Here is a 130,455-nt window from a genome sequence, read left to right as displayed (position 1 = left end):
TAAGTCACACAACTACAATGAATTAAATGGTAGCTTTTTGGGTTAGCAGGATTGACTGTGTGGGAACAAAACCCTACAAGTCAAACGTGATTCTGAACACTTCCAGTCTCTCATTTTGTTTAATTTCATTGCCCTGTATTCACACTTGGGACTCGGGAGTGAGGACTTTGGACTTGTAAATCGAAAGAATTTATCCTCAGTGGGATGAACAGTGTCCTGATGCAAACCGGATGAGGGGATGTTGTCAATAAAAATGTACGGCAGTAGGCACTTTAGACACGTTTTCATGACAGGAAAATAGTTTTCATGTGCAGTTAGAATAATTAACATCTTATCTCCACACACACACACACGCACACACACACACACACACACACACACACACACACACACACGTTGGCAGTATACCAGAGGATTTCACAGTGTGCCATGTATCTGCGTCACCGTGGTGGAAGAGAGTGGATGTATGAAGAAAGACAGACACTAAATGTTTGGTTCTGCTCAGTATCTTCACATCTCGTCTTTAGACAGTCATGCTCTAAAGCGCTGAAACTCCAAGACGATGTGACGAAGTAATCTCTAAAACTCATAAAATAGCGAGGCATCATAGATTCTGGCTGACCCCTCAGTTGTGGCTTTAATAGTCCATTATTTGCAAATGGGCCTCATGACATCATGTGTTGGCAGTGGTGGAAAGTAACATAGTAAGAACATTTAGTCAAGTACTGTAGTAAGTACAGTTTTAAGGTAGTTGTACTTTAAACGAGTATTTTAATTTTCTGCTACTTTATACTTATTTCTTTCTTTATATGTGCATATAAAACAAAATAAAAAAGAAATATACAATAACCTAATAAATTGCACAGGTGGGATAAAAAAACAACAACCCAGAGGGCTTGTAAAAGCAACCCACCAAACATTGAAATTAAAGACAGCTGTACATGCTTGCCACAAAATTTGCAAATGAACATAAATATCTTTTTAAAACTTTCTACTTCTACTCCACTACATCTTATCGGGAAATACATTACTTTATTTACTAGTAACCTGACAGATTCAGATGAACTATATGAAATATAATAAATTAGGATCTATTATTATAGGTTAAGATAAGATGAGACTTTATTGATCCCTGAGGAAAAAAATCACAAGTTACTCAATAGTGTAATTAAACTAGTCCCCCCCTCCATCAGCTTCAACATTAAAGTGAAGAACACACTAACGTATAATACTTCATAATCCTACAATATAATATATATTATTCTGAAATGGGCCATTCTGCATGAGTACTTTTACTTTTGTTACGTAAGTATATTTTGATGCTATTACTTTTGTACTTTTACTTAAGTAACATTTTGAATGCATGACATTTACATGTAACTGAGTATTTATACACTTTAGTATTGCTACTTTAACTTATAATATAATAAGTTAAAATAATATCTGAGTACTTCTTCCTCCACTGTGTTTTGGCTACATGGAGGCATGGTGAGCATTCCTGGGTAAGGAGCGCTGTGTGTCAGAGTCAGTGTCAACTCTGCTCATTAATTAATGAACACTGAATATTCACCAGACCTGTCTGCCTTTGTAATTTAAAGGATGTCAGTCACTTTGTGTTGCTTCTTTGTCTAACAATCACGTAGGTCAACAATGTGATAATGATGCAATATTCATGTTCCGTCCATATTCTCTCATAATTTTGTGTGAATAATTGTTTTTTTTATTAAGCCAAGTGTGGAAATTTAGTGTTCTTGTCAAGTTGAAAGGAAAATCTTGCACAAAGGTAAACTTTAACTAAAGTTGGGTTGTGATTTGGCCACATACTCAATGAAAAACATAAAAAGATTTACAATGAGGTTGAATTATTAACAAAGACAGCTAATTACACAATACCATTTTTCAAGAAATATGTCAGTTGTAACATTAAAGTACATTTTTTATCTGCTTATTTAAATATTTGTCTAACACCATAAACATTGGAATACAAAAACACTTTTTTTTTTTTAATTTACACAACAGTATGACATACAGTATATATTCTATATCTGCTTTCTCTAACCATTTATCAAAGCTGTATCATGCTACACTGGCGGCCAGACTTACTAATCCTATCTCAAATCCCCATCAGGGACACAAACGTTTACATCGCCTCAAGTTTTCAATTTAGTGTATTTACTACCAGTAATGATAAGAGTACAGTAGAAAGTGTTCTCTGCTACTGGCTTTGAAATATTAAAGAAACCAATAACAACACATTATTTTCGAAATACAATTAGGGAACGATTTAGGAAGGCTATATGAGAAGTAATAACAGTTAAATAAGCTGCCATGCTAACAAGAGTGTTGCAAATTTTACGCCAGCTTCTTCCAGACCTTATGTGATAGAAATGCTCTAAGAGATATATTGCATTACGCCAGTAAAAAAAGGTTTGTGTGGCCCCACAATAAGTATGAACAAATATGATTTGACTTGTTAGTGTCTGAAAAAGCGTTGCAAAGCCTGAATAAATCAACCTTGGAAAAAAGATATTCAAAATGTTACGTTTGCTGCATCATTACATCATATTGAAGTATTCTAAATGTATTGTGCAGTTGCACACACACATTTTTTTCCTGAATTGAGCATGTTTGCTCTCTTTGGAAACTCTGGGATCCCCACTGGAATCTAAAATAACTTTGTGTGTGTTTGGACCAGCTTGGCAACTCGGTGAGTTTGTAGAGGCACCCATGTTGGGTGCCGTAGAGATCAAGAGGTTAAAAAAGCAGCTGCAGAAGAATAGGGTACATAAACACACACACACACACACACACACACACACACACACACACACACACACACACACACACACACACACACACAGGCAGTGTTCACATAAGCAGGGCTGCCATTTTCCACTGGTAGTTTTCAACATCTGTAACATAATCTCCAGGAAGAACCATTCTCAAAAATGACTGCTTCCTCTAAAAACAAATTAAAAAAACGGACTCCTCTCTCACGTAAACAGCAACTTTTTGAATGTAGCATACAGGGTTGCAGATTGTTAGATATCTTCAAAAGCACCCAAACAGCGCTGCAGCTGTTGTAGTTATTTCAAATGAAAAGTGATTACCATAGGGCAGGAGAAAATCAAACACACTAAAACACATTTCTTTGTGGTACAAATGTCATCTAAAATACTGCGTACATAACAAAGCAGCAGCACCAGGTGTCAGCATGTGGCTGCTGCTGCTAGCGGCCTATATTTAACTGAGTCTCTGTGATGTCAATTGCGTGTCACAGCCTGTACTGTAGTAAAGGCTATAGTGTGTCGCCTCATGATTCATTAGGCTGCCATCTGTTAGCAATAGTTTGGGGCTCTCTGATTTTGGGGATTTGGGTGGATGACAGACTTGCACGCACACATGCAACCACACACACACACACACACACACACACACACACACACACACACGCGCACACACGCACACACGCACACACGCACACACACAGCCGAAAAAGGCCAGGACATAAGCACATGGGGATTCACTAATGCATGCATGTTCAGGGACATGGACACACACATGGACACACACTCAGAGGCACACATTAAATGCACATTCAGATGCTCTCAGGTCTGTGCGCACACCCAGATGGCAGGTGGCCACTCCTTCTGCAGGGAAGTCTTTCTAGGGAAAAACAAGGGCCGTGAAATGCAGCAGCCACGTCACCATTTCATCTCTGAAAAAAAATGCCACCTAGTTTATACATGCTTACCCAGTGTGTATGCTACGGTGAATATATGTGAATGTTTTTTTTTTTTTTGGTTGTTATTTTAATTGGTACTGTGTATGCAATAGTAGGAGTAAGTAAGACTAGTTACACATGCAGTAAATCAGTGTCTGGTAGATCTAAAAAAAAAAAAGAAAATAAAAATTCTCCATTTTGACATCATGTGATAGTGAATATCTGATTGTTGAGTTTGCCAGGGGCCAAAAGGCATTTAATGTATGGGAGAGGACAACATCAGGTTTCAAAATACATTTATAAAGTACCAAACTGGAAGTTAATTCTGCAAGACTATTAAAATGTACTTAAAAATCCAATTTAAAATGTTTCATACTTAATGGAGGTGAGCACAGTATTTATCGGTCACACTAAATATTAATACTAATTTAAAGGGATTATTCTACTCTTCATAAAATCAATGTGCTACATCTGTAATTAGGAATAATTTGTATGTGTAGTTTGGTTGTACTGGTATTTCCTCTGCACTACATTTCTGATAGACTGTACATCTCTTCTGCTGTATACTGTCGACTCATGTGGCCGATGTACAAACTACACAGGTTAAATGTTACGAACCGGTAAAGCAGCTGGCTCCCAAGTCTCGTCAATTTTATTTATGTAGCCCAGAATCACAGATTTGTCTAAGAGGGCTTTACAGTATCCTCAACATATGACACTCTCTATCCTCAAAGCTGCAATTTGGGTTAGAAAAAACAGGGATGAACCTCAGGAAGAGTAGAATGAATGGATCAGCAATAGAAGTCATATTCACAGAGTACACAGAAGTAGCAGTAGTAGAATTATAATAAGGTGAAAAAGAATGAGAATGTTTAGCGAATTAAGTACAAAAATACAATATCAAATAAATATAAAGTGTAAAGAATTGAAGAGTTTTAGAGTGTAAAAGTGTCAATCTGAAGCTACTGTACCTTTAAAAGAAAAAAGGCAAATAACTGTTATAGTAATTTGGCCACATACAGTACATCAATACCAATGTACAATTTGATTAAATTCAAACACATCCTTAACTCTGCAACAGCACCATGAAAGTTGAACTCTTCCCAGACTTTTTCCAGTATCCTAAAAATACAATCATAATCTATGGAAGCACCACGTTGTTTTTATTCCCATGTCAAACAACTGCTTGGTCTGCAGGAGGTTGTGGCTCTCAAACAGTCTCTGATCATAACTTAGTGTGTTTCCCCCTCTAGTGGTTACAATCAACACTCATCCTGATCCTGCTGTAATTACAAAGCTAACAGCCAGCACCAACGTCTGAAACAAGTGACAGGATTTCTTTCTCTGACATGCATTTATTCACCAATAAAAAAGTGAAACAAAGCAAAAAAATGTTTAAGGTCTAATAGAAATGTTACTGTGTCTGATCAGACTGAGCATTGTTAACCAAATTATTTGCTATATAATTTAATGTCTGAGTTTCACCTCTAATTCTTCTGAGACTAATGACTAGGGCTGGGTACCGAATGCGATACTTTTTAGGCACCGACCAAATTGCCTCCTTAGTAGTGAGTATCGACAAATGCCTCATCATTCAATACCAAATTTCAATACCTAAGGAGTAAATGTCATCAGCGTCAGTGAGCCAATAAGCATGCAGCATGCTTTTATAAGAACTAATAATACTATGTAATAATATTGTTTTTCTTTTTTTTTTTTATTTGCATGTCTTGTCTGTTTTGTCCTTTTGTGAAGGACTTGAAATATGAGGAATGAGATTTATCAATGTAATTCTTAATGTTTTTGCAAAATAAAAAATATCTAATAATACTTGTGATTGGCTGTTTAGAGTTACACGTCATAAAGACATGCAGGAAAAACTCTACGTTATACCCAGCAATACTAATGACTGAAGTAGCTGCACATCGGATCTGTTCGGGACATAGCACTGTTGAGGAAAAAACAAAAAAATGTGCTTTGGAGGTATTAATCTTTTTACTCTTTCTTGGATAAAGGAAAAATGCCCGTGTCCTCTCACAGAAATACAGTAGAGTAACTAGTTTTGAATTTCAGCAGTGGTCGTGTTGTACCCGGCTGCTGCTGCTGCTGTTGTTGCTGCCAGCCTCAGGAATCGATGAGGCTCTGGAGGCGATTGGGGAAATCAGTCATGCTGAAAATATGGAGTACAGCAGTGACGCACACAGCAGCCAGCTTGCCACAGCCACACAGGCTCTATTGACTAATCTGGGTGTGTGTTTGAGGAGGGGGGCTGGCAGCTATATTGGGACCTCTGACATTGACACTGTTGCCCTTTGGTTGAATGGCCTCAGTTGACACTTTTTTTTCCTCGTTATTCTTTCAGTCACAATCACTTTCTGCCCCTCAGAAAAACCTTTTTGTTTTCTTTTCACCCTGTTACCCCCACCCCCCCCTCCCCCTTCCTGTCATTATCTCGGCGCTTGGAGCGGTACTATCTCTACCCACGTCCTCTCTATCACTTCTTCACCGCCCTCTCGTCTGTGCCTTTACCCTCTTTGTCTAAATTATCTCTTTTCCCCACTTGGTCGGCCGTTGCGTCTGTCTCTTTTGCTCTCATAAAATCGCACCTCCTCAAACTGTAACGAGCTGAATGGATGCAGCACCAACTATCTTCTCATGATACTGACTAAGAGCCTGTGTCATTTAAATGAACCACACTGGCAGAGAAGCCATAAAAAGCATTGTTGAGAAGGTTACTAGGAGTGTGGGAGTGTAGTGTAGTGTAGTGTAGTGTGTGTGTGTGTGTGTGTGTGTGTGGTCAGAGGATGAATAGTGCCCTGGTACTGTTAGTACAAGTGAGGATAAGAGCTGCCTCTATTGTGATGGACACATCTGGATTACAAGAGACTGCTTTGTCTCAGTTGCACAATGGCAAAGAAGATGATTTATTTACAAAACAATTACTACCTTAACTAATCTAAGTACTAAGTAAGTACTGCTGTAACACACACACACACACACACACACACACACACACACACACACATCAATGGTATCTTCTCCATCACCATACCATAAATATACAGTATAATTGTCTTTACTGGTGCTCAAAATGAAAAGCAACTTTTGAACTTTGCTCTGATGTGAAGCTCCCAGCAGTGACTCCACTTCAGTATTAATATATTTTAGTATATTTTTAGCCAGGAAACTTGATGTACAAATCAGGTAAAGAGAATAGAGGCTTGTTCTGTTCCCTTCTGCACTTCTGTATCCCTGGCTGCGGTCGAAAATCTCCTGCTTTGATCTCCTCATATGATCCAATCAGGCTCACGGCTGGAGGAGTTCAGATGACACTTGTGAAGCACATGCTTCATGCCTAGAGTTCAGAAAAGTACCACACGTTGCGCACAAAAAAAAGAGCTTATTTTTAAGATGCATCTCTGATTGTGAGGCGCCTTTCACAATGCATATGGAGTGATGTTGACCTCCAGATCCCTATGTGTGTCTGTATATGCTGTGTGTGTATTCTTGTATTTTTTATGTATTAAGTCTCTGTTTTTGGTCTCTTTAAACTTACATAACAACCTGCAGGTCCTCCTCATGATAGCTGTACTACACTTTATGTTTTGGGCCTGGTGATAACACAGTTGTATCAAGTTACAACAACAATTAAGCCAATCAGTCTCATCAGTGTGTAGACAAGAGACCATGATGTGAGTTCATTTGAATTTTTTTTTACCCCTCTCTGTTTTGTTTCCTAGAGGACGAGATAGAAAAAAGAGATGAAATCTGCTCCATCTGCTGCTGTCATGGACAATGAGCCAATATTTCTTCAGTCCTGTTATGAAATGCAAAAGTCCTGGACCACATGACAGTCATACAGTGCCTTGGCTTGGCTCTGGTCCATGGACCCCAAGGAGGGCCATCAGTGGACAGAGCCATCGATCCACCATGCCACCCTGAGGCCAGCACTGCCAACCACAGCAAGCAGCACACCAACAGCAACACCCACCCACATCGGGTCATTTTGCAGTTTTTTGCCGTTAAACGGGGTTAAAGTTAAACAGGACACTGGTGCAGACTCACCATCATAAGTATTTGTTATCACTAAAGCAAACCAAAGCACTGCCTTAATCTGTCAGAGAGTTGCCGAGGGATTCAATCCCATGTCGAAATGTTTTCCATCTTAAATAGCTTTCTTAAATCTTATGCAATCTAAATGGTACACTCAGACTGGGGCCTGAAACATCACAAGTACACAACACCAACACAATGGAATACTACTGTTAACACGGCAACAGAGCGGCAGTGTCAAACAATTCTCTCATCAGCTGATTATATTTCACGTACTATCACAGTGTTTCCTTTAGGATTCTTTTTAGCAGTGGGGGCAGGTCTGTCCGAACAACAACATTGGGCCCAATAACCTCTGAATAGTTCTACTTGTTGTTAAATTGCAATGTGAGTGGCAGCCAACATGCATTATGCATTATGCATTATGTCGGCAGGATCATTTAAAAGGCAACCGCGACTAAATGTTTTGTACAGCCCTATTTCTGATACCGTGGTGGCAGAAACTTTGCCATGGTGGGCCGCCACTACAAAATCAACATAGAGGAAACACTGCTATCAAAGGCAATAACATGTACTTAATAACATTTACTAAAAACAGCTTCCCATACCTCCTGAATATCTGCAAACACATATATTATGTTGCTATCGCCGCACGTCAGCGACTGTCATCACAATCACAAAGCTCTCAACACACAACCGTATACATACCCAATGCACGAGTGCCTGCGGGTGGAGAAGTTGCCGTGCATCTTCCTTGAAAAGCGGGAGTCTTTGTTCATCATTTTATTGGCGGTTCGAAAAGAGTTAGGACGGGTTCAGAGGGGCATTAAAATAGCAGCTTTGGGAGACGAGGGATAAACAAAGTGAACTTCTGTGGCTCGACCAAAACCCCCATGCTGTCATGAATCGGAAAGGAGAGCTGTTCACATTCCTTTATGTTGTCTGTGGCCACAAGTTATAGGTGTCCCTCTGACAGGGTAGTGCAAGAAGAACAGGTCCAAGAATGACAAATGTAAAACAACACCAATATGCAAATCACAAGAGCCTCATCAGCTGCACCTGGTGCAAGCTAAAACGAAAGGAAGACAGGGCTGCTGAGTATTCTCTGTATTTATAAGATAAAGGTTATTAGCTAGAAGCTATTTCCAGCTCAGTGCAGCATCAACGGATCAAAGTGCATCAAACTGGAAATTCAATTTGCGGTTCAGCTTTTGGTCCCGGTGTTAAGAATATGTCCATGTGTTTTAGTGGAAAAGGAAGATTCAATAAGGTTCAGCTCAGCGTGTGTGTGTGTGTGTGTGTGTGTGTGTGTGTGTGTGTTGTGTGTGTGTGTGTGTGTGTGTGTGTGTGTGTGTGTGTGTGTGTGTGTGTGTGTGTGTGTGTGCGCGTGTGTGTGAAGAGCCTAAAAAGGCAACGAGTCTTGACTGTTAGAGACCAGTTAGCCGATCATCTCACAGACAGTGAAAATATGGGGCTGAATCAAATTTAGGTGCAAATGAGTGTGGTATCAGCTGTCAGTGCTCATCTGGGACAACTTCCTTATTCGTTCTCCTTTCAGTCCACCACAGACTTGCCAAGACAAACGCTTCTCTCGTGTGTTTTTTTCTCTCTCCACGTACTCCTAAATGGGAAACAGAAAGCTTGAGTTCTTCCAAATGAGCAGGCAAAGAAAATTCCTCAATGGCCCCAAGTTATTTTTCTGTCTTTAAAAATCAGGTCCAACAAACTTGAGACAAAGATGTCCATCTGAACATTGGGTTGCCGCTGTGATGCTGCACCACCAAACAGACTGAGCAGAGTTATTCTTAGTGGGGGGAAAAAAAAAAAGTGAGCTGGAAAGAGTGTTATAATCCCATCAGATGCTCTCTGGAGTGGGCCGTCCCATGTAGTCCCTGTCAGTGGGCTATAACTGACTTCTGCTATCTCTTCTCTTCTCTCTTGAGAGTGGTGGGACCAAATTCGGGCTTAAAACAACAAACAATAACAACTCTATCTCCCCTGAGAGAGAGAGAGAGTGAGAGAGAGAGAGAGGGATATGGTGGAGGGAGAGAGAAGGGGTGGGGTGCTGGGCGGTTGAGAGAGGGAGAGAGAGAGAGAGAGAGAGAGAGCGAGAGAGAGAGAGAGAGAGAGAGAGAGAGAGAGAGAGAGAGAGAGAGAGAGAAAGAGAAAGAGAGAGAAAGGCAGAGTGAGAGCAAATTACAAGAAGAGAAAGTACAGAGAAAGTGGACAAGTTTGAACAGCACTGGGGTTAGAGTGGGATGAGTAGAGGTGAGGTGAAAGCGGAAAAGAAGAAAAGAACGAAAGAAGAAAAAGTGCTACATTAGAGTCTTACAAGTACAAGTTTTTTTCTATGAGAGTGTGTACAGTTTTCGTGTCACCAGCCTGCCTCCATGCCAGCAGTAACAATAGTTCACCGGTCAATCAATACTTCAATATTGTGTGTGTAATTCAATTTTCCTTTTTAATATTGACTTCTCCTCTCATGCCATGATATAATCCATCTGATTCGCACAATATCCTTTTTTTACTGTTAAACAAAGATTTGGTGTCGTCAAATTGGTGACTGTGAAAATACTAAAGAGAACAAATGATTAGAATGGAAGGGCATTTTTCATAAAGAGAGGGAGGAAGCAGACAGGAAGTGTCCATTACAACACATCTGAGGTTTATTACTGTCCATGACAGTCCGGCCATTAGGGAGGTCAAAGAGTACAGATGACTCCGGCCCAAGACCCAGTCTCGCTGTTTCCCTTAATGCCCGGCTGTCTGAACGGCCCGCGGCTCGCGTGAAAATAGACCTGGCGCATATCTTTAGCGGAGCGGAGAGCCGCTTCATGCTTCTGGGACGCGGCGCGCAACAGCATTATCGCACTGAATTAAATGCCTGCGATTGCTTGTGGGGGTTGCGACGCAACCACAACGCAGCGCAGACGCGCCCGGTGGAAAATAGGGGTAAGGTTGACCCTTAAATCGGATCAAGTACAACAATTTACTTACTGACTTCTGTATCTCACCGACAATGCAAGTTAAATGTGTTTACATGATAAATAAATGTATTGTTATCATTAAAACACATTTCAACTTGTCATCTGATACAATACTGACAATAACAGCGGGGGTCAGATGTGCTGCCAATGTAAAGATGTAAAGTGAACTGCAGCCTGACCAGCTAAGCCAAAGTGCCTCACCACAAATCAAGGGCTCAGAAAAGAAAAGCCCAGGTACAGAGAGAACAAGAAAATGAATGAAGAGTAAATGTATTTGTTCACTTGTGATTTGATCTGCCTTGCAGTCATTTCTTCAATCATTGTTTGATTTTACTTTTCTCAAATTATTCATTGTTTTGTTTTAAGGTAAATGAAGGAATATAACTGCCACAGTCATTTCGATTCTCGGACCTCTGCTATTTAATCTTTACATCTTTACATTATATCAAGTGATTGTGTCGGTGCCATTGCACTTTCCCCCTAAAGTCGCTACTGTGTAGCTTCACGCTGGCGCTGTTGGCCTTTTCCTATTAGTGTTTTTAATTCATGCGGACTTTGTGAATAAACTCAGTTTATATTTTGTAACTGGCCTCTCATCCTGGTTTGTTCTGGACACGTACCTGTTTACCTCACTACACCTGTGTAATCTGTAAATCACTTTGGGTATGAATTGTGCTATATAAACAAATTTGCCTTGCCTTATGTGACTTTTTGACTTTTCTGACTTGACCTTTTGTGCTTTCTAATCATATTGAGTATACAGAGCATGTCCTAGATGAGTCGATAACACTGGGTTTGGAAATGGTTGTTAGAGACTCCATCTCTGTCACTACGAGGCTAATGGCCAGGAGCTTATTTGAAATTGCCCGAGTTGGTGGGTTAGAGCGGAGGGTGGGTGGTGATAAGGGGCTTAATTTAGAAAATATTGTCCCCCTGTCCATAATTTCTGGCCTGGTCCATGATAACCATCAAGTTAAAGTGCCTATTCTGAAGCTGGGCCTCAAAGTGATCAGTGCATAGGTACTTGAAAGTATACTGCATATATCTATATTATTCTTACCACTATTATAATGTCACTGCTACTACATTGCACATATCTGTACATGTATATATATATATATATATATATATATATATATATACACACATGTTTGATAAATAGCGGTGTCTTGTAATGCCTTGCGGGATGGGCCAAATGTTTGGCATGATACAGATTAATGTACTACTGAAAAATACACACATTAATGTAACTGATGTTCTTGAAAAAACTTATTTGCAAATTTCATTTTGCTACTGTGCAGAGTTAGCCCATTGTCTCTATGATTCACATCAGCCAGCATCATGTTGAAAAAAGAGGCTACTAACAATAACTACAATAACTAACAATAACAATAACTGCTATTCAAACAATACTTTTTTTACACCAGGATCTTTTTAAACCTCCTAAATGTACGATCCCTACCCAGTCACACACCAGCCAAAGGATAATATCTCTTTCCTCTACTATGACACATCCCCCCTGATGCTCCATGCCTTCATTTCACAACATAGCAGCCTCTAGTGGGAAAGAACAGGAAATGCAATGTTAACTTTCATCCAGAGAATGTGTCCTGAACATAACCCGTTTTTTTGTTCTACTACTAGAACTGTAAAATGTTACCTGAGTGAGAGAGGGAGTGCTGATCTGAGGTTATTTCTTCAGGCTCATTTTGACATTTTTTTTTTTTTTAAATAATCCCAAACTACTATAAAATGAATACATTTAAATTTAAAGGTCCAATATGTAATATATTTACTGTAATAAATCCAAAAATGACCCCAATGCGTGTTCAGATATTACGGTCAATGCTAAGTTGAAAGACTATCTTTTCTGACAACAATGCTAATGCCAGTATTTTCTCCTTTTGAAATTTCCGTTCAGTGACCGTGACCGTGTTTTGGCTTGTGTGTTGTTATCAACTGCCCATTTTGACAGCCAGGCCGGGTTGCCAGATATACCTGTAAAAAAAACGTAAACCCAGCGCGCTACAGCTCTAACGTTAGTACAGCCATGAAGGCAGCAAACAAACGAACAGGATCAACGGAGATAGATTCTACCTGACCTCAAAAAAAACGGCATGTTTCTAACAGTTGCGTGCCCAGAGACGTTACAAACACTGGACATGTGGACGTCCAGATGGCTCAGTTGGTAGAGCGGGCGCCCATATTTAGAGGTTTACTCCTCGACGCAGCGGGCCCGGGTTCGACTCCGAGCTGCGGCCCTTTGCTGCATGTCATTCCCCCCTCTCTCTCCCCTTTCATTTCTTCAGCTGTCCTGTCAAAATAAAGGCCTAAAACACCACATGATTTTTTTATTAGTATTATCTAAACAAGGACTAAAAATATCAATGGTTGCAAAAAGTATTCCACGGTCCTTTTCTCACATGCAAATTATTTTAGATTATATCACACAAATCCATGTTTTTTTCTACTTTCTTTCTATTGTTTTACTATTGTGTCGTCATATACAGTATGGTGATATGTGTTGCAGTTTAGTTGCTAATGTTACCTCTGCTGTATCCACCTTAGAAAACAATACTCCTAATCAACTACAGATGTCCATCAAATAAAGTGATGATTATTGTGTTTAAGTTCTTCTTTTCTTTTAGAACATTTTCTAAATTTATCAATGAAAGACATAATGAAACAAAACTGTCCGTCACCCCAGAACTGGCTTGGCAACGTTTCTTTTGCAAAAAAAATACATTTGACGTGGTGTCTCTAGAGTGGAAAAAGAGGCTTAATCAGCTGAGACAGTAAGTGAAAATAACTTTGCGAGTATGTTCTATATTTGGGCTGCCTGTGACATTTATTTTCCACTGGACCCCCAGTTTGTTTAATTCCTCCTCCTTGCCAGCCATCCTGCAGTAACTCATGTCCATCCATTTACTTCAGCTCAGACATTATGGGACACTGCACATACCCTGCAGAGGGACACTTCCAGTGGCCTGACCTCGGGGGCTGTACAACATAAAAGCTCTGACATGTTGAATATCTGCAGGCCTCTGACTTTCCAGATTGATCCTTAAAATCCACTTGACTTGCCCTCTAATATTTAGATAATATTTAGATTTTCAACAGACACACCGAAATTAATGAAACCGTTTTCGAGAGTTACAGTAAACTTTGGAAAAGAAATGTGTCTCAAATCTCCTATTAGGAGACCATTAAACGCCAGTGGGGGAAATTACACTCCAGACTACATGTTCATGAAAGTGAATGGACTGAGCTCTCTAGTAGGCTTCTTTAGGAACGTTTAATATGCTTTTCTTGCCAATAGAAATAAGACAGGGTTTTACAGCACCGGCTAGAGTTTCTTCCATGCTTTTAATTGCATTTCACTGAGGTGGATGTAATCTAACATTACTGCAACAAGTTGAAGACAGCCCAGCCTATGTATATGCTGAGGAGCAAGCATTTACAAAGACATAGGAGGCATGTGCGAAAAAAAAAAAAAAATGGTTTGACAGTTCATTCCAATTTTCCACAACAGGCTCTTATTGTGAAGAAACCTACACACAAACGAGGAAATACACTGTCCCCTTGAAGCAAAAAAAGAACAAATATCTGCATGCTTGCATATCCATCCTCACATATGTGTAAGGCCCTGTTTATTCTTCCTCTCTAAGGTCAAGTATGGTTTAACTGATCGTACAACTCTTGCCTTGACATCGTTAGCCAAGTAAATGTTTAATTTGCATTGGAATCATGGGTCAGGTCTGATGCAATAACGGCTCATAAAACTAAAGCCATCCACAGGCACCAGAGCAGAGGTGGCCGACGGCAGGGCAGCTGTAAACGCTCTATACAAACAAGAGCTATGGCCGCTGTAACGGATTTTAAAGGTATCAAAGGAAATGAATACTAAATGGAACATGTTTTAGCTAAGCAGGAAATATCCTGTTACAAGCTGTAGGTGTGCTCCATTAAAAAAAAAAGCTTGCTTGACAGAGAAGTGGAACAACAAACGGCTGACCCAGTGACAGCAGGGATGTGGTTGAGCTGTGTGTTTACTGAGATGATGCCGCTCAGTAGGAAAACAAAAGCTCTGGAAAAACACATCCACCTGTAGGAAATGAAGCAACTAAAACCGAGCTTTTTGAACTCCAACTCTTACTATTGACCTTTGCTGTTCACCAAAATCCACTGGGAGTTTCTTGTGACTCAAATGTGTTTTGCAGCCATAAACAAACCAAGCATACAGAGCATTAAGGAAGCAAAAATCAGGCAAAGTATCAAGAGCGACCATGCTGCATCTGCTGTGTAATATTCTCAGTAAATATCAGCCGGTCTATTTATAGAGGATGGAACCGCACCTTTACAGTCCTCACATTATGAGAACTTAATTTTGCAGAATTTCCCTGCAACAACAGTTGATTTTGTTTCGGGTAGAGGACAGGGTGTTCAACTGAAACGCAGAAGTACATGAGCATCTCGTGGTCAGGATCAATTTCATAGCCTACGCTTAAGGGCAACCGTTTTTTTTTAGGTGTAAAAGGCTAAGGCTAACAACAATAAGCCAAAAAATCACAGAACATTACATTCATTTAACTGACGCTTTTATCCAAAGCGACTTACAATTAGTGCATTCAACCATGAAGATACCACCCAAAAATAGCAAGAATCATACAAATACATGAAATTAATTAAATAAGCAAAACTGCTTCCGGTTCTACATTTTACAAAATACAGCAACATCTGCAGCTGAGTAGAGTAACCCTCCGCCATGTGACAAGACCCACTACTACTACTACTACACACATTGACTGAAACATTAAACAGCAATTAGGCTCTAGGTAAAGAACAAAAAGAGAAACTATTGTACATTTTTAAATATTGGCTTCAGTGCTTATAAAACCTCAGGTCACAGTGCAAGACTGTCAACGTGATTGCACATTGGGTTATGAATTTAAGTAAGTATTTCTGCTGTGGTTTTGCGGCTCACGAAGCGCTGTCACCTTTGCCATCTTGGCCTCAGAGTTAAGGACTCTACCTGGGCGTGTGGGCCAGAGTGAAGCGGCGCCTCTGGAGGTTGATGCTGCGGTTCATCAGCAGCCTCCGGAACAGCAGCGGGGAGTTTCGAGGGGACCCACGTGGAGAATCTTTGGGTGAGATCTTCGGGGATCCTCCCGGGGAGCCCGCTTTAGATCGAGACATGAGCTGAATGATGGGCAGCCGGGTCACCCTTTGGCCCTGTTGCCTCTCCTCAACTTCAGCCTGCTCCTCCTCGGAGCTCTCAGAGCACAGCTCACTCATGGTGAACAGAGGATGCTCAGTGGTCAGGTAGTTAGGGTAGTTGGTCCCTTTGCTCGTTAGCTCACTTTGGTCCAAGGAACAATCTCTGATCTCCTTTTCTCGGGTTCCTCAAATAAACTTTACAGGGCTTTCCCATGACATGTCAGTTTCTGTAGCTGTCTCTCTTGCCTTTCCAAGTCCAGGAACTGTTAGTGCCTCTGGTCCAATCCTGGCTTCCTCATTTTTGAACTAAACCTGGGCCCTCTCATTATTACTCTGAAACTCTCTTGTTAAAACACTCAAGTACACTTCTTTCGAAATCCAAAAAGAGCACCAAAAAGCCAACACTACGACCTCTCTACCAGACCTTTTTTTTATCTTTATTTGAAACCTATCAGTCTCTTTCTTGTCTCTTCCTAGGAACCACGTTGACTGCCGTGCGGGCAAGAAAGTCAAACATTAGTGTTGATGTACTCTCCCTGCCTCTCTCCCCCAGGCTTTGTTTACATTAGCGCTAGGCCTTCCCTCTCTCCAACTAAATATGGACGTCTGATTTACAGGGAGGAGAAGCATGACAGATCACCTCCATCTGCTTCTCTCGCCCTCGTTCCAACTCTCTGCCTCCCCCCCTTCCCTCACTCCTAATCTTACGGAGCATATTGTTCATCAACTTTCAAACTGTGCTCCATAATTACTTCCTCCAGTGTATAAACATTAAGCCGTCGCCTGGCTTGGCCTCGCAGCTTGCTTTTCTTATGCTCACTCCAGTTGACTTTGCACACTCAGGCTTTTCCCTCTGGTCCCCGAGGTGCTGTTTGTTATGAAGTTGCCTATTTCCTCAGAGACAGCCTTTTTGCCTTTCACATGCTCCGAGCGCACCAGGAAGAGTCACATGAAGGGCCTCTGACTATAAAAAGCAGAGGTAGATAAAAGCTATAGAGAGCATGGGTGCTGTCACGATGGCGCTCTCTATCTGTGACCAGAGGCCACATCATCCTCCTCACCCCCACCCAATCTCTTTGTTTATCGCCGGAGAGTGAGGAAAGGACCTCCTGTGATTCAGGACTCACAGCTAAACACCGGTGCTGTCTAGAATAACTGAAATAACCTAGGGAGCTGGAACATCTGACACAGGCGCTGAACCTATGACCAACAGATGGTAGGGAGCAGGGAAGAAAGATTTTTGTGGATATACACTCAGAGTTACTGTACTCTATGTATTCTGGAGCAACAGTACTGTACTTACTGTACCAAATGTAGCACTGCAGATGCATTTCCGGTCAAATGCATGTCAAGTTTTTTATATGAGCCGTCATCACCAAAGCATGTCTCAAAGGACTATACTGTACAAAGGATGAGTGTATAACACCGGATGTGACTTCTGCTCTGTCCTTCCCAGTAGATAACTTCCATTTCACTTTGCAGACACCACTTTCAACACTTCAGCATCACCAACACATCTATTATGGATGATATTTTTCTCTGGAGTGCCATTAACGGGCAGTGAGCTACAGTACAGCTTGCTCTGAGAGTGCCCACTGAGATTTTGCCTTTAGATCTATGAATTAAACAAATAATGTGCTTTAAGGCAGAACTGAATTGACGTGTCAGTGAAGCAAAAGGTATGAAAACCTCTTTTATAGCTGCACTCTATACTCTAGACTCTCATATCTTTGTATTAACAATAGGTCAAATGATGATGTGTAATGTGAAAAGGGGCGTAGTGATGAACCCACAGAGATTTATCACCAAACACCCTCAGCATGACAGAGCGTATAAGGGCCTTTCAGCTCTTTATTTGGATTTTATGGCCTGCAACTTTAATGTTTTGATTTAGTCTCAGTTCTCTCATCAACCCCCTTTTCAGGCACCTATTTTTAGCAAAAAAGCTCTGACAAATCGACTGTACACTCCCTGCTCAGCAAAAAAACAGCAGACAGGCAAAGTTAGCAACTTGCCGGTGAACATGGTGAAGCGTTTAGCTGCTAAAGAGCCTGATGTTTTTCTCAGGAGTTAGTGGAGACCAAATCAGAGGTACAAGTAGAGTGAATATTGCACTTAACATTAGTCGCATTAACAAAAATTACTCAGAATTAACGCTAACGTTTCTCCATGTCTGCTCAATGTGTAAATAAGCAACTGTTCTTTGTTCTGCTGCATCCAAGTGGCCAAAAACAATCTGTTAATACTGCTTTAATCTTCTCTTCTTTGCTAATATCTTTAATTAGCAGAAGATTGACATGTCCATTTGTCATCAGTTATATGTCATATCAATTTGAATCCTTTTTTTTTGGACATATTTGAATCACTGCAACATATCCTGTAGTATGGATGGCGCAGTTAAACGTGTGCCAGGCCCAGTGGGCATTGTTGAACACTTTAATATTGCTTTGTTCTAAAGCCTAGGCAGTAAAGATGCTCTCTTCCCCAAGTTCAGCACATCTGAGGATAATCCTGGGCCCGAACCAATACTCCTGGCCCTGAAGCGCACCATCCTACCAGTCATGCGGCCGACAATTCCCAGTTTGATTTAGGGAGGCCAGAACAGAGTGTTTATTCCTCCCACAGGTCCTGGAGCGGCGCTGATCAAGTTCATCAAGAGGTAGTTCTGGTGGATCGGCAATGTGAGGCAACATGTATGTTACAACACGTTCCTCGTTGCACCAAACAAGTCATTGAGACAGCATCTCTTGTTTTGAAAGTGTAAAAGTGTCAGCTAGAAGAATGTAACGCAATGTAATCCTGAAAGACTTCCCCATCCAATGAGCCACTGTGGAAGCAACTGCGTGATCAGGGTTTCTGCAGGTTTCACCAAGTCAAATTTAAGACTTTTAAGACCTTTTTAAGACCATTATGAATGATATTTAAGACCTTTATCACAACATCAACTGAGCCCTAAGTTCAGTTTTTTTTTCAAGCCAAGTATCACTCAACTTGCACTTCCCCATAGCTGAAGAACAGAATCGGTTTTATGTCTGTTGTACAATCCGAAAGAGACTCGCACCAATAACACGAAAGCTGATTGGCTGCAATATAAGTTGCATGTTGGTCTCATGTGTCGTAAGACAACGAAATTATATTTGGACTAGGGGAAGAAAGAACTCCAACACCACGGAATAAAAAAATGAGCATTAGAGGTAGCGTTGCATGGATGTAGGAAAATAAATACCTGTTTAAAATTATTTAAGACCTAGAACACAATACTTCAGCGAATTTAAGACTTTTTAAGGCCTAAAAGTTTGATTTTGAAATTTTAGACTTTTTAAGACTTTTTAAGACCCCGCGGAAACCCTGGTGATAAAGTCTACCTTTCTATGCACTTTATTACCAAGCTCTAATAGTTTTATTGTCAACCTAGAGCTTAAGCTTTCCAAAGAGGCACATTTCATGGCTCTGTTAAAACTCATATTGAAGGTGCCCTGCTACACAAAACCGTTTTTACTTGCACTTTTTGAAATATGATAGGTCCATATGTGTTTGTGTTATGTCGTGAATGTGAAAATGAACTGCTACCTCCTCTGTCAGTTCTAGCCACTGAAAAGAAATAAGCGGAAAAATCAGGCCAATTACTAGAGATGAGTCGATACCGATACCAGTATCGGTATAGTCTCCGATACTGCCTAAAACGCTGGTATCGGCATCGGGAAGTACTGGAGTTAATGTACCGATCCAATACCACTTAATAAAGCCCTAAAGAAAATCTACGTTAAAGTAGTTCATTTATGTTCTTTTTCCGTTATAACTGACTGTCAAACTGGAGAATAAAAGAAAGTTCTGAGGCATTCATTGTTTGTGTTTGTTCATGTTTCACAAAGAGTTTAACCTGAGCCAGGCCGACAACAAAGATAGAAATCATATCACATCCATACAGGGATAGTAGTATACAGTTGTTAAAACATAATAAAATATATGACACACTGGTATCGGATCGGTACTCGGTATCGGCCGATACGCAAGTTCAGGTATCAGAATCGGTATCGGGAAGCAAAAAATGGTATCGGGCCATCTCTACCAATTACAAAAGCTGGTCAGTCTGACATCATGTTACCTGAGCTCATTGCTATTCATGAGCTCGTCCAGTTGCGCTGGGTAAAGGATGCTGATAGCCAGGCTCTCATTGGCTAACTGTTAGCCAATCAGAGTCAAGCAGCTTAGCTTGTGTGGCAGGGCACCTTTAAGACTCCCATCAGACCACCACCACAGCCCTTCATGGTATACATCCCAATTCGGGAAACCTTGTTCATCTTCTGATTTTGGGAAGCATTCTGCTCCCTCTAGGATCCATCTCCAGAGTTTCTCTGGAAAGGGTTATCCACAATCAAACAGCCAGACAGGGAAAACAAACCAGGACTTGAAGACAACATCATGCTAACTCACTACCTCCAACCCATGGAGGTGTGGGCAGAGTATACTCACAACACTTGTCTTCTACTAACTGATGTCATACTTTCAGGCGGTGTTCAAGCCACTGCTAATATTGACTCTGATGGATAAATAATGATATCAAATTAGTGACGTGATAATAAACTAATCCCGTTCGATTTTGATTAGATTTTCCTACTCCCAGCTCATTGTCATTTTAAAACAGCCCGCAGCTTTAAAATGCTGCTCCATAAACAATTTCTCTGGCGCCATGTCAAAATTGCACTACCAACTTGTAAACAGGCGAGCACATGGCCCTCTTCACAGAGAAGGAACACAGTGAAAGGAGTCATGTCTATTGCTTTATACCTCCTGATTTATAAACACTAATGGAATGAATATAGCCTGATCACCTCAATATATCAACCTATTTTCCAGAGCCTCATCTGTAGAGTTTTGACAATTGCACATTAAATGTGATGAATCTGCATGCCAGTGTGTTTGCCTTGACACGCTGGCAAATGATGTCAAGTTACAGACAGTTTCTACGTACGTGCTGTACAGAATGTTCAGAAACTTAGTTTACTGCGCCTAAGTTAAAGAGTCCATCCATCCATCCATTACCTGTAACCGCATATCTTTTACAGGGGGGGGGGGGGGGGACAGTGCTAACCACCGCCCCACCGTGCCTCCCCTAAATAAAAGAGCATGAAGGCAAAATCATAGTTTCGAGTTTCGAATTTCGAAATGATAATTTCGAAATATAAATACAGGTGCAATGTCTATATTTCTACTGTATCTGGGGCTATCATCTGACTCAAATATTTCAGTTTTGCAGTGCAACACTGGCAATAAACAGCATGTTCATCTATTTAAATGAAATGGTATTTCAGAATTTTCAAAAGAATTTCACTTCAGAAAATATGTTTGTATACAGTATGCATGTGTTGCTTCCAACGTTCAAACTAATTAATATCAATAATTTTTTTTTTTGTCACGTGAAACGTGTACGAACAGAGTACAAGTTTAGTGAAATGTTATCCCGTCAGCTCCTTCCACTTTTGCATGATTCATGATAAGCAGAACACAGACAAAGAGATTTTATATATATATATATATATATATATATATATATATATATATATATATATATATATATATATATATATATATATATATATATATATATATATATATCACTATGATGAAGGTTTGTTAGCTATAAAAGAAAAAACATCAATGATACAACCGTGTCTTTGTCCAAAGTAAAGCCTAACCCTGATCACCTCTGTTATGCAACTACCTACGTAAGCAAACTCTGAAATGCATTCCTTCGACATGTGAAAAAAAGAGAATAAAGGGGCCGCACACACGCAGTATGTACATACATACAGTGTAGATGGGCAAACATGCTACAAATGTATTTGCAGCTTGAATGTTTTTGGGGAAACAATCACAAGAGCCTTGTTTGTCTGATCTTTTATAGTGATAATTATTTAGCAGTGTGATAGAGGGGAGAGCAACGCCTTAAGCAGGACACTTTGTTGGATCATATGCTCAAGAAGCAAATCCACGTTTTCTACCTAAATTGAGCAAAAAATATCATCAAGCTCTGCTGAATACTCCAACACTTTACAGGAAACGGAGTTGGAAGTTATCCTAAATACAGGACGACAACATGCTGGATTCAGAGGCGCTGTTTTTTTTATTAACCACGTATCGGTTTAATCATTAATCTAGAACATGTGCCCAACTGTTTGGAAACTCACTCCTCTTAACAGAGCTCACAATCACTTAAGCTAAAAACAAACACTTTTTCCTTAGGAAATGTGGGGGCTTGCTGAAAGGAATTGGAGGTTGAAAGTTTGAAATAAAAGAAAAAAGAAATAAAAATGGATCATCATCAAGGTTTGTATACCAACACATATCTTAAAAGTGGGAACAGATCCTCGGTAGGGTAAATGATATAGATTACTCCAAAGTTTTGGTGAGAATGATGAAGTTTGTCAGTGCAGAAACAACAACACATAGAACCATTGACTCACAGGGCTTTAGAGATACAGCTGGTCAGAGTCCCCAGGCTCCTGGAGGGCCTGATGCTGTGAGCCGAGGGGCCGGACCGGGGGTCATCGTGCGTGGAGGGTCTGCAGGAGAGCCTGGGCAGCTGCAGGGTGCCTGAAAAGAGCCTCTTCACAGCACATCTGACATCGGGTTCCTGGACAAGTGATGGACAGGAGGCCTGCTCTGAGGACTCCCACTGTCTCTGGGAGGCAGAAGAAAGGACAGGATGCTGTCAGTTTGGCTACATTATTAGATCAGATGCTTCTAATTGTCAAACTAGATGTTATCAACTGTGATGGCATAAAAATATGTGAAATGTAGATGCTCCATAGACAGTAAATTACATGCAGGCAGTGGTGGAGGAAGTACTGAATCTCAGTACTTAAGTAAAAGTACAAATAACCAGAGACATATTTACTTTAGTAAAAGTAGAAGTACAACGATGACAACCCTACTTAAGTAAAAAGTACCTGATTTTAAATGTACTTTAAGTATTAAAAGTAAAAGTACTTGCAAAACGACTTATTCTCTTAATGTCTATATTCTAATAATTAAAAAAAACAAAACAGTATGGGCTGTGGCATTTTAATTAAGTTAGTTTTAGGTTAATGTAATTGTGCTTACCATCTGTGGCCCAGTTTACATTCTGACTTACAATTCTGGTTATCTATCAGGGTGATCTGCATGAAGCTCGACTTTGCATTATTTCCCACGGGACAGTGAATGCTGCACACCTTTATTATTATTACATTATTTATGTAAAAGGTCAAACATATGCACTATTGATTGTACTTAAGTAAAGTACAGATACGTGAAAAATGTACTTAAGTACAGTAACGAAGTATTTGTACTTTGTTACATTCCACCACTGCATGCAGGCCACTTCTTTCATAGAAAAGTTGGGTGAGCAAAGTTTGGCTAAATCCCAGGACCAGAAATCCCAGAGTTGAGTTTCCTCCATCCTACTTTCTCTTCATCTGCTTTGTATTGGCCTTATCACATGTCAGCACAATGTATTTTTCATTGATATGTGAATGACACACAGATACCCCTCAGTTACTCCAATGGTGTTAATGAAATGAATTGCTGATGTAATGATGAGGGGATGTAAGCTCATTCAGACATTTCTTAGTTACTTAAGCTGCTTCTTCACTAAACAAAATTGCAGGAAAAGCAAAAGAAAGCTACTAGTATGTGTTTGTCTTGGCAGCGCAGCACTTTCATGTCATCAGGGGTGTCGGTCTGGGGGAAAAAAGGTGACTGAGTACCCAGAACCCCAAAAAGATGCTAGAATGAATAGTTGTGCATGCGGGGAGGGGCCCATAGAAAATGCCTTTCTACAGAGCCCAGAATTTTGTGCTACACCCCTGTATACAATAATATTCAGAAATCAGTAAATTAGAAAAGGTAAAGCTTGGCCTTTGCTGAACTTCTCGAAGAGACGGTATGAAAAACAAAATCATCCACTGAGATCTAAAGGTAAGTTGCGGACAGGGCTGTTTTTGTGCTGTTGCTGGAAATATGACGAGCCACGTAAAAGCTCACTCGGGCATTATTTTTGGAAGGTTTATCTGATTTCAGGTCCTGAGACCCACACACTATCACCTTGGACACAATAAAAGGTTCTCACAGTGAGATAGTGTTTGGGATTCAGCTCTCAGGGCATCTCTCTTTCAGCGTCAGTGTTGAGGGAGAACAGATAGGAGCGCGTGTCTCCTGCTGCATCCCGAGACCTTATCTCTCCATCTGCTTAGGAATTACATCTTTCCATATACAATTGTAAGCACTCTCTGGTTTTATTGTTGACCATTTCTGACCAAGTTGACCAAGATACAGAGCACAGAGTTAATTTGACTTCCTGATTTTTCTTCTTAGTGACAAAAATACTAGTAAATGATGTATGTAAATTCAAAATGCCCTTTGAATGGGCTCCCAAACCTCATTTGTTTAATCTAATAAACGTAAATTATTGATATTAACCTGAATTTTAAATTAGACGGGGCTTATTTTAACATACTAAGCTCTGTTAATCTTCTCCACAAATGTGCAGCACTGGTAAAACACAGAAAAATACATGAGCGTTATGACATAATCCAAATGAACAACAGATCATTCACACAAGTAACCTGCCATCTTGCTTTTGGTATTATAGCTAATGTGAACATGTAGCAATGTAACAGTTTTTTTTTTTGTTAGAATTCTGAAAAGACGTCAGAAAAACATAATATATATGAGTCCTAGGAGACAGACAGAATCAACTATTCAAATTTAGCCATATTTTTCTTTTCTGTATTTCTTAAAGGTTCATTAATTACCCTTACCTCGTTGAAGTAGAAACTTTTGGATGAGTTATTTCTCCTCATACTTTCAGCTACTGCATCATGGGAACAAGACAACCGGGAAGGAAATACCAAAGAGGAGGATACAGATACCACATTTAAGATCAGATATGAAGTAGTTTGTGGCACCAATACTTCCTTATGCTGTCACTCAGTGAAGAACAACTGTTTCCACGCCCCTTCATCAACACTCAGCTGTCATTAGTTCAGTGATAAACTTTCTTAGCACACTTTGGAGTTTGCTTTAACCTTCTACTGTGGCCTTCTTAGACTGTAACCTCATTACACCCAGAAGCAACAAATACTTTAGAAAATGGGGAGAATTAGCTTGTCGAAGCAGGAAAAATAAATGATATGGAGCCGGGGGATGTCAGCTGGTTGTGAGATTGAGGTGGTGGAGAAGCCTGCATGACAGGCCATTATTCATGTGTGTCTATCTGACTGTAGAATCAGTGGACGTTGTGCCTCCAGACCTTCTGGTTAGGCAAGTCTCTGGCTTTGATCAAGCTGCTGCGTCATGTACATTTTATTTTTTTAACAACATAAACACAACTTTGGAAGGATTTACTATTTCTAACTGCATTTGAGTCCATGTTTCTCCTCAGGAGAGTTGTGAACTTTAATGACCCTGCCCCCTTCTGCTGCACACCCACATGAACGCAGGCTTAAAAACCAAATACAGAACATAAAAGTCAGATGTGACTCATAAAACTACTCATTTGTTTTTAGCGCCTTTAGTTAGGATTTCTGGTATGCTTAAAATATTGACATGTACTTTGTATAGAACATATTATTTTGTATACTTTGCATCTGTAGTTTTTAAATAACATGTTATTGAACATTAAATCAACCGTGTAAAACTACTCTAGGCTCAGAGTTAAGGAATCCGCAGAATAAACAAACATTTTAAGACAGCAGTATGACATGATTAATGTTTCTGTCTTTCATTACCTCTGGTAACTGAGGACGTTCCCCTGGTGGAACCATAAAGTTTGACTTGACTGAAGATTACGAGATATGGCGCCATCTAAAGCAGTGTTTCTCAAATGGGGGTACGTGTCCCCCTAGGGGTACTTTGGAGGACTGCAGGGGGTACGTGACATTTTTTGCTAAATGTTTTTCAGTTACAAGGCTGTAGTTATTTTACTTTTTTCTTCAAGTTTGTTGCGTTTTTTCAGTTTTTGTCACTTTTTTCGAAGTTTGTCGCTTATTTGAATTGTTTGTCACTTTTGTTGCCCTAGTGTTTCCTTCCTTCTTTCTACTGTGGTTTTTTTTTCTTCGAAGTTTTTGTTACTATTTTCGACCTATGCTTGCCTTACTTCCTTCTTTCTACCGTCTTTTTCCAAGTTTTTTTCACCTTTTTTCATCAGCATTTAAATGTTTTCCAGGTACAAGGCTGTTGTTTAGTAAATCTATCGCTGACATCGCTGTATTCTTCCTCTTTATATAGACTTTTTTTTTTTTCTACCAAAAATGATTCACGCTGGTTAGGGGGTACATGGCTTAAAAAAACTGTTCAAACGGGGTACATTATTGAAAAAAGCTTTAGAACCACTGATCTAAAAGGACAGACTTTTGCAAAGGCCACTGCACATTCCAGAACGCTATTATTGAGACAAAATGCTACAAAAAGCATTTATGGTTTCAGTAGATAACATTTCAATGATGACACATTTCTTTTTTTAGAAGGTAAATTGTATTTATAATCTGTGAATTAAAAAGTAAGATGATTTTTTTTTCCCTTTATAGAAACAGATAGTAACATCACAGATTAAAAAAAATATTGCATGACATTTCTCAGTGTTCCTTATTTAGTGGCCACATCTGGAACAAAGCAAGCATGTGCAGTGCTTCTCCTTCACTCATTGTGGCAGTAGCTTCTGTAGTGTCTCTGGCCGCCTCCGCAGGCCGCAGGCTTGGTGCCCTAAAAACAAATGTAGAGTTTGTTAAAAGGGTCAATGGTCAAGTCTAAGCAAACAACAAAATTATGAACGGTTTGTTCTTTTATAACACAGTAAAATTGCCTTAAAATGGAGAATTGCATAACACGGAGTTAATGAAATGGCTCGGATATCATTGACATTAACTGTACCTTGTACATGCTGCAGACCAGAGTGAATAGAGAATTCATGGCCTTGTTCTGCAGGTCTTCTGTGTGCACCTGCAAATGAAATACAAGTGCGTATCCCAAAGGCTAAAGAAACAAGTAGCATTTAGGCAAAGGATGCAGGTACACAGTTGACTTTTCCCACAGCAGATTGACACGTGTGGACAAAAATGACAGATAATCACATCAAAATAGGGTAGTCTTTGAAATAACCAAGCTATCTGTCACCTTACTTATACAGAGCCAAAGTGTTTTGTAGCAGATACAGACTTGATATTTTATCAGATTTTTCTGGATGGTGATGTAAAGGTCAAAAATATCTTTGGCCACTTATTATCAGGGGCACCCCTTGGTGCCAAGACTGCTGCTTGTGACTGTCCCACAGTCCGACGTCATCAACACCTTCATACAGGCTTGTAAGAAAATGTAGTAATATTCTCATGAATACCAGAGCTATACTGTACTATATTGTTCATGTTTACACAGGGTTACTGCACATACAGGGATACAAACTCAACTATTCAGTTTTTACGTGGGACACTATTGATAGACATTTATGTTGAAGCATTATTTGACAAGTTAAAAAAAAAATAAAGCTCCAGTTCCCCTCAGGAGGCTTGGTAGAGAGGCAGTAGCATCTGCTGCGCTGTGCTTTGGAGTTACTTTAAATGTAGCTTCCCACCTATCAGTCACAGCTCTCTTTCACTTACAGATTGACGCTTTGGGGCAGATCAAGTGTCAAAATAATCACAAACATATCATCACTGTAAATGTAGCATCACTTGTTTGAAAAGTGAGCATCAATGGCAGCGGCAGAATGGGGACATTGCAGTGAGAGTGGCTTTAAAGTAAGTCAGGACGGAAATGGAAGTTTCATTCCAAGTCAGGAATGATGTGTTCTGTTCAGCTCTGAAGCTTTCTAGTTTCCAGCGGTCTCCTAGTTTTTTTTTTTTTTTTTTTTCCTACAGGCCATAGGTTTCCCTGCCAAATGCACTGGAGGCTTACCCCATTAATGGTCACCCAGGGCACATATTGGTGGGGAGGATTCAGGGCTTTGGTCTTCAAGGCATTCTGATGCATCAGCTGGTTTCCCACATCCCCTTTCACACACTTCATGACGCTGTCCCAGCTCAAGTCAGGGCTGTAGAGGTTCACGCACTGCAAACACCAATGGAGGGAAATAAACACTGAAATAATAAATAATATGTTGGGGAAGTGGCAGTGACCGAAAAGACAGTGCAGATTATTGTGAGAGACAAACAGACACCAGCCAAATGACTGGACAAACCGGACACACACACACACACACACACACACACACACACACACACACACACACTTACACTCTCGCCTGCTTTGATGACATCAGCGGAGGATTCCATACAGTAGATGATCAGGTAAGCATCATCTGTCATGTTCATTATACAAGTCTGAGAAGAGATAGATAGATAAGATTTTATTCGATTAAAATTTGTTTTGAGATTACACGATTCTGAATTGTAGTTACAGGATTATTCAGCGGTTTTCTTTACCTCAATCATGTTGCCCAGACATTCCAGTTCTCCATGCTGGCACTCGTAAATGTACTTCTCTCCGTCAGGTTTCTCCTGGGGTGGGATAAACGCAACAGGTTTATAACTAAACATCATTTTTAATGTTACATTATTATCACTTTCTCTCCAGTAAAGTTCAAGGGAAATCCACTTCAGGATAATCATGTTTGTTCGATGATTCTGTGACATTTGTTTTTACTTATTTTGTCTTGTATCATCTATCCTCCTCCTGCCTTTTTTTTTTTTTTTTTTTTTTTAAAGTAAATAAAAAAAATCATTACTTATCTTTTCAGGACAATGCCATCATCCACTCCATAATATATAGAGAAACTACAATCTCAGTGTATTAAGTTGCATTGTTCACCGCTTACCTGTGCATTGCCGTAGGGCACCAGAGTTACAGACATGATATCGTTCAGCAAGACCCAGGTGGGTAAGAGCATCTGAGTGAGAAAACCTCTGCAGCCGGGACACAGACTCTCATAGTAAAGCCCCACCTCCACTTGATCTGCTGTCTGATGGGACCTGGTGAAGTTGGACTCAAGGCACTGCTTCAAAACCTGCACAAGGGGGCACAAGTGAGGAGGTTTACTTTTGTGTGACCACTCTACAGTACATCTCTCTCTCTCTGTGTGTGTGTGTGTGTGTGTGTGTGTGTGTGTGTGTGTGTGTGTGTGTGTGTGTGTGTGTGTGTGTGTGTGTGTGTGTGTAGGGTCAGGCCATTTTCCATTTGGAGGAAATATTACGAGAGGTAATAGTTTTTTTTATATTTTCTGAAATTCAGTTGAAAGTTTGGTGGCATTTCCCTTCTATATCAGTTTAAATTACTGTCACCAAAAAAAAAAAAAAAAACAGAGACAGAGGTTGTTTATTACCTTCAATGAAAACATATACTTATCCTGTTACTTTTCACTGTATCGGATGTATTTACTCTTATGTCCTTGTTGTGGTTTCCCCCCTATGGTTTGGCAACACAGATGTATTGATTTCGTTATGCCAATAAAGCAAATTGATATTGGAAAAATTGAAAGAGAGAGAAAGAGAAACTATTGTGTGAAGGGGGGAACTTTTTTTTAAAGTTTTTACTTCCTCCTTCACCTGATGAAGGTGTAACACCGAAACGTTGTATTTTTCTAAATAAATTATTTCTTGTGTAATGGTCAGTGTGTGGGACTTTCTCTAAGCTTTTGATCTGCTACTTTTGATCATATCCTACGCACCTGCCCGACAAAAGAGGTATGCAAAAAAGCTTTCCTACGTTGCACTTCCTCCTTCCTTAAATTGTTCTATAGCCTACTAACGTTACCCACTTTCCCCCCACTGAGTATACGACCTATAGCGCAAAATACAATACCATTTGGGTAACGTTATCTGTTCCACGGATGTATTATATTGTTCCCTGTAAAACTTAGAGCGACAGTAAAAAAACAACGACCAGGGTTCGTACACGTTTTCCAAGGTCAAATTCAAGCACATTTCAAGCACTTTCAAGGTCCATTTTAAAGCATTTTCCAGCACCTTATACCACGTGAATTACATACCAATACATTGTCAAAATTATTATTTAGTGTTTTTATCACATTAAAAGAGATAATGCTATAAACAGCCCAAATTGTGTTTCGTAATAGCAGAAGGATCAAATATTTAAGCAAAACACAAGTTTTATTTTTTTAAATGTATCACTGTCTAAGTAGACTTTGCTTGCTATCTAACCTGCCTGAGTCAATGTAAAAACTGAGCACTGAGTGGGAGGATTTGAGCCAAATGACATGCAGCTGGGTCATTCTGTGTCAAATCAGACAAAATCCAGGAAAACAGTTGCTGCACCCTCAAAGTTGATGCTACCCTTAATGTCAGTCTTTTCACACTTTTTTTCCAAATCTAGGGCATGCCATACAAACTTGTAATGGTTCAGTCATATTGACATGTTTGTCTTCCACCCTACAAAGTTTGGGCTGCCTATGAATAATACTTTTCATTATATTAATGTCCAAATATTGCTTCCCAGATAATGTGATTTTCAGGCTGTAAAACTGAAGTAGTTTCAAGGGCTGAAAATATGAAGACATAGGATTTGAACAGAAATATTTTACAGGCCTTGGTTTTGGGACACATTCTAGATATAGACATGGTTTGAACAAAATTTTAGACAGTGCAACAACAACAACCTGTAATTCCATTTTAACCCAGAAGACTGACCAGAAGTGCACAGGCACCTGCCTGATAAATAGCCTATAATATGTAATTGAAAAAAAAAATTCATTTCATTGCCAATACCTATACATTTATCTACTGGAATAGAGCAGTGTAAATATTGCATAAGGCCATCCTTAATCTTTCAGTAGGCTACTTGTATAACACTCCATCTGACACAATTTCTGTTCAGCAATCAACGATTGTTGTTATGCACCGGGCTAACGTTTGCAGGTTTTAATTTGCGGGTAGTTAACGTTACAGTTACTGTGATGTAACTTTGGCTATGTTCACTGCATATTCCACAAATGAACGTGCCATAACGGACATGCAATACTAATGTAAGGTATTTTATTGTGTAACCTCTCAGTTGAGGCTTAAGAGGAAGTTACAGTAAACAGAGCTTTTATTGTGACGGGAAAAACAGAAGTGGTTAAAGTGTTGTATTTTCTGACGTTTGACTGTGTCGGGGTTGAATTAAGTGAGACGTGTGGGACCGTCTTGGTTCCAGCATTGGAAGCCTGTGTCTTTATTTTACAGCCAAACCTGAGACTAGACAGTATTAGAAACCCTCGGTTACACTAACATTACATTATCACACCAAGTACTCTCGGTCTCTTAGCCTGCGAATTCCTAGCTAGCAGTTACTAGCGTAAACAAATAGGCACTAACGTATACAGTAGGCTACTTCAGTTGGCTAACTTGAAAAGTCTATGTCTTACCCTTCATGTGACTCGAGAGCGCAGACTCGCCCATAGTGAAAAGCTGCATGTCTTTTTTGTAGACTTTACAAGAGGCAACTCGTGAGGTTTGTACCCATTTAATCCATAATTTGTATTTTTCATCTTCCAGCCAATGTTCATTGAAACGTCAACCTGCCAGCAATATTATAAATCCCACTATGGCCACGCCAAGACCCGCCCTACGAAACCGCTCGATTGGTTGGGGTTAGGCGTTTTACCTCGAGTGGTTAAGGTTAGGATAGCCGATTGGTCAGGGGATGGGACCTGAACAGGGGGCGGAGTCACATATGGAAACAGACTGGCAGATCGCAGTCACACATGCATAAGCGAGCAGGTTTCATTTTAAGCTCTCCAACATTTTATTTCTCCATTTAATAAACAAACTATTCAGTCAGATAGGTATTTGTCGTGAAAGAAATACAGTTACAATTTCAAGCATTTTATCCAAAAATGTAAGCACTTTTCAAACCTTGAAAACACAACATCAAAATTCAAGCATTTTCAAGGATTTCAAGCACCCGTACGAACCCTGAACGACTTATGAGTGACGAAGACGAAGAATGGAATGCTAACGTTAGTAACAAATCGAAATGTCGTTCCAACGTTAGTAACGTAACATTATTGCTGTGTCTGGACACTTCGAAGTGCTATTTTGTACCGTGACTACTTACAACAGGCTCAAGGAGAAACTATGGTCAAAACAAAAGGGCCATTTGTGTTGTGAAGTTTGTAGTTTCACCACCAGTAAAAGTGAGCTAAGCTAGCTAGCTAGCTAATTGGTTACATAGCAGCGTCTAGCTCTATAGTTAATAACGTTATTGTTACTGAAACTGTAGCTAGTTTTCTAGCACAGTAATTTATAAAGGTGGACGACACCGGAACTATATCTGGTGTGCCATGTGATGTCAACAAACGCCAGCCATTCAAAAAGATAATTTACGTGGTCAAAAAATAAGATAATAAGATATACGCCCTCCTAATACATAATTAATCTTACCCCACACTGGACAGCGGAGTCCAGAGATGAGCACCACTTTGATGGAGGATGGGAACATGAAGAGGAGAGCGCGCAACCGCCGAACTGAACATTTAACCAAACAGTTAAAACCAGCAGCAGCAGATGAGCCTTCATCTTCAGTTGCAGCACAGAGCTTTAGTTTGACACTATAAAACAATGTTGGTAATGCAACACAACAATGACCTACAAACGGCACCGTGCAACTTTAAATACGGCACCTACGGCTTCCTCGTGAAGGCTTCCTATTTACTGATTGGCTGATCAAGACAGCGTCACTTGTAACTAGAAGAGAGCCCTGCTGAGAGAGCGAGAGAGTCCACGCTGCAGCTGGTTTGGGGAAGCATTGATTCCACAGAAATTAGTCAAAATGTCATGAGATTTGTGTGGGCATAAGTTGCAGCACAGGTTTTCACATCCTGTTATTTCATGCCCTTTCAGAAGGAAATAATGTGATATAAAAACAATCAAAAAAACATTGTTTCACACAGTGGTTTACGTACTTGTACCACACTGTAGTAATCTACAGGTACAGTAAATGCAGGCTACTTAGTTGCATTCCAACACTGGTTTCACAAATCTTGGAACAGACTGGAAACTTCATTTCACAACAGGCATTGATTTTACACTATACTGTGTCCTCCAAGTTGCATTAAGATACTTAAATTACTCCTACATACACTGGATTAAGTGTATTGAGCCAACAGAGAGGAAGTAAATGTAGGCTACTTAGTTGCATTTCAACACTGGTTTTACACATCTTGGAACAGACTAGAAACTGGGTAAAAACTTTAAGCATTTTATCACAAAAGCTTTAAAAACCTAATTTCACAACATGCATTGATATTACACTACTGTGTCATCCGAGTTGCATTAGGGTACTTCAATTACTCCCAGATACACTGGATTAAGTGTATTCTGCCAACAGAGAGGAAGTTCAATTGAGTACACCTAAACCACAACTGTCATGTTCCGTATATAACAAAAAAAAGTTCCTGTATAGCAACTGTTCTTGCACAGATAAAGGAGAAGGAGGAAATTGAAAATATTTTTTTGGAGGAGTGACAGTCCTGTGATCAGTTCACCAACTTTGTTGTTTTATGGGATAGTATTATTGGCATGACTTGTACACATCATCCGGCTAATTACAAAGCAATGGCATGTCTCAGCTGAGTTCCTTAGTCCACAGGTCTTGCTCAAGAAGGGTCATGAGAAACACACACTGCAGCAAAAATATTATGAACCCTTGAACATTATGAAAGGTTTTACCTGGTGACTCTCACATGATCTCTCCCTGCTCTCCTCTAAAACCAGGAAAAAGAGACAAGAAAAGCAGGCAGGGCACGACACAACTGCATGACTCACTCTGCTTCCTGTCTGCTTCGCTTCTCTGTTTTAGCTCAGATTTTGGATAAACTAAACCAGTACAGTAATTCATCTGTGCTTCTTATATACATGTTTGCCTTTGCCATATTTACCTACAGTGTGCGGATATTTGTGTTATACTGTATGAGAAACACACACACACACACACACACACACACACACACACACACACACACACACACACACAGAGTTTTCTCTCTTCCCTCTTGTGGTATCTAGGCATTCAGATAGTTTTGGTCTTCATTGCCCAGGTTTTCATTGAATACCCCTATAAGGTTTGTGCCTCCAATGTAATATCATGAAAGAGAATGCATATTATCATTTGTTTTTTTATTATTAAAATTTTTATTGAATTCTTAATAGCAGAGTATATAAGTACAGGGTTGGTCATACATTTCAGAATCTTGGCATAAGCATATGACATGTCACAGAGGAAAAATAAAGTAAATATAAGGGGGAAATCCAGTCTACAGGAGAACGAAGACGCTATGCTATATTTGGTCTCTGCTTTCTTAGGTTGAGTTTTCATTAGTCCTTGTGTAGGTCCAAAAAAGATCCCAAGAGGTCGTCCCATCCTCCTTGTTAGCCGACAGTTTGTGAAGCATAGATTCATAAGATGCTGTCTCCACCATTGCATTAGTCCAGTCTATCAGATTAGGAGATACAGTAGTTTTCCAGTGTCTTAAAATAACTCTAGAAGCTGTGACCAAGCTCACCATAATGACAGAGAAAGTTATTTTGGATATATTCGGTATTTGTGATCTGTCCCCTAGAAAACATACAGCAGGAGGGGAATCACTGTACCTGACCAGTTACTCAGGAAGTCCACAACTTTGACCCAAAATTGACTCACTAATGCACATTCCCATACACAGTGAAGAAAAGTTCCTACCTCTGTTTTACACTTCCAACACATTATCATTCATCAATTTCATTCTATGTAATCTCACAGGGGTATGATAATATCTATGCATGATCTTATATTGTGTGAACTTCCCTCTTGCTTCCCTTACATCAGGGGTCACCAACCTTTCTAAAACTGAGAGCTACTTCATGGGTACTGAGTCATACGAAGGGCTACCAGTTTGATACACTCTTCAGAAATAGCTAATTTGCTCAGTTTGCCTTTAGTTATATATGATTATTAATGATTAATGATAGTCATCTATGTGAAGACACTGATCCCGTTAATGATTTCTCACAATAATTATCAACAATGACTTAACAAGGTGGGAAACATAACATCAATATTCAATTTTCATTTTTAGAACAGGCCTGAGGGCTACTCATGTGGTCCTTGGGGGCTACCTGGTGCCCGCGGGCACCGTGTTGGTGACCCCTGCCTTACATACTTTCCACAGTCTGCTAGTACCCCCAACCATTTATCCTGTGTAAAGCTTATTCTCAGGTCTCTCTGCCATAACAATTTCACATTAGAGGACTGACCACTTACTGAATAATTTGTTAGCCTATAAAATTGTGAGGCCGCGCAACGTTCCTGTGGCGCATTCAGATATTCCAAAATATAACTTTCTGAACCATTACCAATTCGGGATTTTACACAGTCCCTCATTTGCAAGTATTTCCAAAAATGTTGTTTGCCTTCAAGTTTAAATTGACGCGAGAATTCCTCATAAGACATGAATTGTCTGTATCATGATTGGCAGCATCATTACTAAATAGTTAAATTGAGGAGCTACTATTATTTTAATGATATTGACTTTTCCCCACAGAGTAAGTTTTAGCTTTTGCCACTTCTCCAAATTTGTTTTAATTTTTTGCAACACCGGGTTAAAGTTTAACGAGGGCATCTCTCCTAGGTCTTGACTGAGTTTAATTCCAAGATACTTCATGCCTTGAGGTACCCACTTAAATTGAAGTTTTTCCACCATGTAATGGTGGCATGTGGAAGTCATAGGCATAGCCTCGGATTTATTCCAATTAATTATATAACCTGACAGTTTAGAGTAGGACTGAAGAGTATCCATCAAATGTGGCAAAGATGCCTCAGGGTCTGTCACTACGGCTAAAATATCGTCAGCATATAGCAACAATTTATGCTCCTGTCCCCCACCCTCTACTCCCTTAATTCTCCCATTATTCCTGATACTAACAGCCAGTGTTTCTAGACAAATTATAAACAATAGAGGGCTCAAAGAGCAGCCTTGACAAGTGCCTCTAGACAGGCTGAAAAAAGGTGATATAACCCCATTGGTAATTACTGCTGCTTTTGGTTCTTTATACAATGTCTTTACCCATTGAGAGAAATACGGACCGAACCCAAAATGTGACAAAGCGGAAAAGAGAAAACTCCATTCCACCTCATCAAAGGCCTTTTCAGCATCTAGGGAGATGGCAGCTATAGGCACATTTTTGGACTGGGCAAGCCACAGTAGATGTATTAATTTCCTCATGTTGTCTGATGAGGATCTGTTCTTCATGAAGCCTGCTTGGTTAGGATGTATAATATTAGGTAAAACTTGTTGAAGTCGTAGAGCCAGCACTTTTGTCAGTATTTTAAAGTCCAGATTAAGCAGGCTAATAGGTCTGAAATTAGATGGGTCTGTTATGTCTCTGTCTTTCTTTGGAATCAGAGATATTAAAGCTTTGTTAAATGTTGGCGGCATATGGCCTTTTTCAAATGCCTCCTGATACACCTTCACTAAGACTGGGGCAAGAATGTCTATGTATTCTTTATAATATTCCACAGGAAATCCATCATAACCTGGTGATTTCCCATTGTTCATTAATGATACAGCTTTCCTTATTTCTGCTACAGTTATAGGCAACTCTAACATCCTTGTGTGCTCAGAGTTAAGCTTAGGCATATTAATGTTAGAGAAGAATGAATTTATTTGGTTGTCATCGCAAGACACCGATGATGTATATAGTTTCTTGTAATATTGTTGAAATGTCTCATTTATATCTTTTGTTGAGGTTACTAATTTATCTCCCTGTTTGATGGCTGAAATTATATTTGAGGAGTCTTTTTCTTTCACTTGTCTAGCTAATATTTTCCCAGTTTTTTCCCCACCTTCATAAAAATGTTTTTAATCTGTATAAGGAGTATTCTACTTTTTTGTTAAAGATTTCATGTAGCTGAAACTTAAGCTTACAGAGTTCCCGATATTGTGGTTCTGAAAAGTGTTCCGCTAAATCATTTTCCTTTAATTTAATTTCACCTTCTAATTCCTTGATTCTGTTAAGGGTCTCTTTTTTCTTTTGAGCCGAATGGGCTATTCATTTCCCTCTTACATATGCTTTAGAGGCCTCCCAAACTGTTGCAATTTCCTTAGTGCTGCCAATGTTTAATTCAAAAAAAGATTTCAAATCCTCCCCCAACAATGTCCTAAAGCCTTTGTCCTGTAATAATGATGTATTCATTCTCCATCTAGTCCTCTTACCCATATCCAAGTCTGTGTTTATACATAATTCCACCGCTGCATGATCTGTGATAGCAATAGTTCTTATACTGCAACTAACTACACTGTTTACTAAAGGGCTTGCAATCAAGAAAAAGTCAATTCTGGAGTATGACTTATGACAATGGGAAAAAAATGTGTACTCTCTCTCCCTAGGGTTAGTAAGCCTCCAGACATCCACAAGCGCCATGTCATCTTTTAACATATGAATTGCTTCCCTATCTTTAGTCATCAGTGGACATTTAAACTGACTTTTGTCTAAGATAGGGTCCATCACTTGGTTAAAGTCTCCTGCCAGTATTATTTGCCCATCCATTTCCCCTAGAACCCTATTCACTTCATGAAAGAAGTGTGGGTCTCCCTTATTAGGTGCGTAAATATTACATAATATCACCTGCCCACCCTCTATTAGCGCCTGCACACATATCATTCTTCCCTCTGTATCTTTAACCAACACAAAATGTATTCTCTTGTTAACCAAAATCATAACCCCGTTTCGTGAACTTGAGAGTGAGCTGTGAAAAACATGCCTCACCCAGCCTGTTTTGAATTTAGCCGCATCACCCTCACTAAGGTGAGTTTCCTGTATGAAAACTATATCTTCCTTATTAGTTTTTAAATATGACAACACCTTGCGTCTTTTGACTGGATTTCCACTTCCATTATTCCATGACACGTACTTAATACATTTCTTAATCATCTTTGTATAGCTCCATAACCACTTCTACTTCACTGTTCCTGTTTGTGCTTGTTCTTCACCTGTATGCCTATGCCTTCTGTATTATCGTTCTTTAAAACCCTGTACTCTGACAAAATATGAACACTAACATTTAACCTGGAAAAAGAACGTACAGAAAGAAAAACAAAGAAAACAACAACCAAAAACAAAAACTTAAATTCAAGCCAGAAAAAGTCTGGCAGTCCTGTAGCTGACATATGCAGCTTTAAAATGAAATTTTATCTGGTCCGTGGGTTACTGCTCCTCCCGCCTGTAATCCTCTGTCTGTGGCAGCTTTACTAGACGGATCTCTCCCCCCCCGACGTCTGTCTTCACAACATGTATGTGGCTTGTCATTGATAAATTTATCCGCCTCCGTTGCCGTAGTGAAACTCATATTCTTCCCCCGCCACTTGAACCTCAGTGTGGCCGGGAAGGCCAGCGTGTACCTCACCTCCCTCTCCTGCAGTTTGCGCTTCACCAAGGTAAAAATGTTCCTCTTCTCCGCCAACTCTTTTGTCACATCGGGGAATACAGATAGTCGGCAACCTTCCCATACGAAGCCCCGATTTTCTTTAGCTGCCATTATCACTTTGTCCCTCGCTGACTGTCTCAGGAACCGTATCAGCACCGGTCGTGGAGGCCGCTCCGGGTCCGGCATCGGTGCGAGCAACCGGTGTGCTCTCTCAATCTCAAACTCGGCATCAGCCCGGAGCCCCAGCCCCTCCGTCAAAATTTTCTGAACACAGCCCAACAATGTCCCATTAGTCCCAAAAGTCTCTTTCAGGCCTATGAGCCTCACGTTGTTCCTTTTGCTGTGGTTTTCCAGAGCTTGAATGCGGTCCCACATTGCATCCATTTGCTTATTTCTCGTCTCCATCGGTGTGTAGCTGCTCAGAGGTCTCCTCTAGGCGCTCAATGCGCGTTTCTACATCCGCCAGACTCTCTTGCATAGCAGTCACTGTCGTTTTCAACTCCGTTGTCGTCTCTTTAATAGTTGAGACATCTGTAGCGACGCTCTGTAGTGTGTTGCTCATTTTAGTAATTTCTGTAAACAGACAGTCGAGACTGGGAGGTGGGTCACCTGTTGGGTTTCTTCTTCATGTGGAGGGCTTTTTCGAGTAGCCATGCGGCCTGTGCCTTTGAAATATTTCGACCCATTTCGCTTAATTTCGGTTATTTCGATTTTCCAAAATAGCGCCAGCTGCTTTCTCTTCGCAACGTGGGTAGTATTTTAATATAACTTGAGCCTATACTTTGGTATTATCCTAAATTTACCCGTCGGAGAGCGGAGGATCCCTAATCAGCCGCCATCTTGTTCGCCGTACCCACGTGACTCCCGCATATTATCATTTCTGATTCTCATGGCATTAAGGATTATATTTAAAAAAAAAAAAAAAAAATTCAACAATATCTTTCTGGTTAAAGGTCCAATGTGTGGCAATTTCTCCCATCTAGCGTTGAGATCATATATCGCAATCAACTCTTTCGCACCACGCAGTTCAAAGTACGTATTACAGCTACGGTGGCCTTCACGCTTCAAAAAGCCGGTCTCTTGCTCTTTTCAATATCCTTTTTCTTTTTCTGGCCGAAGAAAAAGACTCCTGTTCCTGAAATTTGGATTTTGAATACGTGTGGTCTAGAGCTTAGATCGGCCCAAAAAATCAAGCCCGAACCTACCCGAGCCCGAGCACGTTGTGTCCGAGCCCGGCCGAAACATTATATATATATAATATACGTGGGCCGTTATAACTGACGTTCTCAACTACAATTCAGAGTTGTTTGAACTGCAGAAATCTGTTTAGAATAATACAACAAGGACTAAGCATGTAAACTGCTGTTTGTTTAGAATGGAACTGATCGCAAGTGGATCCGAGTGAAGAAACGTAAAAAAAAAAAAGAAACAATGATGAACAACATATTGTTGTCACTGCCCACGACTTGTTTAAACTGCTTCCATACCTCCGACTTTCCTCCACACTTGCTCAAAGTTAATTCTCCTGTTTTTCTTTTTTTCTTTACATCTTCAAGCTCCCGGTGTGATGCGTGCGAGAGGAGGAGACTCCGCGCATGACACGTGCTGCATTTTGTAACTGCAGCCTAACTTTTATACACATTTGTTACTTTTATATAGCCTATATATATATATATATTTATAATATTTCTGATTATGGCATAGCTATCTCCCAGAAAAAAAAAATTGCTTGATCAAGGTCCGGCCCAGGCGCGGTCCGGCCCGGGCCCGGCCCGCCCGAGGATGTGGCGGAAAATAACGGCCCGAGCCCGACCCGAGGTCCGGTCGGGCTCGGGTCGGGCTCGGGCTTGGGCCAAGAATCTAAACTCTAGTGTGGTCCTCCATGTTTCCTTCTTCAAACTTCCCGGGGCCGGGAAGTGACGATACCCATTAGCAGCACCTGTGAGTTTATCATGTGACAGGGAAAACCCGAAAGGCAGAGCATGTGTCGGTACCATAGACTGTATATATTAATGGACAGAGCATGAGTGACGTCACCCATTGGTTTGTGGAGATCAGTTATCCGTCGTCGAGTTTGCGTTTATGGGCGCAGCCATCCTGGTTGCGGATGTGACGTTTTTAGACGAGAGGGCGGAGTGAGGGAGGAGCCATAGACTATTGGGCGGTGTCTGACTGTTTTTTTTTTTTGGAGTTGGCAACGCTGCTTACACTCTACGTTACCTTACACACGTTCACTGGCAATCTGGATGCAACTGCTGCTGAAAGCTAGCATACATAATTCGAGGTAAGATATAGCTTCGCTAGGTTTTAAATATATCTTTGTCCAATAGTTATATTACATATAAGATGAGTCACATTGTAAAGTAAATGTATCTGAAGTTACCATGTAAATTGTCTGTAACGTTAGCTAGCCACTGGTAAAACATGCTAACGTTAATTTTCTGCAAATCGAAGTTTACGTTGCCCTAATTTAAACGTAGTGTCAGCGAAATGCAAAACAGGGATTGTTAATGCTTATCATTATCTAACACTAAGTATTAGCAGATGTATAACCAAGTTTCTTAGAACGTTTGGTTAACTGTAATAACCATAATGCACTGATAATGTCTTGCTACTGTTTGCTCCATCAGTCTATGGTTGGCGCATTTAGCCTTTACATGCTTTTAAGAGCTAACGTTAGCAGAAATAAGCTCATTTAACTAAATTAAAGTTACACTAAAGAACAATAGACTGTTGTTGATTCATCTGTATTCTCCCCCGATAATTAATGAAGTACAGTTACATGCTAGTGTGCATATATATTTAACTATGAGGGGCTCAAATGGAAATTGATGACTCTTTCTTTCAGAAATAGGAGTGTGGAGAGACACGATGGCATGTACACCCACCTAATGCCTCAGAAGTAAGTCCATCTTCTCTGGCATCACCCAGAGATGCAGGTGGAGGGCTGTTAACAATCCGGGGAAGATCGACAAGGCTCGCAAGGTTTTTTTTTTCCACTGTGCATTACAGACAACCAACAGACTGTCACACTATGCTCACTTTAATTGTAAAGGCAGCTTTTATTTCTTTACCCAGGCATTTGGACTTGACTGAACAGAGTGCTGCACAAGTGTTTTAAGCTTTATATGTTAAGCTATATTTTTATATTGTGGTTTGTAATGTCAACCATTTCTACTGTAATTAACAATGTGACACTAGTGATTCAACTACCCTTTTTTTCATATGCAGACATGTCTTACCTTGATCCACAGCAGTGTTTTATGTGTGGAATGTACACCGGATTGTAAAAGGTGAACTACATTATTTAATTCATCAATTTAACCCCTAACCCTAACATAATCTTAAAAATATTGCCAGTGTTATTTGTGGTTTATGTAGTTTTTGAAGTTAATGCCCATTTCAATGTGAAATAAAGGTCTTTCTAAAGCTACATTTGTTTTTCTGAAGCAACTATAGGAACATACACAATATTGTAGTCATACAAGAAGACATCGGTAATTTGATAAAATTTGTAATTGATTAAAAGTCTATTTTGGCTTTAATCAACAAAAATATGATTTCTGAAATGTTACCATACTTGAATGTTGACAAAGAAGGATCAGGGAAATGTAGTTTGTGTTTTTCTTGTGTGTCTTTATGTACTTGTCAATTTTAATCACCATGAAAACACTTCACCAAAATCCTTTTAGATTAATTTATAGACATATTTATTTTGACATACATAGTCAAGTGTTTAGTAGGTAATTGAAAATGCACTAGGTGCTGTTTAATCTGTGTAAGGTTATTGCAAATTCATTATAACAAAAGTATTATCACAAATTGTTGGTTGATTGTGGTAGATGAGAGGCAGCTGGAACCCAGACTCCCACACTCTGGACTCCAGTCCTGCAATACGAGACAGACAGAGAGAGGGAGGGAGGAGAGACAGACAGACAGAGAGAGGGAGGGAGGAGAGACAGAGAAGCTACCTAGGAGCAGCAGGCCTAACAGTAACACAAGAGGACACATCTATTACAGGACTCACATTTTGAACCTCTAAATACCAATGACTGCTAAAATGCTAAAAGTTGGTCTGTCCTTTCAGCAGAAGAAGCTGAACCGAAAATGATTTTCTGGCATCGTTATAATCAGAACACATTTGAGAACTTTGGATGTGGTCAATGCAATCTGTTTTCCACAACAAGATGAATGGCACCAAATACGCTGCTCTATACACCAGGTCTTCTCTCTGGCTCTGGTCATTCAGTTTTCAGTGTGGACACCTTTGTAAAAGACAAACATGTAGTTAAGGCATGGTAGATCACAATGAATTATATTAATATATGAGCTTGTACATGAAGGCATGCTTCAGTTGAGGACATGCAGTATTAAGTAAACATACTCCTACATGTCAAATTTATCTTTGACAATGTGTATTGTACGCAACACTTTTTTAGTGATATGTACATTTTAGTAAACAGAATTTGTAAATATAGATTGTAACATGTATGTGACTCATCTTAAAACAGACTATGTGCTGACAGAAGGTCTTCAAATAGATTAGCAGACACAACTACAGTAAGTGGAAGAAAGACCTCAGTGTAACAGCATCAACAACAGTGGTTAGTAACTCCTGCAACAGCATGCTTGTTAGGTACATTAACAGTCTGAAATAATGTATTTAGAATTTTGAGAAAAGAATATTGAACCTGGTGCTTTATACATTTGGCTGCAGAACTGAAGATTTTTGAAGATAGAACACTTATGTAACTTTACAATAATATATATATTTTTTCATGTGCGACATTTTATTGCAAAAACGGATATTCTGGCCTACTGCCCCGTCCGTCGACGCGCTCCAGCGCGGCTTTGTCCGAGGTGAGGGTGACGGTGATGCTGTGTGGGTGTCTGTGCCTGTCCTTCGGGCGCCTCCGGGTAACGTTGCCCAACTCTCGGGCGGGGTACATATATTTCCGTATATTCAAGTAAAAGCATCTCCGCTTGTCCCGTGCGAATGCCCCACACAAAACTCAGATGTGAGGGGGTACTTTATAAATCACACGCGGTCCCAAAATGATTCTAATCCCGTGCGAATAGGGTTTATATGAATTTGCACTATAACGTTAGCTATATCAGGCTTTGACTTTAAGCTAACATTACCATTATATGCGCATCGATTAGCAATAACATCACATATGGTTAAAAACAGATTACCGGCGAGACCGTTGTGCATACCTACTGTATACGACTGTAACGTTAAATATATTAATTTTAATCCGTTTATACGGTCTGGTCTGCATAACGTTATTAGTTAGCCCGCTAGCTTGGTTAGCAAGGTGCAATCTAGCTAGCTAACTGATATTCATTGGGATGCTAACGTTGGCTAACGAAAAACGGTATTAAAACAAAATGTAACGTTACTTACCGGAAAAACTGAACTGCCAACTCCTTTGAGTGTCTTGTCGTACAACCGAACGTTGAACAAGACATTATTAGGCGACCAACTGTCACAGTCACGAAGACGAAAGCTGGTCAACCCCCAAAGTGAAGTTTACGTGCCATGGATAAGCTTTGCTAAACCTCTGTCATGATTGACAGGCCGCGAACTGTCAATCACATCATAGCCACGCCCTAAAACATCCCCGCTTTATCGCCGATTTTAAAATCAACAAGACCATAATTCAAAAAATGAACATCATTCTGTGTTGCAGAAGACTTAAAACTAGCGATTGAGAATATAAACTCTTAATTGAAATGTTTACTGAGGTAATAAATCAAGTGAGAAGTGGGTCATTTCGCCATAGACTTCTATAGAAACGGACCTCCTTTTTGCAACCGCACGTTTCGCCCCCTGTTGGAATTCAGATAGAATGCAGGTTTAAGGCACTTCCGCATTTGCCGCATTTTGCTGAACCGGATGCGCTGTCCACTAATATATACAGTCTATGGTCGGTACACGATCCGTTCTGCACATGCGCAAGATAATACTGTTTTACCGAGGATACTGTCGGTACACGATCCGTTCTGCCTGCACGATCCGTTCTGCACATGCGCAAGATAATACTGTTTTACGTATCCATACGACCTGCACGATCTGTTCCACGCTAGCCTATGGCTAGCCTCCACCGGGAAGCTAACGTTAGTTTAGCTAACAGCTAATTCGGCTAACCGCTAGCTGACAGCTAGATTCAGTCTAAAATAACGTTAACTCAAACGTAATGGGAAAAGCAGGCTACAGCTAAATTAAGACTTCACAGTAATAACAATAAAGACAAGTATTGAGTGATTGTATTTTAAATGAGCACAAGTAAAGTAGAACTGACGTAACAGCTGTTATATATGTCAACGTTTATTTTCAAGTTTTATTTTGAGGGTCTTTTAAAGTTATTACATGCTGTCTCAGCTAGCAGTTAGCCGAATTAGCTGTTAGCTAAACTAACGTTAGCTTGGCTGTCGACCGGAAGCGTGGAACAGATCGTGCAGTGTCGTAAATCCTCGTACAACCGCGCATGCGCGAACATTTTGCGCATGTGCAGAACGGATCGTGTACCGACAGATACGACCTGCACGATCTGTTCCACGCTAGCCTATGGCTAGCCTCCACCGGGAAGCTAACGTTAGTTTAGCTAACAGCTAATTCGGCTAACCGCTAGCTGACAGCTAGATTCAGTCTAAAATAATGTTAACTCAAACGTAATGGGAAAAGCAGGCTACAGCTAAATTAAGACTTCACAGTAATAACAATAAAGACAAGTATTGAGTGATTGTATTTTAAATGAGCACAAGTAAAGTAGAACTGACGTAACAGCTGTTATATATGTTAGGTGTTTGTTATATATGTCAACGTTTATTTTCAAGTTTTATTTTGAGGGTCTTTTAAAGTTATTACATGCTGTCTCAGCTAGCAGTTAGCCGAATTAGCTGTTAGCTAAACTAACGTTAGATTGCCTGTGTAGGCTAACGGCAGACCGCTACAATCAGCTAGCGGTTAGCCGAATGAGCCGTTAGCTAAACTAACGTTAGCTTGCCTGTGGAGGCTAACGGCAGACCGCTACAATCAGCTAGCGGTTAGCCGAATTAGCTGTTAGCTAAACTAACGTTAGCTTGGCTGTCGACCGGAAGCGTGGAACAGATCGTGCAGTGTCGTAAATCCTCGTACAACCGCGCATGCGCGAACATTTTGCGCATGTGCAGAACGGATCGTGCAGGCAGAACGGATCGTGTACCGACAGCATGTATGTCCTGCATGTCCCTTACCGGCTAACGTATTTCAAGATGGCGCATGAATATGGAGCGTCTACCCCATTGACATATGGGTGATTCTCCAACTAGGAGCACTTTTGGCACTGTGAGCTTATGGAAAATTCACTCTCTTAAAACACACTTAAAACAATCTTCCTAGCTTCATTCATTTGTCTTCTAACACAATATGACAGTGGGCAATTTTAGAATTCCATGGAATATTATTATTTTTAACAGTTTTCTGAAGAGCGCTTTCAAAGATGTCATTTCCACCACTTTTTAATTTATGTATTTTATTACAATATAATATTGTAAAACTGATTATATAAGATTATGTATCAGTCAACATCATCAGTGGCTACCTAATCATGTAACAAAATAAATCTTAATACTTCATGAACTTAATACATTTTTATTTAAAGTTGCTAAATGCCATGAGTTGCCACGAGTTGGGATTGTTGCCTACAGCATTTCATTTTTGCTCAGGTCTATGTTTATTTTTAAGTCACTCACACGCATATTGTAAGTAATGAACTATCAATACTTGATTTAAAATGCATTTAGATCCACATCATTGGTTATTCTTATTTTTTTTCTTAAAAACTGTGTAGTGGTGGAAAGTGGTGGAAATGACGGTTTATGGTGGAAAGATTGTTTCTGTTCATTTTTACTTAAATTGCCAGTCCAAAATATTTTAAAACCATGTATTTTATTATTTAACATATATGAGTTGAACAATATACCCAGTTTAAAGATAATGTTGTTTTTAGTTTTAAAAATAATGATTACAAATTATATGAACCTCAAAACATTTATTTAATTCAAAAAAGCTGTAAACTGTGTGTGTGTGTGTGTGTGTGTGTGTGTGTGAGAGAGTGTGTGAGTGTGAGAGAGATAGAGAGACTGAATGTAGTGTCATAGTGTCTTTGTACATGAAACATCAAAATGCATGGAATGCCCCAGCTTATCAATCATGTTGTGTGCATTAGACATTAAAATGCTACCATCATAAACTGTTAAAAACACAAGTGTAACATCATAACCATAATCACATAGGCTACTTTAAAACAGGCTAGACATAACTAGCGTGTTACATAAACAGCAACAGTAAAAAACAGTTATAAAATATTATGTTCATCAACTTTAACCACAATAACCTTGTGGGAGTGTGGGCCGCTCTTTAGCAAAAATCCAAAACAGATAACCATATCATATACAACCTGTATATGGAATGTTTGAGTTAATGTGTGTCAAATGGACTCAACTCATTGCAATTTTCTAACCTATCAAATGACTGGAGCATTTACTTATCAACTATCTGGCAAATTTCCTGCCAGGCAGTAGCATTGATTTGAACATGGCGTTTAGTAACTGGCGTAGGCTCAGGGATGAGACCACAAACGTTGTCTGGTTCGTACCAGATTACGTCATCACGCATCGGCCAGAAAAACCGATTACTGCCTATTAGAAAAGCTTTGATCTATCTCTCCTCACTTTCTTCCTACCCCTGGATGTAGATCTTTCCACTATGGGGGGAGTGTCTGGGGGGGTGTTTGGTGGCGTAGTGGCCAACACAGCGTTTGCAGTGGCTATACATTGTCGCCGGTTTCGCTGATTGATCTTCCACTGTTTTCTTTTTCTTTCCTTCTCCTTACTGGAGGCCTCTAAGATTGATTTAACTATTCCTCTTTCTTTTTTCTTGCGATATCTTTCTCTGTCCTTTTCTAGTTTCTCTTGATATTTAACAGGATCGGCTTTTATTCTGTCCCTGTATTCTTGTGACTTCTTGGCCATCGACTTCGGCATCTTAAATATAAATATAGATAAATAAAAATAAATATAGAGTGTACTGGAATGGTGATATATAAAGTTCTCAGTCCAAAAGCACAAATATGTCAGAAGAACATGCAAATAGCGCACAAAAATGGCATATATATCATGTCCAAAGCTACGCCTGTAATTTCTCAGAGGTGGAAATGACATTTTAGCAGTTTTTCTGCAATATTAGCACACCCTCATGTCAGGCTTAGCTAGTTTTGGACTTAGCATGTTGTTTACTCGTAATAAACATAAATACATTATTTTCATATTTGTTGTACATAATTCAACCGAACTACAGCCAAGGTGGAAATGACGCTGAATAAAAATACTCTGTATAAAAGCTTGAGTTACCTTGATTTATTTTCTTGTGCTGAAGAGCACATGTGCCTGAAGTTTCATCTTCAACTAACACTTTTTTTCACAATTATTTCCATGGTTACCAAGTAAATAAAATATTTAAGGTGGATCTATTAAGGTGGATTTTGTTGAGGGAGGTGGAAATGACGGAAAACCTGGGGACAGACTTATTTTATTCCAAAAATAGTTTAAAATTGTGATATGCATATGGAATTTCGATGGTATGATATTATTTTATTTGTCCTTAAGACAAACATGTTAAAAAATATTTTTAAATTGATCCTTTAATATAATTTTTTAACATTCAAAGCGGGCCAGTCTGGGTTGGGGACAAGCATAAAACTGAAAAATCTGCTAATAAACAGCCTTGCAAAAGCATTTTTAAAAGAAAACAGGGGCAATATTTGGTGGTAATTAGGATGTTGGAGCATGAACTTCATAATGACAATGTATTGTGCATTTGTTTGTTTATTTATTTACAAAAAAAAGGCCAAGGACACAAAAGTGCCTGTAGTTGGAGAATCACCCATATATATAATGGACCAACCCAACAGATCCCGTTGCTCTGGACGGAGACCAGTGAAGGATATTAGAAGCACTTTTCCGGTGATGTCTGAGCGTTACTGCGCAGCCTCCAACTGAGAGAGACGACGTAGATGTGACGTGAGCAACCTGTCTGAAAGTTGTAAGTCTTCTAGCTGTGCCAAGAGAAATCTCAATCAACGCGAGGTACAAGGTAATGGAGTCTTTTATACATTGTCGTGTTTCTTTAGAAATAAACAATGGACAAATAGAGTCTTTAAACTCTATTTGGCTTGGTAGCATCAAAATGGCACCATAGGAGCTACGCGGTCCGAGGTTAAGCTTACTCCTTTGGTCTACCCCAGTTCATGCGAATGCAAATGTAAAATTTCAAGCCAATAGGAATACTTGGAATTGATGGTGGTGGTAAATATTCATGAAAAAGGACAAGTTTGTGAACGGGCAACACAGATTTTGATAATGAACAACTAAACACGCTACACACTGGACCTTTAAAGACCTCAGTATCAACAGTGTTCATTAGAGTTGCTTTCTAGGGAAGAAGTTCCTATGAAAGTGTTCAGTTCAAATTGAGAAAGTGATTTTTCTTAAAGATGTTGTGTGAAGGTTTCTTGTAGTGTTTCTCACCACAATGCATTGTGTGTATCCTTGAAGCCTGGCAAACGTTTTGAATGCAGTCCATTCCTCATAAAACGTTTGCAAGATCACTTTTAAAAATGTCAAATCCTGCAAGTTTTTTTTATTTTTTATTTTTATCTGTGTTGACTTGCTGTCTTCTTCACTGCCTTTGTAGGTGCATTGCTGTTTGGCCATTTTTGTTAGCAGAGCGTGCACACGTCATTGTGTGGGTGCATAATACAAACAAAATGGAGACCCACTTCCAAAAACATTGCTCCATAGCACTACAAGTGGTCAAACACTCCACATGGTGCCTTTAATTTGGGCGAACCAAACCAAACTGAACAAATAGTCTGGCATTTTGAGAACGGCACTATAAATGACAAGTGCTACAAATGAGCGATGTCATCATGTTTAAGTCCAGCAAAGTCTGCCAGAGTATAGCTAGGACGTGAATATATGAGTACAGTATGTGGAAGTGTAATAAGTTGAGGATTGGCTCATCTTTATGAAGCAAAGAACAAAAAGAACACAAAATTCTGACAGCAGCGAAGGTCATTTTATATATATTTTATTGTCTTTTAAAATCATTGCATCAGCCTAAAGAAAGAACCGTACAGATGAAAGAGTACCTGTCTGAGGACAAACACAACTCTGAAGCAAGCTGTACACGAGAGAGAAAGAAAGAAATGTCGCATCTGAATTAAGACAGACCAACAGAGGGAGGATAACACAATAGAAGAGAAGAATAACCATTTCGTGCATAGGGGTTGGGCACACGTCAACCAATAGGTCTCTACTGGCTGAAACAACAGTGCTCCCTCTGAGTTCAATTGCACTTTGGTGTAGAGTAGCTTTATCTGACTGCCCCGTTCATTTCCATTCACTGTTTTTGAAAGAAAGAATAGACCACATCATTGATAACTATGCATTAAGAACCGTGTATCTGCTGCTTCTGAGGCAGTGACACATTAGGCAACTTGTCGGGCAACATGGTAAAGCAAAGCAGACAAGACGTTGCCTTGTTATGAGTGTAAAAAATGTGGATATGTATGTTTGAAATTGTTGCTGCTCTGTAATGTTGCCCAGGCCATTGCTTGTTCAGAGTTGGGTCTTGAATATGAACTACTGTACACCAGAGAAAAGCACTAACATTCACATCAGAATAATCCAACAATTGGCACGCTTTCAGGTCCAACTGAAAGCAGACTGAGCAGTGATGGTGTGAGAAGATTGAATACAGGCAGAAAAAGGGGAAATGAAAGTGCAGTTGTTAACGTCATTTGATATGGAAATCACACAAGCTGAGACTATAGTGGGTACATTTTGGTCTTAGAAATTAGTTAACCATTTTCATTTGAGTATCATTTGTTTTGTAGTGCAAAAATCAAGAATATGACAGCTCTTGATAGTAATTCCTGAATTTCCAAACTCTGTTTATGTACTAAAACTGTACTCAAGCAAGTTCACCAAGTGGCGTGTTTTTACTGCTATTCACAACATGTGGGTATCGCCCCATATCAATTCTTTTAACTGAGTCCTTACCAGAGAAACAGCCGGCAGAGTCGTGCTGAAATCTACCGTCCTGTACATATTCTAAACAGCAAAAAATGCAACAGCGTCTCAAGTTAGGATTCAGTCCTGCATATACAAGGCTCAGTGTAAGGTGAAGTAGTCAGCAGGTAAAGAATGACAAAGACTGATGAATAACTATGTATTATGAAAACATGAATCTTGTCGAGTTATTATTTTGAAGTTGAGGGAGCACTGTTCTCATAAGTCAGAAAAAAAAAAAAGAAAAAAAAAAGAGTAACGAACCGAAACAACAAAAAACAGTCATAAAATGTTCAAGTTTAAAACGACAGAGGAAATAAAAGAAATATAAATCAATCTATCACAGCCACTTTGAGGGACAGACAGATTGATTCTCAAACGCATATTTACTATTTGGTTAATTACATATTGTAAACATTTGTATTTTCTTTTTTTTCTTTTTTCTGTATGGAGGAAAACAAAATTCAAGCTAGCTTATTTTTTCTTTATAGGCTCTGTAAGGTTATCATTAACAGATATGAACAAACCAAAAATAAAATAAACAAAAAAAAAAACAAAAAAAACAACAACACTTGGACAGACAAATCTATCAGCTTTTTTAAAAAGCCAAATAAAAAAAAATATATACTCAGGCACCATAAAAGAACACTTTCCATGTACAAAGATCTGCGTAAAGGAGTGATCTCGAACTGTTCAATCATGTACCAGGTTAAGGGAGCACGCTGACTTATTGAGACTTCAGCTTATTCTCCGTATCCCCCAGAGTTAGATAAGTCCATACATACCCTTCTCATCGTGCGTGTTGTAATTCTGTCTGACGCACCCACTAACCGTATACATACTGGGAACTATATTCTCAGAAAGGCGAAGCACTGCTACTCTCTGCTCCTCATCACAATAGCAGAAGTAGCAGTGCTTTTACTATAAATATAGTTCCCAGTATGTATACGGTTAGAAGATGGCCTTGTCTCATGTGACCTTGTTATTTGGGGTGGCGATGGCGCAGTGGATATGACACATGCCTTTGGTGTGGGAGACCTGGGTTCGATTCCCACTGCAATACATCAACCAATGTGTTCCTGAGCAAGACACTTAATCCCTAGTTGCTCCAGAGGCGTGCAACCTCTGACATATATAGCAATTGTAAGTCGCTTTGGATAAAAGCGTCAGCTAAATGACATGTAATGTAATTTGTACATGCTGTGACTATACAAATCACAACATGTAAATAGGAAAATGTTGGCATTATTTTGTCACTTATTGGGAGCAGTAGGCTAGTTGGAGCCGGTTACCTCCAGGATCTGTGCTAAGCTAGGCTAACGGTGGGTGCCTCTGACAGAGTTACAACACGCACGGAAATGAGAAGGGTATGTATGGACTTATCTAACTCTGGGGGATACGGTGAATGAGCTAAAGTCCCAATAAGTGGGCGTGTTCCTTTAACAGGTTTGACTTTTACCTTCAGCGACCACAGAGATCTACCAAAGGACGATACAGTGGTAAAGATGGTTCACTCTGTTACAGCATCAGGGTCCAATCTGTGGTGGATCTCTGTGGCTGCATCCTACTGTAAGTTTTGTGGTGGAACTTTAACACTCTGTCTACTCACAAAAAAACAGAATCTTCCAAATGACAAAAACTCGCGTTCAAGAAAACAAAAATCCTCTCTAATATTTAATCAAATGCAAAGCAGCCAAGACTGCGTTTAACATATAGACTCAGCTCTGTACATATTAACACATGTACATGAGCTCGCTTCTTCCTCTGAACGCACCTGATAATCATGCTTAATAGATTACATGTATGTCGTTAAACTGTAAAGTTGGTTGCTGATCAGGATGAAGCTCACTGCAGCTGATAGTAAAAATGCTTGCGTTTTAATAACTGCTCAATACGAAGCACCCGCAGAAGTCTAAAGATCACGGTCACATCAAAGCCTCTTTCTGATTTGTTTTCAAGCACAATCCAAATCAGAATGACATCATTCAAAAATATAGATATCTAAAGTATATATATATTTCAAAATATTTATTCTCTAGTATGTCTCTCATTCTTCAAACCATAATAGACACCAAATATATGTGTTTCTTTGTAGTCAGTGAAAGATGTGCTTTGTGTGTGAGGCCATTTTAATTAGTATCATTTACAGTGTACCAAAGCCGCTGAAAAAATATTGAATTCCTTGAATGATAATTTGTCATATAGAAAAATGTTTTTCAAGAAGCTCCGACACAAATGCATATCTACTAGATGAGCAGGATGAAAGCTTTGCATTTCAGAGCAACTTCTACCAAAAGTGGGATAAAAGTCTCAACTCGAAGTCAATGCGCAATAAAGTCTTCATCTTCTGCCCGTTTCAATGCCCGACCAGGTTTCATTGCCACTAAAGTTGCATTGCTTCTAACTGTTGAACAGCTGTGCTTAACATGACATATATGGCAGATCAATGTGTTTCCCTGCACTGCAAAAATGTTCATCCTAACAAGTGATGCAGGAAGCTATTCAGCTCTACATTTCTATTTTTCCTTTAAGCAACTCAAATACATTGATCAAATCGCTTACATGGAAGAAGAACCAGCTGGTTCATGAACTTCTTTGAAACAAGCCCGCCTGTTTGTGGGATAAACTGCAACCCATTAGCATGGTTTTCCCAGACATGTTTGTAAATGGTTGGTTTACCAAAGTTTTGACTTGATGTACACCTACCTAGCAGTATCTAGCCATGCATTTAGGTTCACTTTCAATAAAATAATCAACAGAAATATGTCTTCCCAGAAACAATGTTTTGGTTACTCTGGATAATCCAAAGACTTCACTGTGAACAGTTTTCTTAGGGACTATTTCTTCAGTAGAAAGTAGTTCCAAGGAAAATTAAAAAGATGGACATCTCAAAAGCTGCATGTTTAGATATCACTAGTAGTTAAGTGTGGGATTTGGGTGAACTGACCCTTTAGGAAAACCAATGTTATTGGTCTTGTTAAGTTGGACAATTTTCCTGTGTGGACACTAATTGCATAATGAGCCAGCAGCTCTCCTTAAAGTTGATTTGAAAAGTATTACAGTTTATACAGTCCATATAGTAAAACTAGCTCTATAATGAAAACATTGCAATCAGCCAAAAAGCATCAGAATTACTGTACATGACAGCTGTTGAGCGCCAAAATACCAAAAGCATATACTGTACACTGTATATCATAAAGAAAACTGTCAATCACTCCTGATATACTGTATGGAAAGCCCTAAAACTATCAACTAAAAACACTATTGACAACTGAGCTTCACCACTGTCTGTGAGTTTATGGTTGTTGGGCGTTGACACACGAGTGTGTGGAACAGAAAAAAAAAAAAGTGCAGTCACAAAAGTGTTGGTCCAACAAACTGGATAATGGATGTGTCAGCAGTGGTGGATGACTCAACCAGATTGCCTGTTCGCAAAGGAACTGACTCGTAATATAAAACACTGAGAAATGCTGCATGCATTAACTTGAGAGCTTATCAAATGAGCTTCAAACAACTGGGCTGGGCCACGGATGTGTACGGTTCACATTTCTATCTTATCTGAGATTTCTCAAAAATATACCAGACAAATAAAAAAAAAATAAAAACACACCAAAGAAATCTAGCTTTGGTGCACAGTGAGAGAGAGCACCAAGCTACTGTACAGCCCCCACCATAGACATAAGGAATATACAACAACTATAGATGTAACAACAAAAGAGGCACAACTAAAATCTAGAATGTGCTCAGATTTGCTCAAGCTGACTGACACACACACACACACACACACACACACACACACACACACACACACACACACACACACACACACACACTTGCCAGATACCATTTAGTCTTTGATAAATGGCAAATGTGTGAACCACGGGGCACAGCAAATGGTGGTGGTGGCGGCACCATCTTGCGATGCTCCAATGACAACGAGGAGAATACGAGCTCATCACAATGACTAAAGGCACTTCTAATCTTTCTCGCTCACATGTGTTTAGCCCTCTAATCAGAAGCACCGCCGTTTCCCATTGATTCATCCTGACTGAAATCAAAATGATGTCTTGATTCAAACTTTTCAGGCCGAGTTAGGTTAATCATTTGAAAATGCGACTGGTCTGTTTGGAAAAATGTCGCTACCTGAAAATTGTGAATCAACATTTCAAAAACAGAAATGGTACTATGCGGAAAAAGCATTGTGTTTGTCGGAAGCTTAGGTCTTCGGATGAAACATACATAATTGACTTTCATGACCAGAAGAGTAGGTGAATATCTCACTTCAATTTATATCCCTCTCCAACAAAAATTAAAACAAATCCAAAATGCCAAATGTGCAACCTTTAAAAACAGTGCATTTTTTTTAATTCTAAAACTTTTTGTTGCCAACAACGTGTGACTCTTCTATGCCTTTCTACAAAAATATTTTTTTTTCTCTATTTGGCAATCTGAGTCTACTATATGTTAGAAATTTTAGAGATTTTTTATATTCATTCATTCTCTCAAGAAATCAACTATGTAAATCAAATTTAAAAGCGGCATCACGTGACACCTTTCATTTTTATCGACCACACAACCATTACTGAATAACCCTGCCTCTACACAAACAGACTGTGCTTTGAAGGTGACATAGAACAACGATGGTACAATCTTTACCTCAAGCCAAATGGACATGAGGGAAATGGGAGAAAGTCACTGCCACAGCACAGAACAGAGGGAGGGGACTGACCTCAGAACACTGTCTGTAAATCTAAAAACTTATTATCCACATATGTTGTGCATAGTACTACCACACATCATACTGTATTCGCAGTACAAAAAGTACAATTATCAACCACTGGTGCCAAGTGAAACAAGAAAAACAACAATCCAAATGAAGGACTCCATGCATACTGCACTAGATAATCTCTCAGACCACAGAGCCCATGCTAAATGGCAAACGGCCTGGTTCTTTTTTTTTTTTCCTCTTTCTTGCTACATGAAAAGACATCCTTCATTTGGCTCACATTAGCTGGGTACTGTGCTTCCTTAAACAGAATCTAAGAGCATAGCAAATATTCTGAAAACATAAAGAAACACAGTGATGAAACTGTGTAGTCACATACACTGACTGCATGTGTCTGAAATATACTGTACATGAGTTATATTACTGCTTTCTTTTTTTTGTACATCAAATGTTCTACAGCTCTGAGTCAAGCTTGGGATGAAATGAATAGTTGAAAGCGTTGAAGCGTGAAAGGGGGAAGGAAGTACCGCAAGTAAATCTGCATTAAAAAAAAAAACAATAAACATCTGCAAAGACATTGTACCGCTAAAACAGTCTAATCTAACTAGAGACAAGGCAAATACAGTACCGAAGTTACAATAATCACATAGATTGATGCTCTGCAAGTGTCCTTAGCATAGAGAAACAAGACACATAAGAGGAGCACTAACAGTTATGCCCTAAGTCAATGGCTACAGATGCTACAGTATCAAATAGGATGAAAAAAAGAAGGAAGAAGTTTGAAACTAAGAGACGTTTGATGCTGGAGTCTTTCCACAATTTCCATTTAGAAGGAAACCTGAATCATGTGGAACTGCATTTATCAATGTACCTCTCCATCTAGTGTATTGTGATTAAAATTATATATTCACAATACACCAAATATGTACCATGCATTTTTTATCCTGCAGTACAGTATTTACTCTATGTTGTACCTCGTCAATTCAAAAGGAGGCCCACTGAGAGAGAGAGAGAGCAACAAGCCAAAGCAGTTGGAAATAAAGATCATTTCATAAAAAATATACCTATATGTGTGTATGTTTTTTTAAAGCTTTGTCTATGTCGACAGCCATTCATTCTCTCCTTCCTTCTTTCAACCTCGATGTGCCCCCCCTCTAGTGACACAGGCTTGTGGTCATTCAAAGCTATTACTATGGCACTTAAGCAAGCTTTAAATTTAATCAATCTTTTCAAAACCCATAAAAACCTCAACCCCAGCAATTTCTTTCCCTCCCACGCCCCTCTCGGCTTCAGTGACTACACCCTGTGGTCCACGGTTTTTCAGCCGCCTTTAGGTGTGAAGCGAGCAGCCTGGTTCAGCCAAGCCAGTCCTTTCAGTGGATGACAGCTCAGGCTTTTGTCTACAGAGGGATTGCAGGCAGTCTGGGGATAACAGATCGGGCCTTTGTCTATGGACAGTTATCACGTTTTCAGGCAAAAAACAAAAGTGCCTCCTGTAAATCTTCCCATCATCCCTCCATCTGGTTTCTTTCCTCTTCTCCACGATCTTCAAAACCACATTTTGTTTGCTTTATTTTCTTGTGAATTTCTCACAGTTTTTTTCTCCATAACTGACACTGTACAGTCAGGGCTGGCTAATGCATCACTCTCCTCAAGTTAAAACTCACTGCGTTAGCCAGGCTAACTGTACAGTGCTTCAATAACGGTAGTTGTGTGTTTACTTTGAAGCCATGCTGGAAGCAAGGAGTGCTCTTTTCTGGACTGGGGTTGGTGCAGGAAATTAGCACCAAAATGTATGAATTTCAAATCATGGCTGTTGAGTCTATTTCTCTTTGCCACTCAAACAAGAACAAGCATTGTTCAAAGGATTGTTTTTTTTTCAATGCATATGAGTAAAAATTCAGTTTCGCCACCCTGGTTGGCGTGTACACTGATGGTGGATAATTCATCTGGGGTGCTGGTTTTGGTTCTGAGAACGGGCCAGGACTGGGTAGGCCAGATTTACATTTAGCTGGTCATTGTGTTGGACCAAGGAGACGTTTTTGTAGTGGAGCACCAGGTCTTTGAGGGACGAGTACAGATTGTAGGGCTCAGCGAATCCATAACCTGTGGCCGTCTTGTAGATGACGCAGTGCTTGGTGTCCCCCTCCACACTGGAAAGAAAGACAGAGATCATTGTTACACAGTTGCTCCACATTGGCTTAGGTAAAATGTTGTCAATTTATACATTACTTTTTCATAGCAGGCGTTTTGGCTTTTCTTGGAGGAAATTTGATAACATTAAAAATGAATGCATTCCATTCAGCTGATCTAGTTCCAGGGTCCTAGTATTGTGCATGCTTGCTCACAGGCCTGGCTTACTGGGACACTTGATGGAGCCCTCGATGCAATTTGGCTTTGCCTGCTATGCCGAGTCAAAATGTCTGCCGTGAAAAAGGTCTATTAATAATTGTAACTGCGTGGGAATTAATGTGAGAACTTGCAATCACGTCACCACTCGTTTAATGCAATGTGTCTTGAAGCTCCTACTTTTAATTTCCCATTTTGACTTTTCTGCTCGCTTGCAAACCCACTCTCAAACGTTGAGGTGTTAGTGCCTCAGGGTGGTGAGAAACTATGCAGTGGACCTATCATAGCTAGAAGATTACAGTGACAATGAATATTATAGTGTCTGGATTAGGGCTGTGAATCAATCAAAATATTTACAGTAATTATGATTAATCACATTTAAACTTAAAAGGTGTATTTGTCAAGTATTTAATACTCTTCATGCAAATGTGTGTATAGTTATTATTGGAAACCAATTAACAAGACAAAACAATTACCGGGAAAATCTATTGAAATCCGACATATTTAAAACTCTCCAGTCATAATGTATAGGGGCTTCATGATCAATTATAACAGAACCTGCATTAATGCGTCAAAAAAATTTGTGGCGTGTAACAAATTTGGGTTAAGGTGGACAGCCCGAGTTTGGATTGTTAGGACATATCATGCTATTAAACTAACAATTTCTACATTTGGTCAGTTATTTAAGTGGATAAATAAATAAATTATCATACTAAAACATAAAAAATAATAACAAAACGTACACTACAGAACAGGCGTAGGAGCCCTTCTGTGATTGGCTCTCACGGATGAGGAAGGTCCCGTCACATTTGCCTCTCAGCATTTCCTCAGCCTGGGTGCGTTTGATGTCACCCACATACCAGGTACACTCGTCATGGTGGGGTGAACCCTCATCCTCCTCCAGTGAGTAGGAACTGGAGAAAGAAATAAAGCAGCAGATACTCAATCACAGGTCATATAACGACTAAAACATTGAGCTCCAGCCACTCCCTAAATTACAGGTGGAGATACTGCAGCACCCAGTCATCACAGCACAAGTTGCTGAGCTGTTACTTCATCTCAAAGACTTACTCATCAGCATCATTCTTTATGCCCAACCATTCATTAATCTTCTTCTGCCTTGTCCCCTTCTGTGTCAGCCATCTGCAAAGCCAGAACACCACAGATTTGATGCTGACAGTTTACCAATCATTCGCAAGATATGAAGTTAATAGGTGAGTATTTAAATTTGTATGTGAATGTGTTTGGGTGCGTGAATGCCTATATTTGCAACATTGTTTTGTACTTCCGACACAAAGTAAATCTTTAATTCATTCTTACATTAGGTACTGGTCTCTGATTTTGCGGAGCTGCATGAGATCTGGCTTGAGGCTGTTCATCTTCTTGTCGATCTCTCTGTTATCAGAGACCTGCTGTCTCAGGTCCGTCTCTAACTTACGCTTGCTGTCGTGGATCTCCTTCACACGAGACTTCAAACGCTCCGAGTTGCTCTGGATCCTGATTTGAGAGATTGGCTATGAAGGTGTGCAAATGCTAAATAAAGAATTGTGACAAAATCCTATTCCAAATTAGCACATTGGTTCAACTTTATGGTTTAGTAAAACAAGTTGTATTCATCCGTTGCATTGCACCCGGATTATCAAGAATCGGCATGCACATTAAGATGAATTTACTTTTGAATCTCTTTTTCGTTGCCCTCGCGTTGGAATCGCTCCAAAGACTCCCTGCTGTAGCGCTCCTGAGTCTCACACTGCTCCTCGAAGATCTTGATGGTCTCATTGAAGGCCTCAATGGCTGTGCGTTTCATCTGCAGCTCCTGTTTGAAATAGTAACAGAGAAACAGACTGTGACTTTCCATTTTATGATTTATTGTGTTAGTCATTTATTCCTTCGCTGCTGCTATCACACATATCTGGTCTTCTAACTGCTTATGTTAAAACTCAGGTTGAGACACTCTACTGTTACTAGTGTAATATAAAAGGTAACACAGAGGCGGGTGAATGCATGCTGAATCAGTGACTTCTTTGAGGTCACTTCTTAAAACACATTTTAATAGACTTGCTTTTATGTGATGCTGTCTTTTTATACTTTTTATCCTTTTGCCTTTTTTCTGTTCATCGCCACTTACTGACTCTCTTCCTATAACTTGCTATTTCCACTTATCTTCTATCACTAAAACTCTTTATTTTTCTCCTTCCTGTCCTTTAAAGCTGCCCAATCTTTTGTTGCATGTGTAGTTATGTGTATTGATGTGCTGTGTATATTTATATTTATATTTATTTTGTTTATGCTTTTGTTTCTTCTGTTAAAGCACTTTGTAAGCTGTTGTTTTTAAAGGTTCTATACAAATAAAGTTATTATTATTATTATTATAATATTATTAGTATGCTGTCTTACTCTAATAAGATAAGTTTCTTACACATTGCATATATACCCAGCACTTATCTATATCTTTGTTAGTTCTACTGGAGTTCTGCACACATTCATAATGTAATCTAATCTTTTTACCTAATGGGTTTTGAATATATCCTCATAAAAAACTGTTGCATTGTTATGTAACTCAAATTAACTATATTCTCATTTACATTTTAATTTTCTATTATGGCTATAACCAGATTTCTAAAGTAGAATAACTATTGTTTTGTTGTCTGGATATACTGTATCGGTTATCAAGACATAAATGATGTAAATGATGTAAGTAATGATTATATTTTGTGCAGTATATGAAAAATACAAACAGGAGACAAAGTATGATTTATCATACTGTTGTGTGTATGTGTGTGTGTGCGTGTGTGTGTGTGTGTGTGTGTGTGTGTGTGTTTGTTGAACTCATACCTGTGAGGTGCGTGTGTATTCCTCGTACAGAGAGTCGTACTCGCGGCTCTTCTCCTGGTACTGCTCGTGATAGACCTTCAGCTGCTCTCCCACCTCCTCTATACTGTTCTCCTTCACTAACTGAGCCGTGCAAAATGCAGATGAGAGAAACATCAGCGCTTTGATCATCGAAACAATGAAACACAATTCAATTGTTATTCATAAAAAAAATGAGATCAAGGATTTTTAAATCAAAAGAAGGCTTGCAGAGGGATTTTGCTTGTAGTTGAATTTGTTGATACAAAGTCACCAACCTGTTGGTATTTAGAGACAGGGTACAGAAGCCTGGTGTCCAGTTTGGCGTTGTATTGGGCCAGGGACTCATGGCGGTAGTGATTGATGAGCTCCACTACAGACAGGAAGGTAAGAGGCTCAGAGAAGCCATACCTCCCGTCTCGGTGGTAAACCTTTATAAGCTTGTTGTTCCCCCCTTTCCTGCAGGGGGAGACAAGAGCCAAATGAGAAAAAAAGAAAATAACAGGACATATGGCTGCACATGTTGATTGAATATTAACTTTCAGCAAAAGTCTATTTTTTCTTATTGAATGCCACATTTTTTTTTATTTCTATAGTAATTATTCAATTGCGGTTCTAACTGGTGTGGGGGACAGTAGTGTTTCTGTACCTGAGGGTGAGAGTGTACTCGCCCTCCAGTTTACTAGAGGCATCTCGGACCAGGAAGGTGCCATCTGGAGTGTCTCGCAGCTTCTCATTCACCTCCTCTCTGCAAATACCATGACATGCAGTACATAATTCAAGAACACTAACCCTGATCAGCTGCACCCTAACAGCTAAATAATAACATAATTTCCACGATCATAAATAGGTCAAATGAGGAACATCGATTTCTGGAAGCTGTTTTGTGTATATTCAAACAAAGTATTACCGCTGATCAAAATCAGTAAGAGTAATCTATTTTGGTAATTTACCTGGAGATTTCTCCCCAGTACCACTCAGCATCATTCAGCAGGCTGCTTGTGTCTGTCATGGCTGATGGTGCCATTTTCGACTTGACTGGCTTTGCTGGAAGAACTGGAAACAGACACACACATAGACACACAAATATCAACATGAAAAGCATGTTATACTAATGGCATGGATCCCAACAGTCACTTAACACATCTGCTAAAAATGTACCTACACGTATCAAGTTGTCTGTAAGAAACTTTTTAAAAATACGACAGAAATATCTTATATTGTATTAAAGCTAATATAATCATCATTTTACTGCACATAAATAAACATTTCTTTATGCTGAATTATAACGTAAATTATATACGTAGCCTTACTAAAGAATAACATACCTGGAGGAGTGAGGTCCTGCTCTGTAGTTCTCTCTATCAGCAGCCTCTCCACCACAAGGGCAGGGAACTCCTCATCCACTGACAACCTGAAAATCAATCAATCGATCAAAAGCAAGTTTAAAAATACATAGCTGAGACTCCCAATCTGACAAATTTGATCAATTCAGACTCTGGATTTGCATATGAAGTTTAGTAGCATAATGTTTCACAGAACTGACAAATCCAAGTTTCTTTCTCAACTGTACAGGGTTTTTTTCTCTGTACAGTAGAAGATAGCAATCAACCAAAACTAACCAAGGGGTGGAGGGGCCTGTCCGTATCAACAGTGGTCCAAAGATCTTTCCCAATGTGTGTGTGTCCAGGCCATGACTGGCCTGCGCCTGGGTGACTTTGGCCAGGTGTGTGAGGAGGTACTGCAGGGTGAGACGGTGATGGAGAGGGACGGAGGTGGAGTTCTCCAGGACCAGGCTTACCTCTCTGTCATGGCTTCCAGCAGCTGCACCATCTGGAAAAAGTATTCAAATAACTATGAAGATGATCTAGACATAAAACTATTGTCACAATTCTATCAGGTTTTATCACATATGGAGAATCTCAGGAGAGTCAAGATATTTAACAAAGAATATGCTGCTAGATTAGGTTTTCGTACATACTGTTTAGCTTGCATTTGAGACATCCCGACTCCCACTTTTATCTCCATCAAGTCTTAGGTCTAGTATATTTCTGAAATTAAATCAGAGTCCCTTGTGCAGAGGAGAATCAGCTGAAGAATTGCTAGCATGCCTCAGTGAGCTCATCCTCTACCGATGTTTGGCTCTATTCTATCAACGCTGACATGCAACTGACCTCGATCAGCTGCATATAAGGCTCAGTTTGGGTCTTGTGCAATTCTTTTACTTAAATTACAGTTAGGGAAGCAATGAATGGTGCCTTTCTAACGACACAAGCACATAGCTCATTTTTTGGGCTCATGCTATTCTATTACACCGCACAAAATCTCATTTTTGTCTACCATACATAAAATCTGAATCTTAATAAATCATTTTTCTACTAATGAGTCCAAAAAATATTTTCTTAAAACAAGCAAAAAAAATACCAAGAGCATGAGATTATTTCGCCTGTTTCAAGTACAGGTCGACTTCTAGAATTAAGTGTTATTTTCACAATACTAGATCTAAAGCAGTCAAAAACCAATAAAGATGTAAGACAATATAACTTTAGTTGATCTTTTCAAGAATATACTGGTGGCTTTGCATGTTTAAGCCCAATAACTGCAAATTGCTTAGCATTACCGTAGACTATTTTCCAGAGCATACCATGGGTTTTTAGATTGATAAATGCATATTTTCCAGGCGCCACTGGTTTCAGTTCATGGTAGAAATGTATGAACATCAACTTGCAGTCGGTTTGAGTTTTTTGCAAAAGCAAAAGTAATGTTATGGTCATATGGTAATGTAGTTAGGAGTCTTAAAAGCAGTTCCTCACTGGTGTGTGTGATTTTCCAACAATACAGATTATCAGTTCAATACTTTATGGCAGCTGACTATTTTCAGAACAGCTCCATCTCTTAACTGCAATACCGTGCGACAATAATGTAACTTTGACAATTAATTATTCAACAAACAAAAAAAACAAAGAAAGAGAAGGAAGAAGAACGAAACGGCAAAATGTTCCCTCTGATGAACTGCCTATTTATATCAAGCAATTTTAAGGTAAGCTGAACCAGCATGAACTGCAATCCCCCTGGAAAGTAGCAACAGTTCATGTAAAAAAATAACGGTGTGCTTTGGAAAAGCACACGGCAGTAATGTACAGAGTCTGTGATTTGTATCAGCTAAAACCTCAGCTAATGTCCCATTAACAAACCCTTACCATACAGAGATACATAGAAGATGACACCCTTTCCTAATTAGAAAGATGGGTGTTTAGGCAATAAAAATGTCAACTTAAAGCATTTCCTCATGAGATGAGACCCACCTGCTGACTGCTGTAGGACCTGCTGCTGCAGTGTGAGAGCAGTTTGAAGGTGAGCGTAGATACAGGCAGGGATGACGGGGGACGGGAGGTCTCTCAGGTAGTTCAGGACACACTCCGACAGGTACCCCACATCTTTCTGACACATCTCACTCTCTGGAGCCCAAAGAAATACAAAGCTATTTAGCTTCTTTTTTTACACACTTTCACTTTCACACACATTTTCACAGTTGAATCATCGCAGTGACGGGAAAATGTGGTTATGAAACAGTTATCTTAAATAGAATTGCTTGGTTTCTCCCAATAATTCATAATAAAAAGCCTATTTTCGAATAGATTCGCTAAATATTTTTTTTGAATTTATGAACACTTCTCTGTTTAAATCAGCAGGGGGAGGCACACAGAAACAGCTGTTTGTGGCTTGCAGCTTTCTCTCTCTCTCTCGCTCGCTCTCAGTCACAAATGAGAATATATATCAATGAGCAAAAAAATGAGTCGACTATAGGCAAGGCTTGACCAATCAGATTTGACTATGTAAATTCTTAGCCAGGAACACCTCTACACCAAACTCAATCAACCAGAAAGAAACCTGAATCTGAACGCTCCATTCTGTTGTGGGTTGTATTCTCCCCCAATTTATATGAGGCAGGTGAGATGTACTGTACATGGCCAACAGTAGATGGCCACTTTCACTGATTTAAAATATGTTTAGTAACCTTATGACACACGAAGAGCATTGCTGAAAAACAGTGTGCATGCTTAGAAAACATTCCGTATTAGTATGTAATGTGTATATATATATATATATATATATATATATATATATATATAAATAATATATAATACTGGTTTTTAAAGATGATAGTGAAATTAATATTTGACAGTTTAAACAATACAATAACAAATAGTAATTTAAAAAGTAATAAGTGCACATTTCTGACTCAGACTTACTCACCAGAGCTCAGGCTGTACACTGGGCTGTCTGAACCTGAGGAAACAGTTGGCCTGTACAATATCTTGCAGTCCAAACCTGAGAAAGACAAAAAAAAAAAACAGTTGAATACATTTTCGCACAACTGAGCTAACAAAAAATGTAGTCAAGTACATAAAACAGAACCCAGTTAAGTGGTGCAAAGTAGAAAAGAGAAGGGGAATTAAAGGTAGCAATAGTACTTAATAGTACAATTATCCATAAAATGAAATGCACATGCGAGCCGAGCCCTCACTGCAGCCAGAAGCTCACTCTAATGTAGGGGATGACTCTACGGCTGCCTGACTTGGACTTTATAATCTACTGCGATGTAAAAGACATGGAAGCCAATGGTATGAGACACTCAATACAGACATTGTATTACCGGCTGGACAATGTCATTTTATAAGCAACAAGTTGTACGTGACAAAGCACATGGACAGATATTTGTTTTGGAAATACTCCGCACAAACTTTCAGCTGTGTGTTGTTTTCATTCCAGTCTCACATCCAACAACAGAGAGAAGGTGATCAATCAGTTGGGGGAGAGTTGGTCCTTGAAATGCTTTTGCACAAGCAATATTTACAAGAACAGAGTCAATGCATGTTTGTTCTTTTCTAGGTGTGTGTGTGTGTGTGTGTGTGTGTGTGTGTGTGTGTGTGTGTGTGTGTGTGTGTGAGACAGACTAAAAAAGGAATGACAGAAAAAAGACTCAAAACTGTGAATGGAGTCCCACTGAGCGCTATTTGTTAATACCATAGTGTGAATCAAACCCACTGCGCAGGACTCTCAGTGAGGCCAATGAGAACTGTTCTGACTTAAACCACATTCGCAACTTTAGTGTAGGAAATCTATATCAAGTCACTGACCAACTGAGGGTTACTGTGAGTGCGCGTGAATGTGTGTGCACTTCTACCTATCTGTGTGACTGCCTGACTGGATCCACATGTATATGTCTACACTTGTGCAAAGGCTGGCATGAGAGCAAGAGGCAGATGGCGGGAGGGAGACAGTTGAACGGAGACGAAAAGACGGAGAGGCGAGACAGACGAAAATGTTGGCCGATTGACATGGATATACCTCTCTTCTCTATGGCTTGGATCAGGCTGGCAAGGGCTGGAGGAGCAGTCTCTGGCGGTGTGAACTGCTCGCTCAGGTCCGGCACAGAAACAGCTGAAACAACAACACAAATCACTGTTACACTTCTGGCACAAAGCCTCTGAAAGACCATGGGGGTGCTGCAGCCCGGACAAGGGCACAGTTAACTAGGAGCAGTTGGATACAGAGCTTGTATAATGTTGTGAGCATATATAAAATCTGTGAGAAACACAATAAAATATGATGAGGTGGATTTTAGTATCCATTTCGCATGAAGCACACCTGTTTTGCAAAAAAGCACAGCAGCAGTTAGTCCTCTGAATTGCATTTGTTCAGAAAGTATTAAAAAAAAAAAAGAACCTAAAACACAGAGAACACTTGAAGCTTGTGATGCATCTTACTGTGGTAGTTTGTAGTCTGGTAGTCTAGCTGATGCGATATATGATAAGAAAACCAGAACAATTTAGTAAACGTACAAAAGAATGAAAAGAGGCTTTATTCAGAGGAGCGTAAATAAAAAAGTCCAAAAAAAAGAGAGAAAAAACAGACTGCTGATGGCGAGCAAAAACTTTATCTACTTTACAACTCCCCATAGACCAAATCAAACATCTTTTCACTCCGAGAGAAAGAGAAAAGGAGAAAGCAAGAGGGAAAAAAGAGAGATCCCATTTCCCTCCCTCCCCTCCCTCTCCTTTTTTCCCTTTTCTTCTCTCCCCTCTCGCTTTCTCTCCTCCCCTCCGCTCCGTCCTGCTCGGTGTTTCGCCTTAGCTCTTTGCGTGAGTGGAGCACAATAAAGGATTTAATCAAAACTCCTGAACAAGCAAAAGCCCTGTGGCAGTGTGCCAGGCCCGACCCGGCCTGGCCCGGACAGGCAGGCAGTGCCTCCTATTCGGCCCCAAAGCAGGGCTGTGAGCTGGGGGATGAGGGGAGGAGGTATGGGTGAGGAGTGGGGGTAACGCTGGGAGCAGGGAGGGCCTGGCCTGGCCGGGGCTTGGCAGTAGACTCCTGTTCCTGGCACGGCTCGGCTAAACCACTGCTGATTATTAATTTGGGGAGTTCAGACAAGAAACACAGCGTCAGCACATTCCGTTCCCCTCTCTCTCTCTCTCTCTCTCTCTCTCTGGTTCTTGTTCTCAGTTTCTCTGGATGTCTCGCTCCCTTTCTCTCCCTCTCTCTGTCCTTTGCTCTCTTGCATTCTTACTCTCGCTGGACATTCTCTCTTGCTCCTTCTCTTTTTTACTCCCATTTGGTCTCTTTTACCTAAGTTTTAATTCGATCTCTCTTTTTCTTTTTTTCCTTTTTGTTTCTCTGTGTCTCTCTCTCTCCTGTCTCCATGCCTTCTGGTTAAACATGGAAACTTTGCCTGGCAGTGTCTCCAGCTCTCTAGCGAGCACACAGACAGTTCTCGGCCTCTTCTTTATCCCTGTTGGCCATTTTGGCTGGTTGTGCCCTTCCCCCCTCTTCTCTCATCACAGAGTGTCCCTCTTCGTGTGCAGTACAATTTTTTTTACATACATGTTAGAAAAAAAATTACAAACCCAAACTAAACATCAAATAACGTCCTGTCATTGCCTTCCAAAACAACTCATATGAACAATTTCTGATCTGGCTCCCCTATTGACAAGGCAACATAGTGTAGTGTATTACAAAACCCCTTTATGACTGTTACAAAAACAGATTTGTAGGTATAAAAACGACTTAGGGACAGACTGTGCTCCTGGTTAAAACAAAGTAACGATGAAAACGGGATGTACACAGCAGTTTTTTTCCCCCTTTTCAGTCTCCTCCCTGACATGGTTTTCAGACCAAAAACAGCATGGAGTTAAAACAACGCAAGTGAGCGTGTTTGTGGGGGCATATGAAGATGAAATACAATCCAGTAAGTCCAGTAAGAGTAAGGGATCCATGAGTTTAAAGGCTTTTCAGACACCACGGTAATGAAAAACGATTTGTATTACAATATGATCATGGTAACAATAATTTCATCTTCCATCTAATATATATATATATATATATATATATATATATATATATATAATATGGATATATAATATATATTATATATATCCATACCTATAGTAACCCATTCACGTTACAGAGTAATCTGCCACAGATGTGAGCTTGCACGTTATTGATTGGTGCGTTGACGTATGATATTGCAAAAGTTGAAAAGGTTAGCACGGTTCAACTTTTTTGCCAGGCAACCCTGTATATTTTCCGCTGTAGCCCTACGTGTCTGCAACCCCGTCTTGCCAACACAGATGTCTCATTGAAATTAATGAGGTGGCTGTGTTTTTTTACGCAGTGCTAATGTAAGTCTGAACGCAGCCTAAGAGGTTTTGCGGCTCTATAACAATGTCACGCAACCTCTGCCTTCGCTCCTGACAGACAAGACTCAGAATTTACACTGCCACTAGAAGTCTCCGTCAGGTAAACATTAGTAATGGATAATGTAGAGGGAGCCGGGGGCGGTGGGCAAATAATGTAATCAGTGTATGCCCAAACACCATGTAACACCAGTAACACCGACTACCGTAGCAAGCATACTTTGGACCAATTAATTCTTCATATTGCTTAATTCCATTCCTTCATTTAATTAAAACCTTATTGTCAGAATAATTGAACACTGTCTAAATAAGACTGGATTGTCATAATTACAGATGCAGCAAAATGCAATTGCTATTGCTTTATGAATTATTCAGTACAAGAGAGCAAAAGCCAATCTTCATGGAGCTCTTATGCACTTGGGTTTAGGCAGGATGCAAGCAATAAAAAGGTGGAAATCAAATAAAACCGGGAATTAAGTACAAATATAGGCTATAAAACCGCAAAATGAATGCTGTCCAACAGTTTGGTAGGGGAGTAGGAAGAAAACATTGATTGCCACATTTTCCCCAAGAGGAAGGAACTTTCTCACTTCTACATGCAAACAAATATAAACACTTTATTTCACTGTATATTTCTCTTGACTTGAACAAAATGTAACTTTCTTTTGTGCAAAGAAGTGGGGTTTTTTTTCTTGCCAAAAACAGCTGAAGCCCTGCAGTCTTCTCAGGGTTTTGGAAAGGTATAGAAAAGGAGTGAAAGGCAGAGAGAGAGAGAGAGAGAGAGAGAGAGAGAGAGAGAGAGAGAGAGAGAGAGAGAGAGAGAGAGAGAGAGAGAGAGACAGTAACAGCAACTTGTTAGTCAATTAGAACCACTTCCTTGGCAGACTGCACACACTGGGAGACAGGCTTATGACTTGACATGCCCTGAGACATAGCCAATGGGAGAAACAGATAAGAAAGAGGGAGAGAGAGGGAGAGATATAGAGAAAAAAGCATGACAGAGTGTGGTTTGGCACTCTTGCACTTAAACAAGTAAGCCTCGGTGCATTTAACGGCGTATAAGTCTAGTTTATGTATGCATTCATTGTAAGAGATTCCTACAGGCTAGATCTCATGACTGTGTTTGCAGGTTTTCTTCAAATATGCTTTGATAAAGACAAACAAAAACATTCAACAACATCTGTGTTGACGAAAAAAAACCATCGACACATGAAGCTGGAACCGCGATGGTCGGATGAATGTTGCAGATCTTGTCTTTGTGTTTTTGCGCCGAGTCGCTCGCTCAACCCAAGGCTAGCGGCAGACAGGCAAAAGTAGACTGGATGAAGCAACGCTGTGTGAAGTAAAATATTTGCTCTGTATCTTCTGCATCAGTATGCTTATGCAATACGTAGCTGGCTCTGCTGCATTCTCCCTCTCAGAGGTCTGTCAGAAACTGGAGCTTCTCCAAATGCAGAGATAAAGTACAAATTCATTCACAGGATTTCACTGCTCAAATTAAACCTGGAATTTCCGCACTTTAAGTCCAACACTCCCAACACTTTGGATTTGTGCTGATTTTTGTGTGAATGTCTTTTTGAATTGTATTGAAATTGGAGTATGCAGTTCAACTACCACTACAACAAAATATTATTTGTTATTAGGGGTGAGAATCTTAAGGCACCTCATGATCCAATTTGAATCCCAGGGCTAAAATGATTATAACGATTATAAAATGATTATCGATGCATTTTGATGCATCAAAATGTTGTTTTTTCTCTCACTCTATCACTACTTGCTACTTGTAAAACATAGCATATTTGTAATAATCTATAATTAAAATAAACATGAATTTATTTTCACTATCTTTATTAATACGATAGTAGTAGAAACTTGCTTCTAGAAGAAACAAGAAAAGAAACAGTAGGTTGAATTGAGAAAAGAAAGAAATGGTCAGATTGTATCCATCTGTGGTTGCTAGCGCCCAGCCATCCTCACCAAAACTCAAGAGGTAGCCTAGCTTAGAACGTAAACACGACGCCCATTCAATTTATTCAGCCCAGTGTCGTTCCTTACGGCGTTGGCATTCGGCCCGTTTTTTTTTGGTTTGTTTTTTAACTGTTACAGGAGATCATAAAGTCAAGAATTGGGTTTTAAATTTCTGATTATTAGATTCTCTGCATCGAGACATAACCTTTTTAAGTAAGAATGGCAATATATCTAAGAATAACATTTTCCCCACCCCTATTTGTTATGTGGTTAGATTTCACTCTTTTTTATTTGACATAACACTTTCTCTTTCACATTTTAGGCAATTGATGATAAAAACAAAATCAAGCCCGGAGAGCCACAGCTACAAGTTACCGCCGAAAAATGTATTAGATTTTTTTACTGTGCCATAACCAAAGTGATCATGATAAAGGGTAGTTAAAAAAAAAATGAATAAAATGTGAATGTTAGGGTATGTAAAATAATAAGATGAGTTTTTTTTACATTCCCAGAGAACCAAATTCACAGGTTTTGTGGTAGGCATGGTTAAGAAGTGCAGTCGGCTTGATAAATCCATTTACGTTTTATCCTGCATTAAGATCAAGATTGTCAAACTAAGCAAAGGTGAATGAGTAAACTTTGATGCCCAACAACTAATTTAGACTGCAGATTTTTTTCCTTCTATTCCAGCGTAATTGAATACCCCAAAGAGGGCTAACACTCTTGGTTTCTATAAGCTGTAGAAACACAAGCTCTACATGTTCAGTGTACCCAAATCACTGGATGCTGGATCCTTATCAAACACCTGTTGGGTATTAAAGACTAACTTAAATATGTCAATTTCCACTAACACTTTTTTTCTACTTTTTATTTGCATTATTTCATCAGATGTAACTAACTTCCAAAGGGTTTACCATCCTCCAAATGCACTAATTTAAGGCTACATTTAAAGTAAACACCTTCATCAAAAAAACACGTCAGTTACTCAAAGCATGTGTTTCTTACGTACAGTGGTGACAACGCCAGTTGGTGTCTGGCTCATGGATGGTGTGTAGCAGTGTGTATGTTGCTGGTCAGGTTTCACTGCTACATGTCCTCACTGCATCCCAACTATGTAGACGGGCAATACGTTATGACCATCCATTCCTCTGTCACAACATGCTTCAAAGTTACGACTGAGCCCTTGCAACCATGTAAGACATGGGTGATCTCTACACTAATGCTGGATCTGGTTTACAGGCACTACTGAGAAACAATATTAATGCAGAGATTTGCTATAACACTTGTTGTAGTAGACTGATTGAGGCTTATTATGAATTCCAACACTGTTCTTGCCAAGACACGCCCTGCGTAGCATTCAAGCACTAGGATTGGCCAGGCGTCCATGCTCGCGCATTCAGGTCCTATTTTCTTACCAATGGGGCTATCCTGAGCAGACATTTGATCAATGAAGTTTGTGTCGCTATTCCAGCTATTTCAACTGTCCAGCAGAATCCAGTGTGCAAATCTGTTAGTGTTGGCATTGTGTCCTCTTCCATCTATATACATTGAATGCGGTAGTTCTGTAGTAAAAGTGTTTCTTAAGCAGGGCTGTCTACTACTAGGCTACATGTCTTTCCATGTACCTGAATATTGCTGTGTTAATGTTAGATATGAGGCTAACAAATTGTGTTGCATTTGTTGCTTCTGACTGTATAAACAGGCGAATTGTCATCTGTAACTGCATGACGATAAAGCATTGTGTCCAACTGGATTCAGTGTTCAATGACTCTCTGCAGTCTAAAAGTAATGGGGCCAGTGGCGTCAAACAAAGTGTTTGTCAGATTGTTGAACACAGTCTGAAAACCCCAACCCACGCCTTTCCAATGTCGGCGTTAGGGCAGCTGTGCCAAACAATTTTTGTAACTTTACAAAATTGTCAATCTAACATTCATACCCACTTCACGCAGCAATTGGCCAGCTGTGCAGATGTGATAAAGTAGGCAGGATTTGAAGCTCTTTTTTCATTCTTCACACAACTTCTTCAGTCCCTTTTCATATGAGCAAACAAGTGCAACACCAATAATGCCGTTGAGGAGATACAGTAAGTGTGTGCGACCATGCTTTTGTAGTCTAATTTTGTTTATAGTCTATCTCGCATCATCATTATTGTCATGAAAGAATACCCATAGTCAAGTCTGAATGCTTTCATGGAATCATTCTGTAGAAACAAATGGGAATCATGATTTTATTTCACTCCTGCCTACATTAAGCAGCTGCACAAAATGTACTTTACTCTGTTTAGTAAGACAACTTCACGCCTAAATGAGTTCCCATTTATGCATTCATTCATGCTCTGGCACTAAAGAAATGCTCCAGAAAATGAAATTTTCTATAGCTTTGCAAAGTGTGACATGCTAAATTTACTAAACTCCAACAAAATAATACAACAGTCAGAGGAGAAATACAGCCGATTCCTATATTTGCAGTTGGATAGGGTGGCCTTTGCTTACACTGCAGCCCTCGTCTCCCTCCCTTTCCAGCCTCTCCATATCTTTACCATTCACTTCTTCTACTGCCTCAGCCTCTCCACCACCCCCCTCCATGGGTTCTTTGAAAGTGTTTTCCTGGTAAGGCGCAGCGAGCGGAGAGTGAGTTGAGGCCTCTCCTTTCTGAGAACCGGCCCCGCTAACATGGTTTATAGCTGCCCAGAGACAGTATCAGACATGTATGTGAATCAGGGAGGGAGACTGCAAAAAGGAGGGAGGACGAGAGAGAAGGGGGAGAGAGGAAGGGAGTGAGAGAGGGAGCACGAAGGGAGGAGTTTGCAAAAATGCCAAGCAGCTAGCAGGCAGTTAAAGTGAGGCCAGGGAGAGGAGAGAAAAGGAGGGAACAAGAAAAAAAAAAAAACTCTCTGGGTTTGTTGAATTATTTCTGCTGCAAGTTGAGAAACGTTTTGCCTCCATTCCTGGGGAACGAAACAGATTTTTACTTACATTTTGTCTCAAAAAGTGTACTTTCATCTATCACTCCAAGTTGTACTGACGCCATATGTGCACCACAAGGCTAGATAAGTGTTTGTTTAACAGCCAAAATCCATTCTAACAAACTATTTTTCAATTTAGTAACAATACTGTTAATACTCTATTTAAAGCATGACCTGTTTCATGGCTGAAACAACACTAAAAGAAAATAAACAGCTTTAATACAGGGTGATGTGGATTACATTTTTTTATGCACATAGAAATTAAACACGATATGTCCCATAGATCTCAAGAGCTTGCACTCGACAAAGCACTTCTTTGGGTCTCCAAAAATACACCCGGAGAATGTAAAGTCAATCGGATGAACAGTTCTCGAAAACATCAAAGGACAAACATACATAGATACATACAAACATAGATACATACAAACATACATACATACATACATACATACATACAGAAAGACAGACAGACAGACACTCCTTCCATTTTAGTTAGATACAAACTCTACACAAAACACTTGTGTGTAGGTGAGTGCTGCATTAGTAGAACAGAGTCCATTATACTGCAGTCCATCTTGGACAAATATTCACACTAATATGATTTAATTGGCCAACCCAGTATCTTCTTACTATGTCATTTTAGAAAGAAGAAAAGCTGAGCCATTTGCATCTTTTGGCCAACAAGACATCCGCACTTTGCGTTTTGCTGAAAAGCATTGCAACATTTACATGCACTAGAGTAGACGGGTTGTTGTCGACATTCTGCAGTAACCTGATTTCTAAAATGGAAATGAGAAACCTGGTTTCCTTTATCTGTGTGAGGGGATTAAGAAAATAAACAGTTAACAGATACATTTCTGCTAAAAAAAACTTAATCTTTTGGCACTCTGCACACTTAACTGGGTTTTAAATGAGAGTTTTACATGCATGCATTTGCATGACAAAGACTTTAGACTGACACAGTATTGCTGTAGCAGCAGTGTGGGGTGAAGAAAGTTATTATCTAGCTATATCTAGCTGTATACAAATTAAATCCAAATGTCCCACTAAAACTCACACTGGCCTGACAGAACCTCCTGTAATTGTTCAAAAATGATAAAAAATGCTTTCACAGTAGAAACAAACTGGACCACGGTTCAATTTGAAACCAAAACTACTTTATGTCATCGGACCAAGGTTCGGCTGTTTGGTCCGGACTGTGGTCCGCAGGAGGTTTCACACGTGTAATTTTGGTTCGGATCAAAATTAAAAGTCCGAAAGTTCGGACCAAACAAGGTAGGTGTGAGAGGGCCTTTAGGCCTAAATAAAAAAGTCTGAATAAGAGACTAATAATAAGAGAACAATAACATTACTGAATATGAGTAATTTTGCACACACAATAACAGTTAGAAGAGTCCGCTTATCTCTGCTGTATCTTCCATTTGATACTGGGGGGCTAAAATGTCCAAATCTTTATTAGTATTTTTTAGCAACACAATTGAGATCTATAATGTTCTATTTTTCTTCTGGAGATGCTCTGTCTTGGATGGACATAGAGTCCGGTTCTTTTAAGGTACCATTGCATTTGTACCTGTATTCAGCCAAGCTAAAGTACTTAAGAACACATACTGCTCATCCTATAGTTCTTAATATGGTTAATGTATGATATGAGGTAAAATGATATATGAACATATTGGAGACTCTGTCACAATTCAGCCCAGTGTGAGGCAATGTTTCATTACATCAGGCTAGCTGGATGCAGGATTCCAGATATGGGTAAAGAAAGGAATAAGTCAGTAACTGACCTCTTTAAAGAAGGGAGTCTAATGACCTTTGAAGAAATCTCTAAGTTAAGTCCAAGTATCTCCAAGTGATGAACTTTATTTCTCCTATGCAAAACCAATCAGTCGGGACTCATCCTTAAAAGAATCTGCATCTGGCTCTAAAGAAACATCGATAGTTAGACTTGAGACATGGAGGGCAGATTTAAAAGAGGACATTTCATGAAATGATGGAAGAAAAAAAACAGCAAACTCTAATTTGAAACTACTCCAATATAATTGGCTGATGCAGACATACACAACTCCTGTTACATACAACAGTAATATACCTGACCTTTGTTTTAAATGCAATGAGGCTAAAGGAACATTTAGCCTCAGAGTGGCATGGCAAACAAGAATCTCAAGTTTCGTGTTGATAGCATTTACCATGGCCGAGATATGCAAAAGTTTGTGTTTGGTCGCTAGCTACAAAAATGTGTTTGTTCCTTATTTGCGCTTTTTTTAACTGAGCACAATTCTTTCGATAAGTTTTTGTCACGGACAAAACCCTAGGAGGTAGGTTTTGCACATTTCATGATTGTGCGAAAAAGACTCTTCGCGGAAATGGCCGTGGCATATGTAGGGTGATTCAGGTTAATTCAAGGAACGCGTGGATGTAAGGTTTTCAAATGTGCGATGTGTAATGTGGGAGTTATAGGTCTATTCTTGATTATAGCACCACCTAGTGGTCCACATGTGTAATTGTTGGTATGTGAGGTCTATGATGCATTGTAGATCTACCCTGATGAATCCAAACGTGGTTCCAATAGACCACGCCCACTTTGAAGAATCAGTACACCATTGTAGGCGTGGTTTCAGGAGTGGCCCTAGATGGTACCCGCCAAATTTTGTAAAAATCTGATGAGGTGTTCGTGAGAAAAAAACTTTTCGTATTTGTGGCGCCCCCTAGAGAACAATCTTCGCCAAATTTGTTGGCGAGCCTCAGAGGGTCATGCCAAAGAAAAATCTAAAGACCAATCCTGAAAATGGCACAGCCCCACCATGCACGGTTTAGGCGGTTTACAAATGGAAAATAATATTAAATGCGATTACAACAGGGTTCCCAGCACCCCTGGTACTGGGATCTGCGTACTCTTGCATACGCGTGATCCCAGCCCCCTTGGGCTCGGACCCCTAATTAATGCTAAATTGCTTGTAGTCAAGTTTCCTCGAAAATTCAGCTACATGTTAAAGGATGGAGGTTGGGATTAAACCTGTACCTCGGTCAACCTCCCTGATCACCAGGCGCTGGCTCTGGCCCTCGATACCAAATGTTAGAATCCCTGCGAATATTAAATGGGCCACACTAACAATAGCTCTATTCACACAACGTCCAGGGCCTCGGTTCTTTCAGGGGAATGAAGATGATATTTGTAAAATTTGGCTTGACCATTTCTAATCTACAATGCACTTTTGGTGCTAAGCCAAGGTGCCCTTCCTTCAGCCACTACCCTGCCACCCACCCCCCTCTCAGGCTTTCATTTGGCCCTGTCTCTCCATATCACAGACACAAACGCCTGCTGCCCAACTGGTTAGTTTCACGGTCTATCAAACCACATGGATACTGTTGTCCTCCTCACCTGCCTCTACTGGAGAAAGTTAAGGCCTGTGCTAATACATCCCCTTCAATTTCAGTTTTTATTATATTATTATATGATCTCTCATATGATAAGTAAACCTGAGACATTTGTGCTGCAGCTATGATAAGGATGATATTGAAAAAAATTATATATCACTGTCGATATTGCGGCGATATTGTAGGGTTGACTATTGGTGCTTTCACAAAATATTAATAATTTTGATAATTAATCACCAATAAAGTGGATACAATGACTAAGTGGGTAAAGGCAAATAATAAAACAGCTAGTAAGTCTGGTAAGTTCAGAAAATTACATGCAGCCTTTAAAACCAAGAAAAGACAACACTTATGTCGTATCTGGATATTACAATATCCAACATTTAAGACGATATCTAGCCTCATATATCGATATATTGCCCAGCCCTAGCTATGTTATTCCCTGTTTTGAAGGACTTTTCAGAAAAGAAAAAAAAAAAAAAAACAGAATAGAAAGCTGAATTCAAAATAATGAATTTGAATGAGGCTCAGTGTACTGTGTTGTACAAGATGAATAACCGTTTAGCTCAACCAGAGGTAATTCAGAGTTCACAGCCTACGTGCTCAGAGTGGTACTTGGCCCATCTGTCATTAAAAAAACACCAGGGAATTACAGAGAATATAGTTTGACAGTGGAGGAATGTGTTATTGCATATGAAGAATGATATAAAAAACTTGTATTAATCTTTTGGCCCTTTGCACCTTTTCCTCTGGCATGCCATACAAGGAAGCAATAAATTAACCAGCTGAAGCCAAAAGCAAGGGAGTGCTAATGAGGAGAAAATTATGGAAATCTTGTGTGGAAGAATTTTGGTAACAAATCAAAGTTTTATTTGAAGTTAAGCTTGCTAAGGTCAACCACTCCAAGCCAAGTTTATGTTTAAGTTGGACGCTGTCACAGCTGAAAGCAGGCGCTTACCATTATGAATAAATATGACGTGCCTTTTTCCCCAAACTCACAGGAGTAAAGTGAGGTGTGAAAGAACAGAGCAGCTATCTCTGAGTAAAACATGTGATTGCATTCCCTGAAATGTTTAATAACTCTCAATTTGCATAAAATATAAAACACACCTATTAAAACATTTCTTTTTCAAAATGTCAGTAAATAAGTTTAACATGCGAGTGCCAACAAATGCACTCAAATATCTAATATCTGCAACTTGGCCATTGCACAGTTGACAACAGTACTTGCAACCCCTCCTGCCTGTGAATCTTTTACCCATAGTTGAGTAGAGGGTCAATAACAAGTCACAGCAAAGGACAGTCAAGCATTTTTGTGAAGATGCCAGATGCAGTTTGGATGCCAAAGACACAATGTTAATGTTGAATGTAAAGGGGGCCACACAGACGGACAGAATCAATGCCAGACCTGTACAGGAGAGTCCAGTAAGTAGATGGATTAGCCCTTTATTATACAGCAGAGAGTTTGGTTAGCTGTGCTTCCAAAGAGGTAAGGCTTATGACGTGTTTTAAGTAAAGATTAAAGGGTCAGCTCGAGGTCACTGCCAAATGTGAGAGCCCTATCAAAACTCCCAGGGTGGTTGACCAGCTACACACCAACTGCACCAACCAACAGCAAATAGCTGTTTTTAAACCTGTGTTGATGGTCTGGTCCTGTATTCAAAAAAAAAAAAAACTGTAATTGTTTTGATTTAAAAATAAAACTTGACGTAAAAAAAAAAAGAAAAATCACACCTCCCAAGAATAAAGACAGATCCAGAAATATTCATAAAAGCACAACACCTGGTATAAATTAGCTTTCTGCACACCAGGGGCTTACTAACAAAATAAAACTGAACATGTTGGAATAATATATTATGTACCAATTTTCAATTATAATTTTGAAAAGGGCAGAATTTGTTATAAAGAAAAATAAACACCTGCATACAGAAAAAAGGTTTCTTTGAAAAACTCACAATAAGTGCCAGCTTTATAATTTAGATACACCACACTGTAATAACAAAAAGGCTCTGTTGTTAATTTACATACTGAGAAATCAACTAACTTTTTGTCCTGGTCTCTCAGACAAATAGAACTCCAACTTTATGTATGATACTGCAACACTATATTTTAAGGTCACCTTCAATTTTAAAATGATATCGCTCTACGAGCGCATCATCATCCTCTACAATGTATTACATAAACGGCAGTTACCGTGCAGCTACGCTGCTGAGAAAAACCATGTGACAGAGCATCATATATACAAGAAGGTTCTTACCTTGAGACGACTCGGGTCTTGGAGCAGCAGGGAGGGGTCGCTGGGACCTGGGTTGACTCGATGAGAGCGCCATCTTCACGGGGCCCAGATACTCGACAAACGTCCCTGGGAAGTCGCCTCTCTGTTTGGTGCGCTCGTTGTACCCAAGGAGCCAGCCCAGGCGCTCAGGCTGCTCCACGCAGCCCTCCTGGTAGTTCTCCATGGACAGCAGAGAGGCCTTGCTGACTGTCAGAAGGTCCCCAGGCTGCAGATCCAGGTCCTCTTCCTGGTCCTTGGTAAATGCGTAGAGCGCTAGGTATTGAAAACCTTCCATCGCCATTTTGTTAGGGAGGCAAAAATCAAAATGGCCACTGAATAGAGGATTAGATGGTGCAGCCCGAGTCCCACTGCAACAACAGAGGTTCGCCTATACAGAAATCCTCCTCAGAAACCAAAAAGGCTGTTGAGTCACTAAACTCTGGTGTTGGTGTTGGTGTTGGTGTTGGTGCTGGTACGGTGGCTTAGGGGGTCGGGGGGATGAGGGGAGGAGGGGGAGTCACCCAAAGCTTAGAAGCATTTTCAAAAGTCGATAAGGTAGTGTTCTGCTGCTGCTATGTCTGCAGAGGCAGCGGTTTCAGACCTGACCGGTGTTGGTGAACTGGTGCACTTTCCTCAGCTTGATACCCCGGTTGAGCCAGATGATGGAGCAGAGGGAGAGCGTTGGCAACATGCTCTTTCAAGCAGCGAAAACCTGCTGGCTGTGGCTATTGGAGCAGCCTGGTAAAAGATTTTGCCAGTCGACAGCCCTGCGTCGTTGACTCGCCACGGTCAAATCAAGTTGTCTGATTGGAGGAAGAGTGGGAAGGTCTTTAATCCTCTTCGGTTCTCTTAGGCTACCACATGTTCTGGACAAGGATTATGACCGACCTGCAGGACACGAAACACCCAACAAAAAAAAAAAAAAAATGAAGAAAAGGAAAAACTATAACAAAAACCAAAAACTACAATCATGAAAAATACAAATGAATTTCCAATACATCGTCGTTTGTATTCGATAAATACCATAAGTGAAGCAGCACATATCTATGTGAAACAAAGCTTAAAGCGGTGCAAGAAAATGGCGAACTGCGGCAGCTCCATGCACTTGTGCATTCTTCAGTTAGGACAGAGAGATCGGATGATGCTGCTGCGTCATGACCAACAGCAGACTGGGTCTCTGGACAGCCTCCGTTCCCTCCAATCTACATTCACACATTTACAGCCTGGACTGATGCATCACAGTTTCCACAGGAACAAGAAGTTTCACTGTGAAATACACGTCCCTCCAACTTACACAACAACATGTACGATTAGCGCTAAAGAAATTCATGCAAAATGACGAAGAAAATGTTTTCGCAATACGAGCATGCAAAGAAAACTAACCTGCATCACGGTGATAAGGCAAACCAGAATTTTCTGAAACATGCAGACCCCTTTGCAACAGTTCCCTCTCCGTAGGAGAGAAAAAAGGCAGCTCTGTGTTACCTCAGAAATATTTCCGGCTTCATTCTGTCAAAATAGCTAAATCATACTTTGCCAAGTCTATTTAAGATGAGAATACCGAAATGCACAGTCAAAGCCTGGCACAATATCAGAAAATACCACTTAAAAGCAAATGTTTTCAAGCATAATATCACACTACTTTTAGCCAATTGTATCATAGTGTCTATATACAGCAAAAAGGTCATTCATGGACCCATAACACATATTCTTTGATAAAGATGATTGCAAGTGCAAGTAAAAGTGCGCAATTATCACCGTATAACTAACAGCAACATAACACTTTTAAAAGGCTGGGTTTTATCATTATAAAAAGGTTCTAGTAAACCAAATTAATCACATCTATCAGACACACAATTAGAAAAATCCTAATTTAGGGGCCTAGATTATTATATCCAGAGCAAAATATGGAAAAAATAATGTATCCTTTTTGGCCATTTAAAGATTTGAGCGGGGCAACAAAATAAAAATGCTAAAAAGTTAAAATTCAAAATGGCAACTATACTGAGAGCTGAGACAGGGAGCGAGGAAGAGAGAGAGATTAGGGTTTCCAGATTAAGTACATCTGTGGACCAACCAATGGTCTGTTAATTCTCTAGACGGGATGAAGGGATGTCAGTGAGGAGACGGAGCAGGTAGAGAGGGATGGTGAAAGAGACAGGAAGGTGGATGGAGGTTCTGGTCTTGTATGGCAGGAATAAGAAAGTACTTGGGGCAATTTCCCGAAACATCCAAATCCAAATAATCATAGGCCTGGTTCGCGAGGCCCGATGTTGTGCAATCATTTCATTAACATTCCTAAATGGACAATGTTTTGACTGATGCATTGCAGACGCCTAAATAAAATTAGGTGAGAACATAAAACAAAAAATCCACCTAAACCTCCGGTTTGCATCTTTGTAAGCTAAAGTGCATGCTTCCGAACCTTAAGTCTAGATTTTCCTCTCTCCCCACGACATTTTGAAAGCGAATGCACTGTACGTTCACTGCAGACCATCGTGAGTAACAATATCGTCTTTTTGATAAAAGGTTTAAGAGTTATCGTGACAACAGGATGCAGCAGAGTGCAACACTCACCCCACTTTTGGTTCAGAGAGAAGCAGGACAGGCTCAGCGAGACTCTCGGTCCAACATCCTTCGAGCCGAGAAGCAAGAGGTGCCAGGCTAGACACGTGGCACTGGCATACCCAACCACAGCCCGCAATCCTCACACCACCATAACCCCCCCCCCCAACCCTAAACCCACCCTCCCTCCTCTCTCCACCTGCTCTCCAATCCCCCCCCCCCCCAAACACACACAGAGTCCTGCCTCCAACTGGCAACCCCCCCCCCCCGGCCCCCCCATCCTCAGCCAGCGAAAAAGTCCAGTCGTTTTTCCAGTTGCCATGTTTGATTTGTTTGCAGTCAGAGCGCTGCTGCACAAAAGAGGCAAAAACAAGATGAAGACGAAGTAAAAGAAAAAGCAGTGTGCAGGGAACGCTCTTATTCAGAAATCCTTTTTTATTATTTAGTTCCAGAGCAGAAAAAGTCGTACGAGGTGAGAGAAGTGTCATCGCTGTTACAGTCCTGGTCTGATACTGTTGAAGGAGCTCACAGTTCAGGGCAGCAGCAGCAGCTGGCAAGCTCAGCGTCACTGGATCCATCCTTTTTTAAGACTTTTTATTCAGTCAGAGCAGAGAGAGCGACAGAAAGCAGTGGAAAAAACTGAGTGAGACTGAGAGAAGGAGCACTTCGCTATCAGCGAGTCCAAACGGCTGAGGGAGACCACAGGAAAATAATTAATGAATAGGCAGCAAGTAACTCACTGTTGCTAGAGAGAGGGAAAGCTAATCCTGCACTCTGATTGGCTGCAGCTCTGGCCATGTGCTCCCCAGTCACTAGAGAAGCCGGGCAAATCAAGGAAATGTTCTAATATTAGAAAATGTATCTAGGCAGTGATCAAACATCTGACCCAAACAACCCTACCTTTTCCCACACACTTGACTTTTTTCATCTTTGCAACCGTCACGACTGCTTATCTGTGATGAAATGATGCTTTAAATCAAATGCAACTGACACAGGAGGATAATGATGAAAACATAACATGGAAAAACTGAAGGCTGTGTGTGATTGGAGAGAATTGAATGAGTCATGTTGAAGTCGTGCAATGAGATGAAAGGTGATGATGTTTGTTTTGCTGAATGATAAACGTGATGACTATATGCACGAAAAGAAAGAAAAATACATTCTGGCCTTTATAAAAGACAAGCACTGTGAGAAACTATGACAACATTCACTAATATATATATATATATATATATATATATATATATATATATATATATATATATATTTCCACAGTCAGAGTAAGTCATTCTTTTGATTTCATATTTGTTATTTCTTTTACAGACATTTTGTGTAACTGTGGGAGAAAGCGAGTCCTAGATTGAACTCAAAATGGCATCTAGATGTTCCTCTGCTGTCTGCAGACATCAAAGGACTCTTGATGCGTTTAGTCAGCCAGTGGAGCTCTGACCTGTTCATTATACACCAGTATGCATAATGTAAAATGGCAAATAGGCTATTCAGAGCATCACTAACACAGTCAAGTCACACAGGAGCTGTTGACATAGCTTGAAGACCAACAGACCATCTTTGCTTATGTGTTTAATCAATTGTTGGTTTTATTTTGGTTACACTACACTTGCTTTGTTTGTAATAGATATTGATTTGAACTAAAATATTATTTTACTGTTGGTCTTTTAATATTAACATGAAAACTACTAGGTATTTAGTGATTCATTTATACATACAATAACCTGCACTAAGAATTGAAAAAATGAGTCGATAAACGGATTTTTTGATTGGTAAGAAAAAAGAAAAAGAATAATCAATTATTGATGAATTGTTTAATTAGATTTTCCGAGCAAAAATGTCAAACATTGATGGGTCCGGCTTTTCTCTGTTTTATAATAAATAATATTTGGGTTTTGGACTGTTGGTCAGACAGAACAAAACATAAATTAGACATCTGTCTCTATTTTCCAACGTTGTATATGCTTAGTCTGGATCAATGGAAGTACATATTCAGGATAAATCGCGCTGAAACTGGCAAGTTTTGAAGAAAATTTGTATCTTGCAACAAGGCAGTCCTGCATGCTTCTTGATTGATGGTGGAATGATTGTAAAGATTTACTAAGAATATGTTTACAGCATTTTCTCTCTAACTGGGACGTTTTGGGATCGGTTGGTGGGATTGCTGTGGACAAAATACACTCAGTGATACACTGGTGAGAGCAAACTAGGTTTAACCATGTATCCAGCTAATTTAAATAGCTCACGTTACTGTATGGTGTGACCAGTTAACTTCATTTAATACTGTATGAGGCATTTTCTTTAGCAGGGTGCAAATGTTCCACCAAAACAAGTTCCCTCCCGAGACTATTTTGCAGATTCACCGTCGCTGCGTCCGGAGCTCCGGAGTGCCGCCCAAGAAGATTGTGATTGGTTTAAAGAAATGGAAACAACCCAGGCCGTTTTTTCCTCCTATCCCAGAATGTATGTGTGGTGTAGCCAGACCTTACTCCACAGTAGGGCTGGATGATTAATCAAAAAATAATCATAACCGAAATTCAGAGCCTATAACCGACGTCATTTTACAAAGTCGGTTCTTTCGGTCTTTTAATCCTATTAATATTTCCGCGGCCGCCCACTGTGTGTTAATGTACTTTCCCCTTAAAACATATTACGGCCGCCGCGTGTGTAGTCACGTGACTCCGCCCCGTCTAGTCTGTGACCATAGGTGCTTTCCGATCGGATAGTACTTGTACTTTTTAGAGGAAAAGTACACTTCTAAGCAGTTCTAAGAACTACTCTCCCCCAAAATCTTTTTTTCCACATTCCCACTGGCCAAGTGGCCATAGGGACTGGTAGGAGGGGTAAGGGAGTGACGCAAGCACGGCAACGGTCTTTATAGCATCGTCACTAGACCTTAGCGTCACATACAACAACAACAAATGATGCTAATACTTGTGCACTTTTCCTATATTAAATGCACGTCCATTCTCGTAGTAATTCACGTAATGTTTTGCTCAACACAGACGGGGCTTTATTATACTCGGAACAGACCCCGTCTCCGCCTGCAGCGCTGTGGACGTGTGTGTGTGTGTGTGTGTGTGTGTGTGTGTGTGTGTGTGTGTACTTTTTTATAAGACGTTTTTATTTCATTGTAAAATCTACTGTTGTAGATTTCAGTTCAGTTGTTTGAAATATTTAACGATTAATCATGACAGTAACTGGTAAGTAAATTAACTTTGAAAGTAAAAGTTTGTTGCAGCCCTACACACACACACACGTATATATATATATATATATATATATATATAAATAATGTATACTATACTACATGTTAGAAGTGAGAGATATTGATAAAATCTTTTGACACATTGTATGTGATGTTATGAGATATTGATCATGTTATTGTACATTAATTAACTCAGTTATCTGTAATGGATGAATTATATACACTGTTTCTTACCTCAAGCTTTGTGTCATTTCTGTACCGACTTGCCGTATATAGGCTACCGATAACTATATATCCGAAACAAGCTTATATTAGCCGATATATTGGCCTGGACAACTTATCGGTCTAACTCTATATATTAAATATGAAATTAGCTAAATAAAAACACTGCTCAATATATGTAGGCCTATGTAATTCATTTCTCCTGTCAATCTATCACCCAGCTATCAGCTACCACTGCAGATGAACAAGTTTCTCTGAAAACCTGAGGGTGTTGTACATCTTCTTTTCACTTTTCACCCTACCGCATCAATCATTATCATCATTTGGGACTTTTTTTTGAGTTACAGGTTAGGTGAATCCATCATTTTGACTATTTCTTTGAAAGTTTAAAAGGGAAACAAATGCCTTTGCAATTCCAGTCCAAATGTCAGCAGCAGTTCACCCCACGGTTGGGATTATTTTTCAAAAAGAGCTCATGGGTTATTGAGTTTAAGAATAGCTTGTACATTTTTTTTTTTATAAAAAAAAAGGATGAAAGTGATTGCTGTATGCCTCAGGGACACAGTTTATGTATTTCATGCATCAAGAAAAGAAATAATGCCGTTTTCTGCTGTCCTTAAGTGACTTTCACCAAGGCAACTACATGCATTGTATAAAACATATACGTGGACAACCAGTTATTGCTTTAAAGTGTATGTATGCATAGGCCCTGCTGGCGAGGAGCTGACTAAAGAGCCACCACGCATGCAGCCTGGCCTCGGGCCATCTGTCCACATGGAACTGAAAAATCTACTGCGCCACAGGCAGCGAGGACAGGCCAACAACACAGGAGCTTGTGAGGACTACTTTCGCAGCATAAAATGGGGGCTTAGGCATTTTATGATTTAAGTTATGTTCACCTGAATTCTATCTGTCCTTAACAACGCTGAAAAGCTCCCTTCGCTAAGTAGAAACATCTGCTACAAAGATTATGTAGCACTGAAACGGCACTGTTCTGAAAAGTCAACTATACCACGAGGCTATACAGTTAAAGAGGACTCACTGTATTTATCAGAAGATGTAAGATGCAGGCAATTCAGCGCCTCAGCTAATTTCAAAATGCTACCCTAAGTCCATGCAACCACAGTTATATTTTAACATTTTGACTGCAACAAAGATATCAAATCTGATAAACCTGCAAAATCGGCACCAGTTGAAAATACCACAACAAACTTTTTGCTGTGTAGTTAGCGTGTAATTGGTTAATATGCCTCATACTTTACACATAAACCTGCATTTCAACCAATCTGTTACTACTGTGAAACACAGAGAGATTAATAAAGAACAGCTTTTACTTGGTTGGTGATGAAGTAATTCAAATTAAGTGGCACCTACATCAAATTAATGTAACTTGCCAATTGATGCATTCCTCTGGCTTCCAGTCTACCACTTGACACTCTGATACAATAAAAATGTTTTATGATGGAAATATTATTCCTGGATCATGGGCGAAGGCAGAGGGGGGAAAAAAAGTCAATAAGTCAGTGACATGTTCCCAACTCCTGTCAGCACTTCACAGCAATTGGTCACATCCAAGTGGAGGTTTCCAAAAAGTGTATTACAAGTGAATAACTACATTTGTACCCAGGAGCCCAAATAGGCTCATTTATCTCCCGGAAAAAGTTAAGGAAATCATACTTTTGTTATTTATCAGATGTTTGGTTTTTCTTGGATACAAATCCCAGCTGAGCATCTGCAGCATTTCTAGTAGAGCCACATCTAAACTGTCCTTAAAGTTGTATTCTGCTGCTATTTCCATCAAAAAACAGTTATACTGGGTCCCCCCAGCTGAAGGACATATAACAAAAATAACCACAGCTGTACTGCGTCTGGTGGAACTTTTTATTCAGCCTCTCTGAGAAGTGACACTTGGCATTTTGGGAAAGCTCCACTGCTTTTGGAAGTAGTTTTAACATAAGCCCTGGCTGCAAGTCATTCTGAGCATTTTAAGACATTTAGAAGAAGAATGAAGGCTTCCCCACAAGTCATGCTTCACATTGATAAAGCAGTATAATGGAGGATTGACATTTGGTTGCATTATGCTGGATTCAGTAATTACGGGAGAGAAAGATGGGGTCTCCAACACAGTTGAGTGGCTTGTCTTATTATGCAAGTGGCACAATTTACATTAACTCCTTGATGCATGCTAAATCCCCAAACCAGGGATGTAACACACACACACATCATGGCAGGCCTTCAGCTGTGTTGGGCCTCCATACTGCACGGCCTTTTATAGTCTGCAGTCAATGTAGTGTAAAGGCATTATAGTGTCACGTATAGGCTACTACCAATGTTATACACACAGTACACACTGTAATTTTGGCTTATATGTTGTGTTTAAGACAGTAGCCTAAAATTTTTTTCAATTTTAGCAACCTCCAAACCTAAAAAAATACAATTGAATTTTAGCATTTAGCTAAGAAAAAAAAAACATCAACTCAGAACTCGGGGGTTTAAATTGTGCATAAATGGACAACTTTAAGAGATACTAGCCGGTTTAAAAGTCCTCTTTCCTTATTCTCAGGACATATTAAGAATGAACGACAAACATAAAAACAACAAAATAATTCAACTGTAAAGCAACTTCGGAAAATAAATGTTAATGTTTCAGTAACTTCACAGGCTCAGCGTTCGAAACACGTCAACTGTCGACAAGCGCGAGCACCGAGCAACATGCTGCACGAGTAAATGTTAACGTTCACGTTACACTTTAGCTCAACTTGTACGTTACGGCGCAAACAAATAAAAATAAACACGGAACAAATCTTGAGTTGAAACTTTTAAACTAGGGCACAAGTCAACAGCATGAAGCTGCGTGCGCAAAGCACACTTGCAGCGCTTCCACCATTTTCCAGCACAGTGGCTGTACTGGAAATGTGCAATAACTTGGAAAAACTCACCCGCGGATATTTCTCGACTCTTCACTTTTGGCTGCTGCGCTTTAAACACTTCAAAGTAGCAGACAAGAGTCCGTGTGGTGTCTTCTCTGCGGACGATAGCTTCTTGGTGTGCAATACATTTCTAGCAAACCTTCTGTTCACTTATGGCTTCGCCTTCTTTCTTTCTTTCTCTCGCTCTTTCTTTCTTTTCCCGTTCATGACTCCCTGCTCCCCTACACAGCCATTTTCCAGCTCAGCACGGCGCAGGGAAGGGGAGTGCGTGGGAACTAATATAAAGAGCGCGGAAAGCGACGAACTCGAGCGGAAAAGTCCGAACGATTAGTGAGGGGTCACCAAATAGCCTCGGCCCATAATGGAAATTTGAACCTGACAATCTTACACTGCAAGGCTGCTTTTTCCCCCAACCGACCGTATCCTTTAAGACCTCTTTTATTGCAAAGAATCCTGTTCATATAAAACAGACTACATGCTAAATCCGTGTCTGATCCCATGTTGAGTTACATTAGGAACATGTTCTTATGTTCAGTTCCAGTCCCTTTTTACCATTAATATCTTACCTTTCTCTAAGCTTAAATATTATTTCAGCTCATCTACTTCTTCATACATTTCTAACACTGCGATTTAATATTGGAAAACAGTAAAAGGGACAACTGAAAATGACAAAACTTGGATATTATGTGTGTATTTTAGTCAGTGAGTCAAACATTTATCATACCTAGTAATCGTTATTGTATTATTTATATGTGTTCAGTGTATAGAGTGCCATACTTGCATCAACTGTTGTATGAGGGACAAATGACAAATACAAACGCGTTGTTGTCCTGGACTTTGTAGTCCCTTTGCAATGCATTTATTTCAAGCACTGTTAAGACAATAAAAAAAAAAACGTTACACCAGTCTGCATCAGATACCCACATAGGTAGGAATTTTACAAAGGCCAGTTTGTCATTTGGGGACAAAGGGGTCAAATGGAGAGCAACAACATTAAACACACAAACGCATTAAAAGTGTTGGAATTATGGAGGATGACAGTTGAGCACCCATGTGAAAACATGAAGCTTATCACACACACACTGGCAAAAAGAGAGATGAGAAGAGTCGCTTCATTTCGATATGTGATGCCGAACCGCTGGTACTGACTGCTGCTGAGATCACAAGTATAACATGATGATACAACTTTTTTTTTTATGATACTATGGTTGGGGGTACAAAATGAAAAAAAATCTATGCCTAAGAACATACCAAGATGTATATTGCATCAGAAATACAGCGATAAATCCTACACAGACACACAGTTTTCCCCAAAGTACAACAAACAAACTTCTAGTTTCCTTTATGAACCCTGGCTATCTAGAACCACAGTTCAAGGCTTAGTATGTGCTAAACATCCATTATAAATTCCCACATTAACCCTCCTGTTGTCCTCGGGTCAAATTTGACCCATTTACTTATATTTTATTATATTTTATAGCATTTGAAAAAAAAAAAATTGATAGAAGGTTGGGAAAAAAAGTGACAAAAATGCTTCAAAAACGTGGGAAGAAAACAAGAAAAACTTTTTTAAAAAATCAACAGAGACATCAGAAAAAGTGACAAACTTGGAAAAAAGGGACAAAAATTTAAAATAGAGTTGGGGAAAAAAATTAAGAAAAAGCTTCAAAAACTTGAAAAAAAAAAAAAAAAAACGTAAAAAAATAAATAAAAAATAAAACTAAAATCGACAAAGACATCGGAAAAAGTGACAAAAAAAACTTGGGGGAAAAAAAAAACCCTTCAAAACGTCAAAAAAGACGGCCAAAAAATATTGAAAACATTTTTTGACCCAGAATGACAAAAAGCTGCGTGGTCGACGGGAAGACAACATGAGGGTTAACAGTTCCCTCAACTCTGCAAAATATAAATGTGTGCCTTTATAAAACTTAACACTGGGCAAAAGCTTCTTCTGTGTAACAAAATAATCTGAAATAAGACCGGGAGAATTTTTTGGTTACTGATCCAAACAGTTCCTGACCAAAAACAATACTGAGAACAAAAATACAAAATAAAGAATACAAGCAGTAGCTGAAATCCAAATTTCATGTGTTCACATCTCAACAAAAATTGAATTTTAAAGCTCAAATCAGTGAATTAGCATCATATTTAAAAAACCAAGGCTTGTTGGATAAGATTAATAACTTCCAAGAGCTAAAAAAAAAAAAAAAAAAAAAAAAAAAAGGTTAAATTGTGGGAATACAATATTGGGTTGTGAAGCATGCACAATCCTTTGAGGCTGATCGCAACATGAGATTAAGACCCTGCCACATATAAGTGACGTTATAGAATGTATCCGAGTCCATCTACCCTTACAAGGTCACTTCAAAAACACCATCAACAGCTGTTATAAGGTCCACCATTGTTTATACAATATACATCAACAGCGTAGGTTATTATTACTGCAACAAGACTTGTTTCCATATCAAAATATACAAAAGGATATCACCTTTACTCATTTCTTCATCTACTCAGGGCCTCTGGTTGAAATCATTCTTTTTTTTTTTTTTCCCTCCATAATAATTTAACAAAAATCATCAAGTCCACACACATATTTGCACTAAAATGTAAACATTCATTCATAACACACTTCTTTTTTTCTTTTTTTTTTTTTAAAACCAGTTTTGGAAATCATCTTTGAAATATAAATTTGCTCGAACTGTTATACGGCTACTACACATTGTGCAAACATTTCAGCTAGACTAGGTTTGTAAGGAGCTGGACGGAGGCTTGATTCAAAAGGTATTAGAGGACAGAGACAACAGCCTGGGTTCCCAAGGTAGTCACAAAGCTTTATCCACACACCAGTATGTTGATAGGTTATGATTTAAAACGCTGCTAGAGGAGTGACACACTTTTTCACAGGACAGACAGAAAGTGGAAGTAGAGCACATGCATGCATGACACTTCTTATGTACAACTACAGTACCTCTTTTTAAATGGTTCCTATGGTTAAACCATGCTTTGGCACCGCACCTAGGCTTCCGACTATTGAGATGTTGATATTTCTGTCATTTCAAAATGTTTATACAAGGCCTGTGTTCGGGATCGATGAGTCCAAATGGTCGCCACAACAATCCGTATGATAGAGAGGCAGCGCAGAATATCTTCTGAAATTCTATTATACGTTAAATGTCGCAGGACAAACACTGCAATTTTGTTTCAAAGACCCAATCTGAACATGAAATAACACCCAGTTCTTCAGGCATTGAGGTAAAAAAAAAAAATAATAAAAAAAAGATATATGGTACAATATCGACTGATGTTGTCAGCTGGTCTTTTTCTGCACCTGCTGTAAAACCACAATGCGTGGCTTGTCTTTTGTGCAATTCCTGAACTAAGAACAGCTGAAGCATCCGAGGCATTTTCAGCAACCAAAAAAAAGAAAAAAAACAAAACAAGATGAGCATAAAAAAAGTCATAAATAAGTTTCTTCATTTAAAACAAAAAGATATTTACAAAATACATCAGTTGCAGGTGCCACAGTGATTTGAGAACCGAGAGAGAAAACAAGCAACTAGGAAGTAAACATAGTTTGGACAGTCATTATTCTGTTAACAGTGTTGCAGGATGCATATTTATTACTGAGAAACATCAATGTTAATTTGTTCTTCAGTCTTTCAAGCGGTTCCCTGTGATGATTTGGGAACTTGGTCACAGTTTTCTGGACGCACATGCGAGGCCTTCAAATGTAGGTACAGTAGCAGGTCAAAGACTTCACTTTTCTCTTGTCTCTTTATTGACCCGTTATCCCTGGCAAAGTGACAGAACTAAAACCTCTCTTTGTCTTTTGACTTGGCTTTCTGCGGTGTCGTTGTACCCTGCGATCCTCTTCCTTCCGGCTTCACGGCGGATTCCGACTGGGCCGAGTTGATCCAGGATGCCTTGAATGCCTTGGGCTGCGTGACGGGAAGCGCCGGGCTCGGCGTCGCCTCTCGCTCCTCCAAATCGTCGAAACTCACTTCCTGCACGGCCTCCTGTTTCTTGAAGGAGTCCCTCCGGTCCGACAGCGCCAGCTTCCTCATCACCACCACCTCACTGGAGTGGTGGTGGTTGCCGCCGCGGTGTTGCGGCGAGGCAGTGGAGCGGTAGTGCTCGCTGCCTCCGCTGGCTGCGTCCTGGTGGCCTCTCTGCCCTCCTATGTACAGACCCTGACGGCCGTGCTCACCCACGCAGACGAACCCGGTCGTGGTGTCCCCCTCCAAGTCCTCCAGCCCCTCCCCTTCTGACAGAGGAACCTCCATGGTGTGACGGCGGGTGCTGTAGGCCTTCCTGTCTCCATGGTAGCCCCCCGTCATCTTGTCTCCTGTCAGCTTCTCTGCCGATTGGACCCTCTTGAGGAGCGGGGAGCGTGGCGGTTCTGCGCTGCGGGGACGCACGGAATGGCGGGTGATAGTGGGTGGGGACAATGTCTTGCCGTGGAAACCCTGTAGGGACTTGGGGTGACAGGGGAGGCAGGATGGAGAGCACTGGGGAGAGAGGGGCTGAGGAGGTGGGATGCAGGCCAGCGGCGAAGGAGGAATACTGCTGGTGGACTTGCAGCGGCCAGCTTTGGTGTAGCGGCCCAGGACATGTAGGGAACTGGGACGGGCCTGTGGTACAGGCGAGTTAGGGGAGCTGGAGCAAGGAGAAGAACTTGAATCTGGCAGAAAGAGAAAGCAATGAAACTTAGCATTAGATATTTTTCAAAAGACATAACATAGAAAACACAAGACAGAAAGAGATTAACAGCTCCCTTTTGGGGATGCAATTGATGCCCTGGCATCCTCACTCACCTCCGGAGTGATCAGGAGCAGGAGAGCGACAAGGCGTAGACGGCCCCGGAGAGAGACTCTGCGTGGGGGAGCCGGAGAGGCTGTCGCTAGATGACTGGTGGAAACCTGAAGAGAAGCTACGACTGCTCTGCATGGGCGGAGGAGGTGTGTGCTTAGACAGCTTCTTCAGGATGCTACGACGTCGGCTGCGCAAGAGAGAGGTGTCAGGTAAATGTTCCGTCTTTAATATTCTTCTTTGCATGCTTACTTGAGTATAAAAGACACTGTCTCAATGAGCCAAAGTTAAACAACAGAGGTAAAAACAAAAAAAGCCAAAGAAAAAGACAACTTTCAGAAGCTAAGATCCATTAAATTGCAATTCATATAACTGGAATTTTGATCAAAGCTTCATTAGTGCAACTCTCTCTTTTGAGTCATGAATGAGCCATTTAAGGTCAAAGCAACAAATAGGTGTGATTTTAATCCGATGCAGTTTAGACAGACCAAATTGTAAGAAGCAGACTTGGAGAATGGGAATGTATGACTGTTAACTGTAGTCATTGGCGAATGACGTCTAAAGCTTGATTTATGGTTCTGCGGAGACTCTGTAACCTTTCCTGAAATCTGTAGCAGGAAAAGTTAACCCTCTCCTTGATTTCATGTTGTTTATGGAGAAGGAGAACCAGGAAATGAGTCGGGTGAAATGCAACGCTACCAAGCCACGGCCGAGCGACGTACGTCACTGCAACGTGTAGTTAGGGTCCGGCGTAGGTTCGTTTCCCCACGTACCTATGTACGTAGCAACGGCGTAGATTTTACACAGAAGTATAAATCAAGCTTTAGTTGTGTATCTGAACTCTAATATTAAGCTTCAGACAGGAGTTCCAAATTTCTAACAGTAATGCTGCTGCTTCGTATGACTTCTTTCCTGGGCTTCTCCCCTCATTTACCTGTCTTGTCCGTCCTTCCTCTTGCTCTTCTTGCTGCGCCGGGCCATCTTGGCCTTGTAGCTCGCTTTTCTGGCAGGGCCCACCTTGATAGACGTGTTCTCCAGTGCAGTAGTCTGCAGGGTCACCCGGTTGCCACTCTGTTGAACAGATCATTAACATAAACACCCATTTATAAGGCATTCTCTCTTAGGCTACATCTACAATACCACATTTTACACATTTAGCTATCTATGATTGTTTGATTGCTAACGTTAGCTCAAAACGCCATGCAAGTGACAGCCTTTGTTGTGTTTGATTGCCAACTTGTAGCCAGCAGTGAACGAACTTCGTTACGTAGTTCCATTTTTATTGTATTGACATTACAGAAGTCTCTCATTAGCAGGTTCTTGTAGGCTACTTCAGCCTCTAATCTAGAACTGACATCAGGGATCATGGCGTGAAAATGTGATGCCTTACGCTAAATAATAAATTACTGCTATGTAATGTACCCATCTCATTATTCTGTGGCTAACAGCAAAACAGATCTGCGTGAAATCGTCATTGTCGCAAAGTGACGCATGCGCAACTCACATAGGGTAGTGACAACATGTCATAAACATTATAAACAAGTCATAAACGTTTATGACATAACACTTCTTTTAGTAAGTTTTAGTAGTAATTCGGTTTCTGTCATGACAAGTTATGGTTAGGGTTATGACAGCGTCATGTGTTCATGACAGTGTCATGTCACTCCTATGTAGATACCTTCAAGTAAAGCGTTACCCAAAAATGATCTCCGTCCTCACAAGCGCTTAGGCTCCGTATCTGAAATAATCTCCGTCCTTTCACATGACCATTCGCATACACTTTTCCCGACTTAAACACATTGTAATCACCAACATATACAAGATATATGGCGAAAAATAATGAAAAAAACAAACAAAAAAATGAAAGTTATTCTTGTACCTTGAGCAGGAGCTCCACCACCTCAGTGTGGACGAGTCCCTGGACCGACTCCCCGTTGACGTGAGTGATGAGGTCACCAGCCCTTAATCCTGCCTCGTGGGCTGGACTGCCTTCCTCAACACACTGTGGACACAAACGCACAAACAACCTCAGATTCAAATTACAAGTCACGCAACCATCTAATCGGCTGTTGCCATGACTGACAGGGTTTCACCTATGCAATAACTACAACCAATGTCTACGAAGTAAAATAAATGACAAATAAACACTAACACATGTATGCGCAGCATCAGATAAGTCAAAGTGCATTCATGAAAACTACAAAATACAGAGTTAATTTGGCACAATAATTGAGTCTTCATAGTCTTGATTTTTTTTAAATCCGACCATCACGAAAGTTGTTTTAAAATGTCATTTTTAGAACTAAATGTGCGCGTTTCATAATTACACTCTAAATTCGTTGAATGTACCGAATTCTTCATGACAGGCTTAACGTCACCAGCTACAGCTTGAGGACACGTACCCAGACCATGTGGTGAACAGTGTAGACGTCGCTGTCTCCCATGTAGACTCGGATTGCTCGCAACGCAAAGCCAAACCTCTTCCCAGAGCTGTGGATGACCACGGGAGGCCTGAGGCAGCTGACGCTGACCGAGAGGTCCCTGCTGGGGGACGAGTCTCTGGACGAGGGGTTGGACGACAGGGACAGGGAGGATTTGGGGCTCGTGGGAGGACCCGCTGAGTCGTCTGGATCAGAGAGAAGAAGGTGGTAAGAAAAGGTCATCAGATGAGTGTTTATGGATAGTAAGTCTGATATTTTCTTATACTTTTACATCATTTGGTATTTGATAAAACTACTTCTACTAAAAAAAAACATAATAACGATGCTAAAAAGTGAGGTTATTCTACTATGTGTGATTTTCAGTTAGTAGAATTGAAATGCGTAAACATTATAAAGACATGACATTTTCTTATCTTGGCCACAGTATTGGTATTTGTGGTTTGTGTTTATTGTGTAAATTACACAGCATCAGACTGTAGAGGGCACTATAAACACACAAATAGTCTTAGCAAACGGACAGACTACAGCGGGGCCTCTAAAAAAAACATGATTATGGCTGGAATTTGAACAGCTGAATATATACCAGCTTCAATAGAAACTAGGATAAGTGACAAAAATATTATAGATCATAGGTGACATTATTATCATCCTGTCTACCTGGGGTGATGATGAGGGACAGGCCAGAGACAGAGGCCGACTTGGGGACCTTCGCAGCTGGGGGTCTGGGTTTCTCCGGGGTCTCCAGCTGGTGGGCGATGCGCCGGGACGCCCCTCTTCGGAAGGACGGCCGGGTGCCTGTGCTGTTGCTCCGGAGCCGAATGCGGCGCAGGTTGGACACCATTCCGTCTAGAATCGGGGAGGTACGGAGCGTGAGCACTGGCATTTCGGAATTCGCAAAATTTCAAAGGAGAAGAGAATACACAGTGGTCCGCGTTTGCCAGTCTTACCTTCCTCCTCGGCAGAGATGGCGAAGCGAGGCATGATGTCGAGGCTCTGGGTGCTGTTCATCACCAGTGGGCTGGTGCTGCGCTCTGACTGGGACGAGCTGGACGAAGCACGGGGACGCAGACTGCAGGGAAAACATGCAGGATTTCAGTAAAACATGTATACTATGTAACTATAAGTGAAGTAACCAGCATTTTCCTGTGAAGAACTATGGAGCAATTTTGGATAAAAAAAATAAATAAATCCATAAATCCAGTCTGCATTGCATTACCATATGTGCAGGTAAATGAGCTCTGGTATGTTTCTCGACCAGTAGTTCCTTGGTCACAGTCATTTTGAGGAAAAAACATTACCTTGTAGCCTTTTTTTCCATTAGTTTTAAAATGCAGTTTTTATTAGCTAAAATATCACAATTTTGTCAGTAGAGGTTAGTCCAGTCTTTCGTGTCTTAACGGTCAACTCTATTCAGGGTCACAGGGGGACCTGGGGCCGTTCCCAGTATGCACTGAATGGAAAGCACAGACCATGACACAGCAATAAATGCTTTAGAGCAATGCAAAAGCCTAAGGAAGTCAGAGCGCACTAAGAAAACTCACATCAACACACATACAAACTCGATATAGAAAGAATGAAACCTGGGTTACCTGGAGGTACAGTGTTAACCATTTAGAATGGCAAATAGTATTCCAAAGGTTTATTACAATAACTCATAAAAATGGCTAATTTTGAATATAAAGTGCTTCATATTCAACGAGAGAGAATATTACACTTTATATATTACAGGAGGGCTGGCTGTAATTCTTTTCCTCTTCGCTCTCTCACGTTTCATGCTCTCACCTCCCCCTGTGTCCATCTGCCCTCCTGTCTCCACTAGCCAAGTGTTTGTGTCCATCGCCAGGGGAGAGGACTCCCCTGCCCTCCCATCGCTCCTCCTTCTCCTCGCTGTGGCTCCGCTCCGACGACGACGACAGGCTCTGGTTGGATGGTGTGGAGGTGGACAGGTGCTCTGTGCTGCTGTACACCTAGAGTTTAAGAAGGAAGGAAATGGGTCAAGTGTAGATGTTTAATCAAGATATCTGGTGGACTGTTTCCTCAGAGAGTTAACACCAATGTTTTGTAACGTAAGATATATCTTTTAATGATATATTTACAGTGGTAAGCATAAGTGAATATACCAATGCTAAAGTTGACTAAAAAGAGGAATAAAAAAAATCATCTTTTGGAAATGAATCTTAATGCCTTAATTAAAATAATGTATCTTAAATAAATAAATAAATGTTCTTCCTTAAAATACAGGGAGCGTAAGTAAGTACACCCCTATGTTAAATTCCCATAGAGACAGGCAGATTTTTATTTTTAAAGGCCAGTTATTTCATGGATCCAGGATACTATGCATCCTGATAAAGTTCCCTTGGCCTTTGGAATTAAAATAGCCCCACATCATCACATACCCTTCACCATACCTAGAGATTGGCATGGGGTACTTTCCATAAAATCATCTCTCAATGCAAATCAAACCAGCTATTAGGCTAACTGACATAAAACCATGCTAATCTCTAGGTATGGTGAAGGGTATGTGATGATGTGGGGCAACTTTAATTCCAAAGGCCAAGGGAACTTTATCAGGATGCATAGTATCCTGGATCCATGAAATAACTGGCCTTTAAAAATAATAATCTGTCTGCCTCTATGGGAATTTAGCATAGGGGTGTACTTACTTACGCCCCCTGTATTTTAAGGAAGAACATTTATTTATTTATTTACGATACATTATTCATTCACAAAGGAAATTGGTGTCCTTAAAGGTTAGATTGTTCCTACTTTTTTTTTTTTTTTTAAATTGAGGCATTAAGATCAATTTCCAAAAAAATCTTTTTTATTCCTCTTTTTAGTCAACTTTAGCATGGGTGTGTAAACTTATGCTTAGCACTGTAGTACATGAAATAATCAATAGGTGAAGAGCAAAAAAAAAAAAAGCAGAGCAGTACCTTGCTGAAGCGGTGGGCCACAGAGGAGAACTGTCGGAGCTCCAGAGAGGATTCATCATCGTTGGTTTCATCATCGTCATCGGAGTCCAGGTGACAGTAGCGCTCAGATCGGGCTGTAGGAAACACAATGAAAACTAAAAATGATCACCAGGCATTACTGTAAAATTCGTTCGCTGTCCCCCAAAAGCATCTTCATTCTGACAGTCCTAGGCTTGTCTGTGTGCGTGCAGACAGAGTTCCATATTTGTATTGTAGTTAGGTGAGTCCATACTAGATCATGAAATGCGGGCATTGTGTGTGTCTGTCCATAAAGCTAACTGGTCTGCCACGTACTGTCAAAGTAACTGGTGTCATCCTCAGTCTCTAGTTGAGGTATGAATTCAGCTTTCTGTCTCAGGAGGCCGTTCCAGTCCAGACCCAGGAAGAACATGTGCATTTTCACCTCAGTGGTTCCACCTGAAGACCAAAAAATAAATAAATCAGACAAACAGATTTGGCTTTAATGTCTGCCCATCTTAGGCCTGGTTCTGCTTCATAGGCAGTTTGCGACCAATGTCTCCCTTGATCCCTTTGACATACTCAAGTCAATAGTTTCTGGAGCTTTTACCAGTCAGCGCAGCCTTGTTTACCACGGCTCTGCCTCCCTTTCAGACTTTGCCTTATTAACTTTCATTATCACAGCTTTGATGTAAATGTAAAAGTGTGTATTTGTTGGATACTTTCTAGATCAAATACAGCCACAAAAATGGCTGAAAAGCTCACAAGGTGCTGAGATATAGTCTTGTAAGGTGAAAGAGCAAATTTAAATATTTTCAAAACTTTACATTTCTCCACATATGACTCGCACCGACTAACGCTATCTAGTAAAATCCAGTAAAATGTCATTGCTGCCTCGACGAATTGTACAAGTAAAGGTGACAAGAAAATCTGTAAGTGCCTCTTCTTGGCCAGCAGACGGTCACAGTGCTGTGCAACCTGGGACCTAGCGACCTATACTCCGGACCTCGTTCACCCATTCATCATCAGTCACACTGCCACCAACCAACCTGTTCCCAGGCGCTCCAGAGGGCTCTGTCTCAGCAGCCTGGTGATAAGGTCCTGGGCATCAGCTGGCAGTGCGTCCTCCCCTTCTGGCCAGATGATGTCATCTACCATTGATCCAATGAAGGGATTTAATTAAACGGAAACATTGCATAACATTTGAGTAACGGCCAATAACTTAAGAGCTGCATTATGCAAGATTTATGTGTGGAGAAGTTGCATGTGAGGACTCGGTAACAGTGCACTTACCGTTGACCACCTGACCAAAGAGCTGTTCTGGTGTGTCTCCAAAGAAAGGCACACAGCCCACTAAGAACTCATAGAGGATGATTCCCATAGCCCACCAGTCTACTGGCTTCCCATAGCCCTGCCTCAGGATAACCTCTGGGGCAATGTACTCTGGAGTACCACACACCTGTAGAGAAGAAAAACCGACAACGAGAGCAAAGACCGATGTCGGTTAAGGTCATAAACATAACAGACGAGATGAAGAGGAGAAGAGATGAGAACTGGGACAAACCTGTTTGTCGATGAACTCTCTGGTATCCTTTTCAATATGTCCTTCATACAAGTTGGTGGTCATGTTCATCAGACCAATCTTTGACAGCCCAAAGTCTGTCAGCTTAATGTGTCCCATGGAGGTAATTAACAAACTACAAAAGAAAGAAACAGAAATGTTTCCTATTAGATCCAACGCTAAAATTCTGTTCCGACTTCAAAAAGTTTACCAGGCTTTTAACCCTTGTGTTGTCTTCCCTTCAACCTTGAAAAAAACACTTTTTTTTCTGACATTTGTGACGCCTTTTTTCACAATTTGTTTTTTCCAACGTTTTCAATTTTTCTTCTACACATTTTCAGCGCTTATTTCTACGTCCAATATTTTCTGATATAAAACAAAAATTTTAAATGGGACAATGTGACCCGAAGTCAACACAAGGGTTAAAAGACACTGGCAAGTCTAATAAAAATGACAAATGCTTGAAAGTAATAAGGTGCTGCCTCAAAGCAGACAAAGATTAAAATATAATGAGGACTCACTTGTCAGGTTTGAGGTCTCTGTGTACAATGCCATAGTTATGAAGGTACTCCAAAGCCAGGACAGTCTCTGCAAAATACATCCGAGCCATGTCCACAGGCAGGGGGCCAATGTTCTTCAGTAAGTTGGCACAATCCCCACCTTTAAGTACAAAGACGGTCGGATGCAATGTTTAGGCTTTCCGAATGTTTGCGACAATGTGTCCTTCTGCAGTTATAGTAGGCGTAAAATAAAACATAGTTTTGCGTGCCATATTCCTGGCGAATAATCATTTACTAACGAGACATAATATGCGTGCATTGACAATTCAAAACCAACCTTACCTTCCACATACTCCATGACCATGCAGAGGTGCCTCCGCGTCTCAAAAGAGCAGAACATCGAAACCACAAATGGGTTTTCGGCAAAGGTGAGGATGTCTCGCTCCACAAACACCTGCTGGATTTGGTTCCTAAGCATCAGGTTCTGCCGGTTGATCTTCTTCATGGCAAAACGTTGACGGGTCTCCTTGTGGCGCACCAGGAATACAGTCCTGCGTGACAGGGTAAGGGAAGGGAGGAGGACAAAAGAAGAGAAAGAAGGAAGATTACAGGACAAACAGGGATAGGAGAGTTGGAAGGGAATGGCAGGTACGGAGAGAGATGCATTGAGCGGAAGAAGGCGGGATAAGAAGATTAGAAAACATACACATCACTTACTAGCGAACATCAGTTCAGACTTGAAATTAAACTGCCCAGACAAATTCTAAGTGTAAACACAAAAAATACTACCAAAACACATGCTTATTTTACTTTCCTTCCCGCTTTTATTGGGCTCTCTGCGGTGACCACAAAGACTTGAGCCAGTCGGCCACAACAAAAGAAGTCTGTCTTACTCACCCGTAGGCGCCATTACTAATGAGCTTGATAGTCTCAAAGTCGCTCTCCAGTGGTTTCCTGCGAGGAGGGGTGCAGGCTGCTCGGCTCTGAATCACACACACACACACACACAAACAGAAGGAAAATAACAGGAACTTAGTTGCTGCATTACATCTGGAAAGCGTGAATCCAAGCACTTCAACACTTTATTGTGATAATGTGTCTGCCTGTATTAACAAGTGCTATGCTCGCCATTTAAACTCTATCTAAGCAACCCCTTCAGTACGGTTTTATATTTCTTCAATACAACTGCCGTAACTTCACCCACCACTGTTTGTTCTGTCAAACAGAGTCAAATAACAATTCATTATAACTACTTTATAACTGTTTAATGTAAGCTGGTACCTGTATAGGTGTGGCCTCTCCCGTCTCATCAGACTCTCTGCTGGCGGCTCTGTGACTCGGACTCGTCTGCTCCAGGTGGACCATCTCTGTAACAGCAGCAGACACACAGATCAAACGCCTTTCACTTTACGGGCCCTATTTTAACAATATAAGCGCACGGCGTGAAGCGCATGGCGTAGGTGCGTTTAAATCCACTTTTGCTAGTTTGACGGCGCCAAAATGGTCCGTGCGCATGGTTCAAAAGGGTTGTACTTAGTGTCTTCATTATTTCATAGGTGTGTTTTGGCCGTAACATGCAATAAACCAATCACAGTGTCATCTTCCATTCCCTTCAGGCGCGTTTGTGCCTTGGTGCATTGCTATTATGATGGCGGATTTGCACCGTAATATTTTTATTTGTAATCTTTAGCGTGTTTGTGTGCTGCTGTAAGTCTCTGTGTGTGTAACAAGCATAGTGTGTGCATTCTGTGCATAAGCCTAGGCGCATTTTACCAATTTGCTGTTAAAATAACAATGAAATGCTGCGTTATTGACTTTAGACCAGGTTTTTGTTGGTCAATGGTGCGATCACTTCCCGCTGCCTCAAGATAGCAATACGCCAAGAATGCACCTGAACACACCTCCCTATAAGACCAGCGCGCCCATGGGCGCAAAGATGGGCGCAGGTGCATTTGCTATTTAAACGACGTGGGCGCTGGACAGGAAACTGACAACTGCGTCGGTCTTAAACTAGCAAAGACACTTGCATCGGGCTTTGCGCCAAGTGCAAGATAGGGCCCTTAATGTACATCAGGAAGGACAATGAGTGCTTATTCAACTGTTCGCAAATCATCCTCCTAACTGACTTATGATGCTTAACAGAACTACAACAGTCACTGTATCTTGTAGCATTTTTGTTGGTATTTTCTATTTCACGCGATTAGTTTATAATATTGGTCTAACGTAAGGTGTTCCGATTCGGTTAAATTATGCTCTACTCTGTTGAATATCATACAAAGCAATACTGACATGTAGTTATGTAGAGGCAGTATTTGAATGGTCTCGTCAAACTCACGGAGGGACTCAACAAGACGTGACGAAAATCAACATTCGTTCATAGTGTACACAAAAAGTTTTTTTTTTTAATAAGTTGGGTAAAGTGCAATCAATGCTATGTGTAGTAACACATAAGGGTGTGCCTCGTTTTCATTCAAAACAATAAAATGTACTAACGCATAAAATTCTACGTAAAAATGAAACGTAGAAACTGCAGCAGGAACAGTGCCATTAGCATTGCTGTTTCCCCATGTTATTTAAACTTGACAGATCTCGTATTGAGAGAACAGATTTTTTGAAAATCATGATTTAATTGTGGTAAAATAGGGAGCACGCAGTACAATTCATCCAACAACAAAGTATTTTAAAATGCCTAAATAGACAGTTTAGCAAGTAAAATACTAAAATCTAAAAAAAGAAATCTGGATTTTCACAGCCAAATTCTACACATTTGATCTCCCACTACATCACTGCTTCGGCGGTACCAGTAAATGCCAGTCATCTCAAGAATTGGGTGTGCCAGTGTCAGATGACCTGTGGGAGGAGGGCCTGTCCAGTAAACAGCGTCCTGTTTACAGAGCTCTTCTATCAATTCTAGATATCGATTAATATAATTCTAAAGTCTTACACAGACTGCATTACTCTAAAACTAAACTTAGTCAAATATTTCAATCCTTTTCTCCCATGTGGGATAGATGTGGTAATGCTGAAGGATCACTATCGCACTTATGCTGGCACTATCCAGTACTAAGTCATTTTTATGTGTGACATATTTAATTGGTTTTCCAAACACCATAAAGTAAACATTGTGCCAGACTGTATATTGGCAATATTTGGCTGCTTTGAAAGGACCCATCAAAAGCAGGCTCTCAAGGCAGGTAGCTAAAATAATGATATTACCAAACTGGAAGTCTCCATCGTTCGTCCCTTCTTTTCAGAAGGTGCCTCAATGAAATGCTTTCTATTGCTACGATGGAACGGATTTGTTTTAGCAAACGGAATTACCAAAACTATGTCTGAAGGTTTGGATGCCGTTTTTGACAATGCTTGATGAGACCTAACTGTAACTGGAGCTCTGCTGCTATGTTGTATCTTTATTCTGTGCAAACTCTGCTTTTTTTCTGCATACGGACAGATATTCTGGCAGTCCCAAACCGTTTTTTTTCTCGTTTTTTTTTTTTATCCTTGACCCTGTTGGCGGGAGGGAACAGTCTCGTGTTTTGCCAATATTGCTGTCGATGGGCAGCTTGGAACGGTTTTCAGGACTTCTAGGTAAAATGATTCCCCTGTTATCTAATGTAATGGCACTGGGTGCTTATGAATAGTGTGTTTGTTTTGTTATTACAATGTATAATACAGTTATTATAAAGTAATCAAATAAATAAATCAGCGTTGCACCTTCCAAGGGATCCCTGGTGAGGCCGAGCTGGCTGATGATGTATCTGGGAATATCAGTCTTGATGCCCTGGCCCACCTTGGCTTGACCCTCTGCAACCTCCAAACGTTGGTAAAACTCCTCCGGATCAAACTCCTGTAGAGAAGCAAGAAAAGACGTGCTGTGGTTGCATTGCATTTTAAAATAACATTTAGTTGGCCTTGGCTTTTGTAAATGAAAACAAAACTACAATAGCAGTGTTTCCCTGGACTTAGGTGCACAATTTTGGCGAGGGGTTTAGGGGTCCTCCCTTAAGAAAATGTTACGTTTTTCAATGAAAATCATTTTGGACCCTTAATATTACTATATCTGTGTCTAAAACATTCGATAATAGCAGATAATAAATAAATAACTCAAAACTCGCTAGAGAAGTCGACTGGGGACCGACTACAATCATCAGATTTGAGAAAAAGACCTTTAGTTAGTTTTGACGCTCACATTGATTTTACATTCATACGGATTAGGTGGTGTCCAAAACGACTTGGGTGCTGCCCGTTAGCCTTATAATGGTAGGGAAAACCCTGACAATGGGGCAGGAAAGTGTTACACGTAGAAATACACGTAGTCCCCTGACAGAAAAGCTGCAAACTACAGGCCAGGAAAAAAGGAAACACAATTGCAATGTGATGACAGAGTTGGTAAGAAAGAAGGTTGAAAAAGCAAATCCAGCTTGTTTCTCCTAGTACTTGGAAACTTCAATCAATTACACACTTACTGTCAATATTAAATGGCTTATCAAAAGGACTACAACTTCAAACATCATCCTGTCCAGCAAAGTAAACCTGCTGTTGCTCAGTCCACATGCACCTGTCTAATTATTACTGCTACAACTGTCATTACTACACCATATCATCAATGTGAATGTGTGCGAGTCACCGAGCTGTGACATCTGCATAAAAGGGACAGATATTTTGTATAAGGCTCTAAGCGGAGTATGATGAGCGTCATGTTGATATCGTGTCACTCCTGTACCCAGGATCACTACTGGGTCTTACCAGACACTCCAGGAGCCTGGCAGGCCGGGAGATGATGATGAGAATCTTCTTGACCAGTTTGGTAATGATGGTTACGTCCTCGCTCTCTGAACGCTCATACGCCTGATCGGGAAAGAACAAAGGATGATGGATTATTATTGCGCCTTAATCCAATTGGCACGAGAGCCGTGAGGCAGCGCATCTCGCCCACAGACGCTGTCTGCACTTTGGCCCATTTTATTTTTAGCATCCATTTCATCTTCTTACATTATCTGTTGGTGATTCAATAGATCGGCGCTGTTATTTCAACATCTTGCATCAATACTCGTATCGGTTTGCTGCCTTGCCAGATTTATAAATAATAGAAAACACTTGCGGATACACTTTTATTAACACTTACTGTCTCCATTCAGTTTGTGGGGTGACCTTATGGAATGGACTGAACAATGATATCAAACGGAGCCATAATATCATTAAGTTCAAAAATACATTAAAGAAATCAATACTTGACCAATACAGAAAAGAATAGACCAAAACATAGGAATGGACTTGTAATGTAAAGGTATTGTTGTAAGTTATTGTAAGACCTGAAAGACTGTATGCTGTATTATGTATGTATCATATTATTACAAAACAAATAGATATGCAAATCTATTTGTTTTGTAATAATATGATATTGTGAAGTAGGGGCAGGACCTAATAAGCTATTTGCTTCTGCCTGCTCCTTTTCGAATTTATACTTTTTTATTATTTATTTTTTTTTGTCTTTGGTATTTACCAATTGATTGTTTGCGTTTGAATTTTGGGGTTTTAATTTATTTATTTATTTTTTGCAACATTGTTGATTGTTCGAGATAAACAACAAAAAAAATGAAATATCTTAGTCTAACATTGCCGTGTCATGGTCAAACAGCAGGTTTAGAGTCAGTGTTTCAAAGGTGTTGTAAGAGTGATGATGTCAGTCAGACAGCTGACTATTTTGTAACCGGCTCTGTGTCTTACCCTGTCAAACCTGTTACAAGACTTGTTTTTAAAAAAAAGGTATAGTCTTCTAAAAGTTGTAAAGAGAAACAGCATTACAAACCAGCTATTCTAATTCCAGAGAAGAACCAGCGGGCTCAGGGACAAATTCAAACGGTTTAACATGTGAAAAGTAGGGACAATTTGCTTAAAATAAACTCTCTCTCTCTCTCTCTCTCTGAACTGGAAAATCATTTCATTGGCAAGATGGAAAAATAATTACAGAAATGTGGCTTTAGTGGAAATATAGAAAAAATGTCATAACTGTAGGATAAACTAAGTTACTAGGAGACTGAATGAACACAAGAAAGCACTGCATCGACTGTACTAACTGTAGCTGAAAAAAGATTATTTATCCAACTTTCTGATTAAAAAGAGAAGAAGCTGTACTCTGTTTTGCAGAAGGCAGCATGTGCTGCAGTAAAATTGTAGCTGGAAAGGTTATGTAATAAATCATTATATAATCAAACACTTGCACAGGTCTAAGTAATGATATAAAATGACAACACAATTACTGTCCAATGAACTGGAAACAGCGAAGAATGAGAAGCAATCGTACAGGCAACTCCAATTCAATGTTCCCAGTGAAGCTACAGCACAGCAGCATGCAATGTCCCAGAGGGCAATCTGAGCTATACCAACAATCACAAATCCACTGATGATGTCTTGGAAGGAACAAACACATCGGCTGGACAGTTGCACGGCTGAATACTAATCAAAAACAAAACGGTGTCTGTGTTTTCAAGAGTTGGAGGGAAAAACATCTTTTAAAAGGCGAGAAAACACTCACCTCGTGCAGCAGCTTCTCCAGTTTCTCCTGCAGCTCCACAAAGTACCTGGAGGTGACCAGGCCTTTCTGGGACTTGTCCAGACAGTCTCTGGCGAGCTCCACCAGCTGGTGCTGGATGAATCCCAGCACGCCATCAGCCAGGGGCAGAGCAGTGTCTGGGGAACACTCTGCGATGACGTCCAGCAGCCGACCCTCCATCTGGGCTGTCGCCTAGATAACCAAGATGGAATACTTCATTTAAAATGGTGACAGCAGCATTAGGCAGCCTGCACACTGCCTGCGTGGCGTGAGCGTGGCGTTTCTGTTGCGTGGCGGCTGCGTGGCGTTTTCTACGTCTTTGCACACCAGAAACGTGTCTGACGCGGCGCTGCTGCTGCTGCTGCTGCTGCTGCTAGCCTCGTCTGTACACATGTATGTTTCCCACTGATAAAATGAAATAGCGTGTTCGTCAACTTTATTTTGTCAATATTTTTGTGTTTGCACATTTGTTTGCACATATTTCGATATACATATTTTTATATTTCAATTCCCTTTCCTGAGATAATAAAGTCCATGTTTTTGTTTTATCAGAATCCAATTGAATACTGATCTGATTACAGCAAAGACAACGTCGGCCGTATCGACGGCAAAATAGGCCACAGAATACTTCGTTCTTTATTGACAGGTGCAATATTTGAAAATCGATAATTATTATTATTTTTTTTTTTTTTTAATTACATTTATATCTGCATTTATGTCAAAACCTTGAGACATTCAAACATCAAAATGTCATTTATTAAATGTATTTGTGTCAAAATGACATATAAACATCTTTTTGTATTTTATTTTGCCTGGAAACGCTTCCAACACGATTGCGTGTCGTGTGAAAAATAGGCATCAGTCCTATTTCTAGCATGCACGCGTTTTCAGCGGCTCGAGCCGCGCCTGAGACGTGCGTGTCACGCAGGCAGTGTGTAAGCTCTAACCTGTTAACATGGGAGCCGAAATAAAAACGGACACGCCACACAGCTGACATGCTCACGCAACGCAGCCGGTGTGAAGGAGCCCTCATATTAACACTTTCTTTTGACTCGCTCTCCAAAAGGTGAGCGAGTGATTTTGACTTTGCCAGGAGTGTTAAAAATCTCCTGTCCTGGTTTTATGTGTGTAAAAATAAAAAGCTTGTTCACACGTTAGTAGATCGTCTTTTCCCATGGAGATGCATTAGCAAACTAAAGCCGTTTAGCAGATACAGACCAGAGAGAGAAAGAAAGAAAGAAAGAAAGAAAGAAAGAGAAAAACACACACTGACTATACCTTAGGAAAGCGTTCTTTGTAGACATGATTCATCATGACAATTTCATTGTCAAATGTTCCACAGGTCCGTCCAGGGCTGCATGAGAACCAGGTAAAAGAGAAAAAAACAAAGAAAAAAAAAGAGATCAGCCAAAAAGTTAATAATTTATAAATGCTAAAATTGAATCATTAAAAAACAAACAAACAATGGAACTAATTTGCAAACTGATCAGGGGATGGAGTAGCGATAGATGGGACGGGCCTCACATTACAGAAGCATGTTTAAAGTGAAATACTTGCACCAGCTAAATACTAAACATGGATATATTGAAGCCGTAAAACAATGTCACAAAACTGTCCTATTAAAGCTACACAAGATCTACACATTTTCTAACGAGTAAATTGAAAATGTCTGTGTGTTTGCTGCCGTCCCGGCTCATAAACACACAGCATGTTTGAATAGAACACTAATGTGGCTCAGATCAGGTTCTCATGTGCAGGATCCATGGCCACATCTGTTGTGTGCACAGGGCTTCAGTTACGAGAGGGCACCTTTAAAACTGTCCATTCGCATTACAAATCAATGTACTGTCATCACACATGTTAAAAATAGCAACCCCGGGGTGCCCCTATACATCACATACTACAAATAACAATATCAACATGTGACATGGACTTTACTATTTCTGGGTAACCACAACAGTTGCAGTTGCACAGCGGTGGTTTTATTTGAGGGCAATAGCAATAGTTAACCCCTTGGGAACTATTTGAGGGCAATAAGAAACGCTTTACACACCCTCTGGAGCTATTTGAGAGCAACAGTAGACACTTATCAGACATCTTATTATCCACAGTCATGTGTGCAGTCATTTCGTGTTTTTAAAAGCATATCCCTGGTGGAGTTTTTTTTCTTTTTCTGATGAATTTTTAGAGGGTTTGTTCCATCTGTAAACAACTGATCAGTGGTCAAATTAACAGAAACCAGCGTCTGGATGGATAAGTACCTTTGCTTGTTAACTTTTTCGTTTTGGTTATACAACCAAACTGACCAAACTAAAATGTTTACACGCCTACATCCTTGTAAAGGTTTTGACTTAACTCTACACTGGACCATTTCAAATGTTCTCCTCAGCACCCTCCACAGCCCATCATAAAAGTCTCCAGCAACCTCAAAACTCTCCACCACAAGAGCTATTTAGAATTTAGAGGGCTTGTGTAAGCGTTTAATGAGAGCAGCTATGCTAAATGATGAGGAAATGCTCTATTCTAATCCAGGGGATCACTAGAAACCAGCACAGAGGCTTTTTTCCCCCAGAACCACATAAAATAATGATCACACCATTTTGAAATCCTTCCAGCTAGTATTTCATTTTTTCGAATCATAAATGAAAGACTTCACAGAACAATTGCCCTACTTTGGTTGATTTGAGGCTAAGCTGCCTTCTTATAAAATGTGCTTGTTTCCACTTCTGTTTAGAGCTCTGCTACTAATAAGTATTTTATGTTTGTCTCTCATAAAAACAAAATTCAAATCCTTGTTTGGGTAAGCAGCTGTGTAATGGAGGAAAATATATAGGAGGCTGTCACCCCCGCTCACTGTATTGTCTAAAAGCTTCTGGAGGTGGAATGCTTTATACAGTGTGAGCTCCACAGCTAGCATCTTCAATTAGTACAGCAGAAGTTTCCAAACACAGTGGAGCAAAAACAGTGCAGCATCACATTGCAGTTATGGTTAGACATACCTCTTGGCTGGGCCAAAGAACTGACAAGTACACGTTAGCCAAGCCAACAGGGAAATTATAATGGCAGAGGAGAAACTTTGGTTCCATAATGAAAACTAAAAATGGCATGGTCGTGGCTTTTACTCTCCCCTTTCGTTCACACTCAGGGCAATGATGTTCAACAGGTTACCTATTGAACTATAGGCTTCCATGAGTTGTTTAAACTAGAAGGGTTGGCTTGGCTAACTAGCTAACCAACCCAGGTAACCCAGAAGGGCTTCACTGCATTTTAGCCACACCAGCTGCAGTGTCCATCAACACTGCACTTACAAAAACAACAACATTCGGTGTGACAACAAAAAAGTGCCACTGGAGGGAATTTTGAAGGCATTTTCAACGCTTTCTGGTGCAAATGATGAGATCCGCCATCATCTTGAGTTTAACGCTTCACTTTTATGAATGCATTTAAAAACGCCTACAAAAAAAACTGACTGTTCTGACTGAAAGATTAAAAAAAATGAGCAGTCTGGATCTAAAACATCACTCACACACAGCTAAGGTTGACAAACTGTGTGGCCACCCACACAGCCTACCCCCAACTTCTTCACACACACACACACACACACACACACTAAGTTGGCTACAACATTCAGCATACCGCTGTAGTGTAATCACGCTAGGGCTGCACAATAGGAGGAAAATATCTAATTGCGATTATTTTGACAGATGATGCAATTGCGATGTGATTCACGATATTGGAGGGAATGATCATTTTTCTATCATTATTCTCATTTTCATTGTAAAATGAAAAACATTAAAATGATTCTAGCATGATTTTTTTGCGAGGATCTGTACCAGACAAAGATTTGTTTCTTTTAGTCTGTAGGATAGGAGTTGTAGGCCGGGACGTCTCTGCAGCAACACAATACTTCATTCACAATGGTTAGACACACATAATTTAGCCTTTAACAAATATTCGCCCCTGTAAGCAGCGTTGGACTTCATTGCCAGGCCTCATGACATGATCCTCTCTCATTCCTTTTAACATTACGCTACAGCATTAGCCAGCAGAGGTGTGGCTTTTTGCTTCCCATTCAAATCAAACTAATCTGATAAGGTTATCACTTCTCCCAATGGAGTGCAGTGCTACAAAAAAATGTGTAGTGTAGTCCATACATCACGCAGTATAGTCATTGTATGATTCAAATCCAGGCTACCTGAGACTGCGTGAGCGGAGCCTGACAGGGGGCGAGACGTGTGCTCCTTCTTCGTCCGCCACACTCTCTGTGCTCCGGAAATGTTTGAACAGGAAGTGGAGATCATCTTGCGTGGGCTGGAAGGGCAACTGGTGCAATAACTCCTGGGAAGAAGAGGACTAAAGAGAAATGGGGAATGTGAGAAGTAGAGAGTGGAAAAGGATATTGTACAGAGGTCAGCGTATTGGAATCTGTAAATAGGTCATAAAAACAATAATAGTGGCTGAATACGCAAACTTATTTCCCACTTCTGTGTTCTTTTAGTTGCACATTTGTATCAACATCAGGTTGTGCTTCTGCTGCTCTGATGATACAACATCCTGTGTTAAAAAGCATGCTCTAATGAGTCACACCACTGCTCTCTCAGATTCATTCATTATCCGGTAATGCTCAGGCTTTCTTGCTCAACTATAGATCTAAATTAGATGTAACATTTAACAAGGACATGCTGAGTAAGTAGAACATCATAAATCCCTTTAGTTTAAGGAAATTACTCAGTGAGCTTTAGTGTTCTGCTCTCCTAAAGCAGGATTTCTTCCCCCCCCACCCTTCCCTGCTGCAGCATGCCCTGAGGTACGCAGCAACGGCTGTTGTGTTGGCAATGCATGCATTAGTTTTCTCTTTCCAAGACAAAATGTGTGACACGCAGCCTGGAATTTATGAGAACTCCCATCTGGCTGGCCTCTTGTGTTTCACTGGAGGAAGAGCAAAGGGAAGAGTAGCTCATCTCACAGCAGGAAAGAGACGAGCCGGACAGAGAGAGAAAAAAAGTGAAAGGAAAACAGAGAGAAAAACACACAGGAGTAGGAAAAAAATAAGGGATTGAACGGGGGGAGAAAGATATCCCGAGGAGGAAACTAGAGACGTGTCAGAACCGAGCGAGAGCAGCATAAAGACCTCACTGACAGCGAGCCTGAAAGAGGAGCATTGTGTGGGGAGGGCTGACCTCACCGTCTCCAAGCCATGCGGCTGGCCATACAAAATTACAGCCGTGACAGAGGAGAGCAGGTATTGTTTTTACAGCCAACTGCAGTTTCAGTAATGACTTTCTAGGCAAATTCTCTCAAGATGATGAACAAAGAAACCATCAACAAATAGCTGACGGGTGTAGCTGGGCAGCACGTCGCGCTCCCTGCCTTTTGACTTTTCCCGAAATGATAAGCAGAGTAGGGAAATGTGAAACGCTGTACAGTCCCTACTCATGTGTGATGTCATCCAGGAAAAAGAAGCCATGCATTTCAACAAGACCCTTGTTATTTTAGCGATAAGACTACCTCCTGTACTTTCCCTCGGTCAAAAGGGGCTACACAGAGTAAATCATTTCGGTGGTCATATGGTAAAAAATTAACCTAATCACTCTTTGGTTCTACTAAAAAAAAGTTTATTGTTAAATTCAGGCAGAAAAACAGACCATATGTAGTATAACGCTGTGTATTGTAATTGTCATGTATGTATAAAACTGTCCATCTATACTATAAAACCTTCTAGGATAACGCTGGGAAAAGCATCTGAGGATTCCTTCCTATTTCCTGTCTGTTGTGGAAAGAGCGATAAAAAGGCTGCTGATGGAGAGATGCATCATCGTTGGACATATCCTGTTATGACTGAGTCATTAAAGTACACAACATCCACTTTCCAGTCAGCTGTTTTGGATAAATCAACCGTCTGCAGAGACTATGGTCGACCAGAATGTCACGTAACGGCGTTGTGATGGTGTGGCGTTTTTCACCCGCCTCAGAGAGCGTGTTCAGCGCCTCCACTTGCATCGGTTGAACAAACGATCTCAACTGTACAGTTAGCTCTGCAGATCCTACAAGGTCTTTGTAAAGTCAGCGATACTCAAAGTTGAATATAAAGCGGTTTTCAAAGAGTAAGTTGTTTGTTTCTTCACCGAGAACAATATTGTCTATTGCATGCTCAGTCATTTTGAAGCACTTATATTTTTTACCAAAATATGGTAAATATGTAGTCTGGCTATCACCAGACCAAGCTCAATCTTTTAAGATTGAACATCAGTCTGGGGAGTCTGCTCTGTATTTTCTACTGCACAAGAGGCGTGATCGACGGGCATAGTTCAAATGACTCCGTACGCAATTGGATAGTCCTTCGACCAATCAGACCAACGATCCGGGTGACGTAGCAGCGACAGCAGCATCAACGGGTTGCTGCGCTTCGGTGGCCGGCTTGTTGAATGTAAACAAAAAGCTGCTTGCCGTCGCTTCTCTATCGTCATCGTGTTAAACCCGCCGATAGCGCGCCAGGTGGATAAGCCACTTAGTGATTGGTTCCCGCAAAATTGTGAACGGAAGCAGGATAGCTAAACGTACAGGTTTCCAGCCTGAGCTTACGAGACACCATGGATCTGTAAACTGATGGATGCGCGGCGTATAAGTAACACCGGGAGCTAAACGGTCCCACGGCACTGGTTCGGAGAGAGGTTGAATGTCTGATGAAGGAAAGAGACGGACTTCACTGCCACTGACGATTGCAGGAAAAGTTCAGAAACACAGAAAGAGATTCAGCTTACAGACACCGATGAACTGGGTGCACTGGTGCAGTATCCAGACGAGGGAACGGACGCCACAGACCACCTTCGCCCATCCGCTCTGCAAGAAAACAAAACAGAGAAACAGACTGCTCAGTGGTAGCTCCCCACCACATACGAAATTTACACATCCTGTTGACTCACTCCAATCTTCAAAGCTTCGCCTTTCTACACCTGCAACTCTCATTTTATGCTAAATCTTCCCATGCAAGTTGAAAGTGATAACATCTGATGCTTGAAACTGTGTGTGCGAGAGATTAAAAAAAAAAAAAAAAAAAGAAAGAAAGACACCAGACGGCCGTTTTCTTACCTTTCAGTGCGGGCCAGTTGGCTACACCGATGCAACAACAAAAAAAAAAAAAAAAAAAGGGGAAGACACAAATGGAGAAGAAGAGTGAGAAAGAGAGGAAGAGGCCAGGCGGAGAGACAAAGTGAGAAAGAAATAAATAAACAGTGTTTAATGATAGTGACAGTGTAAGTCTGGCTGTCAGAGTCATAGCACTGTTTGTCTCTCACAGCACTGCTGCTGAGCACCTGCCAAGCTGCCATAATACTGCAGCAGTGAGACCCACAGACACTTGACTCATTATACACACACAGACACACACACACACACACAGTAAACCTCAACCTTTATGTGTGAAATTTCCATGTCCCCCTACTTTTCCACCCAATATGGCGCTCTGACGACGTGGCCCAATTTCCCTCACTGATTCAATCTGTGTTGCCGAGGATGGTCAAACTTTTTCTCCCACAAGCCAACTCTTGGGGACACGCAGCTAAACCACGACTGACACAATGAGATTGGATGGTTCTGCTCTGAGATCTGAGGATTACTCGGGGGGGGGGGGGGGGGTCCTTCATTTGCATTAAAAAAAAATAAAAATAAAAAAAAATAAAATCTATTTATTCTTCATGTGAATGAATGCTAACTATTGTGTGTTTGGCTCTTTCCATGTTTACATGACAGAGTAATTCACAGCTCACAAATGACATCACAGCTTGTGTGAATAACAAATACACCCAGAGGACACTCAAAAGTGCAGTCACAGCATCTGTCTCCGCACTTGCAGCTTAAATAGTCTCCATAAATTTAGATGAGTCATGCAGGCCCGTGCGAGGCAATTCTATCAGGAGGCTTCCCCTCTCCATCCTCAAGCATATGGTGCAAGCCAATATGCCATACTGCACTGCAACATCAAATGCAAATTCATAACACGTGATATTTGAAATAAGCACATACATTTACAGTACATTTAAAGTATGCTATTTTCTGCTACTGAACGAGGGTGCCAGTTACCACTACTATTCCTCTAAATTGCAGTGAGTATATACACAGCTGCAAGAAGTGTGATGAGAGAGCAAACTCTGCAATTTCCCCCATAATCACAGAAGCCCTGAGTAATGAGTGCGTGCACCGACTTTCCACCTTAATTGGCTTGACAAATGCCAAGACCCATGTCCAGCAAGTGGCCCTGGCCTTCAGCTGGTTGGACTTGCTTCTCCATTGCCTCATTCCCACCACAGGGGCAAAAGGGAACTAGCCAGGGCATGTTCATTATTCATGCAACTCAGTTTCCTCCAAAACCAAGTTTCTTAGGTTATTTTTTTTAGCTTGTTTTTATTGTATTTAGCTTAAAATAAGTTAAAAATGTTGACGTTTTTGTTTTGGATCGGTAGGGCATTAACCTCTGTGCGGAACTATTGCCGTTTATTCCTTATGTTTTGAACTTAAACTTTCTACAGTTTTGTCATCTTTGCAGGAAGAAAGATGAACCTACTCTAATGTTAAAATATGCATTTAATCCAGGCATCTTGAACTGCAATGTATCGGTCTTAACAATTTTCCAGTTTTTTTTTATATTAGGTAGGAGGCATACTACTGCTGCAATGTGGCTGAGCTCAAGTGCCTTAGAACAACTCCATATTAAAAAGCAGTTAAGTTCATTCTTACCTGCGGGCAAACTGGAAGTTAGCAGAAGTGCTTGCAGAGACATTTCTGGGGCTTTCTGAAGGGCTGCTGCCAGCTGAAGACACAAAAAAAAAATCAGTTACAAACATTAAAAATTAGTACAAGCTGAAATATATATATGAATACTATGTATGTGACTATTTATGAGATGAATCATGCCAGCAGCTGTCCCCTTGTTTTACATTATCAGTTAGAAATATGCTCAATGATCATTCTGCAACCGATTTAGTTCAACCTGAAACAATCTAAAACATTTTTTTAAATCACAGTGACACCACCACAGAAGTTAACTAGTCATGTTCCCTGCCTAATCAAAAAAGAATGTGCGGACAGCAGAGAGTCCTGCTGTTGATCACACCACATATTCTTGAAAGGGTCACTAAAGGGTTTTCGTGCCAGCAAAGCACTGACGCACCCTGAGTGCAGAGAATCAATGAGTCTCCATTTAGCACTTCAGGCAGCTGGATGAAGAAATTACTAACCTAGAAGAGGCTATACAAAAAATATCATCATGAGGAAAACTTCTGTATGTCTTGTGCACTATACTGTGGGCACATTATGGTCCAAAGGCAATGGAAACTTGATAAGGGAAAGCAGTGCTAGTCTTGTGACATACATCAACAGAACAGAAAGTTAGGCTGAGGGCACATATACTAAACAGAAAAGCTAATGTGGTGGGCTCATCATTCTATCCTAACCCGCTTGCCTGTGTTTTCCATGGGATCGTGTCTATGTAAAGTATGTGTGATGAGCCTCCGGTCTAATTGCCAATATCACACACTGAGCCGAGTAGACACGCAACTAAAAAACAACACAAGTACCTGTGGCAAGCGGGAGAGGCGAAAGAGGCCGTGAGAGCGTGGGCGACGGGGTCCCGACTGCCAAACTCCTTCTCTTGTTGTTACGGGAACTGTGAGAGGACGAAAACAAACACAACATTTGGTTATGCAAGACAATTACAGACACGATCGCTCAGCAATGCTGCTTTATCAGTGCAGTAAACAGACGGGTAAAATAAAACAGAGTCAACCTATGAACTGGAGTTGATCATAATAAGGAAAACACTGATAACTGTTATGATACTGGTAGGCCAATGGTGTTTATACATCCACATACATGCATAGCTACAAACATGTTTGTATGTAAATATATGTATATAACAATAATATAAGTATTTCTGACTACAAGAGTTACCAACATAATGGAAATATTGACATTATGTATTTCCGAAATACATAACATAAATCAACACCCAGTGAATAATGAGTATGCACTGTGTGGTACACTAAAGCAGGGGTCGACAACCTTTTTTAACATATGGTGACATTTTAAAATGTTCATGTTAATATCAGTGTGCCATATCATCATTAAGCCTGCCATCATCTACCGAGCCCGCTCAGGCAGTGTTGTTTTTTTCCCCCTTTCCTGACGCATTTTGTGAAGAAGGCCAAGTACTAGCCAATCAGAGGCAGAGTAGGGCGGGTCTTTGCGGAATGCATATGGGGAAAAAGTAAATCAAATTACCGTAAATAATAGGCTGTGCTCCTGCCAATGGATGTAAAGAGGTCATTTGGCATGCGGATTGGAACATTTCTGAATAACTCTCTTGCAAACATATTGCTGGAGTGCCATTGGTCGAGCTACTGCGTGCCAATGGTGGCTAGGGCTGGGTACCAAATTTGAGGTGACTTTTTAGGCACCGACCGAATTGCTTGCTTAGTATCGAGTATCGAAAAAATGCCTTGTCATTCAATACCAAATTTCAGTACCTAAGGAGTAAACCTCATCAAGAGCAGTGAGCCAATAAGCATGCAGCATGCTGCTAACGAGATCTAATGATGCTGGCGGTTGGCTGTCTAACATAACGCGTTGTAAAGACACGCAGGAAAAAGTCTACGTTACACACAGAGACAGGGCTCACTTAGTAGGAGCTGAAAAACAAATAAAAAGATATGTGCCGTAATGTGTAATTTTGTAATTTATTTTTGTTAAAATGGATTTGATAACATTGGTATTGAAAAAAGTGACATTCAGCCCTCCGATTCACGCATTTCTGGCCTGTACGAACCTAGACAAGCTTATAAAGGATACTCAAAATCCGTGGATCAAAACCCAATTTAAAATTTGGAATAAAGTAAAAGGAGAGTATCAGTTAAATGATAAAATACAGATAATCCAATGGTGTGCTTTTGACCCTGGTTTCAGGCCAAATTTGACTGATAATCGTTTTAAATCATGGATTTCCAAAGGTATAACGACTTTCTATTCACTCACAGAAAATGGAAAATTAAGGGATTTTGAGGGTCTGAAAAAGGAATACCATCTTGAAAACTCAGATTTTTTCCAATACCTGCAAGTACGCAATTATTTTGAACATAGTATTAAACCTAAAACAGACCTTAATGACCCAATATTAAAAACAATTTTGGTTGCATACAAAAATGCTTCTGTTAAGGGGATTATTTCTTAAGTTTTACAAAGGTATCCTGGTGAAAAATACCCACTCCACAGACTACATAAAAGAAAAATGGGAGACTTTGTATGATTTCACTGATTTTCCATGCTCTTCCCTTTTTGATAGAAATAATGGTAATGAAAAATCCCTTGGTTCCATTGTATATAGTTATTTTTCTAATGGGTGAGAAAATTGTTGGCGGATTTAAGTACAAATAAGCATAGGATTATACATTGCAAAGATGTGGTTATGCATGTGGATATTGATCTGTATGTGTAAATTTATGTTATGGAAGGATATACACGGACTTATATTCGTGGAAGAGAAGATGGATCTCTGTAAGATCTTCATGTGGACTAAATGACTCACAAAGAATACAGTTTAATTTGTCTTTTCTTAGAATATTCTTCTCTGGGTTATATGTACATGTATATGTGTGTATGTGTATATATATATATATATATATACATTTCCAAAAACAATGGAAAAAAACAATGGAAAAGTGTCATTTGTATATTTACTTGTTCATTTGCTGAAATACTGAAAGAATGTTTGCCATGATACTGCCTTTTCCAAATAAAATATAAATAATAAAAAAAGAAAAAAAAAAAAAGAAAAAGAAAAAGAAAAAGAAAAATGGGAAAAGGAAAGCAACGTGCTGATACCTACAGATGACTGGTTAAATATATGTGAGTTTCAATGGAAATGTATGAACTCTCATACATGGCGCGACTTTAATTGGAAATGTCTCATTCGTTTTTTTATAACACCGAAGCAAAAAGCACATTTTGACCCAGGTGGTGCTAAATGCTGGAGGCTGTGTGGCGCTCGGGAGGCTGATCACTGGCATGTGTTTTGGGAATGCCCAAAGATTAAACCATTTTGGACAGAATTTCACAAGATCTTAAATACTATACTCAACAATAAAGTACCTTTAGAGTTTTCCTCTCTTTTTTTGGGGAATTGTGAGTTCTTGGCTAGAACTGCTGATAAGTATTTATATGCCATTCTTACATCTGCCTGCAAAAAAGCATTTACAAGACGTTGGCTGCTTCCCGACCCTCCCACAGTCTCAGAATGGATAGATATTGTAAATGGGATATATGTAATGGAAGCAATTACCTTTTCCATTCGTCTAAAGAAAAGTAAATTTGTTAGTCTTTGGTCCAAATGGGTCAAATATGTAAAGCCCTTAAGATTAGACTTTGTAGAGGTGCTGAATTAAGGATCCTGTGCTTTTTATTTATTATTATTTTTTTCTCGTCTCTTTTATGTCCCAAACAATGTAGTTATTTGAACATTTTGTAATGCACAAGTTTTTTTTTTTTGTTTTTTTTTTTTCTCTCTCCCTAACTGTTCAAAGTATGTATATGTTCTGTTAAAAAAAAAAACAGCAAATGGTATATATAATACTACTACTACTACTTGTATACTGTATTTCTACTTTGCTGATTGAAAATAAAGAATTAAAAAAAAAAGAAAAAAGTGACATTCAGGAACTATTATCGAAGTCACGGTATTGGTATCAGTACCGGAAGAAAATGTAACGATACCCCAGCCCTAATGGTGGCATGCGTGCCTAAGGTTGCTGTCCCTGCACTAAAGTATCAATGAAGATCCGATAATGTCTCCTGCGTCTGGAAGTATTTTCATGTGAGAATATGGGAAACATCTGGGAAGAGCAGTGCTCGTACCAGTGGGACCACCTGATCCTATAAAAAGCAGTCTTGGCCGGTTGTTATACAATGACGCAAAAAAAAATGAGTGGACCTCATGACTCCCATAACATAACGGCACAGGCCATGACATACTGAGACCACACCATTACAGATCCATGGATGAACGCAATCTGTTGGTAAACGACACAAACTGACCTATAGGTGGGAAAATCAATGATCAGATTGCTTTTCCATTGTACTGAGTCAGAGGTTCAGCAGCTGATGCAACTTTGGATTCAAGCTTTTATATATATATATATATATATATATATATATATATATATATATATATATATATATATATATATATATATATAAAAAGCTGCTGTTATTTTCTAACCTGTTTGTTTGTGTTGTTTTGATGAAAGAGGGTTTACTTCTGCCATGCTGGTTGCCTTAAACTTGTAACCAGCGCTCCTCTTTGTTGGACAAGCTTTGTTCAAACTTGGTATATTTTGTCAACTTCTTTTCCTTTAAGGAAACCTATTTCTAAGAAAAAGTCCCACAAGTGATGGCTGGCAGAGTTGTTTAAAAGCTGTCAGATAATACTAGGTGACATTTCTCTAAGCATGACTCATAAATGCCTTATGATACAGTTAAGTTTAAATGTTATTTTGTCCACTTCCTGTATATTTGTGCACATACGGTGCCTGGTGCTCACTTTATGTGTGCCAAAGTCTTCATCCAGAATGGAATGTGGGCTTCTTTTTAGTTTGGCTTTTACATTCCCCACTAAACTGGATGTAATCCATCCCATCATGCTGTCCGTTTCATCCAGATGATGTCGATGTCATCTCTCAGATAATGACCTAAAATAATTGGGGGGGGGGCTGAGATGACAACAGAGCCTGACGTTTCTGGGTCGGTGCTGAGGCAGATTCACACAGTATGGCCCCCCCAACCTAAAAAGCCTCAAGTGGCAGAGACGGCACAGCAACAGTGAGAAGGGAGAGCCAATAAATGCTTGACTTTGGCTCCAACGACACACCAACATCGTCATCACAGAGTGACGCTGTGAGTGTGCACCATTTTCTTCTTATCAGAAAATAAATAAACAGACACCCTTTTCACACTATAGAGAGCCTGGATGGCATGAAAGCATTACTGTATCACACCATGAATCACACCATGATCACAAGAGAGCTTTTTAACACTTGGCAGTGATAAGGCTACTCATACAACTGTGGTTTGTAGGGACTGTGCAGGCATCCATCTAGCTATAGATGAATGTAGGCCACTGAGATGCAGGCCTGCATGTTTCACATGTCTGCTGATGATGAAGGGCTGCATTTATTCACTGAGCTCCATTCAAAGTCACGCTGTGATTTATGGGTTACATGACTTGATGCATGTTCCCTAGCTCCACGGGAAAGGTGGATAGTTTAATGCTCCACGGGATGCCTTTAGCAGCTTGTTAATAGTTAGAAATGTATATTACATATATTTAAAAGATGAGGTTTTCCTTCAGAACTTCGATCCTTAGTAATGGTTCTTGCAGTGTATGCCATTGACAGCAGCTATATTAGATGCATACTGTACTAGAATCACAACAAAACATTTCACGATAGAAATATTGAGATTCAAGGGAGGGAAAATACAAATTCCATAAATCACGATTAGGGCACTTTGAACTCACTGATTGCCAAAGCCACACTGAGTGCTTACAGGGCATGAAAGGCAAATGATACTGCTCTACTTTGTCAGGGCTGATTCAATTTATCTCGCAGATAAAAGCACATCGACAACACTACAGTCCCACTAACAACATCAGTGTATCGATCCGCACTGGGACTCAGTCTATGTCGCTTTATGCGACAGCTGGTAGCAGACAATGCAGTCTGCCCCCATACACAACACCATACAATGGCCACGTTTCTCCGTCGGAAACAAAAACTAGGGCGGATGTAACGTTAGCCGACACATACAGCTACACACTGTCTGCTATCACAGACACAGCAATGCCATTATCAATCTGAGTTGTACACTGATAACCGTACCAAACAGTGTAGGGGTTGCGTTTACGTGCTATGAATCGAATAGCTCAACATAAACGTTCAACAAATTGCTGTTAGCCAGACAGTGAATGGCACAGCTCAGTGGGGAGCTGATGATAACTACAGGGACAGCAGACGTTTTCGCTTTGCGGGCGGCGGCAGTCAAGGCTGTACCGTTATCACTGTTGTCTAGCTAGCTAGCTAGCTACATATTCAGAAAGAATAGCTAACGTTAGTATCAAAACAGGTTGTTATGTCTTTACCTTTTTGATCTTTTCATCATGGCCCCAGTCACAAAACTAGTTTTGTAGCTCGGCAACACGGTCCAATAGTAGTTTTGGTCAGACATGGTGATGGTGTTTACCGATAAATCCAATCCAGGTATGAGAATTGTATTCTTGTTAAAGTGGGAGCATCATGGTATACGGTCTCTCTTAAAGAGTTGTTATTGGTGGCGGTTAGGCCAGTACGCAGAGTCCAACGGCAGAAACTCCATTTAGTTTCGGTTCAAACAGAACCCAGACCCACGGTACCCGGCAGCAGCTCGGTGATGATGAGCGACTGCAACGGCCATGTCCGCTCTGCTCCTTCTCCCTACTACCAGCAAAATGTCCGAAACAGTCCGTCTACTGCGGGATGTGACATTATCGAGTGATATCTTCGCCAAAATGTAAAGAGTGATACAAACTTTCCAACAGCACCAGCAACGCCGCACTGCGCAGTCGCGTCAGCGCGTGCCAAACGGAGGAGGGACTAATGATGCCTTCATGCACTGTCGGAAATATTGGGTTAACGACTCGAAACACTAACTACAAACTAACCACCCAGCGAAAAACAGAACGAAAACTGAGGAATTGTGTATGTGAAACGGCTAGGGACTTTTAAACTAGTTTTTTTTTTCATTCTGAATGCATCGTCACAAAGCTGAAAACAGGGCTGTTTTGCTAAACTCCTGAAAAGTTGACATACATGGTTCTCACAGGAGAGCGACGCTACAAACATATGATGATCTTATAGAATATGATGCATTGCTGTGGATTAAACTACCCGACAGTATAAACAAGGAGTTAAAATTAGCACAATCTTAAACATCTGCAGCAGTAAAATTTAACATACACATTAATGCAGCAGGAATATTAATGCAAAAACATCATATGTAATAGTAAAACACTGCCAGGGAACATTTTACTGCACAATGAATACTTTTGTACTTTAAGTAGGGATACTTTAAGTGCATTTTGCTGATTATACTAACATACTTTTACTTAAGTAAGGTTTTGAATCCACCACTGCAGCAGGATAAGTGGGTAGTTCAGATGTCCCTCCCCCCAGCAATGTTTTCCAGCTCCTCCTGGAGGACCCCAAGGCGTTCCCAAACCAGATGAGATATATAATCTCTCCAGCTTGTTCTGGGTCTTCTACCAGTTGGACATGCCCGGTAACTTTCAAAGGAATGCCACCTCAACTGGCTACTTTTAATGTGAGAGAGCAGCGGCTCTACTCAAAGTCAAGCCAACAGAACCACATCATCTGCAAAGAGCAGAGAAGCAATTCTTAAGGTCCCCAAACCGGACACTCTTCTCCCCCCGGCTGCACCTTGACATCCTATCCATGAAAATCACAAACAAAATTGGTTACAAAAGACAACCCTGGCGGAGCCCAACACACATTGAAAACGCGTTTGGCTTCCTGCCGAGAATATGGACACAGCTATCACAGATTGTATGGGGCCGAGTGGCTCGTAGCAACGGCCTCAGTACCACCTACTGTATTTCCACAGTACAACATGTGTAGACTGGACGGGCAAACTGCCATTACCCCTCTAGTAACCCTGGGTGCGATTTGTGAAAAAGGGGGGGGGGGGGGGGGGTGATTTTGCACAACAACAACAAAAATATGCAAGAATGAAATCCCCCTTTCAATACCATGGACATAGTGCCACTCGGCCAGGCATGCCAAACACTTAAATATGCACTTCAATATTCAATGGAAAATACAGTGCTTTCAAGTCGGAGAGTGGAGTTCACTTTGCGGCGAAAACAAAATATTTTCACCCAGGAAACGCTCGTTCGTTCCTCGGGAATGTCTTAATCCAAACTACAATCTTTTTCCTAAACTTAACTAGTCGTTTTGGTGCCTAAACTTAACCGTCATCGCAGCATGACGCTCACTTTTTCTGGCTAAACTCCACTACTATGGCCCCTGAAAGGACCGTCATCTGGCGATGCCTGCAGCCGGCTCACAGTCACCTATTGGCGGCTAAACAACTGCCGCTTGTAGTCTGCGTCCCGGAGCTCTGTATCGGCTAAATACAACCAGCAACTGCCGCTCGGATTTTATCGTTCTATGGCACTATAGACTGTTTATGTTACAGCGCTTTACTTAGTTTAAAATACTTCTATTTTAGGTATATAATGGTCTATTGGTGAAGTACTGTAGTGATCACTTTGAGGGGGATGGGGATCCCCCAACCGGGGATAAAAATAATCCAGCAGAGGCAGGGATATGCAGACCAGAAAGGGGGAAATTTAGTGAGTTAATCCAGCCCTGCTAGACTATTAAACAGTTAAAAATACACCGTCCTAGCAAATCACTTAGATTACTACTAAGCTTTTCCACAGACACACTACAAGTACCGACTGAAATATTTGAGTGTTTTGTTTGTAGAGAAACCACTTACCTTTATGACTCACATATTAGTATTACAATAGTCTCGCATTGCCAGCCCTATCTCCACAGCGCTGTGGAGTAAGGTCTGGCTACACCACACATACATTCTGGGATAGGAGAAAAAAACGCTTTGGTTTGTTTCCATTTCTTTAAACCAATCACAGTCATCTTTGGTGGCGCTAAGCTCCGGACGCAGCGATGGTGGCTCTGCAGCATAGTCTCAGGAAGAAACTTGTTTTGGTGGAACATTTGCACCCCGCAGAAGAAAACGCCCCATACAATATTAAATGAAGTTAACTGTTCACACAATCCAGTGAGCTATTTAAAATAGCTGGATACATGGTTAAACCTCATTTACTCTTAACAGTGTATCACCAGTGTATTTCGTCCAACCTGATCTCACAGAATTCCGTGAAATGTACACGGCCCCTTAACTCAAAATCTGTGGCAGTTTCACGGAATCGCAAAACATTCCGTGATGGGCCCACGGAAGAATTTCGTGAAATGAACACTGATCGCCGAAAATTCCGTGATGGGCCCACGGAAGAATTCCGTTAAATAAACATGGCCCCTTAAGTTAAGGAAAAGGTCATGGGTGGGCTTACGGTTCCGTGACACGCGAGAAGAACGGGACAGAAAAGAAGAAAGTGACTTTAGGAAACTTGACATGTGGGACACGAACCCTGGTCTCCTGGGTGAAAGTCCTGTGTTTGACCCATCCACCACCCCATCTAACCCCCTTACGCGGAATTTCGGCCTTACATAGTACTCGCTACCATAGTCGCTCTTAATGCTACGTCATCTTCTCATTGACTTTACATTGCCATTGTTTTCCGTGGTGGCCACACGATTTTTCACACATTCCGTGCCACCACCACGTAATGCGCTGTTAACAATTCGTGATCATTTCACGGAATTCTGTGCAACCAGGCTGATTTCGTCCATAGCAACCCCTACCAATCGGTCCCAAAACGTCCCGTTTAGAGAGTAAATGCCGTAAACATATTCTTTGTAAATCTTTACAATCATTCACAGAAAGAAACAAGCAGCCATGCCTTATTACATGAGGAGTTTGAGAACGGCAACACACAGAGAGCGGAAGGCAGGGGCGTCGGACTGGGGGGGAAAAGGGGACTGAGTACCCAGGGCCCTCATGTGAGGAGGGCCCAAAAAGATGCTAGAATGAATAGCTGTGGATGCGGGGAGGGGCCCATAGAAAATACCTTTCTACAGGGCCCAGAATTTTGTGCTACGCCCCTGGCGGAAGGTGATGGACATCACGCGCCAGATCTCAGGCAATTATCCTGGAAGTGTACTTCCGTTTATCCAGACTAGTATTACAATGAAGTAAGCTATTTAAATTAAATAGATTTGTAGATTTGATCATTCAAACATACAGGGTGGAACGCAGAAATATTGCCCTTGATACACCTACAATGACAATTTCCTTCTTTGTTTCGGACACCTTGACTGGCAGAGGAAAAGCAGGATGTGAGCGGCACAAACATATTTACCGTAACTCTTTAAAAAATTTACATCTGTCACATGTAATCTAGAATGTCCCATGATATTTCCTCTGACTCACAGATGGTGAAACTATAGCCTGGCGTAATCATTTCTCGAAAGACTGGGGGGAAGTCCCTGAACAGGTTAGAGACAGTGAAGAGATTGATGTTGTTCTGACTGAGGCACCTCCTATTTGAGCAGGAAACTCACGAGTTCCTTCATGCTTTTCATGTGTGTCACTTGAAATTAACTGTTACTACTGTGTGTGTGTGTGTGTGTGTGTGTGTGTGTGTGTGTGTGTGTGTGTGTGTGTAAAATTTATATTAATCATCAAGTGATTGCCTCTGAAGTCTGAACAGGAAAAAGATTAAGAAAATACGAACAGACATCCCGTTTTATTATACACCCATGCTCCACTGTGGTTAAATGGGACAACTAGTTCAGATAGTCATTGTTTATTCACAATATGCATGCCTTTTTAGCAATACCATTGTTTCCACTGTTATCACATCAAAGATTTTTTTTTATCTCTGTCTCTGCTCTTCCTCTCTAAACCTGTCTGAGCGGTGAGACATTGCAGACTTTCAGGCAATCCTCGTTAACATCTTCAAAAGTTCTGGTCTCTCAGGAGAGAGTCAAGTAAAAGTCCACTGGTGTGACATGTGGCATGCATGCATAATAAAGCTGATAAGTGACAGGCACCTGCTGGTCTGGTTTGAGGAGGAGAAAGGGGGGCAAAGGGAGGCGGAGAGAGAGAGAGAGAGAGAGAGAGAGAGAGAGAGAGAGAGAGAGAGAGAGAGAGAGAGAGAGAGAGAGAGAGCACAGAATAATTCAATTTATTATACTTACACATTTCCCCTGCGTGGAAGACTCAGTTCTTTCTAGAAAAGAAGAGATGGGAAATATAGAAATGTGAATATCTTCTTAAATAAATCCCTTTTCCATGTCTTTATGCTAACATTGGTTTGAAATCAGCTATTGCTGTTTGAGCCAATTTTTCTTTTCTTTTTTTTTTTTTTTTTTTTTACTATTTGGCTTAAGGAATTCTTCACAAATCAATATATATTTCCTTTTCAGGGTACTGTTCTCATTTTTTAATATCTTTGTATGTTTCAGCTGTTATGAAAGCACACTGCTTAGAATAAACAGGGAGGAATGTGAAGTTTTTTTGCGGTCATAACAGGCACCTATAACGTTCATTAAAAAAATGTAGGTTACAGCATTTTTTTCAGATGGATTTCCCTACAATGCTTATTACCCTTCTCTGTCACTCCCACATATCGTCTTTTTAATGCAGTGTACATCTTATTAGCTGCAGTATGGCCTAGTTTCTTGCATGACAAGTGGGTCTTCCAGACATTTAACAGCAATGATACAAATCCTCACTAGCCCATGGCTACTGCGTTTGAGCTCAGGCAACTGCAAAACTATATTCTTGCCAATTGGGATTTGAAGGGTGGCAAAAAATGATTCTGAGGCTACTTTCACTGATTTTATCCTCTCCATTTTTCTAAAGACACGTCTCAGAAAGTGACTGGTTAATGTAAGCCACATATAAAAACAAGGTGGGTAAAAACATACCTACAACAAAGACATTTCTGCAGAGAAATACCTTTTTAATTATTACTGTATTACATATCAATTTGGACTAACATATGTTGTGTATTTTTTCACAACATAATTGATTCAAGGGAGACTAATTTCAACATAACATCATTATCATTATAATGACACAGGGATGCACTTACATTTAAATTGCAGATTCATTTTAGGCGGAAAAAAGAAACCAATCACAATAACTGAATGGGAACACCCAGTCTGAGTCTTTCATCACAACCCCACCTCCTCCATAACACACCAGGGGTAACAATACAGCTTTCACTACTTCATTTATGTAGAAAATATACACATGAATGAACTACAGGGAGGGAAAACAAATTGCTATTCGGGACATTCCTAATAGTGATTAACATGGCACCCAGGAGAAGATTAAAAGGATGTTTCTGCCAATCATGCAGGCACCCTTGGGTTTTAAGCTCCTATCACCAAGGCAACCAGCTTCACATAAGTACCAATGGACAGCTCCAAAATAAACACATAAGATCCACATTCATTAATTGCATCATGAGCTACTATTCATCATGTGGCCACCGCCTGTTTGAATGAATAGACAGATAATAAATATTTCCAAGATGATTTAAAGGCTAATTATCAGAAAGAACAAAGAATAGCCTAAATATCATTTAGGCTATTTTAGTAGAAAATGAAATGAAATCCCTCGCACTGTTCATTATCATCATCCTCATCACCATATCATCCCGTTTGCCTGGAAACAGCCATGTCTCTATTTACCTGTAGACCGCGGCGTCTCAGAATATTGGGCTCGTCCATTATTGAAGACAACAAAAAGCCCAAAGCGGATCTCCGATCAGTCAGCCCATACTGCGCTCTGTCCTCTCCATAGAGCATGAACACAGTCCTCCTCGCTCCTGCTGCTTCTGCTTCACAACCAACGCCTCCTCTTTCTCCGGAGCAAGCTGCACAACCGGTGGACACCTCAGTCAGCTGATCACCTGGCCGGGAGGGGAGGGAGGAGGCGGTGGGGTTTAGGGTTATGTTATCCTCCACCGAGTAATGAAGTGGGAAGGCGTATTGACCCCACCCTCCTATTGATATTATGTGATCACTTGTCAAATTAGCATCACAGAGGCTCCAACAAGTCCTAGGAAGAGCTGCTTTCGATTCCCATCTGAACTCAGAAAACACTGGCATGACAGCTTGCACACACATTTTTAACATTTGTAATATGATGAATATTTTGTATGTTGCCTATGTATATATACATATATTTTTATATATTTCTTTTGTGTATTTCCTGCTATGGACCTACTTGTGAGCCTAAAATAAAGCTATATTATTATTATACTGGGTGTAATGGACATTTTTCAGAACCTCAATACACAAATTGCCTACACAAAAATGTCATGTTCTCCACATACTCCATCTCTGGTCCCTATTTTGGCAAAGCTCCAGCCTCTGGGACATTATGCCAGGGGTGGAGCCAGATGTTGTAAACATTCAGGGTTAAGCCCAAACCTAGGGGGAGGGGGGTGGGGGGGTCTAGGGGCATGCTCCCCTGTAGAGACCCCCCCCCCCCATCCCCTCCCCCATTTACAGCAGCTATTTGCACTTTTTTTTCCAAGCCATTTGATAAAGAAATGCCTAAAAATCTGTACATCGTTTGAAAAAAACATGATAGTTGCCAATTAAGGGAAAAAAAATCATCATCCTCTAGAGCATTCATCCTATTTTGTATCTACAGTAATTGTTCTATAACTGTTTAACTTGAGTCCGCTACAGTCTCTGAAAGACAGCAAAGTCGGCCTAAAAGATTCAGGGCTTTTGAGAAAACATTCGGGGCTGGAGCCCCATAAGCCACCCCCTCGCTCTGCCCCTGTTCTTTACAAACCTTTATGGTCACCATGATGTCGCATCATTTAGCAATAATCTGCAATTGTAAATAAACCCTCCAGAAACACATGCAATCCACTTGTCTCCATATGTTTCGGTACATACAGTACATATTCACCCATCATGTAAACTAACCCAGTGTCTGTGTGGTGGAATAACAGAGAGGATGCAGAACAAGTGTGCTTTGAAGTCACGCTGAATAGCAGTGATTGATCTGTCACCCAGTGGTACCGTGATGTGTTTGTTTTCCATACGCAACAATGGGTAGTCTCTTGTCCTCCTGGGATGTCACTTGTCCATTTTTGTGGGCCAGAGGGACATGAATCCTTCATTGTTCTCTTGTGAAGTTCACTGTTTATCCTAAACTGCCAACACTGAAAACTCTGAGTGTTGAAAATCAAGCGTCTACAGAGAAAGTGTATCTAACCAAGCAGCCCAGTTGGTTTTCAAGATTTGTTTCAAGGGACTACTTTGTATATAGAGCATGTTTGACCTATTGTATCTTGTGGTATTTCAGTAGAAAATGATGCTCTAATAATAATACTGTGTCTTTTTTCTGTCTTTTGTGATTGCCTCATGTACAGCAGAACTCGACTTTGCCTGGATTTGATTCATTGGAAATATTTGTTCATCTTTATTTGGTGGCAGAGTTGTGCCCATAGGCCCAGGATCTTTTCCTTCTGTCTGTTCCAAAGGTTAGAAATGAGCTGGGGAAAAAAGGCGTTTGCTGCTCCCTCTACAACAAGTTACAGAAATCCATGAAACTGACAGAGCTGCTCTCATTGGTCGCTTTTAAGAGGATGTTGATTGATTTGGAGGCAGCCACATCTGGCTGTAGATGTTTTGCCTGATGTGTTTAGGATTGTGGTTGACTTGGAAGGATTTGCTGTTTCAGTTTTATGTTTTTAGTGGTTTTGTGTATCTTGTGTTTGTATGTACTGTATGTGTGGTTGTACTGCTGCCTGTCTTGGCCAGGACACTCTTGAAAAAGAGATTTTTAATCTCAGTGAGTCTCTCCCTGGTTAAATAAAGGTAAAAATAATATGTATTTTAGAATATCTTTATTGTCATTGTAACAGATACAACGAAATGAAGTGCAGTCCTTGTCAAGTGCCAAACATCTATGAGGTAATATATGCCTAAAATAAATACATAATAAAGAATGCTACTACTGCATACATAGTAATGCTAAAAACACATAGGAGACACACCCATACAGGCATCCACATTTCAAAATTGCACATAGCCCTATAGACATTAATCAGTGGTGGGAGCAGTATTGGGGAGTAACGGAATACATGTACCGGCGTTACGTATTCAGAATACAAATTATGAGTAACTGTATTCCGTTACAGTTACAATTTAAATAGTTTTTAGAATACAGTTACATTGTTGAAATCAATGGATTACATGACAATACTTCTCTGT

The 130,455-nt window shown here is 40.3% G+C and overlaps 4 protein-coding genes across 13 annotated transcripts in view; all 4 read right to left on the bottom strand.

The window, feature by feature from the left end:
- The window catches only part of pde4ca (phosphodiesterase 4C, cAMP-specific a), a 59,853-nt gene extending 34,936 nt beyond the window's left edge, over nucleotides 1–24,917 (bottom strand). For 2 of the 4 annotated variants that reach the window (XM_036005626.1, XM_036005627.1), the window contains exon 1: nucleotides 15,797–16,450. In XM_036005626.1, the coding sequence (XP_035861519.1) occupies nucleotides 15,797–16,059 (263 nt within the window). In that variant the 5' untranslated portion in view covers nucleotides 16,060–16,450. Of the gene's footprint in view, nucleotides 1–8,485; nucleotides 9,783–15,796; nucleotides 16,451–22,445; nucleotides 22,664–24,782 lie in introns of those variants that run through there. The other 2 variants (XM_031281235.2, XM_031281239.2) reach the window with 2 other exon arrangements.
- A 1,597-nt stretch (nucleotides 24,918–26,514) lies between these two features.
- Nucleotides 26,515–32,667, bottom strand: ifi30 (IFI30 lysosomal thiol reductase). Its single transcript, XM_031281242.2, has 7 exons — nucleotides 32,394–32,667; nucleotides 28,832–29,020; nucleotides 28,440–28,514; nucleotides 28,251–28,337; nucleotides 27,913–28,065; nucleotides 26,893–26,961; nucleotides 26,515–26,724 (listed from the first exon to the last, which is right to left on the bottom strand). Exons 1-7 carry the CDS (start codon nucleotides 32,526–32,528, stop codon nucleotides 26,659–26,661), a joined length of 774 nt encoding a protein of 257 aa, XP_031137102.1. The 5' UTR covers nucleotides 32,529–32,667; the 3' UTR covers nucleotides 26,515–26,658.
- A 22,228-nt stretch (nucleotides 32,668–54,895) lies between these two features.
- On the bottom strand, nucleotides 54,896–87,941 carry pik3r2 (phosphoinositide-3-kinase, regulatory subunit 2 (beta)). 4 transcript variants are annotated; one of them, XM_031281049.2, is made up of 17 exons: nucleotides 87,678–87,941; nucleotides 78,717–79,622; nucleotides 73,978–73,983; nucleotides 65,807–65,899; nucleotides 64,712–64,786; nucleotides 63,760–63,912; nucleotides 62,077–62,287; nucleotides 61,783–61,868; nucleotides 61,408–61,510; nucleotides 61,104–61,202; nucleotides 60,733–60,913; nucleotides 60,440–60,559; nucleotides 59,278–59,420; nucleotides 58,925–59,101; nucleotides 58,676–58,747; nucleotides 58,348–58,518; nucleotides 54,896–57,408 (listed from the first exon to the last, which is right to left on the bottom strand). In XM_031281049.2, exons 2-17 carry the CDS (start codon nucleotides 79,033–79,035, stop codon nucleotides 57,201–57,203), a joined length of 2,217 nt encoding a protein of 738 aa, XP_031136909.1. In that variant the 5' UTR covers nucleotides 79,036–79,622; nucleotides 87,678–87,941; the 3' UTR covers nucleotides 54,896–57,200. The 4 variants fall into 4 exon arrangements, with proteins under 4 accessions (XP_031136909.1, XP_031136910.1, XP_031136911.1 ...); XM_031281050.2 differs by lacking the exon at nucleotides 87,678–87,941 and adding an exon at nucleotides 81,312–81,462; XM_031281051.2 differs by lacking the exon at nucleotides 73,978–73,983.
- Nucleotides 87,942–90,069: 2,128 nt separating this feature from the next.
- Nucleotides 90,070–128,029, bottom strand: mast3a (microtubule associated serine/threonine kinase 3a). Of its 4 annotated transcripts, XM_031281208.2 has the most exons (28): nucleotides 127,909–128,029; nucleotides 126,406–126,437; nucleotides 116,035–116,123; nucleotides 115,196–115,268; nucleotides 113,552–113,572; nucleotides 113,224–113,302; nucleotides 110,658–110,815; nucleotides 107,741–107,816; nucleotides 106,445–106,654; nucleotides 104,656–104,757; nucleotides 103,624–103,756; nucleotides 101,191–101,276; nucleotides 100,807–100,892; nucleotides 100,252–100,460; nucleotides 99,931–100,069; nucleotides 99,413–99,545; nucleotides 99,142–99,307; nucleotides 98,898–98,999; nucleotides 98,185–98,307; nucleotides 97,852–97,964; nucleotides 96,701–96,885; nucleotides 95,866–95,987; nucleotides 95,576–95,764; nucleotides 94,880–95,103; nucleotides 94,357–94,479; nucleotides 93,412–93,548; nucleotides 92,483–92,667; nucleotides 90,070–92,349 (listed from the first exon to the last, which is right to left on the bottom strand). In XM_031281208.2, exons 1-28 carry the CDS (start codon nucleotides 128,023–128,025, stop codon nucleotides 91,478–91,480), a joined length of 4,284 nt encoding a protein of 1,427 aa, XP_031137068.1. In that variant the 5' UTR covers nucleotides 128,026–128,029; the 3' UTR covers nucleotides 90,070–91,477. The 4 variants fall into 4 exon arrangements, with proteins under 4 accessions (XP_031137068.1, XP_031137069.1, XP_031137071.1 ...); XM_031281209.2 differs by lacking the exon at nucleotides 113,552–113,572; XM_031281210.2 differs by lacking the exons at nucleotides 126,406–126,437; nucleotides 127,909–128,029 and adding an exon at nucleotides 121,644–122,116 and having other exon boundaries at nucleotides 91,478–92,349.
- Nucleotides 128,030–130,455: the final 2,426 nt, after the last annotated feature.

This window comes from Sander lucioperca, chromosome 9 (genome assembly GCF_008315115.2).
Source record: "Sander lucioperca isolate FBNREF2018 chromosome 9, SLUC_FBN_1.2, whole genome shotgun sequence".
Taxonomy (NCBI): domain Eukaryota; kingdom Metazoa; phylum Chordata; class Actinopteri; order Perciformes; family Percidae; genus Sander; species Sander lucioperca.
This window is presented reverse-complemented; position numbering and strand designations above follow the sequence as displayed.

Bases quoted from the DNA above. Each gene is read 5' to 3' on its own strand.
- ifi30 (XM_031281242.2), bottom strand. From the start codon at position 32,528: ATGAAGGCTCATCTGCTGCTGCTGGTTTTAACTGTTTGGTTAAATGTT. The intron at 28,338-28,439 runs GTAAAGAAAACC...ATCTCTTCTCAG, and splicing joins GTCTGGGCAACATGATTGAG to ACTTGTATAATGAACATGAC. The intron at 26,962-27,912 runs GTAAGCCTCCAG...TTTCATTTGCAG, and splicing joins CCTGGGTGACCATTAATGGG to GTGCACACAGAAGACCTGCA.
- pik3r2 (XM_031281049.2), bottom strand. From the start codon at position 79,035: ATGGCGATGGAAGGTTTTCAATACCTAGCGCTCTACGCATTTACCAAG. The intron at 64,787-65,806 runs GTATATCCATGT...TGTCTTTCTCAG, and splicing joins CCAAGCCATAGAGAAGAGAG to GTTTGGACTGCAAGATATTG. The intron at 60,560-60,732 runs GTTGGTGACTTT...TGCACGGCTCAG, and splicing joins CTGTCTCTAAATACCAACAG to TTAGTGAAGGAGAACAGTAT.
- mast3a (XM_031281208.2), bottom strand. From the start codon at position 128,025: ATGCTCTATGGAGAGGACAGAGCGCAGTATGGGCTGACTGATCGGAGA. The intron at 113,573-115,195 runs GTAAGAATGAAC...GCATCGGTGTAG, and splicing joins AACTTCCAGTTTGCCCGCAG to CCAACTGGCCCGCACTGAAA. The intron at 113,303-113,551 runs GTAAGAAAACGG...GTTTTCTTGCAG, and splicing joins CAACTGGCCCGCACTGAAAG to AGCGGATGGGCGAAGGTGGT.